We start from the raw sequence: 144,179 nt of genomic DNA, 5'->3' as shown, positions 1-144,179 counted from the left end.
ACATGAAAATCCCTGAAGGATACAAAATGCCTGAAGCATATAATTCAAAATCCCGAAGTATTTATTCTATCAAGCTACAAAGATCTTTATACGGGTTAAAGCAATCCGGACGCATATGGTACAATCGTCTTAGTGAATATCTATTGAAAGAAGGATTTGAGAATAATCCAATTTGTCCATGCGTTTTCATTAAGAAATCAGAATCTGGATTTGCTATCATTGCAATTTATGTAGATGATTTAAATCTTGTCGGGACTCCAGAAGAGCTCACAAAAACTGCCACTTATCTAAAAAATGAGTTTGAGATGAAAGATCTTGGGAAGACAAAATTTTGTCTTGGCTTACAGATTGAACATTTTCAAAATGGAATTCTTGTTCATCAATCAACATACACAGAAAAAGTCATGAAGCACTTTTACATGGAGAAAGCTCATCCTTTGAGCACTCCAATGGTTGTTCGTTCACTTGATGTGAAAAAGGACTCTTTTCGTCCTCGAGAAGATGACGAATAAATTCTTGGTCCTGAAGTACCATATCTTAGTGCAATTGGCGCACTCATGTATCTTGCAAATTGCACATGACCTGATATAGCATTTTCAGTTAATTTACTAGCAAGATACAGTTCTACACCAACTCGAAGGCATTGGAATGGGGTCAAACATGTTCTACGTTATCTTCGTGGAACAAATGATATGGGATTATTTTATCCAAGAGGTTCAAATTCACAGTTAGTTGGATATGCAGATGTGGGTTTTCTTTCTGATCCGCATAAAGGTAGATCTCAAACAGGATATCTATTTACATGTAGAAGTACTGCTATTTCATGGAGATCTGTCAAGCAAACACTTGTTGCTACTTCTTCAAATCACTTAGAAATTATTGCAATTCATGAAGCAAGTCGGGAATGCATATGGCTAAGATCTGGCTAAGATCACTAATTCAACACATTCAAGAAAAGTGTGGTTTATCCACAATCAAAGATAGCCCGACAATATTATATGAAGATAATGCTGCTTGTATCACACAGATCAGAGGAGGATACATTAAAGGTAATAGAACAAAACATATTTCACCAAAATTCTTTTATACACATGAGCTCCAGAAGAGTGGTGATATTGATGTGAAGCAGATACGATCAAGTGACAATTTAGCAGATTTATTTACCAAAACATTACCAACTACAACATTTAAGAAGTTGGTGAATAACATTGGAATGCGCCGACTCAAGGATCTTTCATCATAAACAATTGAAGCTATTCATGCTAATGAGGGGGAGTAAAATGATTATGCTGATTGTACTCTTTTTCCTTCGCTAAGGTTTTTCCCACAGGGTTTTCCTTTGCAAGGTTTTAATGAGGCAATCCTAAAGCATATGACGACACACAAGAATAATGTACTCTTTTTCCTTCGTCACAGGTTTTTCCTACTGGGTTTTCCTTGGCAAGGTTTTAATGAGGCATATTCTTAGTGTATGGTCATCCAAGGGGGAGTGTTATGAATGCATTCATGCATTTGGTGGATGACCATTTAGTTTCATCTATTGGAATTCTACACATTCATGTCATCTTTTAGAATTCCATAACATTCATGTAACACATTGATGTAGCCTTTTAATTCATGTCCTATCATTTCCTATTCCTTAACCTCCCACTATGATTCTATGTCTATAAAAGGGAGTATTGGGTACTTTGTAAAACACACAATTATAGAGAAGAATCTTAGAATCATACATAGTTCCTGAAGAACTAGTTTCATATTTACAATCTCTTTATTTTGTCTTGTTATTTTCATTAATTTTACAACAGACATTAATTAATTAGCCTGACATGAGATACCGTCAATTAATAAAACAATAAGTTAATAGAAGGATATACTCTAAGAAAGAAAGAAAAAAAAAAAAAAAAAAAAAAAAAAAAAAAAAACTACATTTAATTGTCCAAATTAAAATTGTACGAAAACTTAAAGACATAATTTTTTTATTTTTTATTTTTTTTGTCGCAAAGGCATATACCTTGTCGTTATTTTAGCACTTAGAGTATATCAAGAGATCAAGAATCCAAACTATAGTTGAAGATTATCACCTACTCATAGTTGGAGACTGTGATCTAACTATAGTTGAAAACTATCAACTAATCACGGTTGAAGACTGTGACATAGCTACAATTGAAACCTATCACTTAATCATATTTAAAACTCGAAATACGGGGCGGATTGCGGAAATTAAATTTTTAAAACCCGCAAACCCGCCCCGCCCACTCAAATGGGTAATATATAGCCATATTTTTCTCCTAAAACGTCAAACCTTAACCTAATCAAAAGAAAAAAAGAAAAAATCAATTCTCATTCTTTGAAGGCGCATCCTAAAGAGTTGAAGAGGTGGACATCAAGCCGTTTGAATCACTGAATCATGACATTTTGTTATACATGCACAGATAATATTGTGCATAACCAAATGGGGTAACAAAAGAAGCAAGAGCAAAGCCGAGATGGTCTTAACTCTTAAGGGGAGGAAATGGTCTGAAGAATTGAAGATGAAGGGATGGAGAGTTTTGCCTTATCGCTCCCCATGATAAAGGCATAACGTGTGGTTTGAGGTGCAAGATGTTTCCCAATGCGCATGAAGTTTCCAAGGCAGCTTAATGACTGCCATGTGTCCCTCTAAAGTTTTAAACATTGATATCTCAACCTGCAGGCAAAACATCTTTCCAATTCCAAGGCAGCTTAATGACTGCCGCATGACGTTTCACAGAAACGTTTTCAGAGCATATTTTCAAAAAACCCGTCACGTCCCGTCCCATCCCACCCCACCCCGTCCCGTGATACCCGAAATCTTACGAATTGAGACTAAAAGTTGCGGGTAGCAAGCTGTTGGGTCTCAAAGAGAAACTAGGTACAACCGTCCCAATCTGGCTCACGCGTACCCCTAGTTTTGTAGTTTGTACAGCCCTACTAATTACTACAATTGTTAAGAAAAATGTTAGAAATCGGTTGTTTGCTAACGAAGAAAAAGACGTTTGATTTTTTTTAAAGTGAAAAATAAAAATTGATTGATGTGATATAAAATGTGAGAGGAGTTTTGAATTTATTTATTTTTTATTTTTTATTTTTTATTTTTTGTAAAATAAAAATGAAGAAAGTAGTCTGGTAATGCAAATAAATAAGTTTGAATTTTTTTTTTTAAAGAAAGAAAAAAGAAAAAAGAGTGGTTGCCAATTGGGCTAATATAATTTATCAACATATAAAGCTGAAGTGACATTTTTAACTAATTATTGAATTAATATTTGTTAAATAAAAAAAATTTAATAATTAATTTAAGGGAAAACTTCACTTAACCTCTGAATTTTCATCACATTTGCAATTACTCTTTAAACTTAAAAAACTCTCAATTTAATGAATTATAACGGAGGAGTGTCAAAAAATTTAAAATACTCCTCATTTTTTTAAGAAAAAAAAAAAGAGAAAAATTGTAAGATTTAAGCGTTGGTCAAAATTTAATAAAATTTACAAAAATATACACGCCCGAATATGAATATATATATATATAAAACATAGATATTTTAAATTTTTTGAATGATGTAACGAAAAATCCTAATGGATAAGTGAAATTAAAAGATGAATACATTAAATTAAAAAATTTGTAAGTTTATAGGGTAATTACAAAAACGCAGACAATTTAAAAATTAATAAGTAAAGTTTTCCTCAATTTAAAGTGCCACTCAGCATTATTGAAAAATTATAAAATAAAACTATAGTATCTACCATTAGTCTAGTCAATATTTCTTGTCCTGTCAACTAAGCAAAGTAGCAAACCATTAAAGAAAAATCACAACATGCATGGAGCTCAGCTCACACAACGTCTACCATCAATTCCTCCTTTAAATAACTCCCATCACTACACCAAAATCCTTCTCTCTCTTTTTTACAGTTTACGTTAGCAAGAAGATGACATGTTAAATGAAAGGCAGTTGAAGTAGTTACATGAGCTGGCAGATTTATTACCCCATTTTCATAATTCCCGATCCCATTTTTCATCTTCCACGCCAAGAAAATTCAACAAGTGCGTGAGTATGTAAATTCCATTTTTGAATATTTTATGTAAACAGTTTTTACATTCCTTTTGTAACAGATACGCTTATAAATTATAGATACATCTCTCACAAATAAGCAAGTGAAAAAACAATTATTCCAAGAGGAAATCTATCTTCTTTACATATTGATGTATTTGATCAAGTATAAATGATAAACAGAACATATCCTTTAAAGCCATTGATGACAATATATTGTGATTTTTTATTTAACTTTACAGTATTTTAATTTTTTCCGGTGCTGTTAAAAGTAGCATACTTATAATCCTTCATATGTAGGTGTTGAGTTGCCAGCATTATTAAGAGGCTACCCATACTTATACTCATTTATATAGTTGTGTAGCATCATGATACCATGCACTTGTGTGTTATATAATGTTAGTGGTGTTGGTGTTTCCTTTGTTGTTTATTGAATCTTTATCTATTTATTTGTTTGATGTTATATTGACAAAGCATTTAACTCTTCCAGATTGATGAGAAGATGAAAGATGCTCTCCAGGTTGACTGCACATGTTAAGCTCCAGTGAGCATGTTACAAAGCCTACTATCTCAGAGAGCATAAGATGCAATTTTGAACAGATGGAAGATGAACGTGCTAAGGTTCACTTTCATTTTCCTTAATAGAAGAGAATGTCCTTTTACACACACATATATACAAACACATCTCTATATATTATAAAGACAAAGTTATATCTATGTTCTATCTGAATCCGAGTTATATTCTTAAATAATTTTTAATTCTAAATCAGTAGATATATTCTTCATTCTTGATATGCAGATTCTGTACAAATTAAATGTAGTTTAATAGATTTGTATGGTTTGAAGTTATTGCTGAAAATTGAATTTTCTCTTTAATTAAATAATTAAGTTAGAGTTGGTTGACGGGCATTTAGTATTACAAGCTCTCTTTCTTATGCCCAAATACTGTACATGCATACATTTGCTTCCAAACCAAGCCACTTTTGCACATATTAGGTAATTTATGAGTAATAAGTCTTCAAAGTGAATAGAGTGCATCATTTTATGCTTTGTGTTGATGTTATTGTGTTAGGTTCTTAATTGCTGTTGAGAGATAGAGAGTAGTTGAGAAAGTGGCAGAGACACAAAAAAGAAAATGGCTATAAGTGGAGTTGAGAAGAATGCAAATGTCAGTAAGATCATTATGGAATAGAATTTGACGGAAAAGGTTACAATCTTGAGGAGTAATGGCAATCTCTTCGGGTTGTTTACCTGTTAAATAAGCTTGGAGAGAGGTTACGATGATACTATATGTTAATTACTAGTTAATTAATTTCAGGTGTTACAAATAGCATATATATCTGCAAATATTTCGAATTTTGAATTCCTCTTTACACCTATTTGGTTGTTTCTGGGGTAATGGTTCTTGTTTCCTTAGGTTGTATTTATCTTACAGTTTATATAGATTACTCGATAGACGATCATCATGTATAGTATTAGTTTGAATCGCAAATTGTAAACGTAAGTCATTCATTGTACAACTATATAATACATCCATAAAACACTCTATTTTGCTATGCAAAACCAAAACATCTGTCCAAAATCTTACAAATCCGAATGATAACACTATTGAAATCAGTAATGTCATCAACTTTATTATTAACCTTCTAATTATAAATAAATCTTTCTTTCTTTACTTTTTCTTCTTCTTTTATATATATATAAAATTAAAGAATACAAAAGGAAAGACGCAGAGTTGAGAGATATAACTGTTCACATCTACTAGCATAAGTTGAGAGACACGGAGTTTAGATCTTCACACGATGCACCTAGATGTGGGGCTTACTGTTCACTACAAAAATACTGACAATTGGACGCGTGTCTACAGTACTGGTTACTGTAGACACGCGTCCAATTTGACACGTGTCTTATGAGACACGTGTCTAATTGTACAGCCGCCACAATTGGACGCGTGTATTAAATACACGCGTCCAATTTGACACGTGTATTTAATACGCGTGTCCAATTGGACACGTGTATTTAATACGCGCGTCCAATTTGACACGTGTATTTAATACGCGTGTCCAATTAGACACGTGTATTAAATACACGTGTCAAACTGTTATTTTTTCAAAATATAATTTTTTTTTTATTAAATAGAATTTCAACAATTGGACACGCGTATTTAATACGCGTGTCCAATTGGACGCGTGTATTTAATACGCGTGTCCAATTAGACACGTGTATTAAATACGCGTGTCCAATTAGACACGTGTATTAAATACACGTGTCAAAATGTTATTTTTTTCCAAATATAATTTTTTTTTAATTAAATAGAATTTTAACAATTGGACACACGTATTTAATACGCGTGTCCAATTGGACGCGTGTATTTAATACGCGTGTCCAATTGGACACGTGTATTAAATACACGTGTCAAAATGTTATTTTTTTTAAATATAATTTTTTTAATTAAATAAAATTTTAACAATTGGGGACGTGTATTTAAATACACGTCCCGGAATGGTGTAGGTAGGCGCGCGGGAGTTATCCCGCGCCCACCTGATGAGCATTCAAAAAGAAATTTTTTTTTTTTTTTTTATACACTCTCGTAACTCTCGTTCGCTCTCTCTCTCTCTCTGCGCGTTCTCACCTCTCTCTCTCGCCTCTCTGTCTCTGTCTCTCGCGGGGTCACGCCGGAGGGCCGGCTGGGTCGCGGTTCTGGTATCCTCTCCTCACGGGTTTCGCTGGAAGATCACTGGAGCCGCCGGAAGTCAGTCGGGTTCCGTAACGGCTTTGCGCCGTTCCTGGAGTGGAACTCGGCGAGGTGGGGGCAGGGCTGGGTTCCCCTGAGCTCACCGATCCGATCAGCCCTCCCTCTCACGCAGGTTCACAGCCACTCCAACCCACTCTCGATCTCTCACTCTCTCGCTCTCTGTCTCTCGCTCTCCGTCACTCTCTCTGTCTCTGTCTCTCGCTCTCTCTCACTCTCTCGCTCTCTGTCTCTCGCTCTCCGTCACTCTCTCTGTCTCTCGCTCTCTCTCACTCTCTCGCTCTCTGTCTCTCGCTCTCCGTCACTCTCTCTGTCTCTGTCTCTCGCTCTCTCTCACTCTCTCGCTCTCTGTCTCTCGCTCTCTCTCACTCTCTCGCTCTCTCTCACTCTCTCGCTCTCTGTCTCTCGCTCTCTCTCACTCTCTCGCTCTCTGTCTCTCGCTCTCTCTCACCCTCTCGCCTCTCTGTCTCTGGTATATACCGGACCACCGGCCAGTTCTAAGTGGACGACGACTGGTTCTACATATGTTTCGAAACTGGCCGGTTCTGCATGTGTTTCGAATTCGTATAGCAATATTCAATATTTTTGATTTTAGCAATATTTTAAATAACAATTTTCTTTTAAATAGCAATATTTTAAATAGCAATATTTTAGCAATATTTTAAATAACAAGTTTCGAAACTGGTTCTGCATGTGTCAATTTCTTTTTTTTTTTAAAAGCAATACATTTAGCCACGTGTATACATACACGTGGCTAACAATTTAGAATTTTTTTTAAAAAAAAAAACGGTTTGACACGTGTATTAGAATACACGTGTCAACCCGTTTGACACGTGTATTATAATACACGTGTCAAACCGTTTTGACACGAGTATTTTCATACACGTGTCAAACCGTTTGACACGTGTATTCTAATACACGTGTCAAATTGTACAGTTCGTAACATGCACATTTGACACGCGTATCACGCGTGTCAAAATGCACGTGTCTAACTGTTTGACACGTGTACGACACTGTACACGTGTCAAACTGCACGTGGCTATTTGCATGCATTTTTGTAGTGGTTGGTGAGACACCGCATCAGAGACAAAGAAGAATGAATGGCCTAGGTAAGGAGGTGGGTTTTTTGTTTCTCAAGTTTCAAGTAAAAAGAGGTTCTCAGGTTTTTGTTTCTCGAGTTCAAGCCAAATTAGAGGTTCTTAGATCGATTGGCTTTTTGTACTAATGATGTTTCGGGTTCTTATTATTATTATTATTATTTTTATTTTATTTTTTTTATGGATGTTGTTGCTCTTGCTGATGTACATATATTGGGCACTTGACATGGGCACTGATGTATTAAATGAGACACGCGTGGTCAAATCAATGTCAAATTGTTACCTTTCATGATAAAGTGAAAGAGGGATTTACTTGAAATCTGGGCAAAACATAAAGACTTATTGTTAAAATTAAAAACCAAAAACATAAACTGAAATCAGATGAAAACCTAGAGGTTGAATATGATTTTTTTCCTTATTTTATATGTTTTAGAAACCAAATCAAGGTTGAGTAGCTCCCAATGCCCACCAAAAGATATTTTAGTGATCGGTATAATTCATTCATGATCCATCCCAAGAATCAATTCCGAAACACCCCCTTAATCATTATGATAGATGTACTTAAAACAACAAATCCAGAGGTTTGTACCTAGTCAACAAGTTGTATAGAGTTTCAAATGAAGTGTTTCTCAATAATTAGACTTGATTTAGTATACCTCAAATTAATTTTTGAGACTTCTACATATAGTTTCTTTTTTAATGTTGTTCTTAATTAATGGAACCATATATATATAGTTGGTGAGGGAGAAAATAAGCCAAAAGAAAATAAATGAGATAAAAAAACAAAAACTTGAGCCCGGTCGGGTGGACCTTAAGCGAGCAAGAATTCTGCATGTTAATCAATATTTATTTACTTTTTAATTCCTAAAATAGCAAAAAAAAAAAAAAAAGAGTACTGTTTTGTTAAAGATATACGTTTGTTGATGAAACAACACAAGTTGTCAATCACTCAATTGTTTAACTACATGGTGTGTCATTTTTTAGATACAGAAAACCGTAGATGTTTGTGTAGCCACCCGTTCAACCACTTAGAAAATACCATTTTATTGAGTAAGGCAGTGGATTCAACTCACACAACGCACACACGTACTTAGAATGCCTAAAATGAAGAGTGAGTGCAACCCAAAGTTGGCCCAAAGCTATCCCAAGAAACATTCATGAAGCATGGCAGGGTTTTGGTATCCATAGTCTTCACATGCATATCACTTTCATCGGAGTCTCTCTTCAAGACAATTGATCTCTTCTATCCCGCTTTTTTATCCAACAAGTACTATCAACCCCATTTTTCACATAAAACAACCAAAAAAAATAAAAATTGATAGGTAGAATGAAAGATATATATATAGATATATAACCCACTTTACGTAGGTTGCTCTTTCAAATGATTTTCAATCAATCTCAGTTGTTTAACACAAACCCGTTTGGGAATATAGCTATATTAACACTAAAAGTGCAAAAAAAATAACAACACAATATTTATTAATAGAATGCTCTAGAATAACAACGACAACATTTTGTCATTCAATAGAAATAGTAATACATAGAATTCCATTCATAACTTGAATTTCTTGCTTACATTGCGTATGGAAAATGGAACAATGTGTGTTTCATATTTAAAGATCATAAAAGATCCCCAATACAGAAACTTATTGTACGCAAATTAAAGACAAATTTCTGAAAAATACAAAGCTAAAATTTTTTATAACATCCAAGGGAAGTAATTCTTCTTGCAATGATACCCATTCAGATCAGAGGTTGAATATAAACTTAATAGCCTTTTGGTGGTGGGGGTGAACTGTAAATGTAAAGAGGTGGAGGTGATGGAGGTGGCGGTGACTTGTAGATATATGGAGGAGGAGGTGATGGAGATGGGGGTGGTGGTGATTTATAGATGTAAGGAGGTGGAGGGGAAGGTGATGGAGGTGGAGGCGACTTGTAGACATATGGCGGAGGAGGTGATGGTGATGGAGGTGGAGGCGACTTGTAGACGTACGGTGGAGGAGGTGACGGAGATGGTGGTGGTGGTGATTTATAGATGTAAGGAGGTGGAGGAGGTGGTGATGGAGGAGGTGGTGACTTATAAACATATGGAGGAGGCGGTGGTGGTGATGGTGGGGGTGGTGACTTATAAACGTAGGGTGGTGGAGGAGATGGTGATGGAGGAGGTGGTGACTTGTAAACATATGGAGGAGGTGGTGATGGTGATGGTGGGGGTGGGGATTTGTAAAGGTAAGGTGGAGGAGGAGAAGGTGATGGAGGAGGTGGGGACTTGTAAACATATGGAGGAGGAGGTGATGGTGATGGTGGGGGTGGTGATTTGTAAACATAAGGTGGTGGAGGAGATGGTGATGGAGGAGGTGGTGACTTGTAAACATATGGAGGAGGTGGTGATAGTGATGGTGGAGGTGGTGATTTGTAAATGTAAGGTGGAGGAGGAGATGGTGATGGAGGAGGTGGTGACTTGTAAACATATGGAGGAGGCGGTGATGGCGATGGTGGGGGTGGTGATTTGTAAACGTAAGGTGGAGGAGGAGATGGCGATGGAGGAGGTGGTGACTTGTAGACATATGGAGGAGGAGGTGATGGCGATGGTGGGGGTGGTGACTTATAAACGTAGGGTGGTGGAGGAGATGGTGATGGAGGAGGTGGTGACTTGTAGACATATGGAGGAGGTGGTGATGGTGATGGTGGGGGTGGTGATTTGTAAACATAAGGTGGTGGAGGAGAAGGTGATGGAGGAGGTGGTGACTTGTAGACATATGGAGGAGGCGGTGATGGCGATGGTGGGGGTGGTGACTTATAAATGTAGGGTGGCGGAGGAGATGGTGATGGAGGAGGTGGTGACTTGTAGACATATGGAGGAGGTGGTGATGGTGATGGTGGGGGTGGTGATTTGTAAACGTAAGTTGGTGGAGGAGAAGGTGATGGAGGAGGTGGGGACTTGTAAACATATGGAGTAGGCGGTGATGGGGATGGTGGGGGTGGTGACTTATAAATGTAAGGAGGTGGAGGAGATGGCGATGGAGGAGGTGGGGACTTGTAAACATATGGAGGAGGCGGTGATGGGGATGGTGGGGGTGGTGACTTATAAACGTAAGGAGGTGGAGGAGATGGCGATGGAGGAGGCGGTGACTTGTAAACATATGGAGGAGGTGGTGATGGTGATGGTGGGGGTGGTGATTTGTAAACATAAGGTGGTGGAGGAGATGGTGATGGAGGAGGCGGTGACTTGTAAACATATGGAGGAGGCGGTGATGGGGATGGTGGGGGTGGTGACTTATAAACGTAAGGAGGTGGAGGAGATGGCGATGGAGGAGGTGGTGACTTGTAAACATATGGAGGAGGTGGTGATGGTGATGGTGATGGTGGGGGTGGTGATTTGTAAACATAAAGTGGTGGAGGAGATGGTGATGGAGGAGGTGGTGACTTGTAAACATATGGAGGCGGTGGTGATGGTGATGGTGGGGGTGGAGACTTGTAAATGTAAGGAGGTGGTGGAGATGGTGATGGAGGAGGAGGAGGGGATTTCAATGGCGGAGGAGGTGACTTGTACCAATATGGTCCGTCGCCATGTCCCTCATCATGTCCGTCATGTCCATCATGCTTTGGCAGCAATGGTGGTGAGTAGTGTTCGTGTTCGTGTTCGGTGTATGGAGGAGGTGGTGAGGCATAAATGTAAGGCTCATTGGCCACCACATTAGTGGCTATGAGGCAAAATGCTATTGCGGATACTAGTTGAGGCCAACGGCCCCGGTGTGCCAAGGTACCCATCTTTAGCATTCAGTGGAAAGATAAGTACTTAGACTTGCAAAGTAACGATGGGTGCTAACCCTTTATATAGTAAACTCTACAACCTACGTACAATCAATATTGTTGAAAATGATGTTTTTGCTTAGTCCCTATAACAGCCTGTATTAATTCTTTGAATGTCTTTCCGAATCTCAGAATGGTTGTCTTATTCAATGAAAGCACTCAGTTGTGACCTCCAGGTTGATATTATTTTTTTCAGTTACGTACCTATGAAGTTTCCCAGGATCTCAATTTCGATTCCACGAACAAAGTCAATTAGATGGACAGATCAGTTGGCTGGTTGATCACCGCTGCTTTGTTAAAAATATCAGATATGGAAGGCACGTTCTATATATTCAGACTAATCAGCACCTGTAGGACTACTACATAGGTACACTACCAATAATGGAACTAATTAAGTCAAAATGCTAGCTTGCTGTCCTTGTTTTACTACTAAGACTTGGTCTCCCTTCGTGCACATTCCATCTAGAAGGCCGGGCTTGTAAGCTTGCAATCTTCTCTCAATATTCCTCTACTCGACCAGCCGTCGGTTCTGTAATTATGATTGGCATTTATCTATGATACGCCCAGCTAGCTCGATCTCTTTTTTTATTTTATTTTTTTCTGCTTTGTGTTTACTTTGTTTTAATTCGAATAAAATAAATAAGAACTTATGGTCTAGATGTGAGTGTTAGTTAGCGTTTTATAATGATTATTTTAATTAGTTGACCCAAAAGCGTCGGTGCAGTATTTTGATTCAGCAAATATTACTTATTACAATTTTTAGTAAACGTGGATCTATAAAGATATGACAGACCTAGAATATCTTATAAAGGATGCATGTAAACTAATTTTACACAGAATTTTCATCAAACGAAATTAAATGGGAAGGTAAAACAATCTTTCCATGCCTATAGTAAAACAAAAGCTATTACAAGCATGGCAGTATATGTTGAATTTTGGTATTAACTTAAGCCTAGTACTGGAGAGGATTAAATTCTAATTCTGTTGATCGAACGGTATACAAGCCTTGTTTACGACTATGTTTTTTCTATGCAGCTTTTTTGGTAAACACAACATCAAATTTCATGGGCTTTCTAAGCTGATTGATCATAAGTTTGTCAATATATATTGGCCATAACTAGCTATGTTGAATGGTTTTCAGTCATGATTTAAGATTAATTTATGATATAGAAAATAAAACTAGTATGTATTCAATGTACTTAACGTACAAAATGTAAACAAAAGAAAAAGACATAAAATAATTGTTTTATATGTAATTTATTTTAACTTTCAACTCAATAATGCATCAAGATGGAACTTGGTGGTTTTTTAAATCCTGAAAAATCATCCGTGTTTGAATCTGAGTTAAATTTCGTAATAATTTCTCTTTCACTGTACAATATTTAAGAGTTAGTGGGAAACTCATATTCAATTTTGTTGCGAAGCCTAATTTCGACAATATTCATAACTAAAAATGTCCGTTTTGTAGTTGCGATAGAAATATGAAGAATAAGCACAAGTCCAAACACTCGAAAAAAAAAAATACAAATATATTTTTAAAGGTTATTTTAAAGAATGGTTTTATGAATAAAGAAAAGTACAAAGTTTACAATTTGAAAGTTTACCCAAGGCAAGTCCAGTTTGTTCGCGGATTATAAAGTCGAAACATGGAGTTGAGAAGGGGTACGTAGTACTCTCTGAAAGAAAACATAAAGCTAAAATAAAATAAAGTGGAATAATAGAAAATAGAGACTTGCAAAAATAATAAAAGACAAACTTAAGGTGGTTCGGCAGTATGCCCACATCCACACACGAAAGCCCTATAGGCTACATATTGTTTTTATTGAATAATTGAATACAAAGAGTGTTCTCTTATTTATAGAGAGGATAATAGAAATGAGTCTTCTATCTTAACAATGCGGGAATACCAACATATTATCTTTTTAACATTTCCCCTCAAACTCAAGGTGGAAACTTGTGAAATCTTGAGTTTGCTTCTTGAACACAGCACTGAAGAAGGTGATGGCGCCGGATTTGGCTCTTGAACATCGGCAACTTTTGGGCTAGAAAGATCCAACTATGGGCCTTACATGGAAGCCAACTGAGGGCTGAAATGAGCATGAGTTTAAAACAATACCACAAATGCCAAATTACAAATAATGGGTCATCTATGGCCTTACATGAAAGCCAACTGAGGGCTGAAATGGGCATGGGCTTAAAACAATACCACAAATGCCAAATTTCAAATAATAGGCTAACTATGGACCAAATATGAAAGTCAACAATCGATTGAAATGGGCCTGGGTTTGAAACAATACCACAAAGGCCGAGTGTAAGCAATTAATGGGCCAAAACAATGTGGGCAATTTTGGGCTCTTTTTTCTTTTTCTTTTTCTTTTTCTTTTTTTTTTTTTTTTTTTTTTTAATTTTTGAACTAGAATTCCTTTTCTTTTCTTTTTTTGGTTATCTCCCTTACAATCTTTAGGGTTTAACCACACTTTGAAACTAAGAATAAAAAAATAAAAAAATAAAAAAATAAGTGACGTGCCTCCGGAGGAGGCACTTGAAGCCAATTGGCTTTTCTTTTCTTTTTTTTTTCTTTTTTTTTTTTTGGTCTTTTGTTTTATTATTATTATTTTTCTCCATTTTTTTTTGTCATAAGATTACAACAAAATAAAATCAAATACAAAGGGAAACGATCCCCTCCACCAGAAAAGCTTGATAGAAAAATGTATTAATTGATAGAAACGATCACCTTTGTATTGATAGAAACATCCACCTAACCAATGTGGCTGAAAAAGTCATAGAGCTGCAAATCGGCCACGTTCTATGTAACATCTCGGACGTACAAAGGTGTGGATACAAACTGGCCCACTCTGCAAGAAACGACGTTGGGTAAAACGACTCGACGCCTTTTTTTTTTTTATAACAAAAAAAAAATAAGAAAAATCTTGCTTACTGTCTCATATGGTTTTGCCGCATGATATAATGGGATGATTAGAGACAGAACCATGAGAAAAATAAGGAAAGAGAGGAAGAAGCACAAGCCTTTCTTAAGAATATAAGCTTAAAACATAGAGACAAGAAGAAGAAAAAATGCTATTCTCTGTGACTCAGAGAGACATGGGCAAGAAACCAGGGAACAGTACTTAAAAGGATTTCGTGATTGTGAAATCAATCCTTAAAAAAAAAAAAAAAAAAAAAGGAAATTACAGAAAAATAAAAGAAAATAAGGGTTTCGTGATTGTGAAAACAATCTGAACCAACAAGAAATACCAGGGAAATAAAAGAACTAAAAAAAATTAGAAATAAATAAATTACAGAAAATATAAACAAAAAAAAAAGGCTTAGCCCAGAATCTAACAATTGGCGTTAGCCTATTAGCTCTAAGACTATAAAAGAAAACATAAAGCTATAATAAAATAAAGCGGAATAATAGAAAATAAAGACTTGCGAAAATAATAAAAGACACAAACTTAAGGTGGTTCGGCAGTATGCCTACATCCACACACGAAAGCCCTATAAGCTACATATTGCTTTTATTGAATAATTGAATACAAAGAGTGCTCTCTTATTTATAGAAAGGAGAATAGAAATGAGCCTTCTATCTTAACAATGCGGGACTACCAACATATTATCTTTAACACTCTCCAAATGGGCACAACTAAAAAACCGGTCATTAACGTCCCTTTTTTTTTTTCCTTTCGTAAACGACGCTAATTAGTTTTGTTCTTTTGCAAGTGACGGTAACTTAAAACAATTTTATATCATTTTGTAAAAAATACCGTCAAATTCACGTTGTTTTTGTTAAACGATGCTAATTAATAATGATATTCTCAACCCTAGCTTCAGGGCTTTTATAAAATGATGAGAGAAAAGACGACAATAAAAAGGGTCTTTTTTTTTTTGTTGTAGTGGGGGTTAATCATTTGTTGCCATAGTTGAGTGGGGTGGTCTGCTTGACAAATCTAATTTGTATGGGGCTAATCCGTAGAGCCCTAGTTTGAGTAGGGTAGCATGCTCATTTGCTTGAATGGGGGAGGACATTCAACAAGCTCAATATGTTTGGGTCAGTCATTTGGAGCCTTTGTTGAAGAGTGTAATTCGCTCAACTCTTTTTTTTTTTTTCTTTTTTTTTTTCTTTTTTTGGATGAATTAAAGATTTATAACCCAAACACAAATTTTTACAACTCTCCAATAAACACTGGATTCAACATCCTAGCAAGGGACAAACCCCCAAGAATGATAACAAACTCTGTTGCTTTCAAAACAACAAACAACAAACCACCATCACCCAAATAAGCCCCACAAGAAACAAACAAAAAGGCCCTCCCAACATAAAGGCAGACTTTGTAGAAACATCTCCATGCCAAACTAGCAAGAGGAGCTCCAGAACCCAGATCAGCCATCAATGAGGAGAGAATTTAGCAAAAATTCTCACATTAACTTCCCATATGTTTCTAGAGAGAATCTCTTCCTCAGTTTTGGGAGTCCTTCCATGAAGCAGTAAATTGCGTTGCATCCACAAGTTGTAAACCGTAGTAGCAAGACACAATTTTCGGGCTGTAGAGAGCAACCCTTTTCCCTTCATATACATAGAACTTCATCTCACAATCAGTTCCCAATCAGTTGGAGGATCCACCACCTTACAATCAGCCATGATAGCTAGATCTCCAAACCCTTCTACTAAAACTACACTCAAAAAAGAGATGAGCCAAACTTTCCAGTTTGAACCCACGGAAAAGACAGAGACTATCACCATTATATTCCCAACTACACATCTTTTCTCTAGTAGTAATAGAGTCTTGAAAAGCTAGCCAAAGGAAAAAAGAATGCTTATGAATAGCTGCTATAAACCAAACAACTTCATGCCACTCCACAATCGGTTTTTTCAGTCGTAAATCTTCCAAGGTTTCTGCACAAGAAAAAAGTCCACCTTTAGTACCCCAAATTGGCTTATCCACCTCTCCCAGAATCACCTCAGGTAACCTGCTTTGTATCTCTACAAGAACCTCAGATCTTGCAGTTGGCCAAAACCAGGAACCATCTCTAATAATAGAAGACAGTTTTGGGCCAATGGAATGCCCTGCATCATACAAAAGTCTATGCCCAAATCAGTCAAACAAACATCCAAGAGGGTGCCAGTTATCATACTAGAGAAAAATGTTCTGGCCATTCCTTACTTCAAACTTAACAAAACACTTAGCAAGATCCCTTAGTTGTAGGATTTTTTTCCAGCTCCAAGGGCTGTGTTGGGGGATGGAAACCTGCTCGACTCTTTTTAGTTGAATGGGGGAGAACATTCAGCACCCACAGGTCGAACAAGGAAGTGAGTTCGACACAGTTTGCTAAGGGAGAACTAGTTTAGTAACAATTTTTTTTTTTTTTTGATAAGTAGTTTAGTAACAATATTTATATTTATATGTTGCATATTCAGGAAACATTGGAATCAAAAAATTCTCTCATTTTTAGACATTCAGTAAAAATGGATTTTCTTGCATTAACAAAAAGAGATAAATTTTTAAAATAACTCTCGTACATATACAACATGATTAATTACATTTACTTACTGAAGGTGGCTGGACTTGCAAGTTCCACCTGTAGATTGTTAAAATTTAGAGTTGTAGAAGACACATGCCCAATAGAGCTTGACAATTGGGACTACTATCGTTAGAAGTTCAAAAGGACATAAAACTTTGAAACCTGGACGAAGCTTGACTTAGGTTTAATTAGCTTTGGGTTGTAATAATATCTTTGGTATATATGTTTAGTTTCATGAAGTATGAACCAATGTAACAGTAGAATGTACGTAAGTATAAACAGCGTTATACCTACAGTAGTTATGTGAATAAGTGTAATGAGGTGGTTTTCAATTTGTCCATTGGTATAGTTATAATTCAATTGCTATTCTTAAAGTAAGTCATAGTAATGCCGCATGGAAATAAGAACAGAAAAAGGAGGTTAAAAGTTGGGGTGTTACACGTACAGGGCGGCCCCGGTTCCATATATCTTTGACAACATAATATATATTGAAGCTAATCCCGATGGTAGAATAAAATGGATTGAAGAAAAAGAGGTGGTTATGGGAGTTTTCTTCTTGGGCACCACAGAGAACAGAAGACAAGTCAATAACACACCATGCTTGTAGAGCACATCTTTCTTAGGAAGCCTCTCCAAGGAGGCCAACCAAAGGATGAAGGCATGACGATCGAGGAGTAGCTTTGCTATGCCAAAATAGCTTATAATATAAAAAAAAAAAAAAACACAAAAAAAAAAATGAGGAGGTTCTCCCAAGCTTATAGAATTGATTGAATGTAAATACTTTCTTTCTTTTTTTTTTTCTTTTTTTTCTTTTTTTTCATATATTGCATGTCATTTGTCAGTCTTAATGGGGTGTTATTAATTATGAGCTCTCAAATTACAGTGTGGTTTTCCTAAATGATTGAAGAACCTATATATAGTTACATTCTCTATTTCTCTGTCTCATTTATAGCCTCTTAATATTAATTACCAATATAATGCTTTTGCAGTAGTAATCATCTACATAAACCAATTGATACAGGACAAAGCTTGACGCAATCACATCAAACATCCAAACAGGATGCATGTATTTTACAATATCAAAACAAAGTCCCTGTCAATTTTAGAAATACTCACTACAATAAATTCGCACATTAGGGCGACATTATCGGCGTTGACTTTAGTCGACTATCAGCGTTGACCTTTGACACTACTAGCTTCGACCCCATAGTCAATGCTACTTGTCCAAAAAACAGTCACTACTAGCGTCGAAAACAATGTGTTGTTGCAAATAATCGGGCGGAAAATTTTGCTTCATGCATGCGGGTTGAGAAATAGCAACGACATTTTAGTATTAGCATCCACTTTTGTCGATGCTACTAAATAACTATTAGTGTCGACCCCAATAACCTATTATCAGCGTCGACTTTATAGGTGTCGACATTGATAATAGGTCATTAGCGTCGACTCTAGGGTCGAAGCTAATGAGCCTGTATAAAAAAATAAAAATAATAATAATAATAAATAAAATAATAATATTTTTTAAAAAAAAATAAAAAGTATCAGCGTCAACCAAAAAGTCGACACTGATAATAGGTTATTAGCGTCGACTCTGGGGTCAACACTAATGACCACGTATAAAAAAATTAAAAAAAGAAAATTGAAAAAATTAAAAAGTATTAGTGTCGACTTAAAAGTGGACGCGGTTATCAGAGTCGACTCGCAAAAGTAAAAAGATAAAAAAATTGAAACCTATAGAAAAATATTTCTTTTTGCATTATTAGTAGAGTTTTTCTATTCTTTTTATATTATTGAAACCTGAGCATATGTCAGGTTTAATTGATCTATGTAAGGGGACATATATACTTGTAGCTTTTAGAAGGCCTAGCCTGCATGTGCAATTAATCTACTATTTCCTATTAACTAATTAAATAATAAAAAGGCTAGCAGAAGCAACGGGACCGACAGAAACATAATGCAGCGGTTGGCTTTTTGAGAATTTTAGAAGTACTAAAAAAATTTTGTGCTCGATCATGATCAAACAATAATGTCCATGTTTGACACGAACAAAGTATCAATCAGAGACAATCATGTTTCAATATTTTTTGCACAAATGGGAAATCCTGATTGTATTGCGGGATTATTGGATAATTTAAGATGCAAGGCATAATTAATTATAGAAGCAGGATATATGAATTTCAAGCAACGTCTAAGCTTGCAAAATCCAGGAATGACCAAGATTTAACTAAAATTGTAACTATGCAGATTCTAGATGAAAAAATTAGCAGCAATAATGGGAATTAATTGGGGAACATTCAAAGTGTAAGTTATATGCATAGTGCGAGAGAACTAGGGATGGGCACGGGGCAGGGTGGGGCAGATTTCTGCCCTTTTTGCCCCCGCCCCGCACCCCTGCGGGTGGAGAATTTCTCACCCATAGTCCGCATAAAAAAAGGTGAATCCGTTGCGGGGAGGGGTCGTGCAGGGCAGGGTAATGTGGGGTAGAGGCTGCGGGTTCAGCAAGGCGGGGTGGGGAGTAAAGATGATGAAGATCGGCGCATTGTTCTCCCTTATCCACTTGAAATCTATCGCTACTTTCCATTGAGGTTTCACAACTTGAAAACCAAAAACACACTCTTATCAAAATCAACTATAAAAACCATCTACTTCATCAAAACATAAACAATTCAAAAGCTCTATTCCGCTGCTAAGAATAGCGAAGTTTGAACCACTCACCCTTTTTCTCTGGAGGCATTTCAGTCTGGAAGACCATGGCCGAGGCCAAGAGAGCTTTGGCGAGGACTGGAAATTGGGGTCTCTGAGTACGGGCATGACGGGAAAGGAAGAACAAGTCTAGGGTTAGGAAGGGGGTGACTGAGTTAGGGTTTTGGTGAAGGTTGAAGAAGATGAAGAGGGAAAGATTGGAGCAATCGCGCAAGGGGAGGTTGTGAAGAGAGGAAAAAAATGAAGAGGGAGAGGAGGGGGGGGGGGGGGGGGGGAGCGATGCGCTAGGGTTAAATGGGGTTAGGGATTTTTTTATTTTTTTTCTTTTCCTCTTGTGGTGCGGTGTAGGGGGGAAGCGGGTCTCTGGGATTTTGAAAAACCACAACCCGTCTCGCCCCACACGGGTATACCAATTTTGGACTCGAAACCGCAAAAATAAAAATAAATACCAAATCCGAGGTTCTGAGGGGCGGAGCAGGTCATGCAGGTTTTGCACAACCCTAGAGAGGACAACAAATCTTTTGTTAGAATATATGGCCAGAAAATCACGCGGAGTTGGTGGCAGTCTGCGGCGGTAATTGGAGTTGGGCCTTTAAAAATAATAAACTCAAAATGGACCAAAGCAGAGCAAACTATGGGCCAAATACGACCGATAAATGGGACCAACTATGAGCCTTAAATAGGTTTGAGTTATCAAACAAGACTAATAAAGGCCAAATAATTGGGCTAATAAAAGGTCAAAAGATGAACCAAATATAGGCTACTTGGACCTTTTTCTTCAATTTATTTTCTTTTTCCGGCTTTTTTATATTTATTTTTTTATCAAACAAAGTCGACAAAAAAAAAAAAAAAAAATCAAACGTTTGCTAAAAGCCTAAAATGACACAAACAAACAATAAAAAATAAAAATAAAAATAAAAAAGATGAAGAAAACACATGACACACCAAGGCAACATCTAGCTGCAGTAAAACCAGTGAAACAGAGACAAATCCATTATATATATATATATATATATATATAGAAGATCGTAAATCGAAAAAACATGACTAACCCATTTCAAGTTTCAACCGGAACATGTACTGTGAGGGATTTGTCAGGAGGAGTAGAAGACTGGGTGGAGCATGAGGTGAAGAACTTGATGCAGGCGCACGAGAAGGACAAGAACAGTATACTGTGTACTAGTACACAATATTGGAGAGCCATTGATCGATATGTTTTACATGAATCTTTGAATTTGGCTAAGTGCATTACTGTAAAAAAAAATTAATTATACATGTGAGAGGATTAAATCGCATGCATATTTTTATCCGTTGAGTATCGATCAGCCATACTTTTACGTAGTTTCATTTACGATGAAATTCCGTTGAAATAGTTTGAAAAAGATTTTAATATAAAAAGAATTTAAAGAAATGGCGTCATGGGCATAAGTTTAAAAGGTTAATTAAGGAAAATTTAATAGACTTCCATATATGATATATCTGGGAGTACTGTTAATGCAAGGCGTCAACTACGATAATAGTGACTGCACGATCTTTTTGTGCTCTATCCTCTATCAACATTAGCTTTTTTTTTTTGGGGGATTTTTTGGCATCTACTTATGTCTAAGTTGTAATAAGGTACCACCCCTAATTAGTTTGGGTTATGTTTCGAAGTTACTGTATGCAATTGGCTTAAAGTTTTCAATCGATTCTATGTTGCGTCGAAGAGGACCGAATACGGCTGGGTAGTGTCTTGGCATTCATAGTCTTTACATATATACATGTCTATTTTACCAGTCTCTTTTCGAAAGAGACAATTTTCTCCTTCTCCCTTTTTTATCCAACACGTACCATCAACCCGTTTTTCCACGTAAAAAGGTCCAAGCCAAAAACAAAATGATAGACAGAAGGATATCAATTACCCTAAGTTGTTTGTGTTGTTAACACTCATGCTCTGTTTGTTTCAGCGTAAAATGATTTTGATATTTTACGGTGTTTGGTAGGGGCGAAAATAACGGTCAACGAAAATCATTTTCGGTTTGACCGTAAAACCTTCTTTAATTTTTGGAAAACAATTTACGGATTTTAAAACCGTAAATCGTTTTTCAAAATTATATTCTTCGTCCTTACACGCACGATTGATATCTGGCTGTCCGAATCCGACAATAGTCGGTGGTTCGAAAATAGGCAGCACTGGAATCCGGCATCATCAAGTCACTAGAATAATGTCGGCGTCGGAATCCGACCACCGGAATACTGCCGGCTGCCGGAATACCGCCGGCCGCCGGAATCTGGCGACATCCGACAATTGCGCCGAATGGCGGCGGAATCTGGCCGGAATCCGGCCATGGACAGAAACCGGCCGGAATCCGGCCTGATCTGACCAGATCCGGCCACTGATCCGGCCGGATCTGGCCAAAATGGTCGGGATCCGGCCGGATCTGACCGGATCCGGACACTGACCCAACCGGATCTGGTCAAAATGGCCGGAATCCGGCCTGATATGACCGGATCAGACTACTGATCCGGCCGGATCTGACCAAAATGGCCGAAATCCGGCCTGATCTGACCGGATCCGGCCACTGATCCTGCCGAGATCCGGCCAAAATGACCGGATCTGACCGGGCCTGGAGGTGTCCCGCCGGAATCCGGCAATTTTGGCCGGATCCGGCCCAATATGTTCGCCGGATTTCGGCGACGGCGACCGATCGTTGCCGGATTCCGGCGACAATTGCATTTTCACTTTTCGTAATTTTTTGTGCGAACCAAACGCCGAAAAATATTTTCGAGAAAATAATTTCTTTTGAAATTGATTTCGTCCAAAATATTTTACGACGGAAACCATTTTACGTCGAAACAAACGGAGCATTAATTAAAATGAAAGAAAAATAACAACAAAATATTTATTTGCCTGCTCTGGAATAACAATGCATGACAACATTATGTCGTTCAGAATAGAAATAGTAATACATAGAATTCCTTTCAGAACTTGAATTCCTTGCTTACATTGCTTATGGAAAATGGAACAATGGGTGTGCTTCATATTTATAGATCCTAAAGGATCTCCATTTAAGAACCTTATTGTACACAAATACAGTTTTTTTATTTTAATTTTTTTTTTCTGAAAATTACAACGCTAAAAAAATTTATAACATCCAAGGAAAGTAAATACTCTTGCAATAGTTAAAAAAATCTAAACTTAATAGCCTCTTGGAGGTGGGGGTGATTTGTAAATGTAAGGAGGTGGAGGTGATGGTGATGGAGGTGGAGGTGATTTGTAGACATATGGAGGAGGTGGGGATTTAGATGGGGGAGGTGGTGATTTATAGATGTAAGGAGGTGGAGGCGACTTGTAGACATATGGGGGAGGAGGTGATGGTGATGGAGGAGGAGGAGATTTGTAGACATATGGAGGAGGTGGAGATTTAGATGGAGGAGGTGGTGATTTATATATGTAAGGAGGTGGAGGGGAAGGTGATGGAGGTGGAGGCGACTTGTAGACATATGGGGGAGGAGGTGATGGGGATGGAGGAGGAGGTGATTTGTAGACATATGGTGGAGGTGGGGATTTAGATGGAGGAGGTGGTGATTTATAAATATAAGGAGGTGGAGGGGAAGGTGATGGAGGTGGAGGCGACTTGTAGACGTATGGGGGAGGAGGTGATGGTGATGGTGGAGGAGGGGATTTGTATACATATGGAGGAGGTGGTGATTTAGATGGAGGAGGTGGTGATTTGTAAATGTAAGGAGAAGGAGGAGAAGGTGATGGAGGTGGAGGCGACTTGTAGACATATGGGGGAGGAGGTGATGGGGATGGAGGAGGAGGCGATTTGTAGACATATGGTGGAGGTGGGGATTTAGATGGAGGAGGTGGTGATTTATAAATATAGGGAGGTGATGGGGATGGAGGAGGAGGCGATTTGTAGACATATGGTGGAGGTGGGGATTTAGATGGAGGAGGTGGTGATTTATAAATATAGGGAGGTGGAGGGGAAGGTGATGGAGGTGGAGGCGACTTGTAGACGTATGGGGGAGGAGGTGATGGTGATGGAGGAGGAGGGGATTTGTATACATATGGAGGAGGTGGGGATTTAGATGGAGGAGGTGGTGATTTGTAAATGTAAGGAGGAGGAGGCGAAGGTGGTGGAGGTGGAGGCGACTTGTAGACATATGGAGGAGGAGGTGATGGGGATGGAGGAGGAGGTGATTTGTAGACATATGGTGGAGGTGGGGATTTAAATGGGGGAGGTGGTGATTTATAGACATATGGGGGAGGAGGTGATGGTGATGGAGGAGGAGGAGATTTGTAGACATATGGAGGAGGTGGGGATTTAGATGGGGGAGGTGGTGATTTATAGACATAGGGAGGGGGAGGTGATGGAGATGGTGGTGGAGGGGATTTGTAAACGTAAGGAGGCGGTGGGGAGGGAGATGGAGGCGGTGGTGACTTGTAAACATATGGAGGTGGTGGTGATGATGATGGTGGGAGTGGTGATTTGTAAACGTAAGGTGGTGGTGGTGATGGTGATGGTGGAGGTGGTGATTTGTAAAGGTAAGGTGGTGGAGGAGATGGCGACGGAGGGGGTGGTGACTTGTAAACATATGGAGGAGGTGGTGAGGCATAAATGTAAGGCTCATTGGCCACCACAGTAGTGGCTATGAGGCAAAATGCTATTGCGGATACCAGTTGAGGCCAACTGCCCCGGTGTCTCGAGGTACCCATCTCTAGCATGCAGTGGAAAGATAAGTACTTAGACTTGCAAAGTAACGATGGGTGCTAACCCTTTATATAGTGAACTCAACAACCTTTATTGAAAATGATGTTTTTTTTTAATCCCTATAACAGGCTGTATAATTATTTGAATGTCATCCATATCTCACAATTAATGATTTCGTCTTTTCAATGAAGCCAATAATTATATAGTTACCTCCAAATGATTATTTTGTTAGTTACCTATATATGACTATATGAGTAGAGAAATTTCCCAGCATCTCTGTTGATGATATTTTTGAGCCGGTGACGTGGCATCATCAGAGACGTCCCCTCTTCTATGTGCTGGCCTGCAAAACAAGAAAGACCCACCGGGGGTTGGCCGGCGAAGCCTCCTCCGACGATCAAGTCAGTCCAGTGTCTAAAGAAGAGGGAGAAGAAGAGAGAGAATAATAGATCCTTCTTTTAATGATTTTTCTTTACTCCCTTTTATATCCCTGCATGCTATATGTCCATTTTGCCCTTGTCACGCGCACTGTCCATTGGGGACGTCTGATATCTTCTCTGACTTGATGTGACTGGTCCCATAATTATTGAAGGCCTCCTGCGACCAAGGCTCACTTCCGGGGACTAACCCATTCCGGAGTCCGAAATCCCACTCTGGGGCAAACCTGGCCCCACTCCAAAGTGGGGATAAATATTTCCCTAACAATCTCAGTTTCGTTTTCATGAACAAAGTCATGATAGAAAGAGTAGGTAAGATGCTGCATGAGTGGATCATCGCTGTTTAGTCAAAAAAGAATACTATATGAAAAGCAGGTTGTATTCAGACCAAGCTGCAGCCATGGAGGAATTATACAAAAGGACACGACAAATAATGGGAACTAAAGTCAAAATACAGTATGCTTATATCCTTTTTTAATTTCTAAGACTCGGTCCTTTCATGTATATATATTACTTAATTTTCCATCTAGTTAACTAGTTTGCAAGCTTGCAATCTTTTCAATATTCTTATACTTGAACAGTCGTCGGTTCGGTAATTATGATTAAGCAGATATATATCCATGATACGTACTTCAGTAAAACTTCGACGTGGTGTTCATGCACAATTAATGGAGGACAACATGGGATCATGGGTGTTTGTGTTAGGTAGCGATTTTATAATCATTATTTTGGTTGACCCTAGTGTCGGTGCAATCTTGTGATTTAGCAAATATAACTTTATACAATTTTTAGTTGTTAGAATATTTTCAATATTTTGATTTATTTTGTTTCTTTTTTATGTTTGATTATTTCTTAACTTAATTAATTAGTTTAGGGTTTACTTGCTCACTACAATATATTCATATATAAATATTTCTCTATAAATAAAGACCTAGCTAGCTATGTAATATGGTTTAATATACTTTAATACAGTAAAGATGTAGCTCACACATCACTATCGATCTCTTTGCTTCCCCCCTCTCTCCTCTTCCATGATATATTTTTACATTTGTAAACTTGAATCTATAAAACTAGACCTAGAATTAATATCTTATCAAGGATGCATGTAGACTAATTTTTGACAGGGATAGCTGCAATTTGAAGATTTATGTTATTACTTTCATCTTCTCTTTTTTGAGTAGGGTTATGTGAGAGGTGAGGGCTCCTTTGTCTTAGCAAGAAAACACCGTCCGAACAAGAAACCCTCTCATAAGCCTTTGTTATTATCCGTGTCCCTTCTCTTTGAGCAGATCGAAAACCGGAATCTACTAATTTCACCCACAAATTTTTAGCAAGCGAAGTTTGGAAGGTAAAATGTTCCTTCCATACCTGGCAAAACAGAAGCAATTACAAGCATTTGTTTAGTTTTGAAGTATATATAGTTTGAATTTTGGTATTAACTCAAGCCTAGTACTGGGGAGGAATTAAATTCCAAATCTGTTGAACTGATTACAAGCCTGGTTTACCCACTATCTTGTTTTCCATACAGCTTTCTGATAAACACAAAATCGAATTTCTAGGGCCTTTCATAAACGTTATTAAGTCTCTTAATATCCTTAATTACCATTAATTAGCAAGAGCTAATTATATATTGATAGGAAAGGAAGGGACATTTCGGTAAATATCTCCATAATTTTTAATCATTGTGTCCATTTTTTGAGTCAATATATAAAACCAACCAACCAATCATTACCCAAATCACCATAAAACTTTCCTAAAATTCATTGCAGAAGCAATTAGAATTACCGTCGACATAGCTAGCTATCCGACGCGACCCTATATATGCCTGCCTTGACAGCTGAGATCAGGTAATTTGTCTGCAACTTGCCCTATGACTTTCTAACCACTGAAAGATATAGAGGCCATTAATTTAAGAAAAGGGGCCAGGTCATTATGGGAAAGTACAAGATAAAATGGGAGTATTTTGGACTTTTCGTCCATTAAACATGCAAGACAAGTGTCATTTTTATCGCCGGGGGGGGGGGGGGGGGGGAGATGGAAAATGCTAGCGGAAGGGCATAATTGCCAACTGCATGTTGAAACTTTGTGTCTTGAGTTGTCACGTGTGCATAAGTAGTTAGGAGTTGTGTCTTGAGTGACAATGTATTATATCTCTATAAAATATGAATGCAAAGGGGGAGCGAAAGACTGAACAAAAGTCCAAGACACTAAACAAAATTTCGAGATTCAAAAGGGAACCAAAGAGAAAATAAGATAACGTTTTAAATTTCTATTATTATTGTTTGGATAGCAAATGAGTGGTACAATTTTTCTCTAAGACTTTAAGCACATATTTTCTTTCAAACCACGCCAGATTTAGTAAGGAAATTAGTAGCATTTATAAACAAGTACCTTTCAAAACACATGCAACTAATTACTTCCATGTTGAAGATTCAAAGGAGATCGACATCAACTCCGATCCCTTTCAAGTTTCAAAATCACTTCTAAAATGTCGGCTTGATCGAACTCAATTATGAGTACATGTCAATTTCGAAGCAGCCGAACCAAATTATGGACAAAGAAAAATGAGCAGCAAAAGTGCCTGGGCCTTTGCCGTGTTCTTACTCGGAAGAGATATTTAAATGATCACCATGATTAAGATCACACCCTTAATTACTTATATATATTTTTTAAAAAAATTCATACCCTTGGAACTTGGCTAGGCCGCCGCCAAAGGCTCTTATAAGTAATTTTAAATTTTGTCTAGTTCACTCATTAAAATAATGTTTAGTAAATTTCGTTTTGCGGTACATAAAAAGAATTATATATAACTCAACACACAATATGTCATTCGTTAAAACTAAATATCTTGCAATAAAGTGTTGTTTTGGAAAAATTTAAGAGCGAGATAGAAGCACTAAAAATGATTTTAAATAAAAAATAATAATATAAACAAACAATTAAAATTAATATATATATTTAAATATAAAAAATACCTCACTTAAATTTGTCTTCTTAATTAGCCTCAAAATCTCCCTGCCTAGTCTAGTACTTTTTTTTTTCTTTTTTTCTTTTTTGTCCTTTTCTGTGCAAGATTTTGAGGTGATAAGGTTTGTGCAAGAGTAGTCCTAATCACATCCTATTGCAGGTGAAGCTATATCTATCCTACTAATTAAACCATTGAACCCACCCCATCGAGGACCCAATAGAGTAAAACAAGTTGTGAAAGTGACCCAGGCCAGAAGCATTGAACCACCAGCACCCTCCGCGGTTGTCATTTCCTAGTCTGCTTCTTGTTTCCCTTTGTCCCTAAACACACAAATAGACAATCATACCCACGTTGATACACATCAACTTACTCCAAATCATTAAAACTCTGTCCTGGAGGACGGGAGAAATTAAACGCTGCTCGAGATGGTTAGGTCAATGATGACGCAAACAAACCTACCAATATCATATTGGGAGATGCACTTTTGACTGTTACCTACAGGACGGGAGAAATCAAACGCTACTCGAGATGGTTAGGTCAATGATGACGCAAACAAACCTACCAATATCATATTGGGAGATGCACTTTTGACTGTTACCTACATTCATAATCGAGTGCCTTTTAAATTACTTTTCACACTTTATGAGTTACGACATCATCCGATAATGTAAATTCAATTAAATGGCAAGCTAGGCTTGACCATATTGAGCTAGATACAACGACTAGGTTAGGCAAAAAATGCCTCATGGCAATCATGCTAAGGTCTTTCTGCCCACATGTGAACATTATCTGATGGGAAAGTCAATTAGAAAACTGTTTAGAACTCACAAGACATAATATATAGTGTCTATTTCATCACATTTATAGACGATTTTACATGATATTGCCATGTCTATTTGATCTCTCGTAAGTGTGACGCATTGGATTGCTTTAGGCAATATATGAGTATGGTTTAAAATCAATTAGACAAGAGTATTACGGCTCTAAGAACTAAACGTAGACATGAATATATGTCTGAGCTATTTAAAAATCTCTATGATGAAAAGGCAATTAAAAGGCAACTAACAATGCCAAGTACGCTGCAGCAAAATGGCATGGCGAAAATAAGAAATCAAACGCTGCTAGAGATGGTTCGGTCAACATTGGCGCAAACAAACCAACCAATATCATATTGGGGTATGTACTTTTGACTAGTGCCTACATTAATTCTTAATTATTGTGTTCCTTCCAAATCAGTACCTTCACACATCATAAGTGTTTTTTTTTTTTATAAATACTATATATTATAAAAAAAAAAAAAAAAAAAAAATGTGAAAAGCACATGCTATTAAAAAAAAAAAATGTGATTCTCACATCATAAGGGACACATAGAACTTCTAGAGACTGAATTGGAGGAAATTTATGTCCTCAATATTTATTTACTTTTTAATTCCTTAAATGGCAAAAACAAAATATTGGTTTGGAGTGAAGATAAACATTTTTTGATGAAACAATGCAAATTGTTAATCATTTAATTGTTTTGGTATACGATGTGTTGTTTTTGCAACACTGAAAACCCTAGATGCTTGTGTAGTCTATCGTTAAACCCATTAGAAAATATCATTTTATTAAGAAATGTGTTAGGTATGCTACAATTTTACCCAATACATTTGGGTAAAACTATAGCATTCCCTGTGTTTAAGGAACAAGTAGGCTAGGGAAGCTGCTAAAGGTAATTATATATATATTTAGATTTTCCCTATATATAGGAAAGGGAAGTAATTTAAAAGAGACTCCTGTGAATACTATAACACAACACACACACTCAGAATGCCTAAAATGTTGGAGCGAGTGTAACCCAAACTTGGCCCAAAGAAAACCCAAGGAATAGCAAAGCTTTGTAGGGTCTTAATAGCTATCCATAATTTTTGCATAGCTAGGTCGCTTTCAAATGATTTTCAATGAATGTCGGTTCTTTAACACAAACTTATTAGGGAATTTAGCTATATTAACATACACTTAAATTGCAAGAAAAATAACAACAAAATATTTATTAGATTGCTATGGAATAGGAAAAGACCAAATTAGTACCTCAGTTAAGTTTTTCGTCCAAAAACTAACGGTCTGCCACATATCAACCCTTGAGGATTGACACATATCACAATATAAAAAATAAAAAATCTTTAAAAATTAATTAAAAAAAACTAAGAAATTAAAAAAAAAAAAAAAAGCGGGTATCTGAACCACCTCCTTGGCCACCATGAGGGTGGCCGGCCACCCCCATGACAGAAAAAAAAAAAAAAAAAATAAATAAATAAATAAATAAAAATGAAGCATTTTGGCCCTTGGGGGTGGCTGAATTGAACCACCCCCCATGGGCCACGGGGGTGGTTCGACCACCACCAGACCGGCCGGCCTAGGGGTGGGTGAACCACCCCTGTGGCCATTGGGGTGGTTTGGCCATCCCCAAGGGCTAAAACTCTTGAATTTTTATTTTTATTTTTTTTATTTTTTTTTTTCTGCCATTGGGTGGACGAATCACCTCCCATGGGGTGGTTTGGCCAGCCTAGACCGGTCAAGAGGGTGGCTGAGCCACCCCCTTGGCCAAAATGGGAGTGGCCGGCCACCCCTCTTCTTTTCTTTTTCTTTTTTCAATTTTTTTTTTTAAAGTTTTTAATATTTTTTTAATTAATATTTTTTATTTTTTAATTTTTTTATACTACAACATGTGTCAACCCTAAGGGGTTAATACGTCGCGGACCTTTAGTTTTTAGACAAAAAATTTTACTAATGTACTAATTCGGTCTTTTCTAAAAATTGATATATTATCTGTAATACGAATTGAAACTTAAGTACTAAAAAATAAAGTTTCTAAAACTTATGAACCATAAATATATTTAGAATATGTCCATGATATTTATACGTACTTCAGTAAGACTTGAACGTGTTCGATCGATCTTCATGCACAATGGAGGACTAGTTAGGTGTGTTAGGTAGCGGTTTTATAATTATTATTTTGGTTGACTTCGATCAGTATGGGTGGAATATTTTGATCACGCAAACATTACTTAATACAATTTATTTATTTATTTATTTTTTATGAAGGTTCAATACAGCTAGACCTAAAATGTTCTGTCAGGGATGCATGTTGACTAATTTCAGACTGGGATAGCTGTAATCCGGAGATTCTTGTTATACATAACTCTTACTCATGTAAGAGGGAGCTTCTTTGAGTCAATAAAACCAACCAATCATTGACCAAATCACCATAAAAACTTTCCCAAAAGTCATTGCAGAAGCAATAAGAATTACCGTTGACATAGCTAGCTATCCGACCCTATGTATGCCTGCCTAGAGAGCTGAGATAAGTTAATTTGTCTGCAACTTGCCCTCTGACTTTCTAACCATTGAGAGATATAGAGGCCAGGCTAATAATCTAAGAAAAGGGGCCAGGTCATCATGGGAAAGTACAAGATAAATTGGGGGCATTTTGAACTTTTTAACCATTAAAAATGCATGGCTTGTGTGCCATTTTTCGTCGGGGGAGATCGATGGGAAATGCTACTGGAAGGGCATAATTGCCAACTACATGTTGAAACTTCGTAAGGGTCAATTACCACTTTTTAAATATTAGAGGCGAGATTGAAAAAGCGTATAAACTTTGAATGACAAAATATATTTTTTTCAAAACTTTTATTTTGATACATTTGAAATTAATTATCATTTATCTCAAAAGTATAAGCTTATAAAAAAAAAAGATATACTTAATCATTTAAATTAATATTCTAACAATATATAGTTATATAGAATATGGATACAAATTGACACTACAAAAAAGCAGAAGTTTTAAGTTGCTTATTTAGAGCAGATTTAAGGGCTTAAAACGGCTCTAAATATTTTGAGGCGTGTTTTTTGAACCGTTTTGAAAATGGGTCAAGACATTAAGTATTAAAGACTCGGATTGATCAGTTTTTCCGTAAAACAACTCTAAATTAGAGCCACTTTTATTAAAGCGTCTCTAACCCGTTAGAGATGCTTTAGCAAAGCGACTCTAACAGTTTAGAGCCGCTTTTAATTAAGCGGCTCTAAAAGGTTCAAGCCGCTTTCTAAAAGCGACTCTAAACAGTTAGAGTCGCTTTTGTAAAAGCTCCTCCAACTGGTTTGAGCCGGTTTTTAAAACGGTTCAAAAAAAATTGTGACGTTTTTATAAAGCGGCTCTAAAATGTTTGAGCCGTTTTTATAAAAACGGATCAAACACATTTAGAGCCGTTTTAACACATAAAAAGGCTCTAAATTATAAAATAAAGAAATTATAATTTTGGAGTCGTTTTAACTGTTAAAACGGCTCTAAAATATAAAATAAATTAAAAATTAATTTAGAGTTGTTTTAACAGTTAAAACGACTCTAAAATAAATAAATAAATAAATAAATAAATTATTATTATTATTATTATTTTAATACCTGATAGCAAGAATATTGTTCACATATATGAACTCATAAACATTCACATACACTCATATATAACCCAAATTTCATACACAAATCATCACAATACTTTAATGTACACACCAAGACATTAAAACAAAAACAATAACTAATATAACGATATATCACCATAAATAATGTCACTCAACCCCAAACATATATAATACAAACTCTAAAACGTTCGAAGTAGTTTCAAAACATAATACATAAGTTACCTACGATCACAAACTCATCAAGTCCAACCGATAACACAAAAGTTACCTACATCATTTACAAAATTCAATACTCCACCTACTTTCACAACAACTCAAGATATCTTTTTCACAATAGTTCCTTACACGTATCATCATCATCAGACGTCATGAGCACGTCACCTGCATTAGTCATTCCATCAGTATGACCCATACTCCATATATAAACAAAATATATATTAAATTTCATTACTCAAAAAGAAAAGAACAAAATACAAATAAAGTTGATAATGTAAACATGATGTGATTAAGACATAATGAAAACATATTAATCTCCAATAAAAAAAATCAAATTTTTCTGTTAGAGTCTACAAAGAAATTAGAAACATCAAGATGAGTGATACCTTCTTCGTTTAGAATATCAAGAAAAATTGGAGGATCTACAGGATCACTGTGATTAGCAAAATTCATTTTAATCCATTTTTCTTTCTCTTTTATGGAGGCTAGGTATAAGTCTACGAGATGCTTAGACGTACGACAGGTACGCGTCCAATGTTGGTTCATACCACATGTGTAACATTTATCTTCATAGTTTTTTTGTAGGTTTATTCTATAAACCTTTGTTTTCATTTGTTTCACCTCAATGTGGTTCCACTTCTGGTGGAAATGAGCATTTCGCTTCTAAGAATTATGAGTACGTTCCCCTTGACCTCTATAATTTTTTCTACCACGGCCACGACCACGATTTCCTTTATTATCATGAAATGAAGTTCCATTTGCTTCAGGAAATGGTGTAAAACCTGTTGGATGGGATTGGTATTTTTTATTAATGACTCGTTATTTTGTTCAGCCACTATAAGACAAGATATTAATTTAGAATATCTTGTAAAATCACGCTCTCGATATTGCTACTGCAGGAGCACATTCGAGGCATGAAATATGATACATATCATCAAAAGTAACTTTTTCACCACACAGTTTTAACTGTGAGCTAATTTTAAAGAGTGCAACTTCAGATGCATCCAACCATAATGAGCTTTTTGGGAGGATAACTGTCTTCTGGTACTCATATCTCTCCCTTAAATTATTCCATAAGGTCAATGGATATTTTACTATAAGGTACTCATTTTTTTTTAATTCATCATGCAGATGATGGCGAAGAAAAACTATTGCTTTAGCGCGATCCTGCTGGGATGCTTGATTTTCATTCTTAATAGTATTTCCAAGATTCATAACATCAATATTCATAGCATTATAATGATAATATTTTAGTTCATATTAATCTCACTTGGATCATAAGATTTATATGTTATAATATGATTCTTAAAACACTAAAAATTTGTAAGCATATATTAGAATGTTGGTTAACAAAATAGATAATAAGATTACTAAATCTTAAAGAGACTTACAATGAATGAAGAATATCCCACGGATAGCTTTTGATGTTGAAATCAAAAGAACACAACAACTGGCTAGAGTTTCGTGCTGATAATGTGTTGTAAAATTAAAGAAAATAACAAGACAAGATAAATAGATTGCAATATGTGAAACTAGTTCTTCAGGAACTATTTATGATTCTTTTCTATTATTGTGTGTCTTTACATACACCTCAACACTCCCTTTTATGGATATGGAATCATAATAGGAGGTTAAGGAATATGAAAGGGTAATACATAAATTAAAAGGCTACATCAATGTATTACATGAATGTTATGGAATTCTAAAAGATGACATGAATGTGTAGAATTCCAAGAGATAGAACTAAATAGTCATCCACCAAATGCATGAATGCATTCATAACATTTTGAGGTTTGAAAATGTTTTTAAAGAGCTTTGAAAGAATAAAATTCCCTATAGAAAAAAAAAAAAAAAAAAAAAAAAAAAAAAAGAATAAAAAAAGGAAGAAGAGGAAGAAGTCAAATTAGCATTTAAAAAGGCCAACACACTTAAAGCATTCGCATTAAAGTAATGCTTAAGTTTATGAACTTGTATGTATACTGTAGTATAGTGCTAAGTACCGCACACACATGTACATGGCAATGGCATGTAGGGCACTAGTAGTTTGATCTAGACCATAAGATGCTTCTAAGGTAAATCTAACGATTGGGTTTATTGAACCGTTAGTAAAGTCAACAACAAGATCAAAGTTTGATTTAACGGTTGAGATTAAATCCTAGAAAAATATTTGCTGTAACTCTAGGTACCAAAAATATTTTAAAGATCTTTAAAGTAAGCTATTTGTTCAAAATAGTCCATGCCGTCAGCCATTTGAAAAAAAAAAAATGAAAACTGTTATGTTCATGGCACAATTAATCGATGACTATCACGGGGATAACTAATGAGTCAGCTTGTTGTAAAAATATAAGTGTATCCCATTAAAAAAAAAAAAAAAAAAGAAAAAAAAAAGAAAAAGAAAAAGAAAGCCATGATGTATTGCGTAAAGAGGGTGATCATGTTTGAGTAGATCCGCTATATAGGTATTAATCATTTTTCCAAATAAAGACAAACATTGTTTGCATTGAACCTAGAAGCAATCCATCTAGAATCTCCTAGGCTTTAACTGTCACAAGAAGATGGTTGGACCTTTCCTTCAAGACCATGGAAGATGATAACAAATGGGTGGTTGTAAATTACTAACTCTCCATGAGGGGAAAAAAAAAAAAAAAAAAATTGAGAAAGATTTCTCTTCAATTCCCAAAGGGAAATGGGTGGAGATTCAAAAGCTAAACCTTTCAAAATGACTTTTGCTGTCACTAGTGAAATTGATATCAAGCTTAGGTTTTTTGAGTCTTGTGAAAGCTAGAAGGTATTCTTGTGTGAACCGCTCGGCCATTTTAGTGTGAAGAAGAAGTAGAGTAAGTGCACAGAAGGGCCATATTTATCTGATTAATTTTAACTGACAATATACTCTTCTTGTTGGTGCGTGGTAGAATATTTTCCTTCACTGCCTGTCCTTGACGCACCCTTAAGTCATATTTCTTGAACCCATATTAGATAGACCTTTTGCAGTTTTACCCATCTTATTATAAAAATTTGTTGCCTAATAAAGTTCTCTCTTTTGTCAAAACTGGAAATTGTTAGATTAATTTATAGGCTTAACCTTGTTGTTATGCTTTAGAACATATTATAACGTGTAAAATTCTGGTCACCATAGATTTGAACATTGAAATATCTTTTTTCTTTTTTCTTTTTTCTTTTTTTCTTTTGTGTGTGTGTGTGTGTGTGTGTGTGTGTGTTTGTGTGTGTGTGATCATGAGCATATCATCAATAATTTTATAGGATTTTGTTCCTTAATAAAGTGATTTACTTAGTAAAAAAATTATTAAAACCTAATACTTTATGATGTATAGTAGCACTAAAAACTTCAAGGAACTTTTCACATTTTTCTGCTATAGTGTAATTTATTTCTTGTTTTCTGTAATGTATTTCTTGGGTTCAATATGTACAGATGTGTGAATTGTATCTACCTATCACAAAAAGAAAAAAGGTCTGGTTCATGGATTTTTGCATGGAGTAGCTGTGTTACAGTGCTTCACTAAAACAAACATAAACACAAACAAAATTTTGTGTTTTTTAAAAAATAAAAAGCAGCAAAAAATTAAAAATAACTAAATATATTAAAAATAAAAAAAACCTTTGGTCGTCGGTGGTAGTCGATGGCCGAGCTTGTTCCCTTCACCGGAGCTGTGAGAGAGAGCCCAGAGAGAGAGCGTACGTGAGGGAAAGAGAGAGAGAGACACACACATAGAGATACCTCTAAAACCGCAAGAGAGAGCCTTCTGGCGGTACCCGGCTGGCCAGTGGCAGTGGTTTTACTGAGAGAGCGAGAGAGAGAGAGAGAGTGAGAGACACAGAGACGATAGAGGGAGGGAGAATGCCGCTCAAGGCCGAAGAGACACCCGCTTCCACGTACGACCTTCCGGAGTTGAGAGAAAACGCCGAGAGATCGAGAACCCCGGTGGCCGGCCGGATTCACTAAGAGAGTGAGAATGAAAGAGAGTGAGCGTGAGAACAAAAAAAGAGTGGCGCGGGACAGAATCGTGTCCCGCGCCCACGTCTCACAATTGCTTTAGAGTCGTTTTTTATAAAACGACTCCATTTGGATTCATTTTTGTATAAAACGATTCCATTTGGAGTCGTTTTTATAAAACGACTCTACTTCGGGTCTTTTTTAAAACGATTCCCTCTAGAGTCGTTTACATTAAAATGACTCAAAATTGAGTCTTTTTCACGTTAAAACGACTCCACATGGAGTCGTTTGTTTTATATATATATATATATTTTGATAAATACTTAGTTATTAATATATACTTAGTATATAATAACATTATATACTAAGTATATAATGTATATACTTAATATATATATATATATATATATATATATATATATATATATATATATATATATATATATATATATATATATATATATATATATATATATATATATATATTGTGTTTGTGTGTGTATATGTATATACAATATATATACATAATATTTATATACCCTAATACTAGATTTGTGCTATATATAGTATATATATGTAAGGTCGTTAGGGTTTATATATTTGCGCAATATACTCAAAATGTATAAACTCAAAAAATAAATACACCTTCCAATTAACACTATATACATAATGTACATATATACACTATTTATTGAACCCTAACCCTAGATTTGTGCTATATATATATATATATATATATATATATATATATATATACACACACACACACGTAGGGTTAGGATTTAATTCTTAAATTGTATTGCTCTTCCAAATTTTGAAAAGTTACAATTGGCCCTTTAAATTATTAGCTTAGCCTTCCGCAGTTAGGGTTGTCTATTAACTTGGATGGCAAACGCATCACACAACATAAAATCTCAATTATATATACTACTTATGTCATGTGATGGATTATTCGAAGTCTTAAAAGGGACCTCATTCGAAGTAATTGAAGATTTCAAATAGAAAGGGAAGCTCGGTTAGGAAACTCAATTGGACCATGTCTGAATGTGGCTAGCTATAGTGTAAACTGTGAAACCCTAGTTGCATTCAAACACTTAAAAAAATAGTATTTTAAGTGTTTTAATATAAATGTTTTTTAAGTCTATCTACAAAATTGCACAAGTGTTTTAATTCGATCAGTCTCCTATATATGCAAGACTCCTATATATTAGTCTCTAGCTAGCTACCAACAAATTTTGTTTTTTGTTTATATATATATATATATATAGTTGATAAAAGGGCAACAAGTTAGATCTTAGTTTGATTACATTAAATTGGTGAATAAGATATTAAAAGAATTTACAAATTTTAGTAATTAACTTTTAGAGCCATTTAAATAAAATGGCTTGAATTTAAGTCGTTTTAAAAACAACTTAAAATTGAGCCGTTTAGTTTAAAACGGTTCTAACTTAACTGGCTCAAATTGGAAGGGTTTTTATTAAAATACCTCTAAATGGAGGCGTTTTGTTAAAACGACTAAGTTTGAGTCGTTTTTTTAAAAACGGCTCTATGTTGAGTCTTTTGGTAAGAATGGCTTTACAAGGAACGACTCTAATTAGAGCCGCTTTATTCAAAACGGCCCTGATTGGAGTCGTTTATACAAAAATGTCCATGTTTGACACGAACAAAGTATTCATCAAAGACAATCATGTTTCAATATTTTTTGCACAAATGGGAAATCCTGATTGCATTGCGGGATTATTGGCTAATATAAGATGCAAGGCATAATTATGTATAAAGAAGCAGGATATATGAATTTCAATTAAGCAACGTCTAAGCTTGCAAAATCTAGGAATGACCAAGATTTAACTAAAATTGTAACTATGCAGATTCCAGATGAAAAAATTAGAAGCAATAATGGGAATTAATTGGGGAACATTCAAAGTGTAAGTATATGCATAGTACGAGAGAACTAGGGGTGGGCACAGGGAGGGGCAAATTTCTGCCATTTTTGGCTCCGCCCTGTAGTACCCCTGTGGGTTGAGAATTTCTCACCCGTAGTCTGCATAAAAAAAGGTGAATCTGTTGCGGGGCGGGGCGGGGCGGGGTGATGCTGGACGGAGGCTGCGGGTTCAGCAAGGCGAGGCGGGGAGTGAAGAAGATGAAGATCGGAGCATTGTTCTCCCTTATCCACTTCAAATCTTTCGCTGCTTTCCATTGAGGTTTCACAACTTGATAACCAAAAACAAACTCAAATCAAAATCGACCATAAAAACCATCTACTTCATGAAAACATAAATAGTTCAAAAGCTCTATTCTGCTGTTAAGAATGGCGAAGTTTGAACCACTCGCCCTTTTCCCCTGGAGGCGTCTCGGTTTGGAAGGCCATGGCCAAGGCCAAGAGAGCTCTGGCAAGGACTGGAAATGGGGCGCCTCCGAGCACGGGCATGAAGGGAAAGGAAGAACAAGTCTAGGATTAGGGAGGGGGTGACTGAGTTTGGGTTTTGGTGAAGGTTGAAGAAGATGAAGAGGCAAAGATCGGCGCAACCGCGCAAAGGGAGGTTGTGAAGAGAGGAGAAAAATGAAAAGATGAGGGGGGGGGGGGGGGGGGGGGGAGTGCGATGCGCTAGGGTTAAGTGGGGTTAGGGTTTTTCTTTTTTCTTTTTTCTTTTTTTCCTGCGGTGCGATACAGGGTAGGGCCAGTCCCTGAGGTTTTTCAAAACCCCAGCTCGTAATCCGGCCCGCACCGCATGGTTTTACCAATTTTGGACCCGAAATCGCAAAAAAAAATACCAAATCCGGGGTTCTGCGGGGCGGGGCGGGTCATGCGTGTTTTGCACAACCCTAGAGAGAAGAACAAATCTTTTGTTAGAATATATGGCCAGAAATTCACGCAGAGTGGCAGTCAGCGGCGGTAACCGGAGTTGGGCCTTTAAAAATAATAGGCTGAAAATGGACCAAAGCAGAGCAAACTATGGGCCAAATATGGCTGATAAATGGGGCCAACTATGAGCCTTAAATAGACTTGAGTTATAGAACCAGACTAATAAAGGCCAAATAATTGGGCTAATAAAAGGTCAAAAAATGAACCAAATATAGGCTACTTGGACCTTTTTCTTCAATTGATTTTCTTTTTCGGCTTTTTTATTTTTATTTTTTTATCAAACAAAGTCGACAAAAAAACATCAAACGTTTACACACACACACACAAAACGTCACTACAAAAAAAAAGATCATTAGCGGCGACTTTTTGTCGCCGCTAAAAGTCTTTTTGTCGCCGCTATTGATCAATAGCGGCGACATGTGGCCGCTAATGCAGTCGCCGCATATACTCCGCCTCTAAAGATCAATAGCGGCGACATATAGAGTCGCCGCTAATGTTCACTCAATAGCGGCGACAAATGTCGCCGCTAATAATATTTTTTGGCGCCGCAAAAAAATTATAGAATAGAGGTCATTGTCGCCGCTAATGATCTATCATTAGCGGCGACACCAAATATGGCCGCTAATGTGCTATAATTAGCGGCGACATACAGGTCGCCGCTAATGATATGAAAAAAATTAAAAAAACATTATTAGCGGCGACAAATGGGTCGCCGCTAATGATATGAAAAAAAATTTTTTTTAAAAAAAAAAAAAAAAAAAAAAAACTTATTAGCGGCGACATACGGGTCGCCGCTAATGATAATAAAAAAAATTAAAAAAAAAAAAAAAGAAAAACCCATCAAAAAGACCCAGGACTGCAAATGACTTCATAATAAGCAAAGAAACATGAAAAATTACCAAACAAAGTCCTAATTTTTACTTGTTACTATTCTTGTAATCAACATTAACATTCAAATTAACACAGAATCCAACAAAAAAAGCCAAAAAAAAAAAAATGCATTAAGCATGCAAATACAAAAGAAAGGGCAAAAAAAAAAAAATGCATTAAGCATGCAAATACAAAAGAAAGACCCAGGACGTGGGTCTCTTGAGAGGACTGCGAATGACTTCATAATAAGCAAAGAAACATGAAAAATTATCAAACAAAGTCCTAATTTTTACTTGTTACTATTCTTATAATTAACATTCACATTCAAATTAACACAGAATCCAACAAAAAAAGCCAAAAAAAAAAATGCATTAAGCATGCAAATACAAAAGAAAGGGCAAAAAAAAAATGCATTAAGCATTCAAAATACAAAAAAAAAGACCCAGAACGTGGGTCTCTTGAGAGACCCACGGCTGGATCTCTCAAGAGACCCACGGCAAGGTCTCTCAAGAGACCCAGTCTCACGGCAGGGTCTCTCAAGAGACCCACGGCTGGATCTCTTGAGAGACCCAGCGCTGGGTCTCTTGAGAGACCCTGCTGTGGGTCTCTTGAGAGACCCACGGCAGGGTCTCTCAAAGAGACCCACATCCTGGGTCTCTTGAGAGACCCAGGGACGTGGGTCTCAAGAGACCCACGGCTGGGTCTCTTGAGATGCACAGTGGTGGTCGTCGGGAGAGAGAGAAGAAGAAGAGAGAAGAAGAACAAGAAAGAAGAAAGAAAGAGAGAAAAGAAAACCATGGAGAGCTATGGAGAGATGAGAGACTGATCAGATAGAAAGAGTAAAGAAAGAGATATTCTGTCTCTAGAGATTAAGAGAGATGAGATACTTATGAGTGTGTGAAAAGGAGAAAAAAAAACAAAAAATTCAAAACTTTGCATTTTGTTTTGGCTGTGCGCGCGGGACGCGAAAATTTCGTGTCCCGCGCACTGTACTCCAAAATTTAGAACCAATTTTTAAGAAAAATAAATTTAAAAATAATCTAAAAATAAAATAAAAAATATATATTTTAAAAAACAAATTAAAGAAAAAAAAATAAAATGAAAAAAACATTTTTGTTTAAAAAAAATTAAAATTCAAAAAATTTGAAATTTTTTTGCTGCAGGACCCCAAAATTTAGAGTCGTTTTCTTCCAAAATGGCTCCAATCACTTATAAATTCGAAAATAATCTATATATATATATATATATATATATATATATATATATATATATATATATATATTAAAAAATAATTAAACAAATTTTTGTTTAAAAAAAATAGAAAATTAAAAAAAAATTTAAAACCAGTTTTTATTTATTTATTTATTTATAATTTTTTGTTATTTTCTATTTTTCTTAATTTTAATAATTTTATCAATGGTGTCCTTTTTCATTATGAGAGAACATTGACATTTTTTGATAATTTTAGGAGGAACATTGACATAATTGATAGTTTGTGATCAATCATGGTATTGTACATGTGATCGATCGTGGTATGATTTATGTGGTCGATCGTTGTACGATCTATGTGATGCAACGTGGTACGATCTATGTGATCGATCGTGGTACGATACATGTGATCGATCGTGGTACAATCTATGTGATGGAATGTGGTATGATATATGTGATCGATAGATTATCCGATCAATCATGATAGATCAATATGATCGATAGATCATCTGATCAATCATAGTAGATCATCTGATCGATCATGATAGATCAATAGGATCGATAGATCATCCAATCGATCATGATAGATCAATAGGATCAATACGTCATCCGATCAATCAAGGTAGATCATCCGATCGATCATGATAGATCAATGTGATCAATAGATCATCCGATCAATCATGGTAGATCAATGTGATCAATAAATCATCCGATCAATCATGGTAGATCATCTGATCGATCATGATAGATCAATAAGATTGATAAATCATCCGATCGATCATGAGAGATCAATAGGATCGATAGATCATCTGATCAATCATGGTAGATCAATAGGATTGATAAAATCATCTGATCAATCATGGTAGAATATCCGATCGTTCATGATAGATTAATAGGATCGATAAATCATCCGATCGATCATGATAGATCTACAGGATTGATAAATCATCCAATTGATCATGATAAATCTATAGGATCGATAGATCATCTGATCAGACTAATGCACAAGGTCGGATGGTCTATCGATCCTATTATTCTATCATGATTGACCAGACTATCACTACAAAAGGATCTTATTATTCTATTATTATTATTATTTTTTTGGGAAAAGTACACATAACCCCCTTAAACTACCACTCAATTGTCAATGTACCCAACAAACTACCAATTGTGTTAATGTCCCCCCTTAAACTACTAAAAAATGTCAATGTAACTCCTAAGACCAACAAAAAGACAAAAATGACCTTAATTTTTTTTGAATAAGACAAAAATGTCCTCATAAATTCAAAAAATTAAAACTAAAAGAATAAAAAATAAAACAAATGAAGAAAAAGAAAAAGAAAAAAAAAATTATTAAATTAAAAAACGAAAAAGAACAATTTTTTTCTAAAGAAAAAAAACGAAAAAATAACAGAAATTTATTTATTTATTTAAAAAATAAAACAAATTAAAAAAAAAGTTTTTGTTAAAATAAAAAGACGAAAAAGAACAATTTTTTTTTAAAAGAAAAAAAAACTGAAAATTTTTTTTTTTTTTAAAGATAAAAAATAAAAAATAGTTTTAAATTTATTTTTTTTTGAAGAAATTTTTGTTATTTTATATTTTTTTTAATAATTTTATTTTATTTTAATAATTTTATGAATGACACTTTTGTCATTAGGGGGACATTGACATTTTTTGGTAGTTTAGGGGGGAGACATTGACATAATTGGTAGTTTGGAAGGTACATTGACAATGAGGTGGTTGTTTGAAGGGGTTATGTGTACTTTTCCCTATTTTTTTTTTATTGTGTAGGATCAATAGCGGCGACCCAAATTGTCGCCGCTATTGACCAATTATTAGCGGCGACATTTAAATGTCGCCGCTATTGATCTAGCATTAGCGGTGACTTTAGAAGTCGCCGCTAATGAATATGATTTATTTATTTTTTTATTGCGTTGGATCAATAGCGGCAACCCCAATTGTCGCCGCTATTGACCAATTATTAGCGGCGACATCTAAATGTCGCCGCTATTGATCTAGAATTAGCGGCGACAATACAAGTCGCCGCTAATGAATATGATTTATTATTTTTTTTCTATTTTTTTTATTGTGTAGGATCAATAGCGGCGACAATTGGGTCGCCGCTATTGACCAATTATTAGCGGCGACATTTAAATGTCGCCGCTATTAATCTTGTATTAGCGGCGACTTTAGAAGTCGCCGCTAATGAATATGATTTATTTTTTTTTTTCAATTTTTTTTATTGTGTAGGATCAATGGCGGCGACAATTGGGTCGCCGCTATTGACCAATTATTAGCGGCGACATCTAAATGTCGCCGCTATTGATCTAGAATTAGCGGCGACAATACAAGTCGCCGCTAATGAATATGATTTATTATTTTTTTTCTATTTTTTTTATTGTGTAGGATCAATAGCGGCGACAATTGGGTCGCCGCTATTGACCAATTATTAGCGGCGACATTTAAATGTCGCCGCTATTGATCTAGCATTAGCGGTGACTTTAGAAGTCGCCGCTAATGAATATGATTTATTTATTTTTTTATTGCGTTGGATCAATAGCGGCAACCCCAATTGTCGCCGCTATTGACCAATTATTAGCGGCGACATCTAAATGTCGCCGCTATTGATCTAGAATTAGCGGCGACAATACAAGTCGCCGCTAATGAATATGATTTATTATTTTTTTTCTATTTTTTTTATTGTGTAGGATCAATAGCGGCGACAATTGGGTCGCCGCTATTGACCAATTATTAGCGGCGACATTTAAATGTCGCCGCTATTAATCTTGTATTAGCGGCGACTTTAGAAGTCGCCGCTAATGAATATGATTTATTTTTTTTTTTCAATTTTTTTTATTGTGTAGGATCAATGGCGGCGACAATTGGGTCGCCGCTATTGACCAATTATTAGCGGCGACAATAGAAGTCGCCGCTAATAAATATGATTTATTATTATTATCTTTTTTATTTTGTAGGGTCAATAGCGGCGACTCCAATTGTCGCCGCTATTGAGCCATTATTAGCAGCGACTAACAAGGGTCGCCGCTAATGATGGGTCAATAGCGGCGACAAATGGTCGCCGCTAAAGATCTAATGTATATTTGCGGCAACTTTTTAGCGGCGACAGGTTGGTCGCCGCTAAAGATCACTCATTAGCGGCGACCTCTAAATGTCGCCGCTAATGAGGTGTCTTTAGCGGCGACTTTGGTGTCGCCGCTAAAAAGTTGGCCGCTAATGTGCAAATTTCTTGTAGTGCGTTTGCTAAAAGCCTAAAATCTCTCTCTCTCTCTCTCTCTCTCTCTCTCTCTCTCTCTCTCACACACACACACACACACACACACACACACACACACACACACACACACACACACACACACACACACACACACACACACACACACACACACACACACACACACACACACACACACACACACACACACACACACACACACACACATGAAGAAAAACATGACACACCAAGACAACATCTAGCTGTAAAACCAGTCAAACAGAGACAAACCCATTATATATATATAGAAGATATATCCTAAATCGAAAAAACATGACTAACCCATTTCAAGTTTCAACCGGAACATGTACTGTGAGGGATTTGTCAGGAGAACTTGATGCATTACAAAATATTGGAGAACTTGACTGGGTGGAGCATGAGGTTTAGAACTTGATGCAGGCGCACGAGAAGGACAAGAACAGCCCCCAGTACACAATATTGGAGAGCCATTGATCGATATGTTTTACAAGAATCTTTGAATTTGACTAAATGCATTACTGTAAAAAAAAAATTAATTATACATGTGAGAGATGATTAAAACGTATGCATATTTTTATCCGTTGAGTATCGATCAGCCATACTTTTACGTAGTTTCATTTACGATGAAATTCCGTTGAAATAGTTTGAAAAAGATTTTAATACAAAAAGAATTTAAAGAAATGGCGTCATGGGCATAAGTCTAAAAGGTTAATTAAGGAAAATTTGATAGACTTCCATATATGATATATCAGGGAGTACTGTTAATGCAAGGCGTCAACTAAGATCGATAATAGTGACTGCACGATCTTATTGTGCTCGATCCTCTATCAACATTAGCTTCTTTTTTTTTTTGGGATTTTTTGGCACCTACTTATGTCTAAGTTGTAATAAGGTACCATCCCTAATTAGTTTGGGTTATGTTTTGAAGTTACTGTATGTAATTGGCATAAAGTTTTCAATCGATTCCAGTGGCGGATCCAGCCTTGTAAATATGAGGGGGCCAAATTGAAAGAAAAAAATTTTGAGGGGGCAAACTAAAAAAATAAACAAAATTTAAGGTAAAATTTAATATACATATAGATTTTTTTTTTTTTTTTGGGGAAATTTTGGGGGTTGGGGGGGCCAAGGCCCCCCCTAGCCCCCATATAGGTCCGCCAATGATCGATTCTATGTTGCGTCGAAGAGGACCGAATACGGCTGGGTAGTGTCTTGGCATTCATAGTCTTTACATATATACATGTCTATTTTACCAGTCTCTTTTCGATCGAGACAATTTTCTCCTTCTCCCTTTTTTATATCCAACACGTACCATCAACCCGTTTTTCCACGTAAAAAGGTCCAAGCCAAAAACAAAATGATAGACAGAAGGATATCAATCAACCTAAGTTGTTTGTGTTGTTAACACTTAAAATGAAAGAAAAATAACAACAAAATATTTATTACCCTGCTCTGGAATAACAATGCATGACAACATTTTGTCGTTCAGAATAGAAATACTAATACATAGAATTCCTTGCAGAACTTGAATTCCTTGCTTACAATATTGCTTATGGAAAATGGAACAATGGGTGTGCTTCATATTTATAGATCCTAAAGGATCTCCATTTAAGAACCTTATTTTACACAAATACAGTTTTCTTTTTCTTTTTTTTTTTCTGAATATTACAACGCTAAAAAAATTTATAACATCCAAGGAAAGTAAATATTATTGCAATACTTCAAACCCATTTAGGTGTTCCATCTAAACTTAATAGCCTTTTGGAGGTGGGGGTGATTTGTAAATGTAAGGAGGTGGAGGTGATGGTGATGGAGGTGGAGGTGATTTGTAGACATATGGAGGAGGTGGGGATTTAGATGGAGGAGGTGGTGATTTATAGATGTAAGGAGGTGGTGGAGAAGGTGATGGAGGTGGAGGCGACTTGTAGACATATGGGGGAGGAGGTGATGGTGATGGAGGAGGAGGGGATTTGTAGACATATGGAGGAGGTAGGGATTTAGATGGAGGAGGTGGTGATTTATATATGTAAGGAGGTGGAGGGGAAGGTGATGGAGGTGGAGGCGACTTGTAGACATATGGAGGAGGAGGTGATGGTGATGGAGGAGGAGGGGATTTGTAGACATATGGAGGAGGTGGGGATTTAGATGGAGGAGGTGGTGATTTATATATGTAAGGAGGTGGATGGGAAGGTGATGGAGGTGGAGGTGGAGGCGACTGGTAGACATATGGGGGAGGTGGTGATGGTGATGGAGGAGGAGGGGATTTGTATACATATGGAGGAGGTGGGGATTTAGATGGAGGAGGTGGTGATTTGTAAATGTAAGGAGGAGGAGGCGAAGGTGATGGAGGTGGAGGCGACTTGTAGACATATGGGGGAGGAGGTGATGGGGATGGAGGAGGGGGTGATTTGTAGACATATGGTGGAGGTGGGGATTTAGATGGAGGAGGTGGTGATTTATAAATATAAGGAGGTGGAGGGGAAGGTGATGGAGGTGGAGGGGACTTGTAGACATATGGGGGAGGAGGTGATGGTGATGGAGGAGGAGGGGATTTGTAGACATATGGAGGAGGTGGGGATTTAGATGGAGGCGGTGGTGATTTATAAATGTAAGGAGGTGGAGGGGAAGGTGATGGAGGTGGAGGCGACTTGTAGACATATGGGGGAGGAGGTGATGGTGATGGAGGAGGAGGCGATTTGTAGACATATGGTGGAGGTGGGGATTTAGATGGGGGAGGTGGTGATTTATAGACATATGGGGGAGGAGGTGATGGTGATGGAGGAGGAGGAGATTTGTAGACGTATGGAGGAGGTGGGGATTTAGACGGCGGAGGTGGTGATTTATAGACATAGGGAGGGGGAGGTGATGGAGATGGTGGTGGAGGGGATTTGTAAACGTAAGGAGGCGGTGGGGAGGGAGATGGAGGAGGTGGCGACTTGTAAACATATGGAGGTGGTGGTGATGATGATGGTGGGGGTGGTGATTTGTAAACGTAAGGTGGTGGTGGTGATGGTGATGGTGGAGGTGGTGATTTGTAAAGGTAAGGTGGTGGAGGAGATGGCGATGGAGGGGGTGGTGACTTGTAAACATATGGAGGAGGTGGTGAGGCATAAATGTAAGGCTCATTGGCCACCACAGTAGTGGCTATGAGGCAAAATGCTATTGCGGATACCAGTTGAGGCCAACTGCCCCGGTGTCTCGAGGTACCCATCTCTAGCATGCAGTGGAAAGATAAGTACTTAGACTTGCAAAGTAACGATGGGTGCTAACCCTTTATATAGTGAACTCAACAACCTTTATTGAAAATGATTTTTTTTTTTTAATCCCTATAACAGGTTGTATAATTATTTGAATGTCATCCATATCTCACAATGATTTCGTCTTTTCAATGAAACCAATAATTATATAGTTACCTCCAAGGCTCCAAATGATTATTTTGTTAGTTACCTATATATGACTATATGATCGAGTAGAGAAATTTCCCAGCATCTCAGTTTCGTTTTCATGAACAAAGTCATGATAGAAAGAGTAGGTACGATGCTGCATGAGTGGATCATCGCTGTTTAGTCAAAAAAGAATACTATATGAAAAGCAGGTTGTATTCAGACCAAGCTGCAGCCATGGAGGAATTATACAAAAGGACACGACAAATAATGGGAACTAAAGTCAAAATACAGTATGCTTATATCCTTTTTTAATTTCTAAGACTCGGTCCTTTCATGTATATATATTACTTAATTTTCCATCTAGTTAACTAGTTTGCAAGCTTGCAATCTTTTCAATATTCTTATACTTGACCAGTCGTCGATTCGGTAATTATGATTAAGCAGATATATATCCATGATACGTACTTCAGTAAAACTTCGACGTGGTGTTCATGCACAATGGAGGACTTAGGACTACATGGGATCATGGGTGTATGTGTGTTAGGTAGCGATTTTATAATCATTATTTTGGTTGACCCCAGTACTGTCGGTGCAATCTTCAGATTTAGCAAATATAACTTTATACAATTTTTAGTTGTTAGAATATTTTCAGTATTTTGATTTATTTTGTTTCTTTTTTAGGTTTGATTATTTCTTAATTAATTAGTTTAGGGTTCACTTGCTCACTACAATATATTCATATATAAATATTTCTGTATAAATAAAGACCTAGCTAGCTATGTAATATGGTTTAATATACTTTAATACAGTAAAGATGTAGCTCACGCTTCACTATCGATCTCTTTGCTTCCCCTCTCTCTCCTCTTCCATGATATATTTTTACATTAGTAAACTTGAATCTATAAAACTAGACCTAGAATTAATATCTTATCAAGGATGCATGTAGACTAATTACAAGCATTTGTTTAGTTTTGAAGTATATAAAGTTTGAATTTTGGTATTAACTCAAGCCTAGTACTGGGGAGGAATTAAATTCCAAATCTGTTGAACTGATTACAAGCCTGGTTTACCCACTATCTTGTTTTGCATTTTGAATTCATTTCCAGAGCCAAGAAGCTAGCTGTAGGCGATGAGGGAGCAAAAAAGAAAGAACCCTATTGTATATATTTTGTATGCAAGTGCTGAATCCATAAAGAATTGAAATTTAGGAATTTCCATCCAAGTTACTAATAAGCACCAGATTTGTGGTGGTCATTTTCCTGAGATAGAAACCACCTTGGATCCGAGGAAGACAAATAGAATACCAAGATTTAAGACTCGGATTACGTGATTTATTTGGGGAAAACCCCCAGAAGAATTCTTTGAATCGTCGATTTAAAGTTTTGCATAGGGATAATAGCAAAAGAAATGTACTCATGGCATAAGTAGAAATAGTCGCTGTCATGGATTTAATGAGGACAGTCCTTCGAGCTTGCGATAGAGTCTTCACCCGCCATCCATTAATTTTTGAAATGACTTTATCAATCAGGAGTTGGAAAGTCTCCTTAGACAATATTCCTCCTGATTCTACATGGTCAACGCGAAAAGTCAATAGAAGTGCAAACTTCAATGCTCATTATATGACACATTGAGCTGCAACTAGATTTGTTTCCAGTAGCATTCTCATATCATCCTTGCTTTATTCTTCTCCTGCTTCTCTTGTCGATGGCTTCTATCAAAATAGCAATGTTGCTCTTGCTTTAAATTTATAATTGTTGTAATTTTCTGCCAGTGTTTTAGGCATTGGTTGTTGTTTGTTCCTTTTGAAACGTCTCTTAATATCCTTAACATTAATTAGCAAGAGCTAATTATTGAAAGGAAAGGAAGGGACTTTTCAGTAAATAGCTCCATAATTTTTAATCATTGTGTCCATTTTTTGAGTCAATAAAACCAACCAATCATTACCCAAATCACCATAAAAACTTTCCTAAAACTCATTGCAGAAGCAATTAGAATTACCGTTGACATAGCTAGCTATCCGACCCTATATATGCCTGCCTAGAAGCTGAGATCAGGTAATTTGTCTGCAACTTGCCCTATGACTTCCTAACCATTGAGAGATATAGAGGCCATTAATTTAAGAAAAGGGGCCAGGTCATCATGGGAAAGTACAAGATAAATTAGGGGAATTTTGTACTGTTCATCCATTAAACGTGAACGGCACGTGTGTCATTTTTTATCTGGGGAGATGAAAAATGCTAGCGGAAGGGCATAATTGTCAACTGCATGTTGAAACTTTGTGGGCCGAGGCTCAATTAATACTTTTTAAAATGTTAGAGGCGAGATTGAAAAAGCATATATATTTCGAATGAATAAAATATATTTTGTTTAAATATTTAATTAAAATATGAGATTAATGACAAAAAAAAAAAAAAGGTTTAAACTCAAAACATTTACTTTAATGCATTTTAAATCATTTATCTTAAAAGTATTAATTTTATAAAAAAAGATATACTTAATTTTTTAAATTTATATTCTAATAATATACAATTATATAAAATAGAGATACATATGATCTTTTGCCACCTCAAGACACAATTCTTAACCACTTGCCCATGTGCTAAGGTAGTCCCATAACTAACTTTATAGTTTAATTTGTTTCTAAAAAAAAAAAAAGAGTAAAAGTAAAAGTTGTCACGAAGATAATTAGAAGTTGTGTTTTTGAGTGTCAATGTATCGTATCTCTATAAAATATGAATTAAAAGGGAGAGCAAGAGACTGAACAAAAGTCCAAGACACTAAACAAAATTTCGAGATTCAAAGGGAGCCAAAGAGAAATTAAAAAAGATAACGTTTTAAATTTTTATTATTATTGTTTGGATAGCAAATGAGTGGTACAATTTTTCTCTAGGACTTTAAGCACATATTTTCTTTCAAACCACGCCAGATTTAATACGAAAATTAGTAGCATTTATAAACAAGTACCTTTCAAAACACAACTAACTCCTTGTTGAAGATTCAAAGGAGGCATCAACACCCTTTCAAGTTTGAAAATCTCTTCTAAAATGTCGGCTTTCCGACCCTATATAAACTTTCTTAAAATTCATTGCAGAAGCAATTAGAATTACCGTTGACATAGCTAGCTTTCCGACCCTATATATACCTGCCTACACAGATGAGATCAGGTAATTTGTCTGCAACTTGCCCTATGACTTTCTAACCATTGAGAGATATAGAGGCCATTAATTTAAGAAAAGGGGCCAGGTCATTTGCATGGGAAAGTACAAGCTAAATTGGGGGCATTTTGGACTTTTTATCTATTAAAAATGCATGGCTCGTGAGTCATTTTTTCGTCGGGGGAGATGGAAAATGCTAGCGGAATGGCATAATTGCCAACTGCTTGTTAAAACTTTGTCGGGGTCAATTACCACTTTTTAAACGTTTGGAGGCGAGATTAAAAAAGCGTATACACTTTGAATGGATAAAATATATTTTTGCTAAATATTTAATTAAAAAATGAGGTCAATGACAGAGAAAATGTTCAAACTCAAAGTCTTTACTCAAACACATTTTAAATCATCATTTATCTCAAAAGTAAAAGCTTATAAGAAAAAGATATACTCTATCATTTAAATTAATATTTCAACAATATATAGTTATATATATAGAATATGGATGCAAAGGGAGAGCAAATGACTAAACAAAAGTCCAAGACACTAAACAAAATTTCGAGATTCAAATGGCCGGGAACCAAAGAGAAAATAAGATAACGTTTTAAATTTCTATTAATAGTATCATTTATAAACAAGCACCTTTCAAAACACAATTAATTACTCCCATCTTGAAGATTCAAAGGAGACATCAACTCTCTTTCAAGTTTCAAAATCTCTTCTAAAATGTCGGCTTGATCGAACTCAATTATGAGTACGTACACGTCAATTTCGAAGTTTCCGCTGAAGCTGCCAAACCAAAATGGGCAAAGAAAAATGAGCAGCAAAAGTGCCTGGGTCTTTGCCATGTTCTTACTCGGAAGAGATATATATAGATCACCATGATTAAGATCACACCTTAATTACTTATATATATTTTAAAAAATAAAAATAAAAAATCATACCCCCGGAGTATGGCTAGGCTGCCGCCTAAGGTTCCTATAAGTAATTTTGTCTTGTTTGTTCATTGAAATATTGTTTAGTAAATTTCGTTTTACGGTACATAAAAAGAATTACATATAGCTCAACACAAAATATGTCATTAGTTAAAACTAAATGTCTTGCAGTAAAGATAGATTCTACCCTTCTTCTTTTTTCTTTTTTTCTTTTTTTTTGTTCTTTTCTAAGCAAGAAGGGTAGGCGTGGGGTGATAAGGTTTGTGCAAGAATAGTCCTAATCACATTCTGTTGCAGGAGAAGCTATATCTATCCTACTGATCCAACCATTGAACCCCACCCCACCGAGGACCCAATAGAGCAAAACAAGTTGTGACCTACGAATAATTAAGAGAATGTTTCCCAAAAATTCAAACTCAAAGACCAACCGGCCACTGAATCTTGTGAAAGTGACCAAGAAGCATTGAACCACCAGCACCCTCCACAATTTTCATTTCCTAGTCTGCTTCTTGTTTCCCTTTGTCCCGAAACACACAAATAGACGATCATACCCACGTTGATACACAACAACTTGCTCCAAATCATTAAAATTATGTCATGCTTGGAAGGAGAAATCAATCGCTGCTCGAGATAGTAGGTCAATGATGACGCAAATAAGCCCACCAATATCATATTGGGGGATGCACTTTTGACTGTTACCTACATTCATAATCGAGTGCCTTTTTAATTAATACTTTTTACACTTTATGATTTATGACATCATTTGATAATGTAAATTCAATTAAATGGTGATGGTGATGGTGGGGGTGGTGACTTGTAAACATATGGTGGGGGAGGAGACGGTGATGGAGGAGGTGGAGACTTGTAAATATAAGGTGGAGGAGGTGATGGAGACGGCGGTGGGGGTGATTTATATACATACGGAAGAGGTGGCGGTGGAGGAGATTTCAATGGTGGAGGAGGTGACTTATGCAAATATGGTGGGTGTCCCTCATGCTTTGGTGGCAATGGTGGTAAGTGTTTTTGGTGGGAGGGTGGTCGCGGTGAGGCATTAAAATAAGGCTCATTGGCCACCACAGTAGTGGCTATGAGGCAAAATGCTATTGCGGATACCAGTTGAGGCCAACTGCCCCGGTGTCTCATGGTACCCATCTCTAGCATTTGAGTTCTAAAGGAGAAAGATGAGTCCTTAGAGTTAGACTTGCAAAGTAACGATGGGTTCTAACCCTTTATATAGTAAACTCTACCGTCATTGTTGAAAATGATGTTTTTGTTTAATCCCTATAATAGGCTGTACGTATAATTCTTTGAATGTCATCCAAATCTCACAATGGTTTCGTTTTCAATGAAACCAATAAGTATATAGTTACCTCCAAATGATTTTTGTTTTTCCTTTTCTAGTTACCTATGAGTAGAGAAATTTCCCAGCATCTCAGTTTTGTTTTCGTGATCACCGCCATCTCAAGATAAAAGAGTAGGTAGGGTGCTGAATGACTGGATGATCGCTGTTTTTTAGGAAAAATATTAGATGAAAAGCACGTTCTATTCATACCAAGCTACAGTTTCCTTCTTCTATTTATGAATACAGATCGAAGGACACGACCAAAAACGCGGGAACTAAAGTCAAAATGTCGTTTTCTTTTTTAATTCCTAAGACTTGGTCCCTTCATGCAAATAATTATGATTTAGAATATGTCCGTGATGTTTATACGTACTTCAGTAAAACTTGAACGCGTTCGATCGATCTTCATGCACAATGGAGGACAAGTTGGGTGTGTTAGGTAGCGATTTTATAATTATTATTTTTAAAAACTCCAATGTCGGTGGAATATTTTGATTAAGCAAACATTACTTAATACAATTTTTTTTAACGAAGGTTCAATACAGCTAGACCTAAAATGTCCTATCAGGGATGCATGTTCACTAATTTTAGACTGGGATATATAGCTGCTATCCGGAGATTCTTGTTATAACTCTTACTCATATAAAAGGGAGCTTCTTTGAGTCAATAAAACCAACCAATCATTACCCAAATCACCATAAAACTTTCTTAAAATTCATTGCAGAAGCAATTAGAATTACCGTTGACATAGCTAGCTTTCCGACCCTGTATATGCCTACCTAGACAGATGAGATCAGGTAATTTGTCTGCAACTTGCATGCCCTCTCACTTTCTAACCATTGAGAGATATAGAGGCCAGGCCATTAATCTAAGAAAAGGGTCCAGGTCATCATGGGAAAGTACAAGATAAATTGGGGGTATTTTGGACTTTTTTCCATTAAAAATGCACGGCTCGTGTGTCATTTTTGGTCAGGGGAGATCGAAAATGCTAGCGGAATGGCATAATTGCCAACTGCATGTTAAAACTTTGTGGGGGTCAATTACCACTTTTTAAACGTTAGCTGCGAGATTAAAAAAGGGTATACACTTCAAATGGATAAAATATATTTTTCTTAAATATTTAATTGAAAAAAGCGGCCAATGATAGAGAAAATGTTCAAACTCAAAACCTTTACTCTAACACATTTTAAATTATCATTTATCTCAAAAGTATAAACTTATAAGAAAAAGATATACTTGATCATTTAAATTAATATTCTAACAATATATAGTTATATAGAATATGGATACGAAGGGGGAGCAAAAGACTGAACAAAAGTCCAAGACACTAAACAAAATTTCGAGATTCAGGGTGCGTTTGAGATTGCGATTTCGTTGAGAAAAGTGCGATTTTAAATCAAATCATAGAAAATGAACTGTTTGGAAACTACATTTTTAAAAAATTGCAATTTAAAAACGCAAAAAAGTGCTTATTCAAATCTCAGGTAATGTGATTTTTTAAAAAAACGCAGTATTTTAAAAGGCTAACCTGGGATTTTAAAGGCCAAACTGCGATTTTACCGAACGCTTAACTGCGTTTTTAAAAATCATTTTTTTCAAGTCGCATATTTTAAAATCGCTATTTTGAAATCGCACTTTTTAAAATCGCAAATTCAAACGGACCCTCAAAGGGAACCAATGAGAAAATAAGATAACGTTTTAAATTTCTATTATTATTGTTTGAATAGCAAATGAGTGGTACAATTTTTCTCTAAGAGTACTTTAAGCACATATTTTCTTTCAAACCACGCCAGATTTAGTAAGGAAATTAGTAGCATTTATATATAAACAAGTACTATACCTTTCAAAACACTACTAATTCCATGTTGAAGATTCAAAGGAGGCATCAACTCCCTTTCAAGTTTCAAAATCTCTTCTAAAATGTCGGCTTGATCGAACTCAATTATGAGTACACGCCAATTTCGAAGTTTCCGCTGAAGCAGCCGAATCAAATTATGGACAAAGAAAAATGAGCAGCAAATGTGCCTGGGCCTTTGCCGTGTTATTACTCGGAAGAGATATATATAGATCACCATGATTAAGATCACACCCTTAATTACTTATATATATTTAGAAAGAAAAAAATAATAATAATAATAAATAAAATAAAATCATACCATAAAAAAAACCATACCCTCGGAACTTGGCTAGGCTGCCACCTAAGGCTCTTATAAGTAATTTTAAATTTTGTCTAGTTCGCTCATTAAAATAATGTTTAGTAAATTTCGTTTTGCGGTACATAAAAAAAATTATATGCAACTCAACACAAAATATGTCATTCATTAAAACTAAATGTCTTGCAATAAAGATATATAGATTCTACATGTTTGGAAAAATTTAAGAGCAAGAAGCAATAAAACCGATTTTTAAATAAATATATATATATATATATATATATAAACTAAAAATTAAAATTAATGTATATTTAAATATAAAAAATGCCTTACTTAAATTTGTCTTCTTATGTTAGAGAATAGATTTCCTATATTGAAAGGAAATATATTATATTGATATTGTGCGTTACTTTTCTTTTATAAGGTTAATTGTAATTAGATTTGAAGGTAATCAAATTAATCAAATTTGATTACCATTCTTATCTATCTCAATTCTCCTATAAATAGGAGTATTCTGTATTATAAAATAATCAAGCAATAAGAGCATAATGTAGCCATTTAGGCTTTATCCTGTGGACGTGGATCATAGACCGAACCATGTAAATTCTCTTGTCTTCATTTTATTGTTTTTGCTTTTGTCTTTATTTTTCCATTCGCTTATCTTTTCTATCATGGTATCAAAGCTATAGGCTAATGCCAATGTTCGATCCAATGGCCCTGTGAATTCCTTTTTATTCTGTTTTATTGTCTTCTCGTTCAAGAAAAAAAAAAATCAATAGATGCCAAGTTGCCCATATTATTTTGATCATTTGTTGGCTCATTATTTTGGTCATTGTTGGTCCAATTGTTGACCCAGACCCATCTTTTAGCCTTTGTGATATTGTTTAAAAATTCAGGTTTGGCCTTTATGGTATTGTTTAAAACCGAGGCCAATTTCAAAACAGTACGTGGTATTGTTTTGGCATTTTGGCCCATAGTTGGCCAACCTTTTTGCATTTGTGGTATTATTTAAAATTCTTGCTATCACAGACCAGAAATGGAGCTAGGGTAAAAATGGGATTTTTGAGAATTGAAGAATCGAGAAGGAGGAAGATAGAGTGGAAGTGAGTTGTTTAGAAGAGTACGTGGTAGTTAGAGAAGTGAAGACTGAAGGGTGCGTTGCAGCTGGTTCTAAGCTGTGCGTTTTGAACTAAGTAAATAAGGGCCAGATTATATGGGCCAAGTTATTGGGTTATAGTTGGACTTCGTCCCATTTTATGTTATATTTTAGTGGGCTGTCTTGTAAGAGGAGTTATATATATAGTCTCTAGGGTTGAGAGAAGGGTATCTTTTGGCATTGATAACCTTGTATTGGAGGTTAGCTTCCTCAAATCAGCCATTATTGTTCCTTCCCTTATTTCAGTCCATTCCATTAATGATACTACCAGAAATTTACCTCCATTACTGATCCTTATCAGTCTCCTTCATTGAATTCACCCAAAAATCCAAATTATATAATTCACTTGTTTTAATTTGGTATCAGAGCCTCCAACCCTGTCTATGAAAACTCGTTATGCTGCTATGGCTGAGGATTCCCAGAATTTGGCTACTCTCCAAGACCAAGTAACCACCCACCAACAAGCGGAAATGGCTACTCGGGCGGAAGTGTAGAGCACCCGGGAGGCCATTGACCGTTTAACCCAGATGGTCCAATTCTTGATGGACGACCGCTCCGGCAACCTAGAAAAACAACCCATCACCGATACCCCCCCTCCATAGACACTCCCTCCTCGCAATTCTCCTCTTCCTACCCCTCCTAACCATCCTCCTACTTCTTTTGGTGGGGAGACCTCATTTCCCGGAAGCTCCAGCTTTGGGGATGGTATCAAACCCAAGACGGTCCTGTTGGAATTTCCCCATTTCGATGGGGATGACCCAGAGACATGGTGCTGCCATGCCGAGCAATTCTTTGACATGTACAGCACTCCTGACAACCACACCTCTCCATCTCTGCCTTTCACGTGGATGGAAAAGCCTTTGGTGTGGTTCCAAGAACTCAAGACCATCAATGAGGTAACCTCTTGGAGTGATTTAGTTCGGGCAATTCAAATCCGATTTGGCCGAGGCCCCTACGACAATCCCATGGAGACACCATCCAAGCTGAAATAGGAGGGCTCCTTGGACGATTACAAGAACCAATTCGACATTCTGGCACTCAAGGTTCATCGCCTACCCAATGAACACAAGCTTAGCTGCTTTTTTTTTTTTTTTGTGGGGGGGGGCTCAAGAACGAAATCCGGCTACAAGTCTGGATGTTCAAACCCAAAACCTTGGTGGAGGCGAATTCTCATGCTCGCATCTAGGAGGAATGTCTGTCTAACCTCACTAAGGGCCTCAGACCACCGTGGGGTTCAGCGCCATTCACTTCATCCAACCGCAGCATGAGTTCAGAGTTACTTATTAGTGAGGGTAAGGGACCTCCCTTCCGAGCTAACTCTCTAGGTTAGAATCGACCGCCTGCAGCCTTCATGGGAAGACAAGGGTTCAACCAAAACAAGGGGCCTAATCCGAACGAAGCTCTGGTTCCGGTTCAAAGGGTTACCTAAGCTCAAATGGAGGACTGATGAAAAAAAAGGGCCTATATTATTCCTGCGATGCAAAGTGGACTCGCGGCCATGTTTATGCGGTGCCCAAGTTATTCCTAATCGATGCCATTCAGAAGGAAGAGGAAGGGGATAACACCTAGGCTATCCAAGCCGAAAAGGACCCTGGAGAATTCTTCTTAGAAGAATCTCCAGAAATCTCGTTGAATGCTTCTACTGGAACACCCAACCCGAAGACCATGAGGATTGTTGGAGTTATTCGATTCCATCAAGTTGTTATCCTTATCGACTCAGGGAGTACCCACAATTTTGTGGACTCCAAATTAGCGGCCTCACTGGGTATCCATCCTCAGCCACACGATGGAATCAAGGTTCAAATTGCCAACGGCCAAGAGGTGGCCAGCCCCGGTCGCAGTAGGGAGGTGGAGGTTAAGCTCCAAGGCATCGTTTTCAGAATGGATCTCTTCATTTTACCTCTGGTGGGATGTGACGCCGAACTGGGCATTCAGTGGCTCAAAACCCTGGGGCCTATTCTCTGGGACTTCACGGTTCTCACTATGAAGTTTACATGGGCTGGATCTCCTTATGTGTTACAAGGCCTAAGGCAAGGGCCCAGTGTGATTCTAGAGGGAGAAGAATCCATTAAGCTTCCCAAACATGAAAAAAATGGTCTGCTTCTCCAACTCATGGGCCATTCTCTTTCTGAAGCCCAGTTGTGCACTGGTAGCCACGCCCAACTTCCAAGCCCTATAGCAGCAATTTTAAAGGACTTTGAGGAGGTTTTCCCTGAGCCCAAAGGATTACCCCCTCCTCGGGCCCACAATCATGCTATTCCCTTGCAGAAGGGAGCTCAGCCCGTCTCAGTAAGGCCCTATAGATACCCGTATTTTCAAAAAGAAGAAATTGAAAGGATAGTCCAAGAGCTGCTTGATTCAGGGGTGATCCGACCCAGTCACAGCCCCTTTGCCTCTCCGGTCTTACTAGTCAAGAAGGTCGACAGCACATGGAGGATGTGCATGGACTACCGGGCCCTCAACAAGGTGACCATAAAAGATAAGTTTCCCATTCCCCTGGTTGATGAGTTACTTGATGAGTTATGGGGTTCATGGGTTTTTTCTAAGCTGAACCTAAGGTCCGGGTATCACCAGATCAGGGTAGTGGAAGCTGACATACCCAAAACAGTCTTTCGTACCCATTCCGGCCACTACGAGTTTCTCGTTATGCCGTCGGCCTAACCAATGCACCCTCCACCTTCCAAACCTTGATGAACCACATATTTAAACCATATTTAAGGAAGTTTGTCCTAGTTTTTTTTACAATATCCTCATCTATAGTCAGGACATGGAATCCCACTTAATACATCTCACTAAGGCATTAACTCTCCTCAAACAGAACCATCTTTTTGCCAAAATGTCTAAGTGTATTTTCGGTTGTCCTGAGGTAGAGTACTTGGGCCATATAATATCAGCCCAAGAGGTCTGTGCAGATCCTGGAAAAATTCAAGCTATGCTTGACTGGCCTCTCCCCAAAAATACCAAGGTACTCAGAGGCTTCCTAGGACTTACTGGTTATTACTGGAAATTCATTAAGGGCTGCAGGTCAATAACTGCACCCCTAACAGCCTTGTTGCGGCACAATTCATTTACCTGGACAGATTCAGCCCGCAAAGCTTTTCAAGCTCTTAAAAGGGTCATATCCCAAACCCCAGTCCTAGCCCTACCAAATTTCGCCCAGCCATTTCTAATTGAGTGTGATGCCAGCGAGATTGGCATCGGAGCAGCCTTAATGCAAAACAACCGGCCCATAGCCTTCTTGAGAAAGGCATTGAAGGGAAAGGCACTGCACATGCCAGTTTACAAACGGGAACTGTTCTCCTTGGTCACAGCGGTCTAGAAATGGAGACCCTACTTGTTGGGCAAGCCCTTTATGGTAAGAACAGTCTAGCAGAGCTTGAAATTTCTGCTGGAACAGAAATTTCAATAAAAATGGATAACGAAACTATTAGGGTATGACTTCGTGGTTGAATACAAGAAGGGGGTTGAGAATAGGGTGGCTGATGCCTTATCTCGGAAAGAAGGGTGGTAGAAAGATGGCTCACTAGCCCTCTTATCCATTCCCATAGCCGAATGGGTGGAAGAACTTAAACAACAGTACACTAATGATGCCGAACTCCAGCAACTTTGGGAGAAGTGGCAAAAGAATGAGCTTGATGCTCGGAAGTTCTCAGTCCGGGATGGGGTCTTACTATACAAACAGAAAATTGTGTTAGGGCAATCCCCTAAGATCAAGGCTCAGGTGCTGCAATTTGTCCACGATGACCCTATGGCAGGGCACTCTAGGTACGATAAGACCCTTCAACGAGCAAGGCGTGACTTTTATTGGAAAGGCATGAGGAAGGAGATAAAAAGATTCGTCCGTGAGTGCGATGTGTGCCAACAGAACAAACATGAAAATGCTCAGCTAGCAGGGCTTTTACAGCCTCGTCCAGTGCCTAACAAAATTTGGACCGATATTACTATGGACTTCATAGAAGGCCTTCCACTCTCACAAGGCCAATCAGTAGTCCTTGTAGTAGTGGATAGGCTGTCCAAGTACAGTCACTTCATAGCCCTAGCTCATCCCTACATAGCAACCAAGGTAGCCCAGCTGTTCATACAGCATGTTTTCAAACTACATGGGATGCCCTAGTCTCTCATCTCGAACCAGGACCCCACATTCACTAGCCAATTTTGGAGTGAATTGTTCCGGTTGCAAGGCACTTCCCTAAAGCTTAGCACTAGTTACCACCCTCAGACCGACGAGCAGACTGAAGTGGTTAACAAGAGTCTGGAAAATTACCTACGATGTTTCACACAAGACACCCCTAAGGACTGGACCCATTGGTTGCCATGGGCAGAGTACTGATACAACACCTCGTGGCACTCGGCCATTCGGATGACACCTTACTAGGCAGTCTACAGTGTTCCTCCACCAAGACTCCTCAGCTATGTTCCTGGAACCACTTGGGTGGAAGCAGTGGACAAAGTGCTCCGCAATAGAGAGCAAATCATCCACCTGCTCCAGCATAACATCAAGCAAGCCCAACAAAGGATGAAAAAGTATGCAAATTTACATAGATCGGAAAGAGAATATCAAGTCGGACATGAGGTTTGCCTGAGACTCCAGCCCTATCGCCAGACCACAGTGGCTCACCGCCATGCCTTGAAGCTCTCACCAAGGTTTTATGGGCCATTCTGAGTGCTCCGCCGCATGGGCAAAGTGGCGTTCGAGCTCGATCTACCACCGGAAGCCCAAATCCACCTGGTATTTCATGTCTCCCAACTAAAGCTCAAACTAGGATCCACCGCTATCACGCTGCCCAAGCTGCCACCAGTCAACACCAAGGGGGTTCTCCAATCGGAATCCGTTGAAGTACTAGGCCGCTGTGCTCAACCGAAGGGAAATCGTCCTCTCATCGAAATCTTGGTTCAGTGGGAAGGACAGTTGGCCGATGACGTAACTTGGGAGGAGTTCCATCGTCTGAGGGACGCTTACCCACACCTTGTGGGCAAGGTGTTCTGATCGGGGAGGTCTTGTCACAGACCAGAAATGAAGCTAGGGTAAAAATGGGATTTTTTAGAATTGAATAATCGAGGAGGAAGATAGAGTGGAAGTGAGTTGTTCAGAAGAGTGCGTGGCAATTAGAGAAGTGAAGACTGAAGGGTGCATTCCAGCTGGTTCTAAGTTGTGCGTTTTGAACTAAGTAAATAAGGGCCAGATTATATGGGCCAAGTTATTGGGTTATAGTTGGGCTTCTTCGTCGCATTTTATGTTATATTTTAGTGAGCTGTCTTGTAAGGGGAGTTATATATATAGCCTCTAGGGTTGATAGAAGGGTATATTTTGGCATTGATAACCTTGTATTGGAGGTTGGCTACCTCAAATCAGCCATTACTGTTCCTTCCCTTATTTCATTCCATTCCATTAATGATACTACCAGAAATTTACCTCCATTATTAATCCTTGCCAGTCTCCTTCATTGAATTCACCCAAAAATCCAAATTATATAATTCACTTGTTTCACATGCCATGTTTAGCCCATAGTTGGCTTTGATTTTGGCTCATAGTTAGCCTATTAAAATTTAAGGCACATCTCTAATCACCGCCATCAATCACCACCAATCATCGCCATCGATCGACGTCAATCGTTGTCATCTCCAAACGATGAAGAATATTTTATTGCAAATTCAAGCTTCCAGAATCCTTGCACCTTGAGTTTGAGGGGAGATGTTAGAGAATAGATTTCCTATATTGAAAGAAAATATATAATATTGATATTGTGCGTTACTTTCCTGTTATAAGGTTGATTGTAATTATGTTTGAAGGTAATCAAATCAATCAGATTTGATTACCATTCTTACCAATCTTAATTATCCTATAAATATAAGTATTCTGTATTGTAACATAATCAAGCAATAAGAGCATAATGTAGCACTTTGGGCTTTATCCTGTGGACGTAGATCATAGACCGAACCACGTAAAATCTCTTCTATCTAGTTAATTATTTCCGTTGTTATCTTTATTTTCCTATGTGTTTATCTTTTCTTTCATCTTAAGCCTCAAAATCTCCCTGCCTAGTCTAGACTATTTTTTTTTTTATCTCCCTGCCTAGTCTAGACTATTTTTTTTTTTTTTGGTTCTTTTTTTAGCAAGAAGGGTAGACAGCTTTTTGGGTGATAAGGTTTGTGCAAGAGTAGTCGTAATCACATCCTGTTGTAGGTGAAGCCATATCTATCCTACTAATCCAACCATTGAACCCACCCCACCGAGGACCCAGTAGAGCAAAACAAGTTGTGAACTACGAACAATTAAGAGAATGTTGCCCAAAAGTTCAAACTCAAGACTGCCCAACCACTGAATCTTGTGAAAGTGACCCAGGCCAGAAGCATTGAACCACCAGCACCCTCCGCAGTTGTCATTTCCTAGTCTGCTTCTTGTTTCCCTTTGTCCCGAAACACACAAATAGACGATCATACCCACGTTGATACACAGCAACTTGCTCCAAATCATTAAAATTTTGTCCTGCGGGACGGGAGAAATCAAACGCTGCTCGATATGGTTAAGTCAATGATGACGCAAACAAACCTACCAATATCATATTGGGGGGGTGCACTTTTGACTGTTACCTACATTCATAAACGAGTTCCTTTTAAATTAGTACTTTTCACACTTTTTGAGTTATGACATCATCCAATAATGTAAATTCAATTAAATGACAAGTTAGGCTTGGCCATATTGAGCAAGATAAGACGACTTGGTTAGCTGGAGAATGCCCCATGGCAATCACGCTAAGGTCTTTCTGCCCACATGTGAACATTATCTGATGGGAAAGTCAATTAGAAAACTGTTAGGAAAACTCATTAGGGCATCTTTTCCACTGTAATTAGTCACTCGAACATTTGTGACATGATGAATGTGAGGGCAAGACATAATATATAGTGTCTATTTCATCACATTAATAGACGATTTTACATGATACAGTCATGTCTATTTGATCTCTTGTAAGTCTGACGCATTGGATTGCTTTAGACAATATATGAGTATGGTTGAAAATCAATTAGACAAGAGTATTACGGCTCTAGGAACTGATCATGAACACGAATATATGTCTGAGCTATTTAAAAATCTCTATGATGAAAAGGAAATTAAGAGGCAACTAACAATGCTAAGTACATTGTAGCAAAATGGCATGGAAAAAATGAGAAATCAAATGCTGCTAGAGATGGTTCGTTCATCGTTGGCGCAAACAAACCAACCAATATAATATTGGAGTATGCACTTTTGACTAATTCCTACATTCTTAATTGAGTTCCTTCCAAATCAGTACGTTCCACACATTATAAGTGTTTTTTTACAAATACTATATATTAAAAAATGAAAAAAAATAAAAACATGTGAAAAGCACATGCTTTTGAAGAAAAAAAATATATATGTGATTCTCGCAAGCTAAGGGACACATGGCACTTCTAGAGATTGAATTGGAGGAAATTTGTGTCCTTAATATTTATTTACTTTTTAATTCCTTAAATGACAAAAACAATCTTGGTTTGGTGTAAAGATAAATGTTTGTCGATGAAACAGCGCAAATTAACTGTCAATCATTTAATTGTTCAAGTATACGATGTGTTGTTTTTGCGACACTGAAAACTCTATATGCTTGTGTAGTCTATTGTTAAACCCATTAGAAAATATCATTTTATCAAGAAATGTGATAGATATGTTACAGTTCTACCCAATGCATTGGGTAGAACTGTAGCATTCCCTGTGTTTAAGGAACAAGTATGTAACGACCCAGGAAAAAGCGCTAGCCACATCTGTGCTATCACCGCAAAAGAATTAGTCAATTTGGAGCTTTCCTAGAATCCTTTATAAAGCCCAGTTTCACCTAGTAACTAGGCAATGTGGGACTTAGCCCCCATAAATATCTTTATAAACCACTCACTTTATGTGAGTTATTAATCTCTTCCCAATATGGGACCAGGGTGTTACAGACTCCCCCCTTAAACCCCTGACGTCCTCGTCAGGGCCACGTCATGCAGTGCTCCAGTACCACATGACTAACGTTGTTAGGTGGCTCTGATACCATTTGTAACAACCTAGGAAAAAGCGCTAGCCACATCTGCGATATCACCCCAAAAGGACTATTCAATTTGGAGCTTTCTTAGAATCCTTTATAAAGTCCACTTTCACCTAATAACTAGACAATGTGGAACTTAACCCCCATAAGTATCTTTATAAATCACTCACTCTATGTGAGCTATTCATCTCTTCCCAATATGGGACCAGGGCGTTACAAAGTAGGCCAAGGAAGCTGCTATAGGTCATTTTTTATATTTTTTTTAGATTTTCCCTATATATAGGGAAGGGAAGCAATTTTAAGAAGACTGCAGTGAATGCTCTAACACAACGCACACACTCAGAATGCCTAAAATGTAGGAGCGAGTGTAACCTAAACTTGGCCCAAGAAAACTCAAAGAATAGTAAAGCTTTGTAGGGTCTTAATTGCTATCCATAGTCTGCAACATGTCTATTTCATCGGAGTTTCTCTCTAAGACAATCTCCTATCTCCCTCTTTATTAGGTTTTGGGGTTTACTTTTCCACAAAACTTAAAATAAATCCTTTTTCTAAGTTTCCTTTTGGTCTAGGTTATCATAGTTTCCAATTTTATTTTTCACTTGCTTGATACACATTTTCAAAATTCTTCTTGGAGTTTCTCCACATTCTACCCCTTCTATAAGCTTCTTCGACTGACTTTGTCAAGAATTTGTGATCTATATCCTGTACAGATGGTTGGGGAACCACGAGGTGAGATACAAGATCAACTGTAAGAAGAAACCCGAGTAACAATTGAACATCTGCGATTAAAAAAATCACACAACATTTGCAGTTTAAAAGGCAATCGAAGAAGCATTTTTTTTTAAATGGAAGATACCCAGCCAAAAGAATGTATAAGATCTCTCCACAGGACCAAATATCCACCTTGGACCCTTCGGAGCCCTTCCTCTTCAAGACCTCCGGCGCCACATATCACATATGCCAAGGTGCTACACTGCATGTGGAGAAGCCCACATTGTCGAGCTGCTCCGGCAAAGCAGAGAGGCCGAAGTTTTGAGCTTCTTGTTCTCATTGAGCAACAGGTCCTCAGTTTTGAGGTCTCTGTGTGAGGTGGAAAAGAACGAGAAAAATTCGCTGTGAGTGCTTGCCTTCCCTTCTCTTATGGACTTCTTATCAAGAGCGTGGTCTAAATTGGTATGCAAAGGATGAAGATGTATCTCAAAATTTCTCTTTGAAAACAAACGGCATCCAACCGAAGAACACATAGCCCAATGTTTTGCTTAAATCGACAACTTTGAATATGATCCTTTCATTTTTTGTAACAGCATATATGTTGTTATATATATATATATATATATATATATATATATATATATATATATATATATATATATATATATATATGTATGTATGTATGTATAGGTCGCTTTCAAATGATTTTCAATCAATGTCGATTCTTTAACACAAACTTGTTAGGGAAAGCTATATTAACGTACAATTAAAATGCAAGAAAAATAACAACAAAATATTTATTAGATTGCTATGGAATAACAATGACAACATTTTGTCATTCAAAATAAAAATAGTAATACATAGAATTCCTTTCTTTCATAACTTGAATTCCTGGCTTACATTGCTTATAGAAAATGGAACAACAGGTCTGCTTCATGTTTATATATCATAATGGATCCCCATTTCATAACCTTGTTGTACATGACACTTTTTCTGAAAACTACAATGCAAAAAAACTTTGTAACAGCCAAGGAAAATAATTATTCTTGCAATAATTCAAACCCATTCAGGGGTTGAATCTAAACTTAATAGCCTTTTGGAGGTGGGGGTGATTTGTAAACATACGGAGGAGGAGGTGATGGAGATGGTGGTGGTGGTGATTTATAGATATAAGGAGGTGGAGGAGACAGTGATGGAGGTGGAGGTGACTTGAAGACATATGGAGGAGGAGGTGATGGAGATGGTGGGGGAGGAGATTTGTAGACATATGGAGGAGGTGGTGATTTATAGATATAAGGAGGTGGAGGGGAAGGTGATGGAGGTGGAGGCGACTTGTAGACGTATGGGGGAGGAGGTGACGGTGATGGAGGTGGAGGTGACTTGTAGACGTATGGGGGAGGAGGTGACGGTGACGGAGGAGGAGGAGATTTGTAGACATATGGAGGAGGTGGGGATTTAGATGGAGGAGGTAGTGATTTATAGACGTAAGGAGGTGGAGGGGAAGGTGATGGAGGTGGAGGCGACTTGTAGACGTATGGGGGAGGAGGTGACGGTGATGGAGGTGGAGGAGACTTGTAGACGTATGGGGGAGGAGGTGACGGTGACGGAGGAGGAGGAGATTTGTAGACATATGGAGGAGGTGGGGATTTAGATGGAGGAGGTGGTGATTTATAGACGTAAGGAGGTGGAGGGGAAGGTGATGGAGGTGGAGGCGACTTGTAAACGTATGGGGGAGGAGGTGACGGTGATGGAGGTGGAGGTGACTTGTAGACGTATGGGGGAGGAGGTGACGGTGACGGAGGAGGAGGAGATTTGTAGACATATGGAGGAGGTGGGGATTTAGATGGAGGAGGTGGTGATTTATAGACATAAGGAGGTGGAGGGGAAGGTGATGGAGGTGGAGGCGACTTGTAGACGTATGGGGGAGGAGGTGACGGTGATGGAGGTGGAGGTGACTTGTAGACATATGGCGGAGGAGGTGATGGTGACGGAGGAGGAGGAGATTTGTAGACATATGGAGGAGGTGGGGATTTAGATGGAGGAGGTGGTGATTTATAGACGTAAGGAGGTGGAGGGGAAGGTGATGGAGGTGGAGGCGACTTGTAGACGTATGGGGGAGGAGGTGACGGTGATGGAGGTGGAGGTGACTTGTAGACGTATGGGGGAGGAGGTGACGGTGACGGAGGAGGAGGAGATTTGTAGACATATGGAGGAGGTGGGGATTTAGATGGAGGAGGTGGTGATTTATAGATGTAAGGAGGTGGAGGGGAAGGTGATGGAGGTGGAGGCGACTTGTAGACGTATGGGGGAGGAGGTGATGGTGATGGAGGTGGGGGTGACTTGTAGACGTATGGGGGAGGAGGTGACGGTGACGGAGGAGGAGGAGATTTGTAGACATATGGAGGAGGTGGGGATTTAGATGGAGGAGGTGGTGATTTATAGATGTAAGGAGGTGGAGGGGAAGGTGGTGGAGGTGGAGGCGACTTGTAGACGTATGGGGGAGGAGGTGATGGTGATGGAGGTGGAGGTGACTTGTAGACGTATGGGGGAGGAGGTGACGGTGACGGAGGAGGAGGAGATTTGTAGACATATGGAGGAGGTGGGGATTTAGATGGAGGAGGTGGTGATTTATAGATGTAAGGAGGTGGAGGTGAAGGTGATGGAGGTGGAGGCGACTTGTAGACGTATGGGGGAGGAGGTGACGGTGACGGAGGAGGAGGAGATTTGTAGACATATGGAGGAGGTGGGGATTTAGATGGAGGAGGTGGTGATTTATAGATGTAAGGAGGTGGAGGGGAAGGTGATGGAGGTGGAGGCGACTTGTAGACGTATGGGGGAGGAGGTGATGGTGATGGAGGTGGAGGTGACTTGTAGATGTATGGGGGAGGTGGTGACGGTGACGGAGGAGGAGGAGATTTGTAGACATATGGAGGAGGAGGGGATTTAGATGGAGGAGGTGGTGATTTATAGATGTAAGGAGGTGGAGGGGAAGGTGATGGAGGTGGAGGCGACTTATAGACATATGGGGGAGGAGGTGATGGTGATGGAGGAGGTGGGGATTTGTAGACATATGGAGGAGGTGGGGATTTAGATGGGGGAGGCGGTGATTTATAGACATAAGGAGGGGGAGGTGATGGAGATGGTGGAGGAGGGGATTTGTAAATGTAAGGAGGAGGGGGTGATGGTGAAGGTGGTGGAGGTGACTTGTAAACATAAGGAGGAGGGGGAGAGGGTGGTGGTGGTGGTGGTGACTTATAGATGTAAGGAGGTGGGGAAGGAGATGGAGGAGGTGGTGATTTGTAAACATATGGAGGAGGTGGTGATGGTGATGGTGGGGGTGGTGACTTGTAAACGTAAGGTGGTGGAGGAGATGGTGATGGAGGGGGTGGTGACTTGTAAGCATATGGAGGAGGTGGCGATGGTGGTGGTGGGGGTGGTGACTTGTAAACATATGGTGGTGGAGGCGGTGGAGACTTGTAAATATAAGTTGGAGGAGGTGATGGAGATGGTGGTGGAGGTGATTTATATACATAAGGAGGAGGTGGCGGTGGAGGAGATTTCAATGGCGGAGGAGGTGAGTTATACAAATATGGTGGGTGTCCCTCATGCTCTGGTGGCAATGGTGGTAACTGTGTTTGGTGGGGTGGTGGTGGTGGTGAGGCATAAATGTAAGGCTCATTGGCCACCACAGTAGTGGCTATGAGGCAAAATGCTATTGCGGATACCAGTTGAGGCCAACTGCCCCGGTGTCTCAAGGTAGCCATCTCTAGCATTTGTGCTCTAAAGGAGAAAGATAAGTCCTTAGAGTTAGACTTGCAAAGTAACGATGGGTGCTAACCCTTTATATAGTAAACTCTACCATCATTGTTGAAAATGATGTTTTTGTTTAATCCCTAGCTATAACAGGCTGTACGTATAATTCTTTGAATAGTCATCCAAATCTCACAATATATGGTATCGTATTTTCAATGAAACCAATAAGTATATATATATATATATAGTTACCTCCAAATGATTTTTTTTTTCCTATTTTAGTTACCTATGAGTAGAGAAAATTTCCCAGCATCTCAGTTTTGTTTTCGTGATCACCGCCATCTCAAGATAAAAGAGTAGGTAGGGTGCTGAATGACTGGATGATCGCTGTTTTTTAGGAAAAATATTAGATATGAAAAGCACGTTCTATATATTCAGACCAAGCTACGTACAGTTCTCTTCTTCTATGTATGAATACAGATCGAAGGACACGATCAATAACGTGGGAACTAAAGTCAAAATATCGTTTTCTTTTTTAATTCCTAAGACTTGGTCCCTTCATCCATATAATTATGATTTAGAATAGGTCCGTGATATTTATAATTTTATACTTACTTCAGAAAAACTTGAACGCGGTCCATGGATCGATCTTGATGCACAATGGAGAACTTTCTTTTTTCTTTTTCCTTTTTTTTTGGGGTGTGTTAGGTAGCGATTTTCTTTTTTTTCTTTTTTTCTTTTTTGGGTGTGCTAGCTAGACCTAGAATGTCTTATCAAGGATGGAACTAATCTCGTACAGGGATCCGATCCCTCTAATCCGGAGATTCTTGTTATAATTCCTACCCATGTAAGAGGGAGCTTGTTTGTCCGAGCAGGAAATTACCTTTCCTAAAGCTTAGGAATCTCCTTTTATAGATCCGGCCATGTTATTAATTAACTTATTATCCGTGTCCCTTCTCTTTGATCAGAAAACCCGAATCTACTAATTTCACACAACTTTTTAGCAAGCAAAGTTGGCGGGGAAGGCAAAAAGTTCCTTGCATGCCTGCAAAAACGAAAGAAATTACAAGCATTTGTTTAGTTTTGAATTGTAAATATAGGTTAAATTTTGGCATTAACTCAAGCCTAGTACTGCATGGGGAGGGATTAAATTCCAAGTCTGCTGAACTGGATACAAGCCTGGTTTACCGGCCACTATCTTGTTTTCCATAAAAACACAAAATCAAATTTCTAGGGCTTTTCAAAGTTTATAAGTCTCTTAATTAATATCCTTACCATTAATTAGCAAGAGCTAATTGATAGGAAAAAGGAAGGGACTTTTCAGTAAATAGCTCCATAATTTTTAATCATTGTGTCTATTTTTTGAGTCAATATATAAAACCAACCAATCATTACCCAAATCACCATAAAACTTTCCTAAGAATTACCGTTGACCTAGCTAGCTATGCAACTCTATGCCTAGGTAGCTGAGAAGAGGTCACTTGTCTACAACTTGCCCTATCACTTTCAAGATAATAAAAATGAAACGAAACTGCACAAATTCTGTGTTTGGTTCACCACCAGAGAAAAGAAAATAAGATGATGTTTAAAATTTCTATTGTTTAATTTTGATAGCAAATGAATCGTACAATTTTTTTCAAAACACGTGAAATTAACTTGGTAGGAAAATTAGTAAGCATTTATAAATTAAACAAGTTCCTTTCAAATTAAACACAACTAATTCCATGTTGTAGATTCAAATTAAGGCCAGGCGTCAACTCCCTTACAAGTTCCAAAATTTCTTCTAAAATGCCGGTCTGAATTCAGTTAGGAAAACTTCAATTTCGAAGTTTCCGGCCAGTAATGCTTGCCAATGAAGCAGTCGGACCAATTAAAAACACAAGGACAAAGAAAAATGAGCAGCAAAAGTGGGCCTTTGCCGTGTACTCACAAGAAAATAGACATTTAAGTTACTTCAATATATTCTTAAGCTAGCTATGAGAAGAAGTTTAAATTATCTATCAAAATAGAACCAAACGTACGTTGTTTTGAATCATCAAGTTATACTAGTCAATAAATGTCTATGAGAAGAAGTACTGGGTCACATGCATGCATGCATGCAATTGATTACTGTTTTTGAATGAGCAATCAGAGAGAGAAAAAAAGTTGTGAAGATCGAGGATGTGTTTCGAACTTAGACGTGTTACATATATACGCCAGTTTAGCTTCTTCATTTTTTCTTTTTCTTTTTCATTTGTACCTATCTAGTTTATATATAGAAGCATATCATTGGAGCCATGATCAAGATCATACCCTCGAGCTTCAGTAATCAAGTACTTGGTTGCTTTCTTCAATTAGCGTACGTATGGAATGCTGCCTAAGTCGAGAAAGAATTATTTGTGTGATATATATGTAGTATTTATATATTTGGGCCTAGAAATTAGGTTTGGCTCCTAGCTATCAAAACAAGAAGCCATATTCTTCGTAGAGTATATATATAAAGAGTAATGTTATATGTTCTTTGTGTGTTATTCTTGTTTCCTTTAAAATTGTATGGTAATTGTATAGTAGTCATATAACGGTCTACTAAATAATATTATTTTATGTTAATTTAACACTTATAAGAAACGGTAAACTTAATCATTTAAATTAATATTCCAATATTTTCCCTCAAATGTAACTCAAACTTTTTCTTAATAAGTGAGTTTCAACATATAAAATATTTAACTGAAATGAGAGATGAATGACGGAGATAATATTCGAACTCAAAACCTTTGCTTTTATATTATATTAATCACCAAGATTTATCCCAAAAGTTAAAACTTACAATAAATTGTAGACTTAATCATTTAAAGGAATATTCCAACAATATAAACTTATATAGGGTATGGATACAAAGGGGGAGCAAAAGACTGAACAAAAGTGCAAGACACTAATCAAATTATATTAATGAAACAAAACAGCACAAATTCTGTGTTTGGTTCACCACTAGAGAACAGAAAATAAGATAATGTTTTAAATTTCTATTGTTACAATTTGTCCCGATCTCTAAGACTTTAATTAGGCATATATTTGCTTGTAAAACACGAGAGATTTGGTAGGAAAATTAGTAAGCATTTATAAACAAGTTGCTTTCAAAACACAACTAATTCCATGTTGAAGATTCAAATAATTAAGGCCAGGCATCAATTCCGATCCCTTTCAAGTTTCAAAATTTCTTCTAAATTAATTACGAAAACGTCAATTTCGAAGTCTCCACTAGCTGCTTGCCAATGAAGCAGCCGGGGCAATAACGAAAGGACAGAAAAATGAGCGGCAAAAGAGGGCCTTTGCCGTGTACTCGATCGATCACTCGGAAGTCTTTCTAACAATATATATGATATGACCAATTGGTTCAAATTCTACGGGAGCTGGAGGGAAAATAAATAAATAAATTACTTTATATTCTTAAGCTATGAGAAGAAGTTTAAATTATCTATCAAAAAAATAGAACCCAACGACGTTGTTTTGAATCATCAAGTTATACTAGCCAAGAAATGTCGATCTATGAGAAGAAGTGGGTCGACATGCAATTGATTACTGTTTTTGAAAGATCGAGTAGTCATTAGATATTTTTATTTTTAATTAATCAGGTTGATCCAATGATCCAATAACCGAATCCATAGCCCATCTGACCAGAGTAATGTTATATGTCCTTCGTAAGATTAGGTTTATGTGCCGTAGTTTTTTTACGGCACCTAAGCCAAATCCAAATTTGTAATAGATCACTATTGGATTTTATCCGATGATGATTTTAAAAGATTATATCATTTTTTTTAATGACACAAGAAAGACATGTAACATTATTCTTTAAAAAAAAAAAAAAGTTGAACTAGTGTATGGAACGCGCTGAAGTCCAAAACACGCCGGCACACTCTTCCCTCCTTTGCCACACCAACTGCTAGTGTTTTGTTCCATGGTTTTATTTGTTTTCCCTAGTTTACTTTGGGGCACGGTTAAAGTCATCTCCACTATAGTCTTCATTTTGCCCCTCATCGGTGTCTTATTTGTTGTGATGGTTCATCTTTGGGTGTATTACTACAGTTGTTTCTTTGCTGAGCTACATATTGGGTTATTGAACATTTCAAGGTTTGTAGCTTTTCTTGGGCCATTCATGGTGTGCCCTGCCAAACCACCTTTATTGGCGACCACTTTTCTTGGTCTTTGTGACAAAAATATATATATACATATATATGTATTTGTGTATATATATATATATATATATATATATATATATATATATATATATATATCTTTCTGATTGCTTATTCAAAAAGGGTAACCAATTGCATGACTCACTTCTTCTCAGAGACATTTGTAGGCCAAAAAACAGCACGTCTTCCACTCCCACTTTCTTCTCAAAAGAGGTACATGCTAAGTCAATCCCAGCTCTATTAAGGTTCAGGTTTGGAAGTCGGTATAAAAGAAATAACAATCTGATGTCAAATTATTGAATTAAAGTAAAACTGGTATAAATCGAGTATTAAGAAGAACGTCATTCCTTTCTGATAGAGTGATAGGTGATTGAGTTGAAATTGAAATACAGTAAAAAAAAATAATTTTTTTTGTATCTTCTCTTTTGTAGTTCTATTTTTTGTATGTGAATCTAATAGCGCTTCTTGTTTCCCTTTGTCCCGAAACATACAAATAGACGACCATACCCACGTTGATACACAGCAACTTGCTCCAAATCATTAAAATCCTACGCTGCAGGACGTGATAAACGTGGGATCCAGAGGACAACCAGTCTAAGGCAGTAAGATTTCCATCTGCTGGCTTTGGATGTCTTAGTTTTATAATAAATTTCATATGTTTGAGAAACCAAATCAAGGATGAGTAGCTCCCAATGCCCCCCCCCACCAAAGACTTTTTATAGTGACCGTAAGACTTTTATCCCCTTAGTCATCCTGATAGGTGTACTTGAACCAACAAATCCAACAGTTCGTACCCAGTCAACAAGATGTATAGAATTTCAGGGCCAGGAAAAAGAAAAAATGTTGATTGGAAGAGTAGGCAAGATGAAATGAGATGAATCGTACAAACTTGATCCAATCTCCCGTCTTTATCACACATCTAAACCTATATGGTCTGAATTCTATTTTTATAAAAGCTAATGATGGTTCTTCTACCAAAGAAAGTGAATTTTTTTTTTTTTTTTTTCTGGCAAATAGGAAGTGGAAGACAGAAACAAACAACTTGTATGCAAGAAAGATACCCAACTGGAGGAACAAAGAAAAAAAAAAAAAAAAAATTGGAGGTTCGCTTCTTTAAGCCCGTCAGTGATTATTCCTTAGTTTTTAATGCATCAGCAAACACCTCGGTGTAACATATGGGGCAAGCCTGAGAAAAGAAAACATTGTCAGCTAAATTTGGGTTGGAGGCTAAAACACCACTAATGAGATATTCTATAATTTCTAATTTAAAAATCTCAACATGCAGCTAACCTTATTGATGCTAAGCCATCTGGTCCCGCAACTAGCATGGTAGACATGTTTGCATGGTAGTGTGATCCGCCGGTCACCTCGTTTGTATTCCATCTGGCAAATTACACATCTGTATAGAAGAACCAAATGAAGCAAGTTAGACAGACAGCCCACGAAAAGCTCTTACGCTAATGGGAGGCCTCAAAAGTGTAAGGCATTGAACACAGATGCACCGCCAACTGAATGCAGTTATTCCCAAAAATTTGTATATTATTCTCTAACGCGTACCAATATGGATATACGAAATTGTGCATTCATGCATTAGATGATTACATAGACATTAATGCTCATCAAAATTAAGGAAGGCGGATTGCAATGCATATGAACTATATAGAACATGTGCCATGCCTAACAAAGTAGCCACAAAACCACAAGTTCAAGTGAAAAGAATACAGTCTCCCTATTAACATATAAATAGAATATTTGCCGCAGATGACTTCTAAAAATCTCTCCCAAAGGGTAATTTTCACACTAATGATTTTCTATTAAATTTCAATCATAGCTGGAGAAGGGATTGTTGGTTATCCGTCACACTTTACCCTGAGCAGTAAAATTGAGAATCTCAACGAGTTACTGTAGTATGCAGTAAGACTATCCATAAGAGGACATACCTAATAATACACTAGTAGCATAGATGATGGTGAGATGTTCAGGTATCATCTGTGCAATCAGGAAGAGGCAAGTCAGGGCATCTGACTCTGTCCATTACTAATATTAATACTGTTAAAGATTAATCTTTCTTTCTTTCTTTTTTACTTTTATGATTTTGTTACAGGAAGGATTTGTAGTCTAAGAACTGCAGCACAGAGTCCCCCACCCCCTCATACCTCATCTATTGCCATCTTCACCGAATAGTAAGCAAAGAAATCTGCTCTTGTGGACAGAAAAAGTCAATTGTAAGATTTCAAGGTAAGTAGCTATCTAAAACATCACCAACACCCAAGCCGGTGGAACAAGCATGCAGCTCATAATCAAGAGCGCTGTTTTCACCCTTGCAATTGACAGTGGGCTGACAATAAAATTAAAAACCCCTACACTTATTTCCTCTTTCCCTTGTCTTTTAAGTTTCCATTAAATTAGACATTATGTGGCATTACACAATGCAAGCAGAAGTCCAATCTAAGCTACAATCATACAACCCATCTCCAAACTTCCTTCAAGCAATGTTGTTTCACAGAACACCTTTTTAGGAATGACATGCTTACAAAATCCCTAGAAGGTTCAAATGACTTCATTTCCATTAACCTTTTTCTTTTTCTTTTTTCAATAACTCAAAATTAGTCTAGGTCCAGGAAGATTATTTGCTTCACTTAATCCTGACATTCAAAAGCTAAATAAACATATTTGCTAAAAATGGAAGTTTTTTTTAAAAAAAAAAATTTTAAAAGAAGAAGAAGATATCACAATCTCATAAAAACACAGTTTTCAAGCCCAAACGTTACCTCTCATCCCGTGACTTCCTTCTTGAGAAGAAACCACACTTATATTTTGAGGTTGGAAGCAAAGAAATCAAGTCTTGAGAAAGACCTCGACTTTGAGTTCCAACTGCCTCGCCTAACTCGAGTAATTCCTGAATATGAAAATACTTTCAGTAATATGTATTATTAGAAAGAAAGAAAAAATTGCCATAAATAAGTCACTTCTATACAATTCAATAGTTTCAATTATTATCAACATTTTTAGGAGGTGTAGATTTCACATATCACATATATTTTGAGATGAGAACCACCACTATAATTGAAGAAGAACATTTTTATATCTTGAAGCAACTAATCACCATTAATAAAATGTGTATGGCCAAATCAGCATTAATATCTAATCCACCATCCCACGTCAAAATATTACAGCTCATAAGGCATATAGAAAGCTTGGAATATGATCTGCTTCACGATTCCTTCCTGCAGGCTCAAACTAAAATTACAAGACCACCTTATGATAAATAATACACTGAAAGTCAAAATGGCACATAACACACAATCATCAGCCTAAAAACTATGTATATTCCAATGTTTCATAATTGCAATTGGACTCGAAGTGTCATAGAGGGCAAATAACACAAATGAAATTTAAGCAACAACCCATGGCTATGACCTAGCTCCTATGGCTTTCCCCGTCATACCTGGCTACAACCACCAGAGTTGGGTTTAACGCAAGCAATGAGCGATTTGGATTGGCTTTGAAACAACTAATACAGCACTTCAACTGAAATGCTTTAGAATAATTTGGGAAAGCAGGAAAGGAAACAACTATAGCGGCCAAGAATTCTACTATGGCCATCAGATTAAACTATAATCGAGATATGCAAAATGAGTATTTAGGTGTTCTACATGATTGCTTTAAAGAACTGAATGGTTTGGCACACAAGTTATGCTAACACTATGAAGCTAATCTGGAGCACCAGAAACCACTTTTTTTGGGTCCATAAGTAATCAAATTTTATTATAAGGAACAGTATAAAAGGTACAAAGTAGGTGTTCATTGTAACCTCCAGAAAATTACAATCTAAAGCTCAAAAGGGCAATAAAAACCACCATGGAAGCTGCCTATAGCTTTCATCCAATTATAAAGCATCCTTCAAGAACATTAACTTAATCTTTCCAGAAGACACTAAAAGACTTGAGGTTTTAAATTTCAATGTAGTTTTGAGACTTGACAAAGGTTAAAACATTTATAAAATTTGATCAAGTATGTTCCATAAACTGTCATATAAAAAAAAATTAAAAAAATTAAAAAAAAAAAAAAAAAAAAAAAAAAAAAAAGAAACCCTCATTTACATTTGTTAGAATACTAATTAAATAATTAAATTCATCATTTCTTATTAGCTTAAACTTTTGGGACAACTGATGATTTAACATGATATCAACATAAAGGTCTAGAATTTGAACCTAACTCTACAGTTTACCCTCCATTTCATTTAAATATTCCATGTGTTAAGCCTCACTTGTTAAGGAACAGTTTGAACCCACACGCGAGAATGAGTGTAAAATATTAATTAAATAATTAAATTCATCATTTCTTATCAGCTTAAGCTTTTGGAATAACCGGTTATTTAATAATAGTAAAACACCTTAACTGTCTACAGAGTTGTTTAATGTGGTTTACAGTATGCTACACAAATCTCTTAGATTTATAATACATGTTTCTTTGTTAATGTCTGCCATTTCCAGTGCTGATTACTCTGATTCCAACTCAGCAGTGCAATCAGATGTTAGAGACATCATATAGACCAATATACTACACCTAGCCAAGCTGACATTATAGCCCCAATGGCCTACATAGTTTAATCAACCTATTAGTACAGCCACTAAAAGTTCTTTGGCTATTCACAATGTAAGATTCATGCTAGTTCTATAGGTAGAAAAGTTGAAAATTTGGGAATCACATCAAGTTGTGACATGATCCACTCAAGACTGCCTCTTACAAAAGTATTTTATACTAGGAGCTTTTACCTCTCTCGCATTTCAATCATACATGAAACATCATTATTATTATAGTATGACGTGCTTGAAATTTCACATTAAAATTCTCATAAATGCCAGACTTGCCACAGTTTTTTCGAATCTAGAAGCTTTGAAAATATTAATTTCCAATTGCAAGCTTCTTAAAACTACCCAAACCACTTGAACAAAAAAGTAGAAGCTACTTAATCTCTTTCTGCTATTTTACATTAAACTTAGAACCAAAATTTATAGACATACTCAAAAATATAAATTGAAGTGCATACTCGGCACATCAAGATATGCAGCAATGCTAAGAGAAAATGTGCAACATTTTATGTTCTAACCTCATAGGTCATGTTATCAGGATCAATGTTGTCTTGCCAAATGACCTGCACATTTCAAGGAGAAGTTGTTTCAGTTAATCAATGTGTTAAACTATCATTGAGTTTCTCAAGTGAAACAGACATCCATGTTAGAAATAAGTTCATTCATGCAGCAATGATCTGGAAAGAAAATTCAGGGCCCAACAGCTATGACAAACACATTTTAGCAAGGAAATTGATTAGTGGGAGCCTGGAAGGGCTCTGTGTGTGTGTGTGTGTGTGTGTGTGTGTGTTTACGCGAAGTATGCATGTGTTAGAGAGAGTTGACCACCCTCCCCCCCACCCCTGCATTTTGTGCGTGTTAGAGAAAGACTTGAAGCAACACATGAGAGGCTATTCATATGTTTACAGCACTTAGGTACATTTTGTTTTGCACTCTAAACTTATAAAAGCTACATACCTGATAATCATTAGAATTTTGATGTCTCCGTGGGCCTGAAAAATAAAGGAAGTTACTTAAATTAAGGGATAAGTTGTTTAGATTCCAATCAATATTATAGGAATAGGGAAAAAATCAGAGGGAGGGAAGAAAGGCTGATGACAACTTCTAAGCAGCCACGAATCCCTTTATGCCCAACTAATCACAAACATCAAGTAATGGAAAATTCTATGGTACAACCATCATATGTAGTCAATATCTTACATCTGTGGGGTAACAGGGGTTAAATTTTTAATTTGTACACATGATTTACAAATGCTTGCTAACTTGGCATGCTAAACTCTTGGCTTCTAAGTTCCCAGCACACGGTTACTTTAAGTGAGAATAGAGTGGAGAAAATAATGATTAATGGCATTGCATATCGAGGTGACAGTTCAAATCAGGTGATTCCATGAAATAGTAGAAGGTTTAAACCATTCATAATGATAATAATGAGTGCACAAGAATAATACATTGGATAATATCGCTAAAGTATATGCAGTATCGCTCTTAGAATTTCAACCTAAACAATTGCTTGAGTTTTTTCTTATCACTGCTTTTACTTATCAAAAAAAAAAAAAAGAATTTCAACCTAAACAAAGCACCAGCTCATAAATTGCCCTCTTGAACAAGAAGTTTGACGAGCTTGTTTTCTCAGCCGAGTATTCTGTTCTTTGGTTAAGAAGGCTCCCTCCTATGTTGCTTGGGTAAGAAAGAAAAAGATATTGGAGGATGGTCCTCTGTTGATTAGTCTCTAGATTAATCAGTCAAATTAATAGGTTTCTAAGATCACTTGCAGAACCAAGAAAACCACTTGTAACATACCATTGATTCATCAACTCAAGTTAGAAAAAAGCTGGTAAGCTACAATTGCTCCTCCAAAGTCTAATGCATCCAGTATCCTTGACAGTTGTACTAAAAAAACCAACTACTATATGGTGCTGTGACAACTTGGCAAAGTTACAAACGTCAACTCATAATGTCCATGTTCTACATATTTCAGTCAACATAATATGCATACCAGTTGATTGCAAAAGTACATGATACTACAAGCTTTACAAATCAATGTCTACATTAGGGACCACTATAGCAAATAGTTAGCCCCAAACAGGGAAAAAGAGATTGCCAAAGCCTACCTGCATGAATTTGGCAAACATTGCCAACAGTTGGCTCTAAAACAGTTTAAAAAAGAGATTAACAAAATACTACATGTATAAATTTGACAAACATACATGAAATCATGTAATGAAAAATCCTCTTAACTGCAATATTAAGAACAACAAACTTTACAATGATTAACACACCTAATCAATATCTTCCATGTTCCAATGGATTTAGAACTTACATTCTATATGGTTGTCATGTGTAGTAGTGCTTGCATTTCCGTCCCATTCTGTATGTATTGCAGCAGTCTGTTCATTAATCATCGTTGAAGAGTTCTCAAATGGCCTTCTATATTCATCAATTCTTGGTTCATGGTCATTCACCACATAAGCATGACTATGATCGTAATACGTAGTGCTCTCAGGTTCAGAAAAGCCAAACTTGTACAAATTTGTATTCATGGGTGGGTACACACTTTCCTGCACATATAGGAAGGAAATCTTATTCTTACATGAAATATTAATATAATTTTTGCAGTGATAAAAAACCAATTAATTTTAAACAGGGATCGACATTATGTAACCAAACACTTAAAAGTTCAAACTTACAAAGTATTGGTAGTAGACAAATTTAAAGTACAAATCAAGTATAAATCAGAATTTATGATAAATTCTTTTCAGTTTTTTTTTTTTTTTTTTGGATGAATTACATATGAGAAATTCTAAGATCCATATAATCAAAGTACTGCTTCCCCACAATCCACATCTAGGAAACGGAGTATTGTAACAAGGGAACAATCTCTATCAATTAAGAGAACAATTACGAATCTTTTGAGCAAATTGTTGCTGAAAGCATACAGAAAAACCATAATATAATTTCCCTATATTTCAAAATTTATGACATCAAACATAAAGTACCTGACCATGTGAAGCACCGGAAAAAATGAAATTCACATGTTCATACGTAAGACCTTCAAAGTACTCCATAAAGCTTCCAGCTGTACTATAAGGATAGCTGGTGTTCACATAATGAGCTCCCATATGTGGATTCCAACTCATTTTGAACCACTAAACTCTCACGCAAGAAATCTGTGGCACAACAAACACGGAATAACAAAATGAATACTTAATTTTCAAATGCACCAAAGCATACAAAGAAAACAAATGAGTAGATGCAAACCTGAGCTTCCTTCAAAATTCTCGCTTGCAGATTCATTCAACGGAAAAATCAAGCGGCCAACAAAAGCCGATTAGTTCTTGGTCTTACAATGATTCCTACAACTGCAGAAAAAACAAACAGAATTTCCCAAAAGTAAATTCAAACGCTTTTTAGGTGTAAAAGCTAAATGTAAGCAAAAATAGATAAATGAATAAATAAACAACGGTTTCTACGATTAATGCAACCGTTCAAGCAAAATTAGACAATAAGTTATGTTTCCAAAACTATCCAAAGGCTCAATTTTTTTATTTTTTATTCCAATCATACAGTTCTGCAACCATATAACTTGTCAATGGTAAATAGTTCCATAAAAATTTTATCTTCTAATAAACTATCCATATAAACAATTTTCCATCAAAACAACCAGAACAAAGTGGAGGAGAAAATTATTGAAAACATTATAAAAGAAAAAAAATGCAAATGCGTAAAACACCAAGGTCGTAATATTTTTCGCCAATTTGCAAAAAAATTATCCTGAATTTCCCGCAATCACTAAACGTAAATCACGTGCTCGGTTTGGCTGGTCAGAAAATGAAGCAAAAGGAAAAAATAATAATAATACGATTTAATATTTCCCTATCATTAATGATCCAAGAAAGCGTAAAATGCGCTTCCATCCGAGCCTGATACCAAGCAATTCCTGCTTACACGACCTAAACTCCTCCCACGAAAACCAAATTTCCATTTCATTTCCTCTCCTCGCCCCCCATCTTCTCAGCAACCAAGCAGAACATAAGAAAACCACCAAAAAAGTACCTCATTACATGTTACCGATCTCCAACAGCTCACTCCACACCAAGAAAATTCACGTTTTTTCTTAATTTCCTTTCTTTTTCCCAGGATTTCGGTCCCCGAATTTTCGGGAACGTGAGAGAAAGCACGCCAATGGAATCAATCCATCACAAACTATATATAAATCTATAATTTAAAAAAAATAAAAATAAAATAAAAAAAGCTCGTAAAGAAAAATAAGAAGAAAGAAAAGGTGGATTCTGTAGAGGGATTAAAGAACCGACATTGATCGCTTTTCTTCTGATTCTGATATGAGCTTCTTCTGCTACTCTGCGGATGTGTGTGCGAGAGAGAGAGAGAGAGAGAAAAAGCGCACGAGGAATTGGGAACGAAATGGCAGCTTCGTAAATAATATCCAGTTCTTCACTTTGGTTTTCCACAGATTCTGTTTCAATCCGAGGCTTTTATGCGGTGGTTATTTCATGGACACGCGAAGCCAACTCCGTTACGGGTGGGGAGGGGGGGGGGAGAAGTGATCCGGTGTCACGCGCTGCGTGATTGCAATAATTGCACCTCTACCTTTTTAATCTTTTTGCTTCTTTTTTTTTTTTTTTTTTTTTTTTTGTTAATTAATTTTGGTTTGGATTTAGTACTTGTGAGTGTGTGTGGGCATGTTAGCTACCTCACCCACCAATGAATAATGAATCATGATGGTTCACATGCAGTTCAACAGTAGTTATAGTTTGTTGCATTCACGCCAACCTTATGAGCAATGTTGTTTGTACCCGATTCTTTCATATGAGTAATGTTAAAAATTACATTGTTGTTCAATAATACTGACAAGAAATCTAACAATCAGTTAAAATTGTCACGTGATAATTGTGAAATAAAAATATGGTATATAGTCTGTCGAGAGTCGACCGGGCGGCTCGGGCGACACTACATCACTAATTACAATGGGTTTTGATTGATTACACTCTCAAATTGAGCTCATTTCTCATCAAAATTATTAAAGTTAGGAAAGCATTATGAATCAAATAATTAAGCGTGGGCATGCATGTGAGAGTCAACTTGCGCAACCGAATCCTAGGGCTGTGGATGGGGTTGCAGTTGGTGGTTGGCTTGTCTTTTCGAAATGGGTGATGAGGATGGTTGAAGAAGGATCACCAAAACCATCTGACTTCCTCTGAAAATGGAAGTTGGTGTTGGTTGGGGGCTTTCGTTGGGAATTAAAACTACAAAGCACACACTTCTTATTAAAGAAACACTCTTTTCCCCACTTTTGCATAGCTGGGTGTTTTTATCGCTGCTCAACAATCATGTGGGCGCCAACATACGTCTAATGTCATCTAGGTAGGGCATCCAATACACAATGCTATCCCCCAAAAACAAGTTGAATAGAACGAAAGAATGAGGGAAGGGCATCCAACAGCCAATGATAGGAGTGGGTATCGGTTCGGTAGACGGTTAATTCAGTCGATTAACCGACTTTGTTGGAATGCAATCAGCGTATTATTTCAGTTAAGTCGGTTAATAAGTGGCTGGTTAAATCGGTTAACATTCGGTTAATTAACATGGGTAATGAAACAACATCGTTTTATTTTTTAAAAAAAAAAAATTCTATCAAATGTTTCGTTCTTTACTAAAACAACGTCGGTTCGTTTTATGTCGGTTCGGTTAAAAAACAGTTCGATTCGATAAGTCAGTTAAAAGGTGATTTGGTTTGGTTCGGTTACCGAACCGACTTTCAAAGTAAAATTTTATACTTACTACCAAACCGAAATTAGTCGATAGGCGGTCAATGGTGGTTCGGTTTGGTTCAGTAAGCGGTTGGTAAACGGTAGTTGGATAATTTGCCCACCCCTAAATGATACCATGCTTACCGGACATTGCAGTGACATTTTTCTCTGGCAACTTCAATTAAGTTATTATCAGTTCTATTCTACCGCAGTTTCAAAAGCCGTAGTTTTTTACTGTCCATTTCTTGTTGCCCTACCCTCCCTCCCTTTATGTATTTGCTTTTCTATTTTTTAATCCCCTTATATTGCTTAGAGAAAGAAAGAGTAAAGGGTATAATTTTACACATCACATGTTACTTTGGACGTTAGAATCTCCTCTACACAATCATGGCATATATGGAGAGAATCGAAAACGGCGTTTTGGAATTTCTTCAAAGGCCTTCTTTGTTACGTGGTGGCAAAAGAATTCTCATGTGTGATGAAAAGGTTGCTTGAGAATTCTTACTTGTGGATTAAGGTTCATAATCAAATAATTCCAAAAAGCAAAAGACGGGCAATTGCAGCAAATTGAGTACAAGTAGCTTTTTTCATCTTTTTTATTTATTTATTTATTTATTTATTATCTTTTACTTGCATTATTAGCAGAGGAAGAAATAGCAAAAGTGGTTAAAAACAAATTTTAAAATATTTTTCCTCTCAAACTTAATTATCAGGCTAATCTTTATTCCTGTTTTTCCATTAATTTGCATGAGATTTTTCATCATTATTTTTTGACTTTCACTTTCTTCTTTTCTCTCTCAACCCACAATAATGCTTTTCTTTTTGTTTGACAAAATTGTGCACATACTTTTATGATCATGCAAGAGTGAGTATACACATGGACAGCACGCAACAATGATCAAATGTATATAACGTGGTTTTTAAACAATCGGGATCGACTATAATTCATGTTTCGATAGGGTTTAGATGTTCAAATAGGTGCTCAGACGGGCACAGATACACGAGTCTCATCAAGAGCTTCTTTTGATTACTTGTTTCAATTGCTCTACAATTAAAATAAACAATTGTAGGAGATTCCGGTCGGTCGATCCGTCCGTCTTTAAAACTCTAATAATGGTGGGTATAAAGTTCACCTCTCTTTCCCATTAGAGAGAGACGATAAAGGAAGATGGGCAAAACAATGATTGGTGAAGGTTAAGCAAGTAAAGCAACCGTGGGTGAAGAAAAACCTATTTCACCCGTGAAAAAATGTTGCGAAACTGGGGGCAACATGATTGGAAATTGACCTAAAAAAAATGCTCCCCAATCACCTTTCCTAGATGACTGATGTTTTGGGTCTGCCATGGTGTCACAGCACTAATTAAGCAAGAATGGCAAAAGCTGTCTGTCTGGCATGTGGGGGAGACATGAATGAGTGGATTGGATGATCAGAGAATGGAACAAAACCTGGCGTGCAAGGGAAGGGATGGACGGCTCATTATATTCTCTCTCCCATTCCTTTTGTCTGCGCATGTCTCACTAGGTTCACAAAGTTTTTAGGCTCTTAAATTCCAACCCTAAGTTAGGCTGAATAGGTTAATTAATGTTACAATATTAATTAAATTAGAGAAAATTACAATTTAGTCCTTAATATTGCCAGCTGTTTTGCAATTAATCCCACGAACTATCAACGCTTTGATTCTAGCCCCCAAACTACTAAAACATTTAAAAAATGCATATTTTATCGAAATATGCCTGTAATACTCCTGTCACGTGTCTTTTTTTAATTAAAAAAAAAAAGTTAAAAACTTAAATAAACTAAATTTTTTTTTTCAAAAAAAAAAAAAAGAAAAAGAAAAAATTAAAAAAAAAAAAAAAAAACTTAGATTTTTTTTATTATTGAAAAATGACACATGGCAGGGGTATTATAGGCATATTTCAACAAAATTGACCTTTTTGAAACGTTTTTGTAGTTTGGGGGGGGCCAGAGTCCAAGCGTTGGTAGTTCGTGAGACTACTTGCAAAATAATGGCTGGCAATTTTGAGGGCTAAACTATAATTTTCCCATTAAATTATTAAATTTAAGTTTTAAGTTTTTAGAAATGCAAGTCATTTTAATTAAATATTTTAGGCGTTGAGTATCTCTTATTGATTGGAAGTTTGAGTTCTTTTTGTCTTACAATTGTCCAACAATGTTAACGTGGCACTCCAAATTAAGCATTATCTTTTTAAGCATTTATCAAGGATTAATTCAAAGGCTAGTTGGGAGTGTCATGTCAAGTTGTCAACCTTGTTGAATAGAATTATTATATCTAGCATTTCTCTTAATTAAATGATTAAATTTACTATTTCCTAACAGCTTAAGCTTTTAAGATAAATCGTAATTTAACAACTCTGCCCTTTAGCCAATGCCATCATATTTTATTGGAATAGTTAGATAATAACCTTAAATGTGATATTAATTTAAATTAAATTCTAAAATTTTAATTATATCACTATTTATCGCATAATTGCATTTCATCATATTGCGCTTATTTTATTTTATTTTTGAACGAAAGATTTGAGTATTTCATTGATCAAAGATCACGAGCATAAAGCTCTTAGATAACAAAGTATAAAGCTCAGCAAAATTATAATCACATACTATGAAGTTACAAAGTCATATTGCAGTTATCTTACTAGGGTTTTTTAACTTCTTTATGCTTGTGCGAGCCAGTTTGCAATCTCTAGGTGTCAAACACCACTTATAATTCACTTTACAAAGAGTTTAGATTGTAAAATTTTGAAACTATATTAATTAAATTAAAACTTTAGGATTAAATTTAAAATTAAGGATGCCCTCTAGGGTTTACTATATAACTGTCCCTTATTTCTTTATTTACTTCCTCTTTCTTTTTTGTTTTTACATTTTTCATTTTTTTTTTCCAACTTTAGGAATTATTCCAAATGGATATGAGCAGGAACTTTTGAGAGACAAAGTTAATGGTATTGTCCGGTTGGGAAAGGAAATGTTTATCGACATTACCAAACAGCACAATTATGCAGAAAGATGCCTCTTTATTATATGACGAATCCAACCCTTTTTTGTTTTTACTACCATCTATAATTGTTATCCATGTAGGTGATAGGTTCAACAATTTCTACTTCCTAAAATCAAGCCAATCAGATCCAGGTGGCCAGTTAAATAGGGAAAAGAAAGCCAATCCACCTAATGGCAACATAGAGATACAATATTGGGCTTGATTTTTCCATAAATATGCAATTTAATACTAACCTGCAACATTCAGATCAGAATGAATCATTGACATCAAAAAATGAACAAGAACTGGGAAAGAATCCAGACAATAGTAAGCCCAACAGACATGGATGAAAAGGAGGGAACATAATAAGCTAAAATGTTAAAGGATATGGTGAACCTGAGCTGGAATTGACAAACAACATCCTCGCGTATATCTCATCCCATGTGGGGCAGAAAGCCAGTCAGCCAATCTTCCTGGTTTCATCTCTCAAGCTTTGAGCAACAAATCAGAGCAGCAACTGTTTTGGATGCAGCAATTTTGTCAGAACAAAATTTGGCAAAGCCTTTCTCTGAAGAGTCTTGGAAAATTACACTTACATTAGTTGAAACAACAAAAAGGGTAGCTTGGCATCCGTGGTTCACAAAGAACTGCAATCTTGCAACAGAATACTTTCCAAATGCAGAAGGCCTCTGATAAAAAGTAGGCCTTGTGAAGCCTCCCCAGTGAGTTAAACACTTGGGAAAAGAATGTAACTGAGATGGAGCTGACTAGCTACCTTCTGAACACTGTGCAAGGGTCAAACAACCATTGTGTCTTGATTGTGAAGTGCCTGCAACTAATGCAACAAGTTATGGTCAAAGAATAATCATACTTATAACAGTTGTAGTCAGAATAGCTTGAACCAATTAACAGTACTTATCTTAGAACATGAAATATGTGGGTAAAAAAAACAAGAGTACTCCCCAAGTCCCCATGATGGAAAACTCGTACAATCTTACAAGTTAAGAAACAAAGAAACAGCTTCACAGTGTTCCTATAACAATAAGGCCACTCAGGATGAAGACTAGTGGAAAATTTGCCATTGATTGCAACCAATTGGCAACCAAATTATAGGCCAGAAATGTAAATTTTGAACCAAAAAACAAAATATACAACATATGAGGCAGCATACAGGTTACAACAAGATAACAAAAATATACAGACGGAAAAAATAGAAAAAAGGAACATACAGCAGACAACTTAATATATCATAAAGTACTTACAATATATATATATATCATAAAGAAGAAAGCTGTAACATGGTTCATGAATAAGCGTCAATACTAACACATCACTGTCATCAGATCTATTGTCGAAATAATTTGTGTTTTAGATTCAAAAGAACTGACCTGCTCATGCATATATACATCCGACAAGCTCAGATTGTCGTGTTAACTGAACTAAACATTCATAAATTTGTCTACATTCAGGGTGCGAATTGTCCCGAACAATAAATTCATTAACAATGCCATTCACCTCAATTGAGCTACAACCTGGAGTCTTCTCTACTCCTCTCTCCATCATCATCTTCCTCACATTCCTAGCCTCCTCCCACATATTTGCTTCTCCATACATATTAGCAAGCAAAACATAAATTCCACTGTCATTAGGATCCAACTCAAGAAGCTTCAAAGCTGCCATTTCTCCCATCATAACATTCCCATGAGTACGACAAGCAAAGAACAATGCACCCCAAACCACAGCATCTGCTTCCATTGGCATGCTATTAATAAGCTCTTCTGCCTCTTCCAGAAGACCAGCCCTACCTAGAAGGTCCACCATGCAGGAGTAGTGTTTGAGCTTGGGGGAAATATTGAATTTGGAACTCATTTGAGCAAAATACTTACGACCCTCTTCAACCAGACCTCCATGGCAACAAGCGGATAAGACCCCAAGAAAGGTGATCTCATCAGGCACCAACCCAATGTCAATCATTTCTGAGAAGTAAGATAAGGCATCATGTGCAGTCCCATGAAGGGCTAAGCCACAGATAACAGCTGTCCAAGTCATTGAGTTTCTTTGAGGCACCTCCTGGAAAACCTGGAGAGCCTTTGTGATGTTCCCACACTTGGCATACATATCAACTAGAGCAGTTCCTAAGGCAACATTTAAAAAGAGATTGTGTTTTTCTATGTAACGGTGGATCCATATTCCAACATCAAGCGCTCCAAGTTGTGAGCAGGCAGATAAGCAGTTAACCATGGTCACCTCATCAGGATTTGTATTACTAGCTTGCATTTCATGAAACAAAGACAAAGCCTCCTTGCTGCGCTTGGCTTGAACATAACCACCAATTATTGCATTCCATGGAACAACATCCTTTTCTGGCATCTGATAGAAGAGCTCCCGCGCAATATCCAGAAACCCAAGTTTGGCATATCCCACGATCATTGTAGTCCAAGAGACAATTGTTCTCTTTGCCATGCTATCAAACATTGCTTGTGCCTCTTCAAGATTCCCACACTTCATATACATGTCCATAAGCACATTAGAAAGTGGAACTGTCAAATTCAACCCATTTTCCTCAATATACCGATGAAATTCTCTCCCAAGATTCAAATTCTCTAGCTGAGCACACGAAGAAATCACCCCAATCATCGTAATCTCATCCGGCTCCACTCTCTCCACTTCCAATTCTCGATAAAGCCTTAATGCCTCGCATGCCAACCCACTCCTAACATACCCATTAATCAAAGAATTCCAAGAAACCAAATCTCTTACACAACCTTCATCAAACACCTTACGTGCCACCTCCAATTCTCCACGTGAAACCAACATATGAATCACTGCATTGTGCACATATATATCCGAATCAAACCCCAACTTTAACACATGCCCAAGAATCTCATTCCCAATCAATTTCAACGATAAACTAGCACAAACTTTCAGCAACAAAGGGTAAGTATAATTATCCGGCCTCGACCCACCATTGCGCAACATTCCCTTATACAGCACAACCGCTTTTTCCGGTTTTTCGCTCTCGGAATACCCTCTAATAGCAACATTCCAAGAAAACACATTTGGGTCATGCGCATTATACAAAATCCTGGTGCCATACTCTAGATTCCGCCCCTCAGAGATCGCGCAAAAGGCAATGAGCCGGCTTAAGGCAAACCCATCTGAGAACAAGCCTGTGAGGACCATTTGGGCTTGGATTTGCTTCAACTGGGAAAGGGATTTGCATTGTTCTAATAGGGAGAGGAGTGGATTCGTTCGAACAAGACTGTGGGTTGTGTTCCAGTTGGAAGGTCTTTCTCTATGGGGTGAGAGGGAGCGAGTGTGAAGGAGAGAAGAGGAGAGAAGAGGGTCCGAAAGTAAGTTCGGGAGGAAACGCAGAGATCTGATCATCACTCATCAGGGTTTGAGTGCGGGCATTTGTGTATGGTCTGGCACTGGCGGGAAAAGAAGTAGCGGTGGTTTAGGCTCGGTTTCTCTGGAAATTATCGTGGCGACGATTAAGATTGGTTTAAAGGCGACAACTTTCGAGTTCATAAAGTTTGGTAACGACAAGGTTTATTACGTCGACAAAACAAGATGTCAAGTCGGAAACTTTCGTTCCATTAAAGTCCAACAGAATTTTACCCCGCATCTTCAAAAGGACGTGTTCTCTTTGTTTTACAAATTCACATTAAATACAGAGAAATTTTTACTAAAAATCATATTTTTTCCTTATCTTTATCGATGATTTCTCGTTTGGGCCAATCACATGGATCAATAGTACAATTTTCCGGAAATTCAACAAGGAAACAATTCTCGGGAGTAAAACTCTTCTAAACTAGGATCCTAACAAACTGAACTCAGAAAGATTTTCATCAACATCTATAGGTATATGGGGCAAGAGATGTCTGTCCATCTTAATTAGGCCCCACCAGAACCATACTTCTTACCCAACACGAGCACCTGAAGCTTGTCATAACCTGCAAGAACACCGGCACCGGCAACGGCACGGAGGATATTGGCACCGCCTCCCTTAAAGAGAGATTTAGGCCCTTCATTCTTTAGGATTTGAGAGAATGCATCAAAGGAGCTCTTGTACTTGACAGCTTCACCAGATGTCATCATCATTCTTCTACGGACAGTATCAAATGGATAGGAAGCAAGGCTAGCGCCAATTGTGATAACCCAACCAAGAGCAAAGCTAGCGAAGAAACTATCCTGAAATCATCAAGAAATTATATGAGATGAACATGCTCACCACCAAATCCAACAATCATCCACAGTATACTTGTGCTGAAAGCATATAGGATAAGGCCATATCAAATAGTTGAGATAGACCATCATGGTTCTCATCTGTGATATAAGAGTGTCAGTGCTGAACATTGCTTCTCAGAGTCCTAAAACAAACATTTTCCAAGTAGTAAAATTACAGACTGCATGCATTATCACATAACAAGGATAGATAAAATGAATCCACAAGGAATCCTAACCTGCATCTTTCCAGTCAGAAGCACTGGCTTCAAAGAGTCATACATTCCAAAGTATAAACCCCTGTACAATATGATGCCGACAAGAGAAATGTTGAAGCCACGGTAAAGGCCAGCAATACCATCAGATTGGAGAGTCTTACTGTAAACATCAATCAAGCCATTGAATTGCCTTCCTCCTCCCTTATTCACCGCCTTGGCATCGTTTGTAAGACGGGTTCGAGCATAATCCAAAGAGTAGACAAAGAGCTGGGAAGAGGCACCAGCAGCACCACCAGAAGCCAAGTTACCCGCGAACCATTTCCAGTAGCCATCCTTGTCTTTATTGAAGTTAAACAGCTTCTTGAAGTAATCTTTGAAAGCAAAGTTGAAGGCCTGGAGGAGAATAAAAAAAAACTAATGAAATAAGCACACTGCAATGAGATCATAAGGAGGTATCACTAAAAGGAAGTGTTAGCAACATAAGAAATGACAAACCTGTGTGGGGAAGTAACGGATGACGTTAGTCGTGTTCCCTCTCCACAATGATCCAAAGCCCTCATCTTTAATCGTTCGACTGAAACAATCTCCAATTCCCTTGTAGGGTTCAGATAGCCGACCAGCCTTGATCATCTCATCCTGGTTCTGGACCAAGAGCTTCACACGCTCGATTGGAGCAGCAGCAGTTTTGGACACAGCAGCAGAAACTCCACCCATAAGAAAATCAATAGCGAAGCCGGCAAAGCCTTTCTCTTGTGGGGCTTGGACAAACACAGGTGAGGCTGCAGGAGGTACCAATGACAAAGTGTGGGTAGCTCGGCATGCCTGAGTCATGGGATACTGCAATCCCTCGTTGGAGTAATTTCCATATGCAAAATGCCTCTGATACAGAGCAGGCCTTTCAAGGGCCCCATTGCGGTTTTGAGCATCTTGGGAAAGGCTGGAACTTACATATATGGAGCTGGCCGGCAAACTTTTGCATGACAGTTGGGTACTGGTGCCTGTCTGCCATCACGTACTTTTAGCAATTAGAACACCTGCAAGCCATGCCAATATATAGAGGTCAGAGAGGACAAACTTAAGAAAACAACAAATCCAGAATGTCTCAGAGAGTCACAAATCACAAAATGGTTGAAACAGTGTACGGACAGATAGTAGGAGAAAGAAGAACCAGAAATAAAATTAATCATGCAAAGCACAACTAAATCAGGTTAGTAGCTCACCACAACTCTCAAAAACAGAGAAAATTGAAATATTTTTTCATTTAGAACTAAATAGGGTATGCATTCTGTCTATATGGGAAATCTAACTGCACTTTAGTGACAAAATGCTTAAAAAGTTCACAGAGGAGGATCGTAAAACAAAGAAGAATGAGTAATAAAAATAATCGTACGACAAAGCAGCTTAAAAAGGTTGATAGATCAGCAATAGCTCTCAGGAACAGAGAGGATTGAAATGTTTTCATTTATAATTAAAATTTCTCAAAATGCACTTTAGAACAACATGCAACTGATTAACAAAAATGGAGGTCTTCTATCAGTTTATTTTTTGTATACATACCGTTCCAGTCCATTTTTCTTTTCAAATTTCTGAGGGATAACTTTAAAAGGGGTATATATCGAATTATACGTCATTTTGAGATAAGGGTACTGAACTAGCAAACGTATCAAACTAAGGTATCCACGTTTTCAAATATCTCACTTAAGGGTACTCAGTTAGAATTTGTTGTTAAATCCTACCAAAATTTCTAAAATACTCCTAGTTTTTTTTAAAAAAAAAAATTATAAAAACTTTCAAAGATTCAGGAATGAATATTTTTGAAAATTCCGTTAAATTCTAACCAACACTTAAATCCTAACATTTTTTTTTCTTTTTTTTTCCTAAAAAAAAAATGGTATTTTGGGTACTCCGTTAAGATTTAACAACAAATCCTAACGGAGTACCCTTAAATGAGACGTTTAGTTTTAAACGTTTGCTAGTTCAATACCCTTATCTCAAAAATGCGTATAATTCAATACATTTTCTTAAAGTTATCACAATTTCTTAATTTTGGTCAGGTCACCTCTCGCATTTAGACTTGCAGACATACTCAAAAAAGCAGACTTTTTCTTTTACAAACACAAGAAGAATTTCTTACCCAACGGACAACTATCAAATCTTGTGCCTGTACACCAACTATTGGCTATTCGAGACTAACCAATTCTTCCATTTTCGACCATTAATGGTCGAAAATATTAGAGCCTAAACACCACAGAAGGCCAGAAAACCAGCTGACAATGTGTTCTGAATAGAAAATGTCAGCAGTGATGATATATAAATTAGCTTAATTGAAAAATCACATCCCCAAACTGATTTTTCTACAAGGTCTCACGTCTTAACTAATAGGAAAAAAAGGATACAACCCCAAAAAATAAAATTCAATTAGACCATCCATGCTGTTAAAATGAATCATACTTCATACCCATCACATCCAAATCTATGCCTTTTTTTTTTATTTAATTGGTAAGTTACACACGCACCCGGTTGGACTTGGACCCACTAACTCAACATCCACCTTGTTACAAAGGGAGAAAGTATGCTGATTGGTAACACCCAGATCTACTATGCAAACTAAACTCCTTTTCACAATAAACAATCAACCATTAGTCCATTAAAATCCAAGCAACAACAAAAAATCGAACGGAAGTTTGGTTGGAAACACAAATCATTGTCAATGGATCGATCCAAGTTCGAACCCAAATGTATAACTAAATCAATAAGCCACAGATCCATTATAACAAGGGCAACAATTAGGGGTGTAAGATGAGCCCAACAACTCGTGAAGTCAGCTCGGTTCAGTTCGATAAAACTTAATTCGGTCTAGGTTTAAATAAAAAATGAGTCGTTCATGAACACAATAATATATTCGAATATTAAACGAGACATATATTCTTTATCATATAAACTCGGCTCAAGTCGGATAAGTTTATATAAACTCGTATAACTTCATTGAAAAAAAAAATCATATTATTTTAATTTTGTAATAAGAACATCTTAAGTAAAAATGAATTATCTTCCTAATATGATAGATATAACTTGAATTATTGTTGTGAGTTTAATTTTATAGATTTGTGTGTACATGAATGTGTTCGTGAGAATATGTGGTTATATGTGTGTGTATGCACGCGCGTAATTTGTGTACGTGTATAATGAATTTATATACATACATATAAATTCGAAATTATATTATTTAAGATTCAAGTTAATTTATTTAATTAACTCAAATGATAAAATTTTAACAATAATTAATTAATTAATTATTAGTATGGATTTACAAAAATATAAACAATCATGATATTAACTTTATATAAGAAATGAATAAGTTAATTGAGAATGCTCATGATAAGATCGAGTTCGACTCATATTCGAAATAAAATTAAACGAGTCAAGCTTGAACAGAATATCTAGTTGAGTGATAAGTTCGAACTCGACTCGTGTTCGAAATAAAATTAAATGGGTCAAACTTAAACATTCAATATTCGGCTTGAATACAGCCGAAGAACAATCATATCCATAGATCTAGTTAAACTAACCTGAAAAATGATATCCAAAGACTTGAAAAGCCTAAAACAAAGCAGGAAGACAATGAATTAAACAGATCTGAGAAAACCCAGTAGCACTCTATCTGAAGGCCCTTTTCCGGCCGGATTTACAACAAAAAAAATGCAACAAGAATTCCATACATGCAGCAACACACATAACTAGCAAAAACTTCAGCTTACCATACACAGTTACAAAAACACACAAACAGACATAGAAACCGACCGATCGATCCAGCCGGTGCCATAAAAGGATATATTCGGAGAGAGAGAGAGAGAGAGTACCAGTTCCGATCCCCTTGGCTCTCGGTGAGTGGAAGGAAGGGACAAGGGAGGCAATGAAAGAGGGTTTGAATGGTCAAGGGAGAGAGGGTTTTATAAACGGAGAGAGGTCGAAAATTTGATATTTTTTTTACTTGGGGAATGCTCGAGTGTGAAGCGGGTACATTAGTTTTTGTAGTTCATGGAATCATGGGGATTGGTTGCCGTGGATGTGGATGATAGTTCGTTTGATCTAAGGGAGGTGAGGGATCAAACGGTGGTAGATGGTACGTTGACATGGTGTTGTCTTTTGTGTGTTTTTCATTTGAAGGTGATGGGAAGGAGACTAGGAAAGTAGCTTAGCTATGATATGACATTACTTGTAAACATCTCTTTTTTTGGCATGTGATTCCATTTGTACGTTTGTGTTGCCAACGTTGACTTGACAATGAATCCAAGTTCTTGGGAAAGACTTCGCTGTGCCCTTTTTTGGGTTGGATTTGCTTCAACTGGGAAAGGGATTTGCATTATTCTAATAGGGAGAGGAGTGGATTCTTTCGAACAAGACTGTGGGTTGTGTTCCAGTTGGAAGGTCTTTCTCTATGGAGTGAGAGGGAGCGAGTGTGAAGGAGAGCAGAGGACAGAAGAGGGCCCGAAAGTGGGTTCGGGAGGAATCGCAGAGATCTGATCATCACTCATGCGTGCATTTGTTGTATGGTCTGGCGGGAAAAGAAGTAGCGCTGGTTTAGGCTCGGTTTCCCTGGAAATTATCGTGGCGGCGATTAAGATTGGTAAAGGCTACAACTTTCGAGTTCATAAAGTTTGGTAACGATGAGGTTTATTACGCCGACAACACAAGATGTCAAGTCGGAAACTTTCGTTCCATTAAAGTCCAAAAGAATTTTACCCCGCATCTTCAAAAGGACGCGTTCTCTTTGTTTTACAAATTCACTTTAAATACAGAGAAATATTTACTAAAAATCATATTTTTATCGAAAAATAATTTCTTCCGTATTGATAACATATCCCTTGTAGATGATCTCCTTATCTTCGCTGAAGCTGACATGGGGTCTATTCTAGCTGTAAAGGAAGTTTTAGCCGAATTTGAATCCATTTCTGGTCTCAAGGCTAATCCGGCTAAGAGTTTCTTTTTATTGTACTGGGGTATCTAAGGATGATAAACCTGCCTTTCTGGACATTCTACATATGCCCGACGGTTCCTTGCCTGTAAGGTATCTTGGAGTCTCTTTAATTACGAAAAAGCTCTTTGCTTTGGACTGTGAGGCTTTGGTCGCTAAGGTTGCTGGCAGGATTGACTCTTGGCTGATTATGTGACGACCCTTTTTTTGTTTTTTTATATATATACAAAACGTAAAAATGAGTCATTGCAGTAGCACGACTATATGTCGCTTAGCCAACATAGGCACATGCCCATAACATGCACCTGATATACAGAGACACATCTACTGCGGAAGAAATCATAATATCATCAATAAAGCGGAAAAGCATAACTATAATCACACTCGTTATCTAAACAAATGCGAGCCATAACACATGTCTATCTGTTTAAAGTTTAACTACACATAACTACAACAAAAGAATGGCTTATACAAAATAATGTGTGACACAAACGTCAAGCCATGTACAAAAGTACCCAAAAATATGGACACTATAGTCCTACCCCACTACAATCGTCGCTACGTGCATCAATCGTAGTAACCCAAGTAGTGTGCTACCGGATCATCGTCCGCCTCAGGAGTACCTACAATCACAGGAACATCATCTACACGGTTGTGGTGGTATCCACATCCGCATAGGTGAAATGATGAGTTCACCGCTGTAAAGACCAAGAATTTAAATAGGAAGTTTGCCATTTATAAATGGTGTTTATTAAATTAGATGGGACTAATACTAAGTCTTAAGCGAATGTGTTTATGCAATTGAGTAAAATAAGATTGAGTAATAATTATTAGAAAAATGAATAAGATAAGATGGGGGTAAAATTGTAATTTAGAAAGGATAAGGGCTAGAATTGGAATAAGACCAAAGTTTGGTCTTATCCACAGCCACGTGTGTGGCTGTGGATTGTTGTGGAAAATGTCACTCTCCCCCTCAAGCCCCACGCACAGCACCCCCCCCCCCCCCCCTCTAATTCTTCTTCCTTTCTTCTTCTTTCTTTTTCTTCTTTCTTCTTTCTCTTCTGTGTCCTTCTCGCCAGACCCACAGAGACAGCAATAGAGAGAGTGAGAGAAATCGAGTGAGAGAGAGATGCGAGAGAGCGAGAGATAAGGGATTGAGAGGGAGACCCGTGAGATTTCCGTGGAAACCCATCGAACCCGCCAAACCCGAGAGTGAAACCCGTGACCCGTGTGCAACCCGAGAGGAAATCCGGTTCCCCAAGTGTGTTTTCCGGCGGATGGAGGCTGTTCTGATCCTGTGGTTTCCGTCGGTAGTGGACTGCCCAGAACCCCACGAACCCGAGACCTGCGACCCATGACCCGCTGAACCATGTGGAAGACCCGGTCCTCTAGGAGCGATTTTCCGGCGAGTTTTCCGGCGGTCCAGTAGCGATTTCCGGTGGATTTTCTAGGAAAATCCTCTAGGTAATTTCTTGTTGATTCCTAGTTGCTTATTTTGTAGATTAATTTGTTGATTGTTGAAATTAGGGTTTCATGATTTTATTTGGGGTTTCTCTACTGTTTGGCCGGGTGATTTTGTGTACTGATATGGGGTTGGTTTATGATGGATTTTGGAAGTGTTGGTGAAGATTGGGTTTTTATGTGGATGGACCGAATTGGATTTAGTTGGTTTGTTGTTGTTGAAATTGGAATTGGGTATTTTAAATGTGTCTCTTCTGTTTGATGTGCTTGGCTGAACTGATTTTAGCACTGAGAAACCGAAACCCCTGTTTTTGGTATGTTGACTGAATGGCTTGGAGCCCCTATGATGCTGGATTATCTTTGATCATTAGTAATTTTATGGTGTTGATTTTAGTTGATAAATTATGAATCGAGAGATTATTCCTTTGTGTTGGCTATATACTCGCTGTTTGGTGCTTGGAGTTGTTTGATGGATTTGGGATTTTGGACAACCGGGTACTGTATTGTTCTGTTCTAGAAATAAGGTTTTCAAAATAATAAAATATGATTCCCTAGTTTGACTATGAAAGACTGAGTAGTTTTGAAAGGGTGAGGTTTAGGTTCGGTCACTAATTTCCGAACAACTAAATTGGATTGTTAGAATTATGATATGTTGGGGTTAATGGCTCCATGTATATGAATTTCAATGGCCAGATTCTTGAGTATTGGTGAATGGTAATTTATTGATGAAGGTTGTAGTTGATTTTAAGTTGTTAACCCTATGTATTGGATTTGTTGATACACTTTGAGTTGAGACCTCATGGTGATATTAGAGAACGTAATTGTTAATTGTTGATGATGGGTGTTGTGTAATTTTTGTAAGAGTAGTTCCAAATTAAAAGAGATTGATCTTGTTATGTAAATGAGTTGATTTTTACATGGGTTTGGATGTTGGGTTGTTATAAGGCCGAGTATGTACGTGTTAATGTGAAATGAGATTTTTATGAGAACATCTTGATTATGGTTTGTTGAATAAGGCTAAATGTGTCCCATGATATACTTATGAGTTGGACACCCTAAGTGTTAATGAAGTTGAATTGATTAAGGTTGATTGTGATAAATAATTGAATTCCTTGCTATAGTTTATTTAAAAGTTTCGGTAAATAAAAGTTTCGGTTATGCAATGAGGTTTTAGGTCATGTCTTTATTGAGTTGGGTTGGTTGGATTAGTCACATGTTATGAAGACTAGGAGAAGAAAGTGAAATAATTAACTAATAATAGAAAAAGGAATAAATAAATAGGCAAAATGTGATAAAAGAATGTATATTACAATACGTGATTACAAGTTAGTTTAATATGAGTTATTAGATTAACATGTGGTATAAGATTAATGTCATATAGCTTTAATTACTTAGGTGGTTAGTAGCTGATAAAGATTAAATGCTAAGAGTAATAGTTAAAATGTGATGTAAATATAATAAGAAGACAAATAAAATAGTAAACGCGTTTAAGGATTAAGATGAGATATAATATAAACCTAAACTTAAGTGCTAACCTAATAGTAGCTAAAGGTGGCGAATTAGCTTTACACGCGGGTATGTGACGTGTGAGCATGCGGGTAGCTTTTGTGTCATAAAGTATAGAGTTCAATAGCATAGTATAATGTTACCAATGTTTGCAGGATCATGTTTGGATTGGAGACTTTAATTGGTTCTCCAATGTAGAGTCCAAGTGACTAGAGTTCAAGGGAGTGTTCGAGTTGGAGTCCAATGCAGCCAAGGTGGGTATTCCACTCACTGAGAAAATATATATTTTTATATGTATTGGATTGATAAAAAAAAATATATATATATATATATATATATATATATATATATATATATATTTATGAAACCGAACCGACCATATGATGAAATGTATATGCTTTAAGATGATTTGATTAGTTTCGATTATGTTTAAATTATATCAATGATGTTTAAGAGATAGTGCAAGAGTGAAAAGTATTGACTAGATTTAAAGTGTTAAGTTCAGAGGTTGAAATTTAAATTATGCAAATTGTTTGAGAACATGTCATGTTGAAACTGCGTAGATTTGATAAAGAAACTAAGTTTTGAATGATTTCAAAGTGTTGGATAAAATGCTGGATTTGTTTAGTTTTAAAAGGACGTGATTTAACAACTGCATGATTTCAGCGTGACACAGTAGTGAAATATATACTGGTCAAGCACAGAACATTGAGCATGTAGTATAGAGCATACATACCAGCAGTATCAGTATATCAGCAGCATAACAGTATCAGCAGTATCAGTATCAGCAGCATAACAGTATCAGCCCCAGTTCATGCATAGCATTATAGCATTGTTTTATGAGTGATGTTTTTATGTTATGAGTAGTTTTACTAGACGTATTGGTATGCATAAGAGTCTTCATGGAAAAGATCTTATGTATATTTCTATCGGATGGTCCATGTGTTAATAGCATACATTGAACTTGAAAGTACATGGATACATGACTACCCAGGTGCGAGTAATGGCATGTCTATGAGTAGGAAGGTTGACTGTTCTTGTTCTTCAGGAAAGACGTGTTAGCATGATTGAGTTTAACTCTAGTGCTCTCATGATCTACTGACGTCAAGGCACGAAGCTGGAATACGATTAGAGATGGTGTTGCGAGTGTTTTGTTGAAGGATGTTATCCTAGTATGGAAGAGTAAGATGCCATGTTCTTTGCTTAAGACCTATGTGTATACGTGATATCTGTGATGGAGTGATCGTGTGCACATATGTCTGAGCGACCGGTGAAAAGTATTATTATAGAGGGGTCTATATGTAGAATCTTCCAAGCGGTAGACTGGAACTTCTACATATGTTCACAGCTATATAGTATGTTTTAAATGATTTCTGAATAGTCGGTGTTTGCTGCATTAGCTGTTGGTAAATTGTGGCTAATATAGTGCTCGCACGACTAAAAATAAATAGAGGTTGGTTCTTTGTGAAAACTCAGTTAGTCTTATACCACTGAGGTCTTAGTATGAGGTATACTAAGGCGGTGAACTCATTCTTTCACCTATGCGGATGTGGATACCACCACAACCGTGTAGATGATGTTTCTTTGGCTGCAGGTACTTCGGTATAGTCGATGGGTCAGTAGCAGTGTGCATGGGATATTATGACTGAAGCTCACCGCGACGGTTATAATTGTCGGACCACGGGTTGTCCACTATTTTATAGGTTTGGTATGGCTTGTGACGTTTGTGTCACTTATTAATTGTTAAGCCATTATTGTTATAGTGTTAATAAGACTCAAACAGATAGATGTTAAATGGCTCTTTGTTGTAATTAATTTGTGATAGATGTATAAGTTGTAATTTCCGCTATTCAGATTTATGTTTTCCGCTGCATAGATAGATGTATGTTATACTCTGATTATCAGGTACATGTTATGGGGCATGTGCCATATGTTGGCTTTGCGACATATCGTCGTGCCACTGTGAGGACTCGTTTTATGTTTGTATTTAAAAAAAAAAAAAAAAAAAAAACGGGTCGTCACAACCGCCTTAGTATAAAACATACTAAGACCTCAGTGGTATACGACTAACTGAATTTTCACAAGGAACCAACCTTTATTTTATTTTTAGTCGTGCGAGCATTATATTAGCCACAATTTACCAATAGCTAATGCAGCAAACACCGACTATTCAGAAACCATTTAAAAACCTACTAAATAGCTGGGAAAATATGTAGAAGTTCCAGTCATCTCTCCTTGGAAGTTTTCACATACTAACCCCTCTATTATAATACTTTTCATTGGTCACTCAGACATATGTGCACACGATCACTCCATCACAGATATCACGTATACACATAAGTCTTAAGCAAAGAACATGGCATCTTACTCTTCCATACTAAGATAACATCCGTCAACAAAACATCCGTCAACAAAACACTCGCAATACCATCTCTAATCGTATTTTAGCTTCGTACCTTGAACGTCAATAGATCATGAGAGCACCAGAGTTAAACTCAATCATGCTAACACGTCTTTCCTGAAGAACAATAACAGTCCACCTTCTTACTCATAGACATGTCATTACTCGCGCCTGGGCAATCATTTATCCATGTACTTTCAAGTTCATTGTATGCTATTAACACATGACTATCCGATAGAAATATACATAAGATCTTTTTCATGAAGACTCTTATGCATACTAATACGTCTAGCAAAACTACTCATAACAGAAAAACATCTCTCACAAAACAATGCTATACATGACATGTATGACCATGGCTCATTATGACTCATTGTGCGGCTGATACTGATATGCTGTTGATACTGTTACTCTGCTGATACTGTTACTGGTGGGGTATGTATGCTCTATACTACATGCTCTATGTTCCGTGCTTGACCAGTATATATTTCACTACTGTGTCACGCTGAAATCATGCAGTTGTTAAATCACGTCCTTTTAAAACTAAACAAATCCAGCATTTTATCCAACACTTTGAAATCATTCAAAACTTAGTTTCTTTATAAAATCTAAACAGTTTCAACATGACATGTTCTCAAACAATTTGCATAATTTAAATCTCAACCGCAGAACTTAACACTTTAAATTAATTCAATACTTTTCACTTTTGCACTATTTCTTAAACATCATTGATATAGTTTAAACATAATCGAAACTAATTAAATCATCTCAAAGCATATAATTCATCATATGGTCGGTTTGGTTTCATAAACAATATATATATTTTTATCAATCCAATACATATAAAAATATATATTTTCTTAGTGAGTGGAATACCCACCTTGGATCGCTTGTACTCCCAATTATCCAGACAACTCTAAGCTCAATCGCAATGTGCTGCTAAAATACAATGTATTGTGTTAATTAGCATTCTAACTAATACTCACACTAGGTGGCATTTTGAATCGCTCAAAAGGCCACATATCTAATTTTACTCACAAACTCTAAAATTCTTAAACATTTATCTAAAATTTCTATTCACTTTATTAAACCCAATATTTCTAACCCATAAGCATCACTTAGGGTTAATCACAATAAATATCACTTTAACAAAACACGGAAAACTTACCAAAAATTCACCAAGCAGTGACCAAATGCTCGGGATGCTCCTGGCAACTCCAAACCACACCAAACCTAGAGAAAATACCAAGTTAAACTCATTTCTACAAAATTTAACAAAACCTCTAAAAGATGCGAGTTTAACTATTTACCTCAAAAAGTTCGGTCAGAACGTAGATCGGGCTTCAAGGATTATGTTATCGAAGTCGGATCTAAGATTGGACGGCTGGATTTCAAGATATCACAGTTTTTGAGTGAAAACCCGTGAAGAAACAGTGAAGAAAACCGGAGATAAAGAAAGAAACGGGCGTACTGCCCCTTTTAAATCGGTTCCCGTCCGGACGGGCATCTCAAATCGTCCGGACGCGCGCCATTTTAGACAGACCGTCCGGACGGGCATAAGTCATCGTCCGGACGCGCCATTTAATAAGACGTGCGTTGCTCGTTGCGGACCGTCTGTACCCTATAAAGTAGACGCCCGGACGCGCGTGGAATGAGGCGTCCGCCACGTGGTGATAAGGTATCGTCCGGACAAGCCTGTTGAGCCATCCGAACGCGCCACATTAATTTTATTTATTTAATCCCCTTTTTTTTTATTCAATTTCTCCTACATTCTCACACATTTTCTCCTTTTATAATTTATTCTTTGGTCCATAAACCATTCTCTGGGCGTCCCCTTGTATTTTATAGTCGTCTAGTTAATTAAAATTGTCTATCCCAATAAATTTACTCTAAAAATGACAAATAATATTCGGGACATCACAGATTAAGAATCTCTCTTTTGCTGGGAGGCTGCAACTTGTTTCCTCCATTCTTTTCAGCCTTCAGATCTACTGGTCTAAGGTGTTTATTCTTCCTAAGAAGGTGATCCGGTTGTTTGAACAGAAATTTAACCGGTTTCTTTGGTATGGGAATGATTCCAAAGCAAAAGCTAAGGTGTCGTGGGATAAAGTTTGCTGTCCTAAGGAGGAAGGAGGGCTTGGGCTTAAAGGGTTGGAAATCTAGAACCGTAATGCTATGCTCCATCATATCTGGAGTTTATTTGCCCAGGCCGGATCACTTTGGGTTGCATTGGTTAAGTCTAATTGGCTTAAAGCTAGGCAGAAGTTTTTGGCAGATTCCAATTCCTAAGAGCTGCTCTTAGAGTTGGAAAAGACTTCTGCATCTTATGGAAGCTGCCAAGAAGTTGTTGAGCTTCAAAGTGGGAACGGGCCATAATATTTCTCTTTGGTTTGATGCTTGGCACCCGGCTAGAAGACTGATTGACATTTATGGTTTTCGGGCTGTCTATGACTCTGGCCTTGGTCTGAATGCTTGTGTATCATCTATTCTTCATAAAGGCTCCTAGAATTGGCCCCCTGCTAGATCGGATGATCTGGTTGATATCCAAGCTAGACTTCTAGATATTAAAATTGGAGAAGTGAATGTTGCTATTTGGAAGTCCAAGAGTGGTGTATACTCTTGTGGAGAAACTTGGCATCTCCTTATACCTAAGTTTCTCATGGTCCCTTGGTGGAAGGCAGTGTGGCATTCAATGGCTATTCCCTGGCATGCGTTTGTTTTGTGGCTGGTTTTTAGACAGGCCATTGCAACTAAGGAGAGAATGTGTGGCTGGGGCTTTACGGGGCATACCTTATGTCGGTTATGTTTTCATGTACAGGAATCGATAGATCACCTCTTTTTCCAATGTGGTTTCAGCCGTCGTATTTGGAGAAGTCTAATGGAAGATTGCTTAAGTCCCAGTCCTTGTGTTAGTTGGGATGATGTTGTGTTGTGGGATTGTAGTCTTAAGGGTAAAAGGCTGCACACCATTCTTTGTAAGCTTAGTTTGGCTGCAACTATTTACCACATTTAGAGGTTGAGAAATGAGCTTTGTTTTGGCAATTCCCCTTTGACGGAGGAAGCTTTGGTTGCTCAGATCAAATGGGATATTAGGATTAAAGTGATGACCCGTAAATTCAATAGATCCCCTCTCGATAGGCAACTTTTGGCTTTATGGTTGCTGTAGATTTGATGTAGTTTGGCTCTAGTTTGGTTCTTGTTTTGGCTTATTGTTGTAATGTGTTTTGCGGTTCTTCTCCTTTTTCTGGAGTGATGTAATTGTTTTGTGTTTGGTTATTAAAGCTTTGATTCATCTAGAAAAGAAAAAAACACATCCTTTGTGGAAGAGAAATAAACGTAGCATTTCTCTCTTTCATGAGCCCATATCATTATCTCTAAGAAAAATTGCATCATTGGTCATGTGATTGGCCCAAATGGCAAATCATTTTTTGTAGTATCGGCATGAATTTAAAGATCCATGTGGTTGTTTTGATTTACAAATCGCTCCCAAACTTAAATTTTGTTAAAAATTTTGACAGATTCTAATAAACGTCACGTCAGTGCCAATAAAATGACAATACATGTTACTCTTAATATATATATTAAACTTAAAAAATTATTTTTTTAAAAAAAAAATGGGTTGCCGCCGATTCAGGCCAACCCTAGCCAACGGGGGTACATGCCACCCCAAAAGGGATAGCCGCCCAATTGACACCCATTTCCTCTTTTAAAATTTTTAAAATTTTTTTAAAAAAAAAAAGTAATATTTTTTAATTTTTATAGTCATATTTTTAATACTTTTATTTATTTATTTATTTTATTCAGAGCGACATATAACCATCTCATTAGCGCTAACCTAACGTCTAACGAAAACTGTCAAAATTTTTAACGTAATTTAACTCCAATAGACAATTTCTAAATTAGGCTAATCATGGAATCTCTGAAAACATGTTAATACCACATTGAGCAATTTATCGTTTGGGTCAATCACACGGACTAATAGCACAATTTATCTTTATCTTTATCGATGATTCTTTGAAAGAGAAATGAAGATCACCGCTACAAGACTGACGATGATTCACTGAAATAGAAATTAAGATGGTCACTACAAGGCCCAATCAGTCTGCTAATAAGATTTAATGAGGATTCAGTTTTAATAAGCCTTAAGAATTTACTAACTAAAAGAATAAGAACTTATGCTTTAATCAGAATTGTGAGTTTATCATAAGGCAGTATACTCGTTTGGACCAACCGGAAAAGAGATAAAAGGTTAAAATTGCAAGTGAATTCTTTAGTCTTATTGATACCTGCCATCACACATGCTTTCTCTCTTAAGTCTCCGGGAAAAGGAAAGAAAGATCCACAATGTTGCAGTAAAGCTTTTAAAGAATTCTAGAGAGTGAAATTCAAAAGGGAGCAATTATAATTGCATATGAGTCAAATCCAACAAAGTGAAATCACAACCGCTTTAACAATCCGGGATTATGGGACCAAAAATCCCACAGGGAAACAATTCTCGGGAGTAAAACTCCTATGAATCAAGTTATTCAAGTGAGCAAAAAATGGATCCTACGAAACTGAATCAGAAAGATTTTCATCAACGTCTATAGGTATATGGGCAAGAGATGTCTGTTCATCTTAATTAGGCCCCACCAGAACCATACTTCTTACCCAACACGAGCACCTGAAGCTTGTCGTAACCTGCAAGAACACCGGCACCGGCAACGGCACGGAGGATATTTGCACCAGCTCCCTTAAAGAGAGATTTAGGCCCTTCATTCTTAAGGATTTGAGAGAATGCATCAAAGGAGCTCTTGTACTTGACAGCTTCACCAGATGTCATCATCATTCTTCTACGGACAGTGTCAATTGGATAGGAAGCAAGGCCAGCACCATTTGTGATAACCCAACCAAGAGCAAAGCTAGCGAAGAAACTATCCTGAAATCATCAAGAAATTATATGAGATGAAAATGCTCAACACCAAATCCAACAATCATTCACAGTATACTTGTGCTGAAAGCATATAGGATAAGGCCATCTCAAATAGTTGAGATAGACCGTCATGGTTCATCCGCGGTATAAGAGTGTTTGTGCTGAACATTGCTTCTCAAAGTCCTAAAACAAACATTTTCCTCTCTATGGGGTTTTTCTTCAATTCTATTACTGCGGATGCATTGTAGTGGCTGTCCAGGCAAACATTAAATAAAGAACTAACCCTAAAAATAACACATCATTCTAGATTCTGAATTTCTGAAAAACATGTCATTAAGTTTCAATGGTCAAGGACGATGCCAATCACAGACAGCAAAATCTATGAATGCCAAGTAGTAAAATCACAGACTGCATTATCACATAACAAGGATAGATAAAATGAATCCACAAGGAATCCTAACCTGCATCTTTCCGGTCAGAAGCACTGGCTTCAAAGAGTCATACATTCCAAAGTATAAACCCCTGTACACAATGATTCCAACACAAGAAATGTTGAAGCCACGGTAAAGGCCAGCAATACCATCAGATTGGAGAGTCTTCCTGTAGACATCAATCAAGCCATTGAATTGCCTCCCTCCTCCCTTCTTCGCAGCCTTGGCATCATTTGCAAGACGGGTTCGAGCATAATCCAAAGAGTAGACAAAGAGCAGGGAAGAGGCACCAGCAGCACCACCAGAAGCCAAGTTACCAGCGAACCATTTCCAGTAGCCATCCCTATCTTTCTTGAAGTTAAACAGCCTCTTGAAGTAATCTTTGAAAGCAAAGTTCAGGGCCTGGAGGAGAATAAAATTAAAACTAATGAAATAAGCACACTGCAATAAGATCATAAGGAGGTATCACTAAAAGGAAGTGTTAGAAACATAAGAAATGACAAACCTGTGTGGGGAAGTAACGAATGACGTTAGCCGTGTTCCCTCTCCACAATGATCCAAAGCCCTCATCTTTAATCGTTCGGCCAAAACAATCTCCAATTCCCTTGTAGGGTTCAGATAGCCGACCAGCCTTGATCATCTCATCCTGGTTCTGGATCAAGAGCTTCACACGCTCGATTGGAGCAGCAGCAGTTTTGGACACAGCAGCAGAAACTCCACCCATAAGAAAATCAATAGCGAAGCCCGCAAAGCCTTTCTCTTGTGGGGCTTGGACAAACACAGGTGAGGCTGCAGGATGTACCAATGACAAATTGTGGGTAGCTCGGCATGCCTGAGTTATGGGATACTGCAATCCCTCGTTGGAGTAATTTCCATATGCAAAATGCCTCTGATACAGAGCAGGCCTTTCAAGGGCCCCATTGCGGTTTTGAGCATCTTGGGAAAGGCTGGAACTGACATGGAGCTGGCCGGCAAACTTTTGCATGACAGTTGGGTACTGGTGCCTGTCTGCCATCACTTTTCGCAATTAGAACACCTGCAACCCATGCCAATATATAGAGGTCAGAGAGGACAAACTTAAGAAAACAACAAATCCAGAATGTCTCAGAGAGTCACAAATCACAAAATGGTTGAAACAGTGTACAGACAGATCGTAGGAGAAAGAAGAACCAGTAATAAAATTAATCATGCAAAGCACAACTAAATCAGGTTAGTAGCTCACCACAACTCTCAAAAACAGAGAAAATTGAAATGTTTTTTCATTTAGAACTAAATAGGGTATGCATTCTGTCTATATGGGAAAATCTAACTGCACTTTAGTGACAAAATGCTTAAAAAGGTCACAGAGGAGATCATAAAACAAAGAAGAATGATTAATAAAAATAATCATATGACAAGGCAGCTTAAAAGGGTTGATAGATCAGCAATAGCTCTCAGGAACAGAGAGGATTGAAATGTTTTCATTTATAATTAAAATTTCTCAAAATGCACTTTAGAATAACATGCAACTGATTAAGAAAAATGGAGGTCTTCTATTCAGTTCATTTTTTGTATATATACCATTCATTCCATTTTTCTTTTCAAATTTCTTAATTTTGGTCAGGTCACCTCTAGCATTTAGAAGTGCAGACATACTCAATATAACAAACTTTTTTTTTTTACAAACACAAGAATTTCTTACCCAACGGTCAACTATCAAATCGTGTGCCTGTCTTGGGGAAAGAGAGAAGTACCACTTGACAATACAAAGAAATCGAGTGCTGAATGCCTATAACCAACTATTGTCTATTCAAGACTAACCAATTCATCCATTTTCGACCATTAATGGTCGAAAATGTATTCTGAATAGAAAACTGCCAGCAGTCATGATAAATTAGCTCAATTGAAAAATCACATCCCCAAACTGATTCTTCTACAAGGTCTCACGTCTTAACTAATACGAAAAAAAGGATATACCCCCAAAAACAAAATTCAATTAGACCATCCATGAAGTTCAAATGAATCATACTTCATACCCATCACACCCAGATCTATGCTTTATTTTTTTAAATGGTAAGTTACACACGCACCCCGTGGGACTTGAACCCATGAACTCAACTTCCACCTTGTTACAAAGGGAGAAAGTATGCTAATGGGTAACACCCAGATCTATGCTATACAAACTAAACTCCTTTTCTTAATAAACAATCAACCATTAGTCCATTAAAATCCAAGCAACAACAAAAAATCGAACGGAAGTTTGATTGGAAACACAAATCATTGTCAATGGATCTATCCAAGTTCCAACCCAAATGTATAACTAAATCAATGAGCCACAGATCCATTATAACAAGAGCAACAATCATATCCAGAGATCTAGTTAAACTAACCTGGAAAATGATATCCAAAGACTTGAAAAGCCAAAAACAAAGCAGGAAGACAATGAATGAAACAGATCTGAGAAAACCCAGAAGCAAAAGATAGAGATCTGAAGGCCCTTTTCCGGGTTTACAACAAAAAATGCAACAAGAATCCCATACAGCAACACACATAACTAGCCAAAACTTCAGCTAACCATAACAGTTACAAAAACACACAAAACCATAAACCCTTAGACATCCACAAACAGACATAGAAACCGACCGATCCAGCCGGTGCTATAAAAAGATATATTCGGAGAGAGAGAGAGAGAGAGTACCAGTTCGCCTTGGCTCTCGGAGAGTGGAAGGGAGGCAATGAAAGAGGGTTTGAACGGTTACGGGAGAGAGGTTTTTATAAACGGGGATCAGGGTTTTATAAAAGGTGTCAAAAATTAAAAAATAAAATTGAGATTCTCAAATTTTGTTAATTTTGGTCGTTTCATTCATCGGTGTAAAAAATATTACAAATTAAAAATGTTGCATAAAAAATATTATATATTAAAAATGTGATACGGTAACAATTAAAATTAAATATATTTTTATCATATTCTTATTTTTTAGCCTTTATAATTTATATCATATAAAAATTTCGAATAAAAACCTGTCTTTTTGTTTAGTAAAAAAAAACAATTTTTAAAAAGTAAAAAAAAAAATTCTTTTAAAATAATTTTTTTTTATCTCAATAACATATCATATTTTTAATATATAAATTTTTTATGCGTTGAATGCACGAGGCTACCAAAATTATAGGGATCTTAATCCTATAAACGGTGAGACGTTCAAATTATTTATACGTGGGGAATGCTCGAGTGTGAAGCAGGTGCATTAGTTTTGGAAGTTCATGGGGATTGGTTGCCGCGGATGTGGATGATAGTTTGTTTGATGTAAGGTTGGTGAGGGATCAAACGGTGGTAGACGATGCATTGACTTGGTGCTTTGGTGGTGGCTGAGGAGGTTTGTGTATTTTTCATGTGAAAGTGATGGGAAGGAGATTGGGAAAGTAGGGTAGCTATGATATGACATTACTTTGAAACTTCTCTTCTTGGCATGTGATTCCATTTGTACGCTTGTGTTGCCAACTTTGACTTGACAATGAATCCAGGTTCTTAGGAAAGACTTCGCTATGCCCTCATACAGCACAACCACTTTTCCCAGGTTTTCGCTATCGGAATACCCTTTAAGAGCATCTCTGGCATGAGTATTATTTGAGTAATGCTACACATCATTCCTTTGTTTTTTTTTTGTCCTCTTAAATTTGATATGACTCTTAAAATTACCATTGAATTTATGATAAATCATTATTGAATTTTGATCCAATAGTAATTTTAAGAGCCACATCAATTTTGGGAGGATAAAAAGTGGACAAGAGGATGATGTGTAGCATTACTCGTATTATTTTAATCAAAAAGTTAAATTTAACTTTTTTTTCTCTTTTTCTTCCTCCAATAGAGTAATTACTCTAACCTTTTTTTTTTAACTTCATAAACAGTAAATAGCAGTAGTACCTATTCACTGTTCATCAGTTATTTAATTTTTTATTATATTTTCTCTCACCCTCTCCACCACTTCCCAACTTCGTTCTCTCTCTTGTTCACTTCTCATCTCCATCCCTCTCTTTCAATCCCACATCTCCCCCACTTCCTCACTTAAGGTTTGACAAAGAAGGAAGGAGAAGAATCGGAGAGAAGGAGATCTGAGAAATGTGGGTTGACTGAGGAGAGGCGCCAATTTTCTTGCGGGTCGTTGTCCAGCGGTTGAAGAGTGATTTTCGGTGACTTTGAGAGGCAATTTCTTGCAACTCGAGAGGCGATTTCTGGCGACTTCCAGCGGTTGAAAGGGTTTTTTTTGTGAATTTTTCCTTAGTTGGCCAATTGGGTGTGTTCCCTGTGATAGCGTTATTAATTTCAATTGCGTGTGTGTGTTGGCTGTGTTGTGAACATCCAATCGTGTGTGTGTGTGTGAATCTCTTGTTGGATTTTAAACAAACCCATGAGATTTGTTGGGGATGATTTTGTAATCCTTGTTTACCCGTGTCTCCTGATTTGTGGATTAGTATTTGTTGTTGTTTTAGCCGGAAGTTGATTGGGTGTGGAATTCTGGTGAACCCACCGGCGAGGAGGAGTGACCGGAGAGAGAGAGAGAGAGAAGAGGGAGAGAAAGAAAATAAAACAATAAAAAAATATTATTTAAAGAAAATGAATAGTGAAATAGAGATTATTGTTGGAGTGTTTTTAAGAAAATTGGTAGTTAAAGTAAATATTTGTACTTTTTGTATAGCTACTTTAACTCCAACTGCTTGAGATGCTCTAAGAAGGACAGAAATTTCATACAAATCAATTTGCAGAAAATTTTCTATAACCCACATATAAAAGTGACATGTATCATTTAAGCATGTGAGAAGTACAAATTTTTTTATTAATGCTATTAAAAAGTCATGTGAGAAACATATGCTATTAAAACAACATATGCTTCTTACATGCCAAAAGACACGTGTCACCTTTATATGTGGGTTGTAGAGAATTTCTTACAAACCGATTTGTAAGAAATTTTTGTCCCTCTATAAGAGTATCCCTAGTGAGCTCTCTAAATTTTTTTTCTAAATTTTAGCTAAAAAATTTACTTTTGTTATTTTAAGTACTACTTTTAACAAAATTTGAAGAGCTCACTAGGGATGTTCTATTTTAGCTAAACAATCTACTTTTGTTATTTTATCTATCATTTTTAAAAAACTTTCTACATCAAACTCTCTAAACATTTATCTATTTTAAACAGATATGATTTTTTTTTTTTATTAATTTTGAGAGCAATTACTTTAACAACTTTAACTACCATGAAAAATTACTCCAAATGAGTAAAATAAACTTTCTCCAGAAAAAAGGTATTCACAAAATAAATCTTACTAACAACTCAAGCATGAACCGTCAATATTTCTAATCATCTAAGTCTCTTTTGGGGTTTGGGGTTTTGGTTGCTGCTTATATTTAGTATCTCACAAAACGATTTTTTGCTTTTGGTTTATAGTTTTTTGTTCTCTATTAAGGGTCCGTTTGGGCTTGCGATTTCAAAAAGTGCGATTTAAAATCACGATTTTAAAATGTGCAATTTGAAAAAAGTGATTTTTAAAAACGCAGTTAATCGTTTGGCAAAATCGCAGTTTAGCATTTAAAATCGCAAATTAGCCTTTAAAATTCTGCATTTTCAAAAAAGCACCATCTCACCTGCAATTTGAAAAACAGATTTTTTTCGTTTTTAAATCGCAATTTTTAAAAACGTAGTTTCTAAACGATTAATGTTCTGCGATTTGGTTTAAAATCACACTTATTATCTACAAAATCGCAATCCCAAATGCACCAAAAGAGTAATAGAACAGAGAGAAAGAGAGATTTTGGCGTTGTGGAAAGGAGCAAGCAAGGTTGTGGGTTAACGGATTTATGTCGGCTGGGTTTGATTTGGTGCTGATTGGGGCTCTGTTGCAGCTCTAACTTTTCCCTACTGCGATCTTCTCTGCGTTTTATGCTCTCTGCTCTTGCTACTACATGCTTCTCTATTGTTTCTAGCAGAGATTGAATCTGGTGAATCCGTCCGTTTTGATGCATTTGAGGCCAAAGAGGTATGGGCTTTTTGCGATTTTGTTAAATCTCGGTTAAACCCTTGTTTGAGTTTTGAGGTTTTTTGTGCTTTTCTAGGCTGAATTTAAGATGGTTTGTATGATTTTGGTTTTTTTGCAAGACTTGTTATGGAGTGGAGTGCTTTGGGGCTTTTCATATAAAATGATTTTCTTTCATTTTCTTGTTCCTTAGAGTGGATCTCACTTGATAACGTTGAGATTCTGAAAGATTTTTGGCCTATTTCTTTTTTAGCTTTTTCTGATTTTCTTTTGCTTTATACTTGAAGATTTTCTAGGTATTTTGAGGGGTTTCTGATGCCGTCCCTGAGAAGAGCAACAACCCGTCGTCGTCTTTTGCTGCGATTTTTAAGTCAAAGAACTACCATTTGGGTTCCTCAGATGACTATGAGAGCGTGTTGTCACACACCTCTCCGGCTTCAGCGCTAGAGTCTGAGACCTCAGCGGCCAACACCAATGCCATTCTCACTAACGTAGTAAAAGAAGGGGAGGGAGAAAAGTGAAGAAGGGGAGAGGCAGGAAACAAACGAAAAATAATAAAATATTACTTTTAACAAACTTCTTACGTCAAACTCTCTAAATATTTTTTTATTTCAACTAGAAATTAATTTTTTATTAGTTTTAAGTAACTATTTCTAACAAACGAGGAAAGAAAAATAATTAAATATTCAATAGCTCATAAAATTTGTGAGTCAAATTTGGAATGAAATTCTGACAATAGCCAAATTAGAGAAATTACATACAGTTCGTTGAAATAGATTTTTTTGAATTTTTCACTAAATTTTGGTGAAAATTTTGAAATTAAAAGCTCTCTATGAATCCTCCAATAGCTACATTCCAAGAAAACACATTTGGGTCATGCGCATTATACAAAATCCTGGTGCCACACTCAAGATTCCACCCCTCAGAGAATGCGCAAAAGGCAATGACCTGGCCACCCAGCCCGAAAAAGATGGTTGTCCAACCCGCAGCCAACGTTTTCTTTTTTTCAATTTTTTTTTTTTGAAAAAAAAATTAAGTTTTATATATTTATAATTTCTTTTATTAAAAATGAAATGTGTCACTATCATACTGGCGCCAACATGGTGTCTAATGAAATCGATCAAAAATTTTAATAGAATATAATTTCTAGGAACGATTTCTAAATTAGGCCAATCATAAAAATCTTTGAATTCATATTGACAACACATTGAGTGATTTATCGTTTGAGCCAATCATAAGGACCAATAATACAATTTTTCCTTATCTTTAACGATGATTCTTTGAAAGAGAAATGAAGATCGTCACTATGAAGACCCAATCAGCCTGCTAATAAGATTTTTTGAGGATTTAGTTTTAATATAAGCCTTAAGAATTTACTTACTGAAAAAATAAGAACTTATGCTTTAATCAAAATTGTGAGTTTATCATAAGGCAGCATACTCGTTTGGACCAACTGGAAAAGAGATATAAAAGGTTACAAATTGCAAGTGAATTCGCTAATCTTATTTATACCTGCCATCACACATGCTTTCTCTCTTAAGTCTCATGGAAAAGGAAAGAAAGATCCACAATGTTGCAGTAAAGCTTTTACAGAATTCTAGTGAGTGAAAATTCAGAAGGGAGCAATTATAATTGAATATGAATCAAATCCAACAAAGTGAAATCACAACCGCTATAACAATCAGGGATTATGGGACCAAAAATCCCACAAGGAAACAATTCTCGGGAGTAGAACTCCTCTAAACCAAGTTATTCAAGTGAGTAAAAAATGGATCCTAAGAAACTGAACTCAGAAAATTTTCATCAACATCTATAGGTATATGGGGCAAGAGATGTCTGTTCATCTAAATTAGGCCCCACCAGAACCATACTTCTTACCCAACACGAGCACCTGAAGCTTGTCGTAACCTGCAAGAACACCAGCACCGGCAACAGCACGGAGGATATTTGCACCAGCTCCCTTAAAGAGAGATTTAGGCCCTTCATTCTTAAGGATTTGAGAGAATGCATCAAAGGAGCTCCTGTACTTGACAGCTTCACCAGATGTCATCATCATTCTTCTACGGACAGTGTCAATTGGATAGGAAGCAAGGCCAGCACCAATTGTGATAACCCAACCAAGAGCAAAGCTAGCGAAGAAACTATCCTGAAAACATCAAGAAATTATATGAGATGAAAATGCCCACCACCAAATCCAACAATCATTCACAGTATACTTGTGCTGAAAGCATATAGGACAAGGCCATATCAAATAGTTGAGATAGAACGTCATGGTTCATCTGCGGTATAAGACTGTCAGTACTGAACATTGCTTCTCAAAGTCCTAAAACAAACATTTTCCACTTTCAGGGGTTTTTCTTCAATTCTATTACTGCAGATGCATTGCAGTGGTTGTCCATGCAAAGATTAAATAAAGAACTAACCCTAAAAATGACACATTATTCTTGATTCTGAATTTCTGAAAAACATGTCATTAAGTTTCAGTGGTCAAGGACGATGCTAATTACAGACAGCAGAATCTATGAATGCCAAGTAAGTAGTAAAATCACAGACTGCATTATCACATAACAAGGATAGATAAAATGAATCCACAAGGAATCCTAACCTGCATCTTTCCAGTCAGAAGCACCGGCTTCAAAGAGTCATACATTCCAAAGTATAAACCCCTGTACAATATGATGCCGACACAAGAAATGTTGAAGCCACGGTAAAGGCCAGCAATACCATCAGATTTGAGAGTCTTCCTGTAGACATCAATCAAGCCATTGAATTGCCTCCCTCCTCCCTTCTTCGCAGCCTTGGCATCATTTGTAAGACGGGTTCGAGCATAATCCAAAGAGTAGACAAAGAACTGGGAAGAGGCGCCAGCAGCACTACCAGAAGCCAAGTTACCCGCGAACCATTTCCAGTAGCCATCCTTGTCTTTATTGAAGTTAAACAGCCTCTTGAAGTAATCTTTGAAAGCAAAGTTGAAGGCCTGGAGGAGAATAAAAAAAAACAAATGAAATAAGCACACTGCAATAAGATCATAAGGAGGTATCACTAAAAGGAAGTGTTAGTAACATAAGAAATGACAAACCTGTGTGGGGAAGTAACGGATGACATTAGTAGCGTTCCCTCTCCACAACGATCCAAAGCCCTCATCTTTAATCGTTCGGCTGAAACAATCTCCAATTCCCTTGTAGGGTTCAGATAGCCGACCAGCCTTGATCATCTCATCCTGGTTCTGGACCAAGAGCTTCACACGCTCGATTGGAGCAGCAGCAGTTTTGGACACAGCACCAGAAACTCCACCCATAAGAAAATCAATAGCGAAGCTGGCAAAGCCTTTCTCTTGTGGGGCTTGGACAAACACAGGTGAGGCTGCAGGATGTACCAATGACAAATTGTGGGTAGCTCGGCATGCCTGAGTCATGGGATACTGCAATCCCTCGTTGGAGTAATTTCCATATGCAAAATGCCTCTGATACAGAGCAGGCCTTTCAAGGGAACCATTGCGGTTATGAGCATCTTGGGAAAGGCTAGAACTGACATGGAGCTGGCCGGCGAACTTTTGCATGACAGTTGGGTACTGGTGCCTATCTGCCATCACTTTTCCCAATTAGAACACCTGCAAGCCATGCCAATATATAGAGGTCAGAGAGGACAAACTTAAGAAAACGGCAAATCCAGAATGTCTCAGAGAGTCACAAATCACAAAATGGTTAAAACAGTGTACAGACAGATTGTAGGAGAAAGAAGAACCAGTAATAAAATTAATCATGCAAAGCACAACTAAATCAGGTTAGTAGCTCACCACAACTCTCAAAAACAAATAAAATTGAAATGTTTTTTCATTTAGAACTAAATAGCGTATGCATTCTGTCTATATGGGAAATCTAACTGCACTTTAGTGACAAAATGCTTAAAAAATTCACAGAGGAGATCGTAAAACAAAGAAGAATGAGTAATAAAAATAATCATACGACAAAGCAGCTTAAAAGGGTTGATAGATCAGCAATAGCTCTCAGGAACAGAGAGGATTGAAATGTTTTCATTTGCAATTAAAACTTCTCAAAATGCACTTTAGAACAACATGCAACTGATGAACAAAAATGGAGGTCTTCAATTCAGTTCATTTTTTGTATATATACCATTTCAGTCCATTTTTCTTTTCAAATTTCTTAATTTTGGTCAGGTCACCTCTAGCATTTAGACTTGCAGACATACTCAAAATAACAAACTTTTTTTTTTTGACAAACACAAGAATTTCTTACACAACGGTCAACTATCAAATCTTGTGCGTGTCTTTGGGAAAGAGAGAAGTACCACTTGACAATACAAGGAAATTGAGTACTGAAAGAGAGAAGTACCAACTATTGTCTATTTGAGACTAACCAATTCATCCATTTTCGACTGTTAATGGTCGCAAATGTTAGAGCCTAGACTCCACAGAAGGCCGGAAAAACCTGCTGACAATGTGTTCTGAATAGAAAACTGTCAGCAGTCATGATAAATTAGCTCAATTGAAAAATCACATCCTCAAACTGATTTTTCAACAAGGTCTCACGTCTTAACTAATAGGAAAAAAAGGATATACCCCCAAAAACAAAATTCAGTTAGACCATCCATGAAGTTAAAATGAATGATACTTCATACCCATCACACCCAGATCTATGCTTTTTTTTTTTTTTAATTGGTAAGTTACACACGCACCCAGTGGGACTTGAACCCACGAACTCAACTTCTACCTTGTAACAAAGGGAGAAAGTATGCTCATGGGTAACACCCAGATCTATGCTATACAAACTAAACTCCTTTTCACAATAAAAAATCAACAGTTAGTCCATTAAAATCCAAGCAACAACAAAAAAATCGAACGGAAGTTTGATTGGAAACATAAATCATTGTCAATGGATCTATCCAAGTTCCAACCCAAATGTATAACTAAATCAATGAACCACATAACCATTATAAAAATAAGAGCAACAATCATATCCATAGATCTAGTTAAACTAACCTGGAAAATGATATCCGAAGACTTGAAAAGCCAAAAACAAAGCAGGAAGACAATGAATGAATGTTATGATATGGTCGGTAAAGAAGTAAGGCAGGAGTCTTGTAGTGGGTCTGGGTTTACTCAAGTGTATGTAATTCAGAGTCTTTCTCTATGAAGCATAGGTTATCAAGTCATAGAAGAGTTCAGCTCTTTGTAGAAGTATGTTTTCATTTACAAGTAATCTACAGCCCTATGTTATCGCTTTCTAGTAGATTAGTTTGAGTCCTATGTTACTGCTTTCTAGTATATTAGTTTGAGTGGATGTTAACCCCACTTGGTTGAGTCATTATAGGAGTTGTTTTCTGTGCTGTGAAACTCAACTCTGCGTAAGTTATGTTCATCTATTTAAAGAGATGAACTTATTAATAAAGGTAAGCGAAATTAATCTCAAATCTTGTATTTGAAAAGGTTTAGATTCCCTTAAAATTTAAGGTCTAAGTTTCCTTAGAACCTATCAAATTATCCCATTGCGTGTTCGAGAAATCATTCACGTAACATTTTGGTATCAGAGTTAGGTTCTTGCACAATGGCAAACCCAAGAATGGATCGTCTTGAGCAGCAACTTGCTAGTATCAAAACTTTGTTTGAAGGCTTGATGAAACAAATGGCTGAGGACACCAAGAAAATGGAAGAGATAAATCGCTTCTGCAGGTTGGCCACACTGAAACTGGCCAAATCCCAAGTCCTAACCCCATTGCCACAGATCGTGTCAACCCCACCCACATAGACCCCCACATTCCCATTCCACCACCATCCAATCATAGTGGCGAAAATCTTTGACCCAGAAACCACAGTGGCAAAAATCCACCAACCACCACACCTTACACCAACGAGCCACCACACATACGAGATGAAGGAAAATGTTTTAGATCTAAAATTTTTGTCAAAAATCGGAGTTGCCGTGCTTATAGATGCGGAAAATTTGAGGCTTTTGTAGCTAAAATTACGGCCATTGATATGAACTCACTCCTGGAACGACCTCTTAGGAAGCAAATGAGAAGTCAGGAGACCGTGGATGTTAACAAAATTATGAAGACTCTCTTTCTCCCACGCAGATTCTTTAAAGAATGCATTTATCAAGACACTACAAAAAACAAACAAAAAAAAAATTGGTTTTTTTTTTTTTTTTTTTAGTGACGGAGTTTTAGTGATGTGTCAAGAGGTCTAACACAGCACTAAAATGTAGTGATGTGTCATTATTGACGTGTCTCCAATGTCACTAATCACTACATCACTAATGGGGATTTAGTAACATGTTAACGTTTGGCACGTCACTAAATTTAGTTTTGGCACATCACTAAATTTAGTGCCCCCCCCCCCAAAAAAAAAAAAAGTCATACCTGTGAGAAGACTGCTACGATCATTCATGGCTGTAGGAGAAAGCATTGAGAAATTACAGGATAAAGTACACAAACAAGAATCACTCCTCCCACAAATAAAGAAAGATTGCATATATTTTATAATTGATTCATGAAATTCAATTAGGACCATCAGGAAAATCCAAATACCTACCCTTGAAATCCCAATAACTACACAAACTAAATCCATCTCAATGGGCTCTCTTTGGTCTTAATGCATCTCAATGAGTTCAATCTAGAACAACTAAAGAAAGAAAAAGTCCGACATGCAAGAACAACGTTTACGAGATTAAAACAAATGGGAGATTAATCAAATATGTACACCACCCAGAAACTGACCAAAAGCTAATGAGAGAAGATGAAAGCCATCTAATTGGATTCAAATTAGCGACTAATACAAAACAATCACTAGAGAAAACAGGCAAACATAGAGAAACACCTTGAAGATCACCAATAATCATTAAGGAAAAACAAACAAGAAAACCCCATATAAGTTAATCCAACATTAGCCAAAAGATAAAATACCCACAGAAAAAGAAATAATTTCAGTCAAAGCCAGTAAGATCACAGAAAAGAAATCAACGCATCATATGAAAGCTTAACCCAAAATTACAGGGCACGAAAACAAAGACCCAGATCCATAACCAGCCCCAAAACACGAAGCTACACAAAGAGCCATCGGTCAATCCGGGAAAATGAATGCATGTCAATCTCTGTAGATACTCAAAAACTGAAGGAATGTAAGCACTCACTTGGAGCCAGAGCTTAGGGTGGAGGCCATGAAGAACTTGCGAGATCTGAGGCTGGCCTTCGATTGGAGAGCCAAAGAAGGCAGCTTTGGAGGTTGAGAGGTGAAAAGATTGAGTTTGAGAGCCATCGTTTTGGGTTCTTCCTCCACAGAAAAGAGGGAGAAATGCCTTTTTAAGCGAGAAGGAGATGAGAGCCATTTCTTTTCTTGTCGAACGAGTGAGAAAAGGACCTGTGCGCGGGAGGAAGAAAGAGAAAAGAGAAAAGGAAAGGAAAAAAAAAATCGTAAAAGGGGGCAATTCATTAAAATTTGAAAATCTTAATCAGTGACGTGCCACTAAATAATTACGTGTTATTTTGGTACCTCACTAATTTATTAACGTATCAAAAAGTTGCCTTAAGCATTAAGTAACATATCACATACAAATTTAATGATTTGTTAAATTTTGTCATCTAACTAATAATTTAAATTTTAATATTCTCTTAAAAAAATTATATTGACTTAAAATTTAATAACATGTCAATCTTTAATACGTCACTAATTATTTTATTGATGTGTCACTAATTCGAAGCAAAAAGTGAATTATACATTAAAGAAAAATGTAATTTATTTATTTATTTATTTTTTTTTCAGCGAGACAACAACCGGCAGATTTAGTGGACCAGGAAGGTTGGGCTTGAACCCAAAAAGAACAAGTTCGGTTTCAAGCAAGATGACTCAAACCAAGAGGCTCAAAATGATCTTTCAAATAACATATATTGGTCTTTGGGTAGAGAATGAAATAATCCAAAGTGAAAATGTTGCGATCAGAAAGGCTCCAAAATGTAAATTGTCCAGCTTCGATCTTGGAGGTCCACCCTTGGCGAGAAGAAGAACGGCAACGTCGCCATAGATCCTGTCACTCCTGTGGATGCAACGTGGGAGAATTGCAGTGTCATGCATGCAACAACAGTTTTCACAATCTGTCCTTCTTGAGGATAAGAACTGTTTTAAGGGGATAGAATGTTATGATATATATGGTCGGTCATGACGTGGATAAAGAAGTACTAAGTTTTTTCAGACTCGGATGTCTAAATTTCTTTAGAATTTATCAAATTATCACGTTAAGTGTTCGAGAAACCATTCACATAACAACGAAACAGATGTCATGAGAAAACCCAGTATCAAAAGATAGAGATCTGAAGGCCCTTTTCCGGGTTTACAGCAAAAAATGCAGCAAGAATTCCATACATGCAGCGCAACACATGCACATAACTGGCCAAAACTTCAGCTAACCATACACAGTTACAAAAACACACAAAGCCATAAACGTACCCTTAGACATACACAAACAGACATAGAAACCGACCGATCCCGAGCCGGTGCTATAAAAATATATATTCGGGGAGAGAGAGAGAGTACCAGTTCGCCTTGGCTCTCGGAGAGTGGTAGGAATTAAGGGAGGCAATGAATGAGGGTTTGAATTGTCACGGGAGAGAGGGTTTTTTAAACGAAGAGACGTTGAAATTTCTTTTACGTGGGGAATGCTCGAGTGTGAAGCGGGTACATTAGTTTTGGTAGCTCATGGGGATTGGTTGCCGTGGATGTGGATGTGGATGATAGTTTGTTTGATCTAAGGGAGGTGAGGGATCAAACGGTGGTAGATGATGCATTGCCTTGGTGTTTTTCATGTGAAAGTAGCCGACGGTATGACATTACTTGAAAACTTCTCTTTTTTTGGCACGTGATTCCATTTGTTTGTGTAGCCAACTTTGACATGACAATGAATACTTGGAAACTTCTCTTTTTTGGCACGTGATTCCATTTGTTTGTGTAGCCAACTTTGACATGACAATGAATACTTGGAAACTTCTCTTTTTTTCAAGTTTTTGGCACCTGATTCCTTTTGTTTGTGTTGCAAACTTTGACTTGGCAATGAGTTCAGATTCTTAGACCATTTACGGCAGTCTTTCAACCATTTTTTTTTACGTTTAAAGAACAAAATTACTTTTTATTTTCTTATTAAAAAATACTTTATAATAGATTCTTTTAATTTTTTCTATGCCGATAAAATATTATTTTTTACTCTTATTTTATTATTTTTTCTCTTTCCTACTTTTATTTTTTTTTTTTATCAATTTCTTTTCTTCTCTCACTCGTCTTCTCTCTAGACTCTCTTGCTCTCGTCTTCTCCGACTAATCCTAGATGAAAACCAAATGAAAAACAACAAATTTGGTTCCATTCGCAGAAGAATGCCAACAAATTCTCAAAACCCACAAACAGAGCAGAAGCAAAACAAAAACCAGATTGAACCGACAAACCCATGGGGGAGAGAGAGAGAGAGTGATGGGAGCTGAAAGATTGGATTTGTTGTCCTAAAATTTAGGAGCGGCAGAGTAAAGGGATGTATGTTGTTTTTTTGTCAATTAGCTGATTATACTATAAATTTTGGGGTCTATGCTTGTTGAGAAGCGTTTTGAGAGAGAGAGAGGGGGGGGGGGGGATCATATCGTCGAGTCCCCAGCCTTGCAGCAGAAGGCTGGTAGCTAGTGGCGAAGAAGCGAGCACTCGGTGGCAGCGTGGCGAGGAAGCGAGAAAGCAGGGCGGTCGGACTCGACGAGAGAAGAGAAGGAGAAGAAACGTAGCAAAGAGAGAGAAGAGAGGGGAGATAATTTTTTTATTATTAAAATAAGGATCGGGTGTCTACAGTGACTCTTTATTTATTGGGAGTTACTGTAGATTCCCAATGAAGTTATCTAAATATAAAGCATCTACTGTGGGAAGTTTTTTAGCGTTTTTCATGAAATTTTCCCTAAATATAAGAAATGAAACCAATATAGGGAGACTGCTATTAGTGCTCTTAGAGCATTGACTGCAGCTTTTCTATTTGTTTCTTAAATTTTAAGAAAAATTTTAAGAAAATTGCCAAAAATTACCTACAGCAGTTTTCTTATATTTGTATATTCCTTGAGAGTGTTGTATTGGGAAGCACCGTAGCTTTCTCACTCTTTTATTATATTCATAAAAAAAAGTTATCTTGCATAAATAACTATAATTAAAAAAGTATAAAGAAAGAATAAAGAAATAATATTTAATTGATATAGTGAAAGATAAAGGAAGCTAATTGTGGTGTATTTTTTGAAAATGAAGCAAAAATTAGTTTGTTTTCTATATTTAAGAAAAATGGTTAGAAAGCTGCTATGAATGTTCTTAAGAAACACTTTGTTGTGCCCTTTAAAGAAAAAAAAACTCTTTAATTTCAATTTATTAAATTGGCATATTTTTATGCTAATGTATACATATGAGAATTATATGGTCTACTAATTTTATTAAAAATATATGTGAGAATCACATATTTTAAGAACGGATGTCAGAGTTAAAAGAATTTTTCCCAATCCAATTTAGAAAAAAATTGTGGTTTTTGTTGTGTTCGAAGTTATGTGCAATTTAATGGTAATTTTACTCTTCTGTAATACATGATTGTCTACACAATTTCTTATTCTTTTTTTTTTTTTTGGGAGGGGGGGGGGGGGGGGGGGGGGGTTCAAAAAGATGTCTTCCCTCTCTTAATTTATTTCAAAATGATATACACATTAGACCAAAACACTTGTATGTGATAACTTTTTGTTTGTTAGAATAATGTGCTGCTACTCACATATGTGGTGTAGATGGTTTAATAATTATGAATCAATTTGTTCAAAAGGGTACACAAGCGGTCAGGGCAGAACTAGAATTTTAAATTAGGAAGAAAAAAACTTTTTGAATGGGATAAAAAATTAATATTGAGATGGATTATTTCAGAAGAATATATATATCGAGGGAACGAGTCACAACAATGCATGTTGCATGCTGAATATGTAGTAAACTAAAAAATACCTTTTGTTCCAATTACTTTAATTTCTATTGCAAATATACTCAAATTTAAGATAAGAAAGCATATTGGTTGTGATTTAGGTTTCACTTTAGCCATTAAATTCATGTCTTTTCTCACCACTATTGCCTTTGCATTAACAAAACAAATTTGACATCTAATCTTGTAGCCAATGCTGGCTTATGGATATGGTTTTAATCGAATCGAGTCTTTAATGTTTAAGTTTGGTTTGTTTAATTTTACTTCGAACACTAGCCGAATTCAAGCTTATCATCGAACTCTATAATAGACCATGATTGAAAGTCACAATTATTAGACCATGTAAAATTCCCAACCTACAAGAGGGATGTCTATGAGGCCATGATAAAAAAGAAAATCCAAGCAGTCCAACATAGCTCATGATTGTCTGGAATTGCCTGGTCTTTCACACAAAGACATTTCCTATCGACATTATCATTTGTGCTATACACCCTGCAAACGCCTATTCAAAATTATCAATAGCGCTCCTAAAAGAACACGCTACCGAAAAATTCTCCATACAATCCTCAATCTTCTCTACCACCCGCCTATCCCACATTAACAAAATCCTTTTTGATGCCCCTCTCAACCCCAAATATGTCCAGTCCACATGTTAGCAACCCTATAAACTACAAATCACCTCCCTAAAAATATACTCCAATTATGTCCCTTGTAAACAAACAATATCCGACTTCCAATCTCTAAGAAAACCTCTAATTCTCAACCTTTAATCCCTCATTCAGCCCTCTCACATACATTACATGATACTTTCTTAGGTTTCATAAATAAAAACGAGAAAGAGCGTGATCAGAGAATGAACCAATCAATCGTTAGATACAAACCCCAACACCAACTTCACCAAATTACAGAAACTCCAATTCACAAGCATGTTTTTGATAAGTATAATAATCTGTTTTTTTTTTTTTTGTTTTCACAAGCATGTTAAGATATGTGAATTGGAGTTTAGATGGACAATTAAGGCAGTTTCCTGCGGTGGAATATTTACACTGCAATTTTACCTTTCAATGAATTATTTCCCAGATGTGATAAAGATATTAATATTTTTTGTGCCACTGTCAAAAGTGGCAAGAGTAAACCATTTCCATAGAGAACTAGAGGATCAATTCATGTGTAGTTACAGACCCGGAGTCTTCTACTAAGCATGACAAGAGCATTCAAGTAACAGACAGATAATTGAAACAATTAATGGCAATTATCTTGCTTCCAAGAGAATCATCTTCTATACCTGGTAGAAACTTACTTTCAGCATATAATACCTCCACACCCATGTTCTTCAATTATCTCTACCGTTCAGCTGAGTTGGTGACAAGTACTAGGCATGCCCCATGCCTGATCCCCAGCTAGTCCCTATATATACAGGGCTTAGCTTGTAAGATCAATTTAAATACTGAGATTCACTCCAGATCCATTCATCCCGCAAAACCCACAAAAGAGTGCTAAAAAAAGCAAGGGCTTGTATACCTAAGAGGGACTCATCCTTTTTAATTAAACATGCAACCATCAACTTGAATATGTTTATCATCTAATTCATGCAACTGTTTCATAATAAAAAATAAAAAAAACATCTACGACATTATCCAAGAAGTCAGATTTTACATGAAATGGTCAAAAGCTGGCAGAGAACCCAGATGACCAAATTTTGGTGACCTCCCTAAAATACAGAAAAGTAGACCATGTAACAGTGTGAAAAATGTAAATAGGTCATGTTACAGGATCAGGTCTAATCTTTTTACAGAGTCCAAAGATTCATTAAATTTAATAAGAAAAGGCAAATGTAAAAATATCTAATTAACAATAAAAACTACAGTTACAATTTTTTTGGCATGAAAAACTATATTTCAATATAGTGCAAAGTTTCTTTTGTTTCTTTCTTCTTCTTTTTTTATTATTTCCTGCTGCAAATGCATTATAGAAAATCGGCAGCCAAAAAACTAAATCATATTATAACTTCAACTTACATGCAATTACATGGTCTGAACAACAATAGAAATTCAGGGGAAAGAAAGGCAACGTGATCTGCATTAAAACTTTACAGCCAAAAGCTCAACACAAAAGATAAACATCAGTCATTTCTAAAATTTATCTAAAGCAGAAGTGGCTAAGGTTAGTGTCCCAATGATGCTTTGAGGGTTTAGCAGGATATCATACATGATTCGTAGGCCTTTTGCAAGAAGCTATTGCCGCCTGCCCAAATCAATCTGATCTCTTCCTTGCAATCCGTCAATGTCAACAGAAGTAGGGTCTATCGGTGCTTCTGACCTCCTGAAATCTATCTCCAGTTCCTTGTGCCTCAGTTGCAATAGCCTGCGCTCATTCTCTAGTTTCATCCTCTCATTCTCCAACCTCAACCTTTCCAGCTCCCTGCTTTTCTTGCTGCAGTATCTAAGCCACTTAAAATGTTGTTTCTCAAGCTCCAAAGCTTGAGCTTGGAAGCTGACTCTTTGTTCTTGGAGTTGCAACGTCTGTCTCTTAATCCACTCTTTTCGTTCCCATAACGACTTCACGGGGTCTTGAATAATCCCAGCTATTTCAGCTTCAAAACCATCAAGGCCAACAGATTGTGACCAGAAATGGTCATCTTCTTCACTCACCTTCACCCTCCCACTGAACTCCCCCATCCTCTCCCCATCTGCTTCAGCATTGTTATCATCTTCATTATCCATTTCATCATCTTCACTGTCATTATGTTCCCCAGCTTCTTCCTCCTCCGACCCATTATTGTCTTTTGAGCTCCTCCCAAGAGGTAAAGCATGGTCTTGTAGATCATCAAGATCGTGGCAATTGGGTATCCTCTGCCCATTATGGTAAGCACACATTTCTTTATAAAACAAGTGTTTTGAGCTCAGTATCTTTTTAACATCATCCTTTGCCTTAGCTGAGAGGTGGGGCATTGAGTCCATAAGAGCAGGGTTCTCCACCACTCTACAGCTAGTTCCCCTCCCAAGAATATCATTCAACCTCTTGTACCTCTTGTTCAAGTCATTAAACTTGTCCTCACACTGCTGTGGTGAAACATGGCAACCCTTGCTTATCATTATCTTCGATACTGTTTTCCACTTACCCTTCTTTTGTAAAATCCCAGATTTCCTCTTGAGCCCCTCCCCACCCTCATGCACGCCATCATCACCCACACAAGCAACCACTGCTATAAGAAGCCTAACCACTTCATCTGTCCACTTCATTCGCGGCCATGGAGACCCCCTTTTCCCACCATCAACACTGTCCCCATTCCCATCTTCTGTAAAACTCGGCTCGTCTTCTTCACTCATATTGTTACCATCGGGGGCACTAACGGGGCCAATTGCCTTCCCTTTACTAAAATTCATTGGCATACATTTCAAGATCGTGCCTTTCTCTTCCATAAGTCCAATAGGGTGGTGATCACTCTCAAGGCCACTTATCACATTCATGTGATGTTGATGTCTTAATGATGGATGACCCAACTGGGTCTGTTGGTGCCTATGCATCGACGAGTCGAGGTCTAAAATCACCCCATTTGGCCCCGACATAAACCCACCTGCCAACCCTGAACCATCCATTTTTTGACAAAATCTAAAAAATTTAAGGCTCTTTCCTAATGCTCATAGAAGACAGGACCAGAGAACAAAACCAAAATTCTTGGATCATCCAGATAACTCAAACTTCACTAAGCCGAATCATCAATAAGAAAACAACCGGAAATCATAAACCCAAATCCTATTTTCCTACATTTTCCGAATTATATAAGCAATCAGACATAAGATCACCAGAAAAGTGACAATCCCACAAAAGCCGGAACAAATTGAAATCTCTTATAACCACACCATGCTTCCTCCAGCATCAATATTTCTTATCAGCGACAAGCTAAAACCCTGAAACCATGCACATACCTCTGAAACTAAATCAGAAACCCAGTAAGATTCAAACATCGACTCTCTACAAAGTACCAAAGTTACTTTAGAATATTACACGAGGTTACAAAGGTATCGAACCAAAGTTTTAGAACAAAAAATAAACATATAATAATAATAATAAATAAATAGAGAAGAGTATGAGCTCTTTCAAGCCTACCTTTTGACGATCCACAAAAGGGAGTAAAATCAGAGAGAGTTTTTGTCTGAACTTTGAAATCAGTTAGGGGTAGACTATGGAGTTAGGAGACTTTCTTCTTTTTTCTTTTTTGTTTTTTCTTTTTTTGTTTTTTTTTTTTTTTGTTTTTTTTTTTTTTTTTTTGTTTTTTTTGAGGGGATGGAGTTGGGAGACCTGGGAGTACTGCTGCGTCTGAGCTCTCAGATTGAACTCTTAATAAATTGATCTGCGTTTGAAACCTTGGATAAAGCAACGTGTTGAGGCATGATTGGTCGGTGATAGGTGTCCTTGACAAAATAAAAGCCTCTTTTCGGTTGAAAAAAAAAAAAAAAAAAACATTTACCCCCCTTCCATCACGGAGCAATTTGTAATGTTTATGAACTTTCAAGCTTTGTAATATCGCCTTATTTTATAAGAAATAAAATTATTAAAAATATTAAAAAAAATTACAATTTTATCTCTTATAAAATAAGATACCGGCTCCTCTTCATTTTAAGTGAAATAAAAATAAGTCGTTTCCTATAATGTCCGTCCAATTCTTATTTCTTCTTCTTTAATGTCTCTTCCAAATTGTTGTCGGGGTTATAATGACTCCATTTTTCTCAAAAAAATAAATAAATAAATAAATAATAATAACAAAAATATCTCTAGTAACAAATTTAGAAGAAAAAAAAAATCACTTAATATTATTTTATATAATATTAAGTGATTTTTTTTTTTAATTTTAATTTTATAGTTAAAAAGTAGGTCTTGTTCATTAAAGTGTTTTATGAGTGTTTTTATTTTTTATTTTTTATGTGACATAAAAATGATAATTATTTTTATATTTTCAAGAATGTTTTGTGTTTATGGTTTTTATAAATACTTTTATTTTGAAAAAAAAAAAAAGGTTTTCATTCTTTCTTTTTTTCTTCTTTTTTTCTCAGATCCTTGGGGAATGGATGAAAGCAACGTGTTCGATCGTTGTTGACATGTTGTTGTCTCCGAGAAAAACTGCGTGACCTTTGGGGGACATAAAACAGTTCCCATCACCTTTGGGTTTTGAGACTTTACATTTGTGAGCAGATTAATTACAATTTTTTCTTTTTCTTTTTTATCCTTTCTATTTGACATTGAATAATTTGAATTAATGAATTCTCTATTTATTATTTGAGAGTAGGATGCTAAAATATGAGTAAAATGAGAGCTGCATTTAATCTAGTAATTTGACAAAATATCTTGTTAATATTGGTTACTGAAAATAAAGTATTTTTTAATTTCTAACAATTTCTCTCTTATCAATAAATAATTGAGAAAGAATATTTAAATAAAACAGTAAAAGTTAATAGTTAAAAATTAAAATAATGAGTCGAATGTAAGTATTTTGAAAAAGTTGATAGTTAAAATATAAAAATGTAATTAAAAAAAAAAAAAAAAAACTAAAATAGGGAGCAAATTTACTGAGTCGAATGCTCTTACGTATCATGTCTCTTAAAAATCTCGGCCTATGAAGTGTAAGCCTTTATATATATATATATAAAAACTAAAATTAACTAAAAGAAATCCACATTTAATTAGTAGTTGAAATTGACATATTAATAATAATATCTTCAACAAGTGAAATGGAGAGTAACCATGAAAAGATGAACTATTTTATGGTCTAGATTTTGTTGTGTTATATATAAAATGATGTACGTGATATCACATTATTATTTTTTTATTTATTTATTTTTAATATATTTTATATATATATATATATATATATATATAATTAATTAAATCTGTAAAATCTAACCTACACTATAAAATAAAATGAAAATATGCATAAGATCTGATGCCAGCTATTTAAGTAGAATTGGAAAGCAATATATATGTTTATTTGTAGGGGAGGGAGAGGGGGTACCACAGATTTATTTTGCTTGAAAAGGGTGCTTGCCGTACCAAAAATAAAGACCAATTTATTTTTGATTAATGTAAGATATATGCACAAAATTTAAATGTAGAATAATAATAATAATAATTCCCAAATCCATGTCGTACAAAGTTTAACACAAAAAACAAAAATGATGACAGCTATGCAATATTATTGACGACCGACTTGGTTTTGTCGTTAGAGCAAACGACGAAAAGGAATTGAGAAAAAGAGGTAAGACATCCTGACCAATAGCATTGCTTTCAGAATAATTCCTCCTACTGTCTCAGGTGCTAATTTTAGCCGTAGGTTCATCAATTTCTCATAAATAACGTTTAGACCCCAAATAAAATATTCAAACAATCATAGTGCAGTATATATATATATATGCAATGATAACAATACTCAAATCACAAATTTAATCAAAATGCCACAAACACATCATTGCTTTGAAACTCAAATGTAAAATCTCTTCTGGCAGCTAAATTCAAGAAATCACTATCAAAATAATAATAATATACAGTCAAAGACACTAACAATCCTTTGTAGTTCTTAGACTCTGTGCGCAGATGAATTCATCACTCACCTTCCTACTTCCTTAGAAAGTTCCAGTTCCTTACTGGCCTATCTTTAGATTCTTTTTCTGACCCATCGGTAGACTTCCGTTAATGAATAATGATACAGCAATATCAGGTTTTGGCACACAACCCTAAGCACTCCATGTATAAACACGATGAAGGTAGTGCTTGGTACCAAATTGCTCTTTGAACTCCTATGAGTCTTATAAACAATCGTGCAAGAGAGAGCTCTCCTCAAATAAACAGAACGAGCCTTTTGAAACAAAATCGGATTCAATTTTGCATGGCGGCGTCCAAACGTGCTTTTCTCACGTCTGGACATGATTAGGGGTTCATGCCTAATTGCACATTCAGGTTTGAAAATCATAGAACACACAGGAAACATGAGTTTCTGGAACTTGACCATGTCCGGACATCAAAGAATGCAACGAGAAAATGAGTCTATTGAACACTATCGTGTCCGGACACCAGAGAAAACATTACTCTATGAAACTAGCCATGTTAGTTTTAGACATTGAATGAGCCAACCTAAAAACCCAACAATTTCGATTCTTTGTCTCTTCCGCCACTCTCTCTCAAGTTTGCTTCTTTAAGTTCGCCAATGTCATAGAGTGGGATTGAGAAATAAACTAAGAAGCAATGCATTTCTTCGTTGTTCGGCAGATATTTCTTTGTTGTATGTTGAGTTTTTAGTTTTTACGGTCTATGATTGTATTTTTCTTGTTGCCTTTTTGTTGTTTGTTGATTGCTTCTTGGAGTGCTAGATCTTTGTTAGCTTTGGTTTTATTCACTCTGGTTGTACTTGTGTCCACTGTGTGTGATTGTTGTGTGAAATTTGTGATTATCTGTATTTGTTGCTTTTCATTTGATCTCTCTCTTCTTCTTTTTTATTTTTTTTTGGGTGAAAGGATTGAGGATTTGTTTGGTAGTATGTATTTCAAGGAAAAGAAACATGCATATATTTAGGGATTAGCGAATGCTTGTGAGCTGGTTCAGTTACTTTGGTTATTCATATATTCATTTAATTGAGCATTATGCTCATAGAATTGAGAATTATGACCATGAGGTTTTAATTATGTTGTTGTTGACACTTACAAATAAGGAAAGGGAATGCGTTTCTCTAAGAGTGTTTTCAATAGATGAAAGATAAATTTGATTAGGAAGAAGCTCTCAAATTTTTTCCACGTTGATTTTCAATTTGCTATTCTATAGTAATGCTATAAAGGTAGGCGGTTAACGGTTATTAACTGCATTCACCTACTCTTAAAACCGCTAACTGCTCCGCTGTAAGCGGTTAGTAATTTTTTCCAACTGCTTACAAAAACGGTTATACTATTAGCAGTTATTAGACAGTTAATAATCGTCCGCTTGTACACCCCTCTACCCGAAGGCTCTAGAGAGAGTTCAACCACCCTCGAAGGTTCGGTTAGGATGACCGACTATCCCAATTCATGGAAGAGTCTGGAGAAATTTTTAGAAGTTGGCACGGCTGCCACGGCAATAAATTATTTTTAGGAGTTGGCATGGGATCAGGGAGTAAAGGGGTGGGAGTTAAATGAGAGGATGGACTAGCATTTTCTTGAAACACATCTCATTGTTCACTTTATTTATCAAGAGAAACTGATACTATAGAATAGCATTGCTATTCTATATTAATGCTATAAAGGTAGGCGGTTAACGGTTATTAACTGCATTCACCTACTCTTAAAACCGCTAACTGCTCCGCTGTAAGCGGTTAGTAATTTTTTCCAACTGCTTACAAAAACGGTTATACTATTAGCAGTTATTAGACAGTTAATAATCGTCCGCTTGTACACCCCTCTACCCGAAGGCTCTAGAGAGAGTTCAACCACCCTCGAAGGTTCGGTTAGGATGACCGACTATCCCAATTCATGGAAGAGTCTGGAGAAATTTTTAGAAGTTGGCACGGCTGCCACGGCAATAAATTATTTTTAGGAGTTGGCATGGGATCAGGGAGTAAAGGGGTGGGAGTTAAATGAGAGGATGGACTAGCATTTTCTTGAAACACATCTCATTGTTCACTTTATTTATCAAGAGAAACTGATACTATAGAATAGCATTGCTATTCTATAGTAATGCTATAAAGGTAGGCGGTTAACGGTTATTAACTGCATTCACCTACTCTTAAAACCGCTAACTGCTCCGCTGTAAGCGGTTAGTAATTTTTTCCAACTGCTTACAAAAACGGTTATACTATTAGCAGTTATTAGACAGTTAATAATCATCCGCTTGTACACCCCTCTACCCGAAGGCTCTAGAGAGAGTTCAACCACCCTCGAAGGTTCGGTTAGGATGACCGACTATCCCAATTCATGGAAGAGTCTGGAGAAATTTTTAGAAGTTGACACGGCTGCCACGGCAATAAATTATTTTTAGGAGTTGGCATGGGATCAGGGAGTAAAGGGGTGGGAGTTAAATGAGAGGATGGACTAGCATTTTCTTGAAACACATCTCATTGTTCACTTTATTTATCAAGAGAAACTGATACTATGTAAATGATCATCACTAAACATAATTTCACCTCTTATTGTGACAACTTGGTGCCACAGAAGGCACAAACAAAATGCAATATGTTGAATCGGGTTGGCGGGCTACCCCGCGGGTTGACTTGTCAGACACGATCATAATCGGGTTGACCCAATCATGACCCGAACCCGATTAACCCAAACCCTATATTTTCGTGTCGTATTCATGCAGGTTCGTGGATCGTGTCAAAAATTGTCAACCCTAATTTCAAGAGATTAGTCCACCTATGATAGGAAGAATTATTAGGACGTTATGGCTTACTATTTACAAGACCAGGTGCATATTCATTACAGATGCCAATGACAATAACTAAAACTACATCTTGAGGCTAAAAATAAGAAAAATGTGGATTGTTATGTAGGCTTGGAGTAGTGAAATGGCCCTTGAGTGTTCTGGTTCTGAATATTCAAAGGCTTCTTATAAGACTGCAACAACAGAGAAGAACAAACCACACTAATGGATGAAGCAGCCATGCAAGCACCTGCAAGCCAAGGTGGTAACCGAATTCCGGTGAAGGGGAATAGAATTCCAGCAGCAATTGGCATGCCAAGGATGTTGTAGCCAAGGGCCCACACGTAGTTAAGCCGGATTCGGGCCATAGTCTTTCTGGAGAGATCAATGGCTGTAACTACATCTTCCAAGTTGCTCTTGATGAGAACTATATCAGCTGCTTCTATAGCTACATCAGTGCCAGCACCAATTGCCATGCCAACATCCGCTGCAACTAAGGCTGGCGAGTCATTTATTCCATCCCCAACCATTGCCACAGCCATCCCTTTCATCTGCATCCAATTTCATTACAAAAAAATCAAATAAAGTCATTAGATTGTACTAAACTTTCTGGTAAGTGACCAACTATAAATAATTAACCAAATCACAGTCCAAATAGTAGAGCAATCAGTTCCCACCCAATTCACAACTTCTCAATCAATAATCATGTATCAAAACTCTATGAAACACTTCAAAAAACACAATAACTAACTCTAATTGCTGGGTTTTACCGATCCAAAATCTGAAATCAAGACACATAACTCTCTTCTTTTTTTAAACTCTTTCTTTGGACAACTAATAAAAATTTGGACATTATCAAGCAATCAAATTATCAAATATTTGGAAAATTGTAGCCAAACCCGTATGGCGACAAACTAGGAGAGTGTTCAGACACCCCTAATTCTCCTCCTTTCAAAGATAACTTATGCGAGCACTTTATCGAATGTTAAAATTATTAGAATAAGAAACTATATTGGCAAAAGAAAAAATTAAGTCAAGGTAACAGGATCATTAGTTGAAAGATTTTAAAGGTCAAATCAATATACATCACATGGTGAGGAATTATACCTCCCTCCCTCCCTTTTTTCTGCTACCTATCACTAGTGAGAATTAATCATGATTAATCTATCATACTGTAACCTCAACAATTACTCATTGACAACTGCATTTCACAAAGAGATAGATAACACATTGCACTAAGACATCAATTGAACTTACCTGTAATTCTTTGATCTTATCAGCTTTTCCCACTGGATCTACCTCGGCAAACACATGATCAATTCCAACCTCCTGTGCAATGGCCTTTGCTGTAGCCAAGTTATCACCAGTCACCATAATGCTTGAGATGCTCATTGATCGAAGAAAAGTGATGACACGCCTAGCATCTGGCTTCACTGGATCAGATACAGCAAAAGCTCCAGCAACCTTTCCATCAATGGCAACTAACACACATGTTCGAGCATGTTGCTCATTTTTCGAAATATAATCCTCCACCTCAGGACCAACTGGGATGCTACAAGCCCGCATCAGTCTCTTGTTCCCAACCAAAACTATTGCTTCACCAACGTTTCCACGAACTCCAGCTCCAGTATGCACCTCAAAGTCCTTTACCTCTGTAAAATGTTCAGTTTGAGACCCATACTTCTGGCGCCGCCTCTTAACATGTTCCATCACAGCTTTTGCAATAGGGTGTTCACTATTTGCCTAAACATTTGTGAAATAAGTAAAAATTAGCTCACACTTTATTCATATCTTAGCGAGGCAGCTAATAATGGCTTTTCTTTCATACCAGCAAGGAGTATACCACAAAAGATCTATCATGTCAGAGGTTACTCCTCGTTAGAATATTTGACTGTAAAAAGACTACACAAATCTTTCAACCAAACGTACTAGAAACCTAAATTTGTCACATCAGAAAAGCATCCAAAATATAAACACCAACCTCTGCAGCAGCAGCCATATCACAGAAGTTTTCCTCTGAATAACCGGAAAAGGGCACAGCACTGACCACTTCTGGTTTTCCAAGTGTCAGTGTCCCTGTTTTATCAAAGACAACTGTTTTCACCTGCAGGGGCAGAGGAAAAAGAGGCCCAGGTTTTAAATGAGTGAAAATGGAATGAACTCAAACTCTCAAGACTACGTTTTCATTAATAATAATGTCACAAGAAATACGCACATAGAAAAGTGTGAAAGCAATACTTTTAAATGAGACATCTCTATTCAGAAAAATTAGAGACATCTGTCATTATGATGATAATCAGCTGCTGATAACCTAGTACCACTATCTTATGCTAAATATGATATGGACAACATGCATACAACCAGCTTTTTTGGGTAGCAATATCCCACTAAGAAACACAGAAGAAAACAATTTCCACCAATATAAAAAATTCTGTTTGCATTTTCCACACAACCACCTACTTCAAGAAAAAATGAAATTTAGAGAACATTCTACTGAAGATATAGAAAACACTTCCTTTGTTCCAGATAACTTAGAAATCAATCTTGATTGAGTCTGTATATGTTTCAATAGAAAATAGAGTTTGCAAAAGAAAGGTGCAATTTTACTATATGAAGCATCGAATTGATCAAAATTGTCGGTGTCCATACCCTATGTTAGTAGAACATTTGGAGATATGACAACTAGACAGATTAGGCAAGCAGCCTTCATGAAGCAAAATGAAAGGGATGCAACTCCCAGCATGGAAGACTTGTAGAATTAGGTATCAATATTGATCTCTTGTGACACAAATGCGATGGTACTTTGAGTTTTCAGGCCTGATTTGTTAAATGTAATTTCATATAATACAAAGACCGGCATGGAATTTACCCTCTCAAGAGACAGCCAGTAGAACGAGAGTATGTTAAAAGTATTTGCATCAAACCAAAAACAATAAATTAAACCAAAGTCTGATCACACAGCTATAGCTTTTTTTCTTTTTTTTTAGTATAGTCTTACCTTATGTGCCTTTTCAAGAGCATTTCCACCTTTGATAAGCACACCTTGTGAAGCACCCTTCCCTGTGGCAACCATTACAGCTGTCGGGGTTGCCAGACCCAAAGCACAAGGACAAGCAACCACCAGTACTGAAATACCAAACTGCAATGCAAGCTCAAACTTAGTAGTCGCTTGTGGAATCCAATGTGCGGGGTAAAGACCAACTTGACCAGTGATAAACCATGCCAGCCATGTAATAAATGCTGCAACAACAACCTGACATGGGTTGAACAGACAATATTATTTTTCCAATAAACAGTTGTCGTAGAACATACTTCTATACCAAACAGCACAAGCACCTAACAAATGCCATGATACATCCTTTATCAAGCCTTGTCTAATAACCAAAAATCAAATTAACAGTAGAAAAGGTGTAGCAGTGACATTACTAGAAAATACAATGAACGCTAATAGTGCTCTACTAAAATGGATTACAAGAAAAATTAGAATCTATCTCAAAATAAAAACTAAGAAAAAATCCCCAAAAAATAGAGACAAGTTACAGAAAATCAATGGATTTATTGCGTCCAGCAACCATTTAGAGCAAATCAAATGGTCAAGTATTAGTTTCCATGCACGAAGCGCAGAACTGCTAAAATATTATAGCAAACAGAAATCTTCCTGTTCAAAATGATATCTTGGTTCCCAAAAATTTTGGTTGACATATACAGTAGAATACTCAGATTTTATCTGCACTTATTCTTGAATTATGACAGTAGATAGCAGAAAGGCTAGCTACATAAGGCTTTCCAGGTTTAGGACACTCGGAAACTCCTAAAAAACGAAGTTGGTAGCTTCCTTCAAAAACTAATCTCCATGTCACAATAAAAATATACACGAGAATAATATCTTATTGTTTACCTTTGATATTTCTCACCAAGACTATTTAACTGTAATTCTGTTAAACTAGTAAATCAATTACAATTATTGCACATTAATTAATGACATCAAGAGCCACTGAGAACAAAAGTAAAGAGAAAAATGGAGGAATAACGAAAGAAGTAAAAGAAGGGAAATAAAACTGGAGAAAATGTTTTAAGAAACAGCAGGAAAGACGGAAAAGGAAAGAGAAGAAAAGCGTCATCTACAGAATCTGCAGCTAACCATCAAATCAAGAACATGTTTTCAAAAAGAGCAAACTATCTCCTGCGGATAGCAGAGTTACAATCACTATAAAGGGCTACTGTAGATTGAAATTCTATCATCCAATAGACAAACAAACACAGTTGAGAGAGAGAGAGAGAGAGAAACTCTATGGAGTGTTAGAAGAATAAAATATGTGAATAAACTTACTGTTGGAACAAAAAACTTGGAAATCTTGTCAGCTAGTTTCTGTACGGGTGCTCTGGCAAGCTGAGCAGCTTCAACCAGTTGAACAATTTGGGAAAGTGCTGTCTCTGACCCAACATGAGTGGCCTTAATGAGTAAGCATCCATTCTCATTCATGGTCCCCCCAATAACCTATTAATGACATTGGAAACAAAAATAATTTGGCATTTGTAATTTTCTCTTAAACATCATTCATCAGAAAGTAAGAACCAATGATGCAGTACCTTGTCACCTGTTCTTTTAGCAATTGGTCTTGCCTCTCCTGTGATCATACTCTCATTGACATGACTTTGACCATCAATAACAATCCCATCAACAGGAACTTTTGCTCCAGGAACAATCTTAATTATGTCATTTCTTTGTAACAATTGAGTGCTAATTTCCATCTCTGAGACCAAACTTCCATCTCTATCTAATGTTACCAGATGAGCTGTTTCAGGAGCAAGTTCAGTCAGCTTCGATAAAGCATCTGATGTTTTTCCTTTAGCCAGAACTTCCAGATATTTCCCTAAGAGAATAAAGGATATCAACATGGCACTGGTTTCAAAAAAGTCTTGCCCTTCAAATTTGTCAGAGGTCAATGCTTTTATCACTACATAAACAGAGTAAAAGTAAGCAGCATTGGTTCCCAGAGCAACTAGAACATCCATGTTTGCAGATATCCGTCTCAATGCATGATATGATCCCACATAAAACCTGACAAGGACATCCAAAGCTAAAAATTATTGGGTTTCACAAGGGCATATCTCTACTTCTCAGAGACAGAGAAGCTCAAGTTATAGATATAGAGATAGCAATAATGACAAGAACCAATATAGAAAAGAATACTATGCAGGTACCTTCGACCAATGATGAACTGTACTGGTGTACAAAGGATCCACCTTAGAAGTATCCCAACAGAGAGCATTTTGTAAATCTTGTTCTCTAACCAGTTCCCATAAGGAGGAAGCATAGGAAGCACCATGGAGAATACAAATACTGGAACTGTAAAGAGGCAGCTCAAGAGAAACTGGTTCCTATACATCCGAATTTCCTGCTGCTGCTCAGCCTCTCTTCGTCTTGGAGCAACATACAAGTGTGCATTATAGAATTTTGAACCATTGCCAGCCTCTTGGATGCAACTTATAATAGATCTTGGACCAGTGAGGTCTGGGTCATAGGTGACACTTACCTTATTTACTCCCAATTCCATTTCAATACTACTCACACCTTCAGCTGACTCAAGGGATGATCGAATAGTATCCACATCTTCTGGAGAATTAATTCCTTCAACTGTTAGATGTACTTTATTTACATCATTCCCAGAGCTGATGAGATCAGCTCCAAAGCCAGCATCTTCTATTGCTTCCATGATGTGATCAGTATCAGTAAGGTTGGGATCAAAGTGGATCTTTGCTTCTTCAAGAGCTAGACCAACTGCTGCCTTTTTCACTCCATCAACCATTAGAAGGGCACGTTCGATAGACTCAGAGCAGCTGGTGCACATCATTCCTTTTATCCTGAGTTGGCATACTGCTATGTCTTGTTCTGGAAATTCATCAACTGGGAAACCTGCGTCTTCTATGGTTTCCTTAATTTTTTTGGCCTAAAACAAAATCACATTGTCATGTTTCCAGTCACTAATAATAGATCAAGAATTTACACTTTAGAATTAAAAGAGAAAGAGAAGAACCACATGCATATATTCATTATTTAATAATATTTACATAATAATTATTGTGAAAATTGTAGGTAATATAAGTTAAGCTCAATATAGCTTTATCCAGCAAGAAAAATTTTGGGGAGTATATCTTTTATTTGACATTTTTCATGATGACAATCTCCAGGCACGCGCATGCACATACATACAAGCACAAAGAAGCACATCCATGCTTATAAATGTCTAGATGCGCGCGCGCAGAGAGATAGAGAGTATGTGTAGTTGTAATATTAACCGATCTTTTGGCATTGAGAAAGGGAGGAACAACATCTAAATTTCTGATCACAAACTAAAAAAAAAAAAAAAAAAGGACTCGAAATTATATTTAAGAAAAATAAATAGAGCTCAACACCAGTATCTTCTGCACAAAAAAGGTCAAGAAATTACTACACTGAAAAGAAACATGGAACATATTAACTAAAACTAGGAGTAAGAAAAGCACAAATACTTGGATTAAGGAGAATGTGCAAATGTAGCAAGATAAACAAACTCCATTACATTGAAAATTAGTTTGCCACAATCAAAGAGGGCTCTCGTTCGCACTCTTATTCTCAGAATGAGGCTCAGAGAGTGTTTGGTTTCTTTGGAGTGGTTGCCCCTCTCTGGAGCCAACGTTCCATTGAACCAACCGCTTCTTGCTCAGAAAAAAAAATTAAAACAAGATCTCTGGAGTAAAAATACATGAGTAAGTTCTCAAAGCTCACTTACATTGATGAGCTCGGGTGTATAACTAATCACGCCCTCGCCTTGAAGAGATGAAACCACAGCATTCTCGACCCCGTCAAGCTTTCCCAGCACAGATTCTATAGAAGTCGCACATGATGCACACTTCATATCCCCTATTCTGAACCTAACCGTCCTAGTCTTCTTCTTCCTCTTGTTATTTGGTTCAGAAATAGTGATTGCAACACTGTCTGAAGGCCTCAACAGAGGCTCCTTAGGATCATTCCACCCATTAATCTCCATAAAGCCAGTCCAAGAGTTCAAGCACACCGCTCCTAAACAACAAATCAGAAAGAAAGAAAAAAAGAGTCAACCACTCTATTTTACGCATTACCAAGTACTACCCGACTCCAAACACAAAGCATTCTAATGTCATTAATGTGCACGGAACCCACATAGCATTGAATCATAATTACAAATTCCAAATCTTTCAACCATTTTAACCATGTGATTCTAGCTTCAAAATTTTCAGCCATTTAAACCATAATTCTAGCTTCCAAATTTTCACCCAGTTTAACCACGATTCAAGCTTCCTTTATAGTTGTATTGAATTTCTTGTAAAGTTTATACAAAAAAAAAAAAGAATTTTTTTCCCCAAAATTTGCAGACTTACGAGAAAACAAGAATATTAAAGAATACCACTCATTGATAAAAAGTATCAAATTTAATAAACAAAAATATCTAACTCCCACATAATTGTAATTTACCCACAACCCAATCATTGAAATCACCCAAACAACAATTCACAACTTACAACTAAATTGAAACAAAAACTCTTTCCCTAGACTCAATAAGCAAACGAATCAAAACACTGAACACGCCAATAAACGCTTAAAAAATGTAATCCAATTAAGAACGTACAAAATAAAAAAGTTCCCATCAATCCGGGGATCGATCAGAGTACCTGCTATGAAAGAAACCAAACCCAAACAGCCCAGAGATATATAGGACTGAATTTTCGACTGACGTGGGCACGTGGGTGAAAAAAATGAACAGGGGGATAGGTTTTTTGGGCGAACGAAAAGATAAAAAGTTGGGAGCTTTTGTTTGTGGGATGAGAAAGCAGGTGGTGGGGGCGAGAAGACAAGAGAAAGTTAGGGTATTTTTTGGTCAGCTGCAGAGAGAGGAGAGGAGATGTGAGGCCAAGTCGGTTCGTTCACGGGAGAAAAAGTCAGTTGCTCCAGAAAGTTCTGTGCGCGTGGTGCCGCGAGGATTTGTCGTTTCCTATACCACTAGAGCTTTTTGAATTTTTGAATCTTAACGTCTTTGTATGCCTCCCACCTTGGGTTAACCACCAAGGTCCACGGAAAGGTTAAGAGAGAGAGAAAATAAAAATGGGAATGCATGAGCCATGATGTATTTGCCCCTTTCGATCACTCCTTCCATTAATATTTTTTTTTGTTAAAGCCTAACGAAAAAAACAAAAATGACTAAAATATCTCTATTTATAAAATTTTAAAGGAAAATGAAATGAAAAAAGTGAAGAAAAAAAAAATAGTGGTCTTCTTTTTTTAAAATAAATAATAATAATTAAGGGTATATATTTATATTTTTATTAATTTTACATAGGTATAAAGAGTTGCTTCACTTGTTAGCCGTTTAAGTTAATGAAAAACCTAGAAATGAGCGATTGAAAGGTGCTTATGCATAAAACAAAAGGGCATTGAAAAAGGTATATTGGTTTAAGGGATAAATGAAGTTTTTTTAAAAAAAATAAAAAATCTCTAATAAAACAACTACTAAGCTGATGTTGGAATGCCATCGGTCCTTAAATTTTTTTATCCAATGGCTATCTCAGCCTAAGTTAGTCCTTAAAGGCAAAGGCCAATCATTGTTGATCACTTAAAAACTATGACTTTTGGAAGTGTTGCTAAAAGTTTGATAACTATTGACCAATTTCTGAAATGATTGGAAATGTTAGCCTAGGTTAATCCTTAGGCAAAGCCCCATCATTGTTGATAAGCACTTATCAACTATGACTTTTGAGAGTGTTGCTAAAAGTTTGATCCCTTTTAAATTTTTATTTTGTTTGCTAATTTCGAGGTAAAAAAAAAATGTGTTAGAATAATTAGTAGAATTTAAATTATTTTTAAAGTTGTGTCTTGGTGTTGATTTTTGAGATTGAAAAGTAATATTTTTTAATGGTATAAAATTATTGGAGGTGTGAACAGTTATATATAATGATTGATGTTATTAAAAATAGTGTGGAATAATGATTGAAATAATAATTATTTATTATAAAAAAATATTAAAAATTACTATTTAATGTAAATAATTATTATTTTGGTGTTGATAGGTGTACCTATGTTAGATCAGGTGGGACCCACTTAAAAAATTGTTTCTTTATAAAAAAAAAAAAAAAAAAAAAAAAAAAAAAAAAAAACTTGATTTCCAAGTTGAAATCGGGTTAGATTCAAAAACCCGATTTAAAAATCGGGTTGAAACATAGACGGGATTTCAGTATAATGTGATCAAACTAAAATACTGATATAGTATATAGCATTACTCAAGTCTTTGACAAGTGTTGATGATTTAATCTAATATCATACTAAATATGGTGAGTTCAAAACCCCCTGATTCTCGTAGGTTACTCAAATTTCAATTAAAATTGGCTTCACCGGATCACTTACAGCAAAAGCTCCGGCAACCTTTCCATCAACAGCAACCAAAACACATTCCCAACAAAAACTTATGTGTCACCAACTTTTCCGCTCATGCTAGTTCCAGGGTGCACCTTAAAGTCCTCAACCTGGCCCCTATGACATTTTCATAATTACTCTGTGGCCGGAACTTCTGGCGCAGCCCCTTTGCAGCTTCCACCACGTACAGCTTTTGTTATTGGGTACGTGTTTGCTATTTGCCTGAATGTTTCAACGAAAAACAAAAAAGAAAGAAAAGTTAATTTCAAGAAATTAGCCATAATGTTTCAATTAGCAGCATTACACAATCATCCAAAGTCTAAAAAGTCATGTATATATATGTGACATGTAAGGGTACTGATTATACGTGTTCGTATGTTGAGTTCGGGTCATATCATGACATTGATATAAGATTATATATGTGAATTCTAATTCAACTAAGTATAACCGCCTACTAACTGCTAACCGTCCATAACCGCTAACTGTATAACCGTAAAACCGCCTAAAAACCGATAACCACTCTAGAAAGGCGGTTAGTGGTTTTTAGAAAGGCAGTTAGTGGTTATAACCGCTAACCGCTTTTATTATTATTATTATTATTATTATATATATATATATATATATATATATATATATATATATATATATATATATATTTATTATTATTATTATTTAGATATAAAAACAACAAAACCGAAAACACGTCGTTTTGGAAATTTAACCTAGACATTAAAAACCAAAAAAAACCCTAGACTCATCTACATTCTCTCGTCTCCCTCTCCACGCCGCCAGCCCCTCGGTGACCTCACCTCTCAACTCTCTCATGATTCTCATCTCCATTCTCTCAACTCTCTCATGATTCTCATCTCTATTCTCTCTCGTCTCCCACTCCAGTCGTTTAATGCAGTCTTCGAAGAGAAGCTCCAGGGTGATGGAGAGGAGATCGAGGGCGGTGGAAGCTCTATTGATGGAACCGGAGAGATCGGAACAATAGAGGAGTTGGAGGACAGTTAGGTGGCATTGGAGGGACGATTAGCAGTGGAGCACGTGGGAGTGAAGGTAGATCTGGAGTGGTGGTCGCGGTTGGGTAGATCTGGAGCGGTCGTGGTGGTTTGGTAGATCTGGAGTGGTCATTTTTGTTGGATGAGGACTCATCGGAGTCTGAAGTGGTGTTGGTGGCTGGGTCCACGAAGAGGTAGAGGATGACGTCGGCGG

General features: G+C 36.9%; 10 protein-coding genes, 1 long non-coding RNA gene and 1 pseudogene across 21 annotated transcripts; 1 reads left to right on the top strand and 11 right to left on the bottom strand.

Moving 5' to 3' along the window:
• Positions 1–9,406: 9,406 nt before the first annotated feature.
• On the bottom strand, positions 9,407–11,729 carry LOC133877315 (extensin-2-like). The gene has a single exon (XM_062315571.1). The coding sequence runs from the start codon at positions 11,691–11,693 to the stop codon at positions 9,681–9,683; it is 2,013 nt and encodes a 670-aa protein (XP_062171555.1). The 5' UTR covers positions 11,694–11,729; the 3' UTR covers positions 9,407–9,680.
• An 11,077-nt stretch (positions 11,730–22,806) lies between these two features.
• LOC133877317 (extensin-2-like) lies at positions 22,807–24,678 on the bottom strand. The gene is made up of 2 exons (XM_062315573.1): positions 23,913–24,678; positions 22,807–23,267 (listed from the first exon to the last, which is right to left on the bottom strand). The coding sequence occupies exons 1-2, from the start codon at positions 24,658–24,660 to the stop codon at positions 23,128–23,130; spliced, it is 888 nt and encodes a 295-aa protein (XP_062171557.1). The 5' UTR covers positions 24,661–24,678; the 3' UTR covers positions 22,807–23,127.
• A 21,626-nt stretch (positions 24,679–46,304) lies between these two features.
• LOC133877316 (extensin-2-like) lies at positions 46,305–48,147 on the bottom strand. Its single transcript, XM_062315572.1, has one exon. It carries the CDS (start codon positions 48,108–48,110, stop codon positions 46,641–46,643), a length of 1,470 nt encoding a protein of 489 aa, XP_062171556.1. The 5' UTR covers positions 48,111–48,147; the 3' UTR covers positions 46,305–46,640.
• An 18,389-nt stretch (positions 48,148–66,536) lies between these two features.
• Positions 66,537–69,589, bottom strand: LOC133877288 (extensin-2-like). Of its 2 annotated transcripts, XM_062315530.1 has the most exons (2): positions 68,319–69,589; positions 66,537–68,270 (listed from the first exon to the last, which is right to left on the bottom strand). In XM_062315530.1, exons 1-2 carry the CDS (start codon positions 69,535–69,537, stop codon positions 66,850–66,852), a joined length of 2,640 nt encoding a protein of 879 aa, XP_062171514.1. In that variant the 5' UTR covers positions 69,538–69,589; the 3' UTR covers positions 66,537–66,849. The 2 variants fall into 2 exon arrangements, with proteins under 2 accessions (XP_062171514.1, XP_062171513.1); XM_062315529.1 differs by having other exon boundaries at positions 66,537–69,589.
• Positions 69,590–74,505: 4,916 nt separating this feature from the next.
• LOC133877056 (E3 ubiquitin-protein ligase BIG BROTHER-like) lies at positions 74,506–82,828 on the bottom strand. Of its 2 annotated transcripts, none has more exons than XM_062315291.1 (9): positions 82,598–82,828; positions 81,543–81,643; positions 81,281–81,451; positions 80,605–80,842; positions 79,242–79,276; positions 78,803–78,847; positions 76,461–76,588; positions 74,980–75,088; positions 74,506–74,875 (listed from the first exon to the last, which is right to left on the bottom strand). In XM_062315291.1, exons 3-9 carry the CDS (start codon positions 81,419–81,421, stop codon positions 74,819–74,821), a joined length of 753 nt encoding a protein of 250 aa, XP_062171275.1. In that variant the 5' UTR covers positions 81,422–81,451; positions 81,543–81,643; positions 82,598–82,828; the 3' UTR covers positions 74,506–74,818. The 2 variants fall into 2 exon arrangements, with proteins under 2 accessions (XP_062171275.1, XP_062171276.1); XM_062315292.1 differs by lacking the exon at positions 82,598–82,828 and adding an exon at positions 82,338–82,499.
• Positions 82,829–87,301: 4,473 nt separating this feature from the next.
• Positions 87,302–90,624, bottom strand: LOC133877671 (pentatricopeptide repeat-containing protein At2g22410, mitochondrial). 2 transcript variants are annotated; one of them, XM_062316059.1, is made up of 3 exons: positions 88,440–90,624; positions 87,648–87,886; positions 87,302–87,568 (listed from the first exon to the last, which is right to left on the bottom strand). In XM_062316059.1, exon 1 carries the CDS (start codon positions 90,436–90,438, stop codon positions 88,444–88,446), a length of 1,995 nt encoding a protein of 664 aa, XP_062172043.1. In that variant the 5' UTR covers positions 90,439–90,624; the 3' UTR covers positions 87,302–87,568; positions 87,648–87,886; positions 88,440–88,443. The 2 variants fall into 2 exon arrangements, with proteins under 2 accessions (XP_062172043.1, XP_062172044.1); XM_062316060.1 differs by having other exon boundaries at positions 87,648–87,880.
• Positions 90,625–90,797: 173 nt separating this feature from the next.
• On the bottom strand, positions 90,798–92,525 carry LOC133877672 (ADP,ATP carrier protein, mitochondrial-like; annotated as a pseudogene).
• A 5,010-nt stretch (positions 92,526–97,535) lies between these two features.
• Positions 97,536–101,297, top strand: LOC133877167 (uncharacterized). The gene is made up of 3 exons (XR_009901671.1): positions 97,536–97,935; positions 99,594–99,692; positions 101,012–101,297. It is a non-coding gene; the product is annotated as an uncharacterized LOC133877167 (long non-coding RNA).
• A 4,921-nt stretch (positions 101,298–106,218) lies between these two features.
• On the bottom strand, positions 106,219–110,017 carry LOC133877335 (ADP,ATP carrier protein, mitochondrial). Its single transcript, XM_062315601.1, has 4 exons — positions 109,860–110,017; positions 107,688–108,218; positions 107,213–107,584; positions 106,219–106,757 (listed from the first exon to the last, which is right to left on the bottom strand). The coding sequence occupies exons 2-4, from the start codon at positions 108,195–108,197 to the stop codon at positions 106,461–106,463; spliced, it is 1,179 nt and encodes a 392-aa protein (XP_062171585.1). The 5' UTR covers positions 108,198–108,218; positions 109,860–110,017; the 3' UTR covers positions 106,219–106,460.
• A 4,772-nt stretch (positions 110,018–114,789) lies between these two features.
• LOC133877764 (ADP,ATP carrier protein, mitochondrial-like) lies at positions 114,790–121,832 on the bottom strand. Of its 3 annotated transcripts, none has more exons than XM_062316168.1 (4): positions 121,734–121,832; positions 116,268–116,798; positions 115,794–116,165; positions 114,790–115,334 (listed from the first exon to the last, which is right to left on the bottom strand). In XM_062316168.1, exons 2-4 carry the CDS (start codon positions 116,775–116,777, stop codon positions 115,038–115,040), a joined length of 1,179 nt encoding a protein of 392 aa, XP_062172152.1. In that variant the 5' UTR covers positions 116,778–116,798; positions 121,734–121,832; the 3' UTR covers positions 114,790–115,037. The 3 variants fall into 3 exon arrangements, with proteins under 3 accessions (XP_062172152.1, XP_062172153.1, XP_062172151.1); XM_062316169.1 differs by having other exon boundaries at positions 121,647–121,762; XM_062316167.1 differs by lacking the exon at positions 121,734–121,832 and adding an exon at positions 120,337–120,555.
• Positions 121,833–125,239: 3,407 nt separating this feature from the next.
• LOC133878426 (uncharacterized) lies at positions 125,240–128,424 on the bottom strand. 5 transcript variants are annotated; one of them, XM_062316978.1, is made up of 3 exons: positions 128,273–128,423; positions 126,371–128,099; positions 125,240–125,569 (listed from the first exon to the last, which is right to left on the bottom strand). In XM_062316978.1, exon 2 carries the CDS (start codon positions 127,759–127,761, stop codon positions 126,397–126,399), a length of 1,365 nt encoding a protein of 454 aa, XP_062172962.1. In that variant the 5' UTR covers positions 127,762–128,099; positions 128,273–128,423; the 3' UTR covers positions 125,240–125,569; positions 126,371–126,396. The 5 variants fall into 5 exon arrangements, with proteins under 5 accessions (XP_062172962.1, XP_062172961.1, XP_062172959.1 ...); XM_062316977.1 differs by lacking the exon at positions 125,240–125,569 and having other exon boundaries at positions 126,213–128,073; positions 128,273–128,424; XM_062316975.1 differs by lacking the exon at positions 125,240–125,569 and having other exon boundaries at positions 126,213–128,099.
• Positions 128,425–133,276: 4,852 nt separating this feature from the next.
• Positions 133,277–141,603, bottom strand: LOC133877664 (copper-transporting ATPase HMA4-like). 2 transcript variants are annotated; one of them, XM_062316053.1, is made up of 9 exons: positions 141,187–141,603; positions 140,311–140,600; positions 138,743–139,488; positions 138,128–138,599; positions 137,868–138,035; positions 136,536–136,790; positions 135,519–135,641; positions 134,795–135,280; positions 133,277–134,088 (listed from the first exon to the last, which is right to left on the bottom strand). In XM_062316053.1, the coding sequence occupies exons 2-9, from the start codon at positions 140,566–140,568 to the stop codon at positions 133,660–133,662; spliced, it is 2,937 nt and encodes a 978-aa protein (XP_062172037.1). In that variant the 5' UTR covers positions 140,569–140,600; positions 141,187–141,603; the 3' UTR covers positions 133,277–133,659. The 2 variants fall into 2 exon arrangements, with proteins under 2 accessions (XP_062172037.1, XP_062172036.1); XM_062316052.1 differs by having other exon boundaries at positions 141,230–141,603.
• Between the last annotated feature and the right edge of the window lie 2,576 nt (positions 141,604–144,179).

This window comes from Alnus glutinosa, chromosome 9 (genome assembly GCF_958979055.1).
Source record: "Alnus glutinosa chromosome 9, dhAlnGlut1.1, whole genome shotgun sequence".
Taxonomy (NCBI): Eukaryota; Viridiplantae; Streptophyta; class Magnoliopsida; order Fagales; family Betulaceae; genus Alnus; species Alnus glutinosa.
The sequence above is the reverse complement of the archived record's forward strand: the minus strand, read 5'-3'. Positions and strand labels throughout refer to the sequence as shown.

What these genes read in the sequence shown, in the direction of transcription:
- LOC133877056 (XM_062315291.1), bottom strand. Translation starts at nt 81,421, where the DNA reads ATGAGTTGGAATCCACATATGGGAGCTCATTATGTGAACACCAGCTAT. An exon ending in ACATGACAACCATATAGAAT is followed by an intron (nt 79,277 to 80,604) that starts GTAAGTTCTAAA and finishes TTTATTTTTCAG; the next exon opens with GCCCACGGAGACATCAAAAT. An exon ending in AGGAAGTCACGGGATGAGAG is followed by an intron (nt 75,089 to 76,460) that starts GTAACGTTTGGG and finishes TCTTCTATACAG; the next exon opens with ATGTGTAATTTGCCAGATGG.
- LOC133877317 (XM_062315573.1), bottom strand. Translation starts at nt 24,660, where the DNA reads ATGCTAGAGATGGGTACCTCGAGACACCGGGGCAGTTGGCCTCAACTG. An exon ending in TCCATCACCTTCCCCTCCAC is followed by an intron (nt 23,268 to 23,912) that starts CTCCCTATATTT and finishes AGTCGCCTCCAC; the next exon opens with CTCCTTACATCTATAAATCA.
- LOC133877315 (XM_062315571.1), bottom strand. Translation starts at nt 11,693, where the DNA reads ATGCTAAAGATGGGTACCTTGGCACACCGGGGCCGTTGGCCTCAACTA.
- LOC133877316 (XM_062315572.1), bottom strand. Translation starts at nt 48,110, where the DNA reads ATGCTAGAGATGGGTACCTCGAGACACCGGGGCAGTTGGCCTCAACTG.
- LOC133877671 (XM_062316059.1), bottom strand. Translation starts at nt 90,438, where the DNA reads ATGATCAGATCTCTGCGTTTCCTCCCGAACTTACTTTCGGACCCTCTT.
- LOC133877288 (XM_062315529.1), bottom strand. Translation starts at nt 69,537, where the DNA reads ATGCTAGAGATGGCTACCTTGAGACACCGGGGCAGTTGGCCTCAACTG.
- LOC133878426 (XM_062316977.1), bottom strand. Translation starts at nt 127,761, where the DNA reads ATGGATGGTTCAGGGTTGGCAGGTGGGTTTATGTCGGGGCCAAATGGG.
- LOC133877764 (XM_062316168.1), bottom strand. Translation starts at nt 116,777, where the DNA reads ATGGCAGATAGGCACCAGTACCCAACTGTCATGCAAAAGTTCGCCGGC. An exon ending in TCCGTTACTTCCCCACACAG is followed by an intron (nt 116,166 to 116,267) that starts GTTTGTCATTTC and finishes ATTCTCCTCCAG; the next exon opens with GCCTTCAACTTTGCTTTCAA. An exon ending in TTCTGACTGGAAAGATGCAG is followed by an intron (nt 115,335 to 115,793) that starts GTTAGGATTCCT and finishes TGATGTTTTCAG; the next exon opens with GATAGTTTCTTCGCTAGCTT.
- LOC133877335 (XM_062315601.1), bottom strand. Translation starts at nt 108,197, where the DNA reads ATGGCAGACAGGCACCAGTACCCAACTGTCATGCAAAAGTTTGCCGGC. An exon ending in TTCGTTACTTCCCCACACAG is followed by an intron (nt 107,585 to 107,687) that starts GTTTGTCATTTC and finishes ATTCTCCTCCAG; the next exon opens with GCCCTGAACTTTGCTTTCAA. An exon ending in TTCTGACCGGAAAGATGCAG is followed by an intron (nt 106,758 to 107,212) that starts GTTAGGATTCCT and finishes TGATGATTTCAG; the next exon opens with GATAGTTTCTTCGCTAGCTT.
- LOC133877664 (XM_062316053.1), bottom strand. Translation starts at nt 140,568, where the DNA reads ATGGAGATTAATGGGTGGAATGATCCTAAGGAGCCTCTGTTGAGGCCT. An exon ending in CAGTTCATCATTGGTCGAAG is followed by an intron (nt 138,600 to 138,742) that starts GTACCTGCATAG and finishes TGTCCTTGTCAG; the next exon opens with GTTTTATGTGGGATCATATC. An exon ending in ATAAGATCAAAGAATTACAG is followed by an intron (nt 134,089 to 134,794) that starts GTAAGTTCAATT and finishes AATTGGATGCAG; the next exon opens with ATGAAAGGGATGGCTGTGGC.